Below are 144,179 nucleotides of genomic sequence, written 5' to 3'. Positions count from 1 at the left end.
ATACCCAGGAAAACTGAGTAAAACTCCCCAAGTAGCCCAAGCCATCACCTTCCATGCCATCTAAAGATAAATACCCAAAAAAAAAAAAGAAGTTTAGGATGGGGGAAGGCCAGTTGTGGGCGGTGACCAGGAAGAGCACAGTAAACATGGGTAAGATTGTTATGCAGATTGAAGTCCTAGCCTTCTGGTTCAGGTTGTGATTTACAGTCACCCTTCACATCCTGGTACAGAGAGGCGGGCAACCTTACAAGTGGAGATTTCCCTTTAAAGGTAAATGTCTCTTACAAAAGAGTAACTTCTGCTCTGCTTTCAGAGCTTTTCTTTGTCTGCTGTCTCTCAAAATAATCCTTATGCCAAAGAAGCATATTTTGGGGTGGCATATTCTGCTCCCCTTTGTTAAAAGTTAGACTGACGCATATTAAAATTTTTAAGAGTCCGTCTGAGCAAAACTCAGTTCGAATCGGGCAACGCCAGATCAGAAGTTCCTAGGAGCGTGCCACAGACAGGAGCCAGGGTAAAAACTTATATAGAGAACATCCAAAAGCAAAGCAAGGAAATCATTGATTGGCTGGAGCTTAAAGACTAGGTGGCTGTTTGTGACTGGTTGTCCTTAGGTTTTGATTTTGTAAACTTGAGGCCTTTACAGGCTTAGATTTTGCTTTGCCTACGTTGGCCTCTACCTCATTAGAGCCACTTCCATCTAATGGCCTCCTTGTTTCATTAATTTAACGCCTTCTAGGGACTTCCTTGGTGGTCCAGTGGTTAAGACTTCACCTTCCAATGCAGGGGTACGGGTTCAATCCCTGGTCGCGGAGCTAAGATCCCACATGCCTCACGGCCAAAAAAACCAAAACATAAAAAACAGAAGCAATATTGTAACAAATTCAATAAAGACTTTAAAAATGGTCCACATCAAAAAAAAAAAAATTTAACACCTATCTCATGAACCAGGGATTTTACCTGTTTAGCAGGCTAGACTTGGAAGGAGAAGATAGTAAAGTTAAGTCTTCTGTAGATCCAGTTCTGTAACACAGAGTGAACTCATCTAATTTTAACAGCATCTTCTGGGTTAGGCATCATTTGCGCCCTCCCCCCCCCCTTTTTTTTTTAAGGAATGAGACAACAGGACTCAGAGATGAAGTCAGTTGAAGTCATATGGTTAGTATATGGTAAACACAAGATTTGATTATAAGTCTGAAGGATTCCAAAATTCCAGTCTCTTGCAATTAGAGATGAACGGTACATCAAGCTTTACACATTCTTCCCCAAAGTCACCAACTAAAACCATTCGTGCGTGATAATAACGGCCACCATTTGTACAGCCCTTTATGGGATGTAATGAACCTGTATGTCTTCCATTTGATATTCACAAGGTTGATTGCTCATGCAAAGCTGTCATATGCTTTCCCCTTATAAAAAGTTGAAGGTACATTATGTGGAATTGAAAAAGAATAAGGTCCTGCCAAACAAGTCATTGATAGAAAAGGAACAAGAAAAGAACGACCTAGAGACATCTAGATGACTGAAGTTGTCGTTTTGTAAACAAGACACTAACAGTGCATATTATCTGTCTCTGCAACTGTAAGGTTATAGTGAAAACCAGATATTGTGTGCTTTTCATTTAAGACATATCTTCAGGAAAAGTGCTCTGTCTTTAAAATATAAACTGTATTTGCTAAATGATGTCTGTTATAGCACAATAGATATCAACTTTTTTCAAAAGTCATTTTGTTTTAAAAAGGAGATTAGCAGAGGGCTTCCCTGGTGCCGCAGTGGTTGAGAGTCCGCCTGCCGATGCAGGGGATGCGGGTTCGTGCCCCGGTCCGGGAAGATCCCACATGCCGCGGAGCGGCTGGGCCCGTGAGCCATGGCCGAGAGGCCACAGCAGTGAGAGGCCCGCGCATCGCAAAACAAAAAAAAGGAGATAGCAGAGAAAAAGCACAGAACTGTTTGTTCTTACACATAAGAAGGCCGAGCAAGAGCGCAGTGTCTTTCAGTAAATAGCAGCCTTAGTGACTAAATGGCTTATTTATTCATAGAAGGAAAACATTAAAATAGCCTCCAAGAATAAAAAGGCCAAGTTCAGGGCACGGTACTATTTTATAGGTCTTATGCTTGAATTTTATACTGACATCCAGATTTGAACAAGGAGGAATCAGTTAAATGTTAGAATTTCCAATTTTGAAACTGCCCAAAATGGCCTATCCACTACCCAAGGTAATTCTTAAGCACAGAAGGGTTATTTGGGCTCCACATCCTGTACCCTGCCACATTTAGGTTGACAAATCTTTTATTGGTTAATTGGCTCATTAATAAACATACCTTCTAGCAAATCCGTAGTGCTTCTGAGAAAACAAAAGCAAAAGAGAACTATTGGAGGAAGGGAAAGAATTATTATAGAAAGGATTATTTAATTGGGAAAAGTTAACAAGAAAATGGGAGATTTGGGAAAGCAGTGAAAGAACTTTTTAGTTAGGGCCTAATTGTACACTATGTGGAAGTCTTCATGTAAAACCATCTTATCAGGGTTTGGATGCCAGTTTCTTTTGTAGCACAGAGAGGGGAAGGAGATAAGGAAGTAAAGTAAAAAGTCCATAAATTTTGCAAATATCCCCAGGAATGGCCAGCCTCCGGGAGGGGATGTGTTAATTTCTTCCTTCTTGCAGCCATCCACAGGTGGACAGGGTCTGGATATACAAAGGCACTTGGTTTAACATTCAGGGGCAGGGTTCCCTGAGGCAGGCCATTATGTATGATTATAATAACAAAAGCAAAGGTTAAAGTCAACGAAGCAGATCGAACATGGAGTCCCATTTAGCTCTTCCCTGTTACAGTTGAGCAATTATTTTAAATTGTAAATTTAGGGAAGAGAAAGTTGATGTCTACAAAATTGTTTTGCTCTCTGAAGAATAAAAATGTCTACTCTGTTTTCAATACGCCCTCCCTGTTTCAGTCCAGGAAAAATCCAATATTTACTTGAGAAAAAAAAGAGTTTTCTTTTGCAAAATGCTTTGCGGTTACAGAGTGCATTCAAATTTATTGAGTTTAAGAAATGACAGAATTTATTTAGTAATAATTCATGATACTTTTTTCAAAATCTACTGAAGAAAATATCGATTTAACTCTCACGGTAAAATTTCAGACTGTATACACACAATTGGGAACTGCTCCCCTTTGAATATAGAAGTCTATGATTCCATAATTAATATTTTTCCCCTTGTCAAAACCTATATTCAAATATATATGTCTGTTTTCTTATCTGAAGTTCATTTCTCTTAGAAATACCAAAACCACAGAGTTGCAAACCCAGAGGTTTGCAAAAATGAATAGCCTTAATTGATGGAGGGAAAAGGAAATCAGAAAGAGAGAATTTAGAAGGGACCCCCCAAAAAAACAAAAAACAGAAGCAGAGTCACCTGAGGGGCCTCAAAGGAGGGTACTTTTTATTTTTTACTTTTTATTTTTTTCTTGAAGTATAGTTGATTTGCACTGTTGTGTCAAAAGAGGGTTATTGACAAGGGTTTATAGCAATTTGACTCCATAACGGCTCAATTCTAAGAAAAAAAAGTAAATAGTTCATGATTTCTTTAAAAATGCAAAAGAGCAATGGCATACCGTCTGGAAATTACTACTAGCAAAACAGGAAAATAAAATAAAAATTTGGAGCTAAATAAATTGTTTCGTTAGCTGCAAATGTTGATTATGTCCAGTGAGTCTCAATAGATTATTGTTGCATCTTTATAAACCGGGCATGCCATGTGTCTGAACAATAATTGGTGTGCATATATATAGTTGCCACTTCTTAGCATCTGAGAGTAGGTGTTCTCCCTAATGTTTGCATCTTCCCTCATCTTTTGAAACAGCTTTAAAATTAATTTCTCAGTCAAATGGAAATTGTGAATATTACCTACTTTTCACGGGCCTTGAGGAAGTCAGCAAGTATGAATATCTAAAAACTCTTTAAATATTTCTTTTTCAATGAGTTGAAGACTGAAAAATTCAATATATCATTCACAATTGAAACAAGTTTTTAAAAATACAACAGTCAGTTAAAACATATTTTCCCATTGAATCCCATGTTCCCCTTGGATGTATATCCCTAGAAAAGTTTTTTAGCTACAAGTCATAATAAATTACAAACTTCAAAAATCTTGTATTTCAGCTCAGAGAATTTTCTGCCTCTGTCAAGTTATATATTGTAAACACATTTATCTGTATTTAATTTTCTTGCAGGGTGCTAAATGAGCAATCAGTTCACATGATATTTTTGACACAATCATGTACTATTCTAGGTCCTGTGAAATATATTTTTAAATAACCTTTGGGGACTTCCCTGGTGGCGCAGTGGTTAAGAATCTGCCTGCCAATGCAGGGGACACGGGTTCGAGTTCTGGTCCGCGAAGATCCCACATGCTGCGGAGCAACTAAGCCCGTGCGCCACAACTACTGAGCCTGCGCTCTAGAGCCCAGGAGCCACAACTACTGAGCCCGTGCGCCTACAGCCCCGTGCTCCACAACAAGAGAAGCCACCGCAATGAGAAGCCCACGCACCACAATGAAGAGTAGCCCCTGCTCGCCGCAACTAGAGAAAGCCCACGCGCAGCAACGAAGACCCAAGTCAGCCAAGAATAAATAAATTAAAAATTTTTTTTAATTTCTAAAAAAAATAAAATAAAAATAGTCTTTGTTCTCAAAATGCTTAAAATCTAGTTATCCCCAACATAAATTAGCAACGTAAAGCAGTGTGTGATGAATACCAAGTGCAGAAGAGTGGCAAAGTGTTACAGGAGTTTGAAGAAAAGGTCATTATGATTATAATAGTTAATATTTATCTGTTCCAGGGCCCATCCTCCCAACAGCCCTGAAAGATAATTTTGTTAGTCAAGACTCTTCTGGTTGCAAGTGACAGAAACTCCAACTCCAACTGGTTTGAGAACAAAGAAGGCTTTGTTGGCTTGTCTTCAGGGGTAGAGCTGCATCCAAGGACTCCAACATGTTATGCTCTCAAAATTCAGTCATTTCTTGCTCTTTCTTATAGGCCTATTTTCCTCTGGGCTGGCTTCATTTTCAGGCAGATTCTCTTGGCCACCGTGAGTCTCAGGCTCACCTCTTACAAGCTTTTGGACTGGTAGCAAGAGTGCTTCTCTTTCCTAGTAGTCCCTCCCACACGAAGTATAGGTCTAACAGTCATCTCTATTGCTTGTGTGTCTGTTCCTGAACCATTCACTGTGGCTGGAAGTATGAGATGTAGGGCCAGCTTCATGGGTGTGTGATCTGCGCAGCCTCACAGGGCCCTGCACGTAGAAGGCTCCCGTGCTTGTTTGAATCCTCTGCTGCTGTCACTTTGAAATTCTTAATAATTTTTGAACAAGGGGTCCTGCATTTTCATTTTTCACTGCATCCCACAAAGTAGGTAGCCAGTCCTGATGGAATGTGATCACTGGCCAGACCTAAGTCATACGCCTCCACAGGAGCCAGGTTATTGGGGTCACCTCAGTATGGACATAGGCTGGGGGGTGAGGTGAATGGCTCCTCAAAAGAAAACTGAGAAGGAGAAATGTCCCTGGCAAAATCAATAGCTATTTACTGCATAAACATTATCGTTATCGCCATTGCTCAAAATCATATATCTCATCACGGTGGGGTCTAAGCAAACCCACCATCTACTCCAAAAAATGAACTCCTAAAAATTATGCCATGCTACTAGTTTATATTTGCCTGAAGTGTGTCATGGAAGAAAAGGAGAGTTCCAAGGGGAAAAAACTACCACGCCAAAGCTGACGATGCTATGAGTCAGCTGCTGAGATAGAAATGCCTTGAGACACCTTGAGGAACAGTGAGTGAAAGAATCTACTATCAACTTCATAGAATTGCTGGAGTTTATGGTTGTGGCGGTGACTTTGAGGCCAGAATATTGGGCAGTGTCCCTGATAAACTACCAGCTTGGGTAGGATTAGAGCTGGAGTGAGCGGAACCTGCAGGCAGTGGGGCAAGGCCGAGGGATTTGCTTGGGACCCTGTAGACCATGCACTTTCAGTGGACACTGATGTCACCCCTAAGTGGGCAAAAATTGCTTCGTAGGGGACAAGCTTTGTTTTACTCTTTTTATGTATGAAGCTTATATATAACTATGGTACATAAACATCTATATGGTAAATCTTTGATGTTGAAATTTCTTAGCGTATGGGGGGTTCTATTAGGAAAAAAGGTCTAAAAGTCTCCTTAGGGATGATAATGAAATTAAGGTTGGAAAACATTGCCTTAGACCACAAGTTATTAATTTGGGTCTGATCCCCTTTTGGAGAATCTGATGACAATACTGAACCTGAACCTGCCCCTAGACTATGCATACATAGGATTTTGCATATTGCTGTATAGGTTCATCCGCTCACCACTAAGGCTGGAGGCACTGGGTTGGTTTGAGGTTAAGCCTGGTGAACCTCAAAATCTTTGAGCAAAAAGTGGTGCTTTCATGGTTCTCACAGCATTCCCTTGCAGCACATGTTTTGAACCTGAGGAAGTGGTGTTTGAAAGATGAACATTGGGGTGATCCATAGCGCAGATCAAAAGTAAGGGGAAACTAGGAGGACTTGCTAAATGGCACATTATATTTGAAAAGAAAAATCAAGACATAATGCCATAGGTCTGTGAAGGTCTCTTACACTGAAAGCTCTCGTTGACTCTATGACAATTAGATGTTAAGTAGCCGTCAAGCCAGAGGGTGAGTAGACATCCCCAGGTGTAGTAGGTATGTAGAAACTGGGGTGATATTTTTTTCTCTGATCGACGTCAACCAAGTCACGTCTACAGATCCCAGTCCCACATTCATTTATCAAATATCCAGTTCAGTCTCTTTAGGTAAGTGAAACAAAGTTGCTCACGGGACTCCACTTCATTTTCCATTAATTTAATATATGTGATTTAGGCTTAAAAACCTACCTCCTGCTTAGATGAACCTGTGTATGGGGGCAGAGTGGGCTGGTTGGAATATAAATCTTTCTGTAACTTGAAAATATTATTTTTTTACGGTTCTTTTTACTAACTCAAATGATACAGTGAACCCTTCTGAATTTTCTCCATTGTGGTATCCAGGAAATTGACCCATATTGCTGGTTTCTGATACTGGCCATAGGCAAACATATCTCTGGCCCCGTTTTCTTCATCTGGACAATTATGAAAATACTTGCAGTCTAACTACCTCAGAGACTTCTTTCTTGATCTCTGAGGAACTCAGTGTGAAGTCATTCTAACTCCTTGGGAGGAAAAAATGTGCAAAAGAAGTACAAAGTGTTACGATTAAATCCTTCATTCTTTTCAGATGGTGTTAGTTGAAAGAGGAAACAAAACGAAACACAGGAAATTGAGTTGAAAATTCACATAAACACATGCCCCATGAACTGCCCTTGCATGCTGAGACCCAGAGCAAAGACCCATTGAAAGAACAGATTTGACTAAAAGCTGTCGTGAGGCTTGTCTGGGCAGAAGTAAATCTTGATCTCTTTTCTCTTTGCATGCAATAAGGAAAAGACATTTCCCAGGTGAAACCTTGGAGCTTAGTATGTTTGGTGTTTCTCATCAGCGGTGATATCCAAAATATTTTAACTACGTTCATAGTATGGGCACAGGCAAATCAGGGAGATAACAGCCAAAAATAACAGGTATCACCAAACCAGTGGGTGCTTATGGAAACATAGCCCTGGTTTCCTTGGACTCTTGGTGCTCAGGGTTGAGTCTGAAATTGTGAAAGGTCTGAAATGTTTCTGTCAGTCTAACAGATCAGCCTGTTATAGTTGCATGTATGTAAGTGTACACACACACACACACACACACACACACACACACACACACACACACACACACACACACACACACACACACACACACACACACACCCCAGACCTCTGGATCAGAGACAGACTGCTCACAGAGAAGCTTTTCCCAAAGCCTCACTTCTTTCCAGGGCAAACCAGTGCAAGCCAGATGTGCCTACCTGTATATCTGGGCTTTGCAGCACAGGAGAGGAACTCCACAATTATGAAACCCAGAGCTTATATAGGACCTTCTGCCTCATCTGTCCAATCCTCAGCACCCTGGAATGTAAACACAGGGCTCCAGGGAGACACAAGACTTTATCACTACCAAGGCCTCGGTCTTGAAGTTTGCTCTTCTGTCATCCTTTAACCCAGGTGCCAGTGCTGACCATGGGGAAACATGAAAATATTCATGGAGCATTATTTGTTGACACACAAATTTAGCTGTCCAATGGAAATCTCGGGGAACTTGGCTTTCTCCTAAATGCTGTCTGGTCTGGAATACTTCCCCAGTAATTCTGACCCCATCATGTCCCGACAATGGCGTTGTGAACCACTGCTGCAAACTGCATTTTTAAGTAACGTTAGATGTGGTTAAGATCTGAGTCGTAATACGGAGGTATCTTCAAGATGCTTGTTGGATGATACTGTGTTGTCTGAGCATCACACTTGCCCTACATGGGATTTACTCCCAGATTCGAATAAGTGTGCTGCTTCAAACATTTACAACACCGGACATTAATTGGATGATCATTTTTTGAAATCTAAATGGCTCAGATTTCTATTTTATGGTAACACAATGACAAAATTGGAACATGGGCTGGTAGAGTTTATTCCATCTGACAAAAAGGAATTCTTCAGCCAGATGTTACTGTGTGCAGACACTGTTTAGTTCTAAGTATTCATGCTATATAAGTACAAAATTTTTCCCCAACAGGCTTGTCTCAGAACCTGCAGTTGCACAATTTAGTATTCAGTTTCACTAAGTAGGTACTTATGGAATATAGTAAGTGAGTTTTATATTCAATGTCATTGTACTTGGAATCAGTAAGTAAGATCAACTTTCAAGTTAAGGCACATGACTCCTATTAAGGTCCCTCTTATACTGAGTATCCCATTTTCCAATAAAAGGAAGCAGGGGTCCTTGGAGAAATGGCTGGTTTGGGGATCAGAATGGGAAAGTAAAGGCTATAGAATCTTGTAGTGCTAGAAAGTAAGAAAATGTTAAAAGAGGAAAAAAAAAGGACAAGTCAGAGGGACACAGAAGCCAACCTAGAAGAGCACCCATTGGCCAAACCTGGAAACTTTGAGCAACAAAATCATCACATGGTATTGGGTTTTGTTTTAACTTTACTGATGTAGAGTTGACTTACAATGTTGTGTTAATTTCTGCTGGACAGCAAACTGACTCAGTTATACATATATATATATATTATTTTTCATATTCTTTTCCATTATTGGATATATCAGGATATTGAATATGGTTCCCTGTGCTATACAGTAGGACCTTGTTGTTTATCCAGTCACATAGTACTGTGTTACAACCCAATGTAAATCTTGACTAGACATGAGTCCATTTATTTATTTAATAAATAAATTAATGAGAGAGGAGGAGGCAAATCTTCCTTACAGAAGAATTCCAAATAATTGATGTAAATACTTCTTCCCTCCAGGAGGGAGAGCTTAGCGGCCACGCCCTCTTCCTTGAGTGTCAGTTCAAAGAATAGAGTATGTGAAAGGGTAAAAAATAATAATAACTTACCAGCGGAGAAAGTTGGCAAGCACCACCTTGGCCAGGTGATCAAGGTTAACATCTCCAGTGATAAGTTATTTTGAGAGCAGGTACTGCTGATATAATGGAATAAGAGAGGCACATCACCTCAGTGACATTCTTTCCCCAAATCTATAACCTAGTCTCATCATGAGGAACATGTCAGACAAGCCCAGTTTGAGAGACATTCTATCAAATACCCAACCAGTATTCCTCGCAGCTGTCAAGGTCATGAAAAATAAGGACAGATTGGGAAACTGTCACAGATGAGAGGAGACTAAAGAGACATGACAACTGAAATGCATCCTGACCAGAAAGAGGACGTTAATGGAAAAACTGATGAAATCCAAATTCGATCTGGGGTTTAGTTCATGCGTACGTACCGTTGTTGGGTTTTTACTTCAGGAAAATTGGGTGAGTGGTAAACAGAAACTCTGTTATCTTTGTGACTTCTCTACAAATCTAAAACATTTCCAAAATTAAAAATGTATTAAAAGAATGAAGTGAAGCTTTGCCCCATTAATTCTGAAACACAGTTTCCTTCATCATATCAGTCATTCCACGGGCAGAGCACTGAGCAGTTGGAGGCAGTGAGGGTGTATGAACCGCGGGGGGCCTCGGAAACAGTTCCAAATGTAGAGCCGTCGACAGAGGAGGAGCTCTGGACCACCTAGAAGGCAGGGACTGAAAACTGTGTCTTCTGTAGCACGACCCAGTGTCTTATGCTACAGAACTCAGTTATCATCCAGTAAGGGGTAATATGAATACAGTGGGCCCTTGAAAAGGGAAGGGAATGGAATGTGGCAAAAGCAGGAAAAGATTTGTCACTGGCTTCAGGTTTGAGTCTTTGCTGGTCCTAGACCACCCCCAACCTCCAGCAAACCCTAGGGATGACTCAGGCCTCCCAAACAATTTGAAAATTCTTGATACCATGCATTTTGTTTTCTGTTTGTGATTTCTAATCTTACTATTACCCGAAAACTGAGTTCGCCTCTTGGTGGGTTATCAAGCCAAAAGATTCAACCAAGCCAAAGATCGGAAGAAGGAACGGTTTATCACTTGCAGCAAGTAAGGAGAACACCAGGGATCTTTCCCAAAGCTGTGTCTCCCCAGACAGCAAAATTAGGCAAGTTTTAAGCTAAGGGTACGTGCATATTCATGAAGGGGCCTCAGCAGAGGGAATTCAGCATAGAATTGGGGCAAAGGTTGACAGAGTCCAAGCTTTAGTTGATTGAAGTCACAAGGGTCAGAAAAGGTCAACATCATCATTCCTTAGGTGATCTGGCGGTGGAGCCCTAGAAGGGGGGTTGAATTCTGCAAAACCCTGTCAATAAAGTGCTTCAGGCTAATCTTTACCATTGAAACAGAACTGGGAGTCTTTCCAGCTGATGTATTATCTTTGCTGTTGTTACTTCTCTTGCCTGGTAACAGCAGCATTCATTCCTGCATTCTTTTGTTTTCTTAAGACCATTAATTAGACCTGTTCAAGGACAAGCATTGTGGCCAGGCTTAGATCACAAAATGGCTTAGGCCAAAAATGGCTTCTCTTATGTCAAGAACGCCATGCCTGCCTCTCTTTCCCTGGGGGACCCCTAGCCTATCTGCTTACATTGCCACCGTGACTGCCTCCTGAATACTTAATATGCTTGCATTGTTCTTACAAAAGAGTTCACTTCACAATAGCACGAGCAAATATAAATATATAAATTTATACATATATAAATTTAAATATATGGATTTTCTAGTGTACGATTATTTTCATCAAGCTGACAGGAATGAAATGACGGGAAAATAAATATTTTCCCATTTAACTTAAAGAAATCAAACAAAAATGGAGCACTAAAATGAACTGCCTTGAATTTCTAAAACTTGGAGATTAAAATGGGTAAGAAATTATATATCCAAAGTTTTTCTTTCACCTTCCTCTTGAGATGGAGGGTGGGATTTTTACATAGCAGATGGTATCAGTAACTGCCCACTGTTCTTTGGATTTAGGAATTATGATTCTTTGGGCAACACTTTTGTTTGAGGAGTGTTTGGGGATCATTTAGAAAGTAGCAAAAAATAGTTTCCCCAAGATCTCACACACCAGACTGGCCCTCACAACTCAGCTCTGAGTGATGAGAAAGCCCCCTTTCTTTTCACACTTGCAGTATAAGCATACTCTATTCTTATCTTGGCTATAACCCAAAGATCAGTGATGGAAAATAAGGAATTAATGCCGGTTTTCTTCATTCTGTTTCAGTATATTCTTCCCGCAAAGATAGGTAAGCCATTATCCATTTCCTTCTTTGTCCTGGTTTTAAAAGGAAGTACTTTTTTTTTCTCCTCTTCCCTCAGCTGGTTTCCATCATGCACAGCTATATTCTGAACTGCCACGGATTTCCATTGTCTGAGCTATCACAGTAAATCACTGTGTTCTTACTTTTCTGGATTTCTGAGGAAGGTGGACTTATACTACTGCCGCCTTCAAGGGCAACAGATTTGCACAATACCAACCAGGAGCCCTCCAATACTGGCTGTCCCAGAGCCATTTGGGTTTAAGATAAGATAAGGGTTTTATCTGAAGGGAGATACCTATGTCCCCTTGTGATGTTTCTGTGACATAGAATTGTTTTTTCTGAGAAAATAATACCTCAAAATCCTAGCTCTCTTTAACCATTCATTCATGCATACATGCATTCATCCATTCTTTAAACATTTAGGGGCTACTGTGTGCTAGGTCGCAGGATTAAAAAATCCAGTAGGGTTTTCCAGGGTAGAGGAAACCCTACCCTGAAGACGTTAAGTGGAAAAGAATAGCTTTATTGCTTTGCCAGGCAAATGGGGACACAGCGGGCTCCTACCCTGAAAAACTGTGTGTCCCAACCCGGGAGGATTCGGTGAGAAGTTTTATAGCAATGGTTCAAGGGCAGGGCTGTTCATAAGGATCAGGGTGTGTGCAGGGGCTGCACTCCTTTAATCTGGCCTCAGGTGGTCTCTTGATGAGCTTCTTGAGGCTATCAAACCATGCCCTTCTCTCTGGAATGAAGAATGCTAACATCTTCCATTTGTTGGAAGTTTTAGTTCTTCGAGTTTTAGTTCTGTAGAAGAGCTTAAAGATATTGTTCTGTGCATCCCTTGAGGTGGAGCCAGGACCTGCCCCGAGGCTGCACTATTGTGTCCTGACTGCTCCTCCCTTGTCTCTGCATCTCCTGCCTTCCCTGATTAGCAACTGTTTGTAAGGCTTCCTTGCCCAGGAGCCCCACAGGGTTCTGCTTAGTTTCACCATGACAGGGCTTAGGTGTTCCCTGTGCTAGGATTGGTGGCCCCTTTGGGACAGTTCTGAAGGGCTTACTTTGCTACACAGAAGACACTGGACTTTTTTTCCTCTGTGGCTTGTGCAACATGGGACATTTTTAACCAGTAATGTTACATGGATAGTCTCAGTTTATAATAATATCTGCCTACTCTTGACTGTTTCAAGAATGACCTAATTATGTATATTTTAAAAGTTATCAGGGCTTCCCTAGTGGCACAGTGGTTGGGAGTCTGCCTGCCGATGCAGGGGACACGGGTTCGTGCCCCGGTCCGGGAGGATCCCACATGCTGCGATTGGCCGGAGCCTGTGCTCTGCAGCGGGAGAGGCCACAGCAGTGAGAGGCCCGCGTGAAGCAAAAAAAAAAAAAAGTTATCAACACTGCTAGAAGGATTGTCTAAAAATCTAGCCATGACAGCCACAAAATTGAGAGGCCTCTTTGCTGCCCCCCAGAGACCACCAGGACATAGTGCTTTTGAAAAAATAGCCTTGAATCTGCACACACATTTTATTTTTGTTTAGGAAGAAAATATTAGCAGTAGGAAAAGTTGAAGATAAGCACATCAATGTATAGCAACTAGAATGATAAATCGTTACAGAAAGGTACTATATGATATTGGTAATTCCTTGCATCTCAAAGTCTTTTAACTCCTAGTTCTGTAGTTCAAATAATTTTCCAGCATGCTTTATAAGCCTTAAGCTAGCAATAACTATTGTGAATAACAATCAAATAGATTAAGGCTCAATACCAAAAGAATCCCTACTACTAAATGGCATAAAATAATCTCTCTTCCTTCCCCACATCCTTTCCTCATCTAAATCCAACAACTCCTATGTAGTTCTGTGGTTTTGCCTGCGCTCTCCAAGCTGCCTTAGGTTAAAACCAGGTATCTTTTAAAAAACAGTAAATTTAAATTGCTTTAGTTATCTGTTTGAGTGTTTGCCTTATACTCTTAATTCATGTTTATATTTTGTATCACTTTAAAAATTGAATAGCACTTTGTAGTTGGCCAAGCACTTTTACATTGTTAGTTCATTTGGGTACGTGTAAATTTCCCAAGCGTTGCCTGCCCTAAGATTTTAGATCAGGGCCTCTCCCATAAAAATCCCCCCCCCCCACACACACCCTTCCCACCAGCCCCTTAGGGCAGCGTCCCTTTGGTAATCTCTTTGAAAAGGTACAACTCCTCTCTCTCTCTCTCTCTCTCTCTCTCTCTCTCTCTCTCTCTCTCTCTCTCAGCTTTACAGATTAAACAGGTTCCTACTTTCAGCTTTTTCTCCCCAGAACCACAGTACAAAACATAGAAATACTGTTATCTCAGTAAATAAAAATAAGCACCATTTGTGTTTTCCATGTCTCTAAGTAATCTATTATACATCCAAACCTCAACTTTGAGTACAAGATTCTCTACCCAGCCGTTAAGCCTGACCTTAATTTATTGAACTATTGAGCTCTCTTCTCCCACAATGAATAATTCAGTCTTCAGCCAGGCAATGCTCTGTGAAAAAATTAAAACTACACAAATGATCACAACAATAAAACCCTTGCATAGAAAACATATTTATGCTAGTTGCCGATAGGTGTTGCTATGGCAACGGGGTTTTTTTTAATTTTTGAACCTTTAGCACATTAAGTGAAATATGGACTGTGTGTAGTTTTTTTAAGTGTGCATTTACATGAAATTGAACTTGATGACGGCTTAATGGGAACGAAACAAGGGTGGGTTTTCTTCTCTCCTTTTCTGACTGTTTCTCCTTTCTCCTAAGAGCCATTTCAGGCTTCCTATTGTGATGAACTGTGTCTTAGTGATTGGAGACTATAGCTCAGAACAGCAATTCTGTGCCGTAATTATAGCTGATAAATTTTAATTCCATTTTGTAATCGCCCATAATCAGGCCATGTTCCGGCTTTTCTGGAGCGCTCCATTAGAGACCCATGGCCTTCTCTTTCTTACCTTTCCAGCGGAAGCTTCTATTCCTGACTCATCACCATCTGAACAATTGTGTGTATAGTTACATGATTTGATACGCATTCCTAGATTTGGAGGACTTTGAAAAGGGATTGCCTAATTACTGTTGTTCACTCGATGGAAAATTTTGAAGCTCTAAAGCTATGGTCTGTTCATCATGAGGTCACCGAAGCTTTAATTTGTTGCAAAAAGAGTTATTTTGTGTGGTCAGCAGTGAACATTGGTATAAAATAACCGTGATTCTATTTCTATTTCTTTTCAACAAAGGGGATATTTTATAAATTGAAGAAAATAGCAAGAAAAAATCGATATGATTTATTGGATTTTTCACTTGACATATATAAAATCCTGAAGTGACGTGCTTTGCCTTAAAAAGACAGGGTTTCTCCAAGTGTGTTCCTCATTTACTCCTGCTCAAAGGGCTCCCTAAAGAAAGGAGTCCCTGGTCCCCAAGTGCCAGGCATTGCATTTGAAAATGGTTGAGGGAATTATCAATTGATATTGCCCATTGCATGCCTACAGTTTGGTCTAGATTTTTAAAACCTCTGGTGACTTTTGCAACAACAAGGAAACACTCTGTGCGGTTTACTTTTACTTTTTTCAAGCTTGGTTAACCCATGGCCTCCCGGATAATGGTGAGTCCCTCTTTTCAAGTGACATATGTTAAACTGAGCGTATAATTCCCTCAACCATTTTCGAATCTTATTATAAACACATTAAGATAATCATGTTAGGGTTCTAAAAACTCCTTAAGAGATATGATTGAAGGAGAAGTGATTAGGATCCCATTTAGAATAGATGCTGCCTTTAGAAAAAGACATGCCCACATTCTAAGATCTGAAAATTAATGTCATTCTTTAGAGCAGGGGTTTTCAGCTGCGACACTATTTTTTTTTAATATTTTATTTATTTATGGCTGCGTCGGGTCTCAATTGCGGTACGCGGGGTCTTTCATTGAGGTGTGTGAGCTTCTCTCTAGTTGCAGTGCATGGGCTTCTCTCTAGTTGTGGCGTGCGGGTTTTCTCTCTCTAGTTGTGGCACGTGGACTCCAGAGCACGTGGGCTCTGTAGTTTTGCAACACGCGGCTCTCTAGTTGAGGCGCGAGGGCTCAGTAGTTGTGGTGTGCAGGCTTAGTTGCCCTGCGGCATGTGGGATCTTAGTTCCCCAACCAGGGATCGAACCCACATCCCCTGCATTGGAAGGCGGATTCCTTACCACTGGACCACCAGGGAAGTCCCAGCTGCGACACTATTGACACCTGAGGCCAGATGTTTCTGTCATGGGCTCTGTCCAGCAGCATCTGTGGCCTCTACCCACTAGATGCCGGTAGCATTCCCCACCCCCAGTGTGACAACCAGAAATGTCTCCAGACATTGCCAAAGGTCTCCTAGGGAGCAAAATTACTCCCTTTGAGAACCGTTGCGTTCAAGCTTCCTAACAGTGAGTAGCTAACAATTCATTTTCTACATGAAATATTAAAAGTTGTTCTTGACTCCCAGCAGCATCTGATATTCAAGGTGGAACAAAGCAAGACATTTGAAATCCGTTGCTTAATACAGTTGAATGGCAAGGCCAGGAAATTCTCAAGGCGGACACTGACGAAGTGCTTTGACTTTGTACCTTTAAAGCGTAATAGTGCTCTCCCTGTTTTACTTATTAAAAGGGACCTAAAAAGGAAATTGGCTTTTATTCCTAGGTCACTAGTTAATGGCTGCTTAAAAACTCTTCTAGCTTGAAAACTCTCAGAACAAAATGAAGGAGAAGGAGACCAGACCCATGTAGAAGGAATCGTGGAGAGAGAAGGCAGAACAGCCAGAGACTCCCTGGGAGACCAGAGCCCCCAAACTGTTGCTGCCTCTTACTATATATTTTAAAGACTAAATTCACTTAAAGTGCTAATATTTTGGAATCATAGAATAAAGCTTCACTTTTTCTCTGGCTTCAGCCCCAGCACACATTCTCTGCAGCCCATTAGTTTATTTGTCATTTATCAAGGGACCATCTAGTACTAACCCCCTGATGAAAAATGTATTCGAGCAGCGGTCCTCAAAGTGGGGACCCCAGGGAGTGCCGAAGGCCCATCATGGGGTGCGTGATATCAAAACTATTTTTGTAATAATACTAAGACATTAGTAGCCCTTTTCAGGCTCATCCTGTCACAAGGATACCGAGGCATTTTCTGGATGTGTGATCTCCCAAGAGATTGAATGCAGAAGCAGATATGAGAATCCAGCCATCTTCTGTACGCCAGGCATTAAAGAGATTTGTGAAAATGAAAAGCAATACCACTCTCCTCATGAATTTTTCTTGTTTGGGAAAATATAGTTATATTTTATAAATGTGTTGTTTATGTTACAATATAATGGGTATATTATTATTCTTTTATTGAATTAATAGGTAGTTTTTAAATTTCTCAGTTTTTATTTCCAACATGGTCAACATCAATTGACATTAGCCCATCTAAACAAAAGCTTTTTGAGGTTGCCAATAATTCTGAAGCATGTAAAGGGGTCCTGAGACCAAGAGTTTAAGAAGTGCTGTAGCAGAGATGAGAATATTCTGTTGGGTGCGCTGGGACGTGGAAAGATCAGGCTAAACTCCAAGAAACCTACAGCACGGAGGAGCATTTTAAATACACATTGAAAGGTAGCTGGAAGTCTCAGAGCTGGGATTCATTAACATCTTCAATCTAATAAAATGCCACATTAAAAATTAGGTTTCCCTTCTGACACCCTTCTATCTCCTGAGGGTACTCATTAAACAGGAAAATCTATCAAGACAAGTCTCCCTTCCTGACAGCTTTTGTATCAACATTCACCTTCTGATAACTCATAAGAATTATAAAGAGAAGCTCTGATTTCACAAGAGCTCAGCTGTCTGGCTCTCCTCCCGACCAGATCCATCGTTCCCTGCTGGAAATGACATATCAAGGGGGTCCCTCCAGTGGTGCCCTTCATCGAGAACCTAATTAATGTGCATGATTATTTGAATGCTGAAAGCGTACTGGTTCATCAGGACTGCCTCTCAGTCTTCCATGAATCTGGCAGGTCAGCTATCCTCGTTATCCTCCTTTGTTGAGTCAGTTATAAAAACCATCCAAAACACTTTCTCTTGATGGGCTAAAAAAAAAGCAATTAATTTTTCTAAGTAAAGACCTATTTTTTCAGAACCATAGCTCATCTCTCTGTGCCCCTCTTTATTACTCGGTCCGGATAAAGTTGAGGCCCAGGTAGATGAGCTTAAATCCTTTACCTTGGAGCATGTCAATAACATTCGTAGAATCAAACTATGTTAGAGTTTCAAGAAACCTTTTAACATCCAATCCAGTGGTTCTTAACTTCCCCCTTGGGAATCCGTTGACAGCAAGTAACCCCTTCCCCCCAGGAAGATGCATTAGATTAGCTGTCCAAAGAAGTCCCTGCCCTACTCCCCCAGAAAATGTAAATATGTTACATGAAATGAGAAAGGGGAATTCAGGTTGCAGATAGAATTGAGGGTGCTGATGAGCTGACCTGGAGACACGAGAATAGGCTGGGTCACCCAGGTACGTCCAGTGTAATCACAAGACTCCTTAAACGTGCAAGAGGGAAGCAGAAGGGTTAGCGTCAGAGCGATACAATGTGAAGACGACTTGACCAGCCATTTTCGCCTTTGAAGATGGAAGGAGGCCACAAGCCAAGGAATGCAGGCAGTTTCTAGAAGCTGGAAAAGACAAGGAAACAGATTGTCCCCTAGCCTTCAGAAAGGAACCAGCACTGAAGACCCTTTGATTTTAGCCCAGTGAGATGCATTTCAGACTTCTGACCTCCAGAACTATAAAATAACAAGCATGTGTGACTTTAAGCCACTAAACTTATGGCAGTTTGTCACGGCAGCAGTAGGAAACTAAACAGTGCACATCTATGCTTATAGACCCAGCCTCGTGTCCAATTCTGGGGAAAACTGACCCCAGATATGTTCCCAAATCTCATTTAATGGATGGCAATAGACCCCAAACCCCTAACTTCCAGTCACCAATGCTCTTTCTTTCTAAAAGTAAAACATTTACCTTCTCACTCACCGCCAAGTTCAGAGTGAAAATAAGTGCTTTGACTTCAACTTGGATGGAGTTTTTTCTTAATGCAATCAAAATAAGGAAGGAGAGTCAATCCAGACATCTAATTAATCATTCTTAAGTTGAGGAAGAAAAGCAAAACAAGATTCTTGCTCTGAACAGAGCCCCCCATTCATGCAGATTCCTGATACGTGCGTTGGTCTGCAAGGTGACAGGAGGCGGTCCGTCTGTCCAGGGGAATCTCTGTTTATACCACACCACATCCTGAGCTGCTTAAGGCCTGCAGGCTAAATCTGTGAAACTAGAAACCTGTCAGTCCCTTCCTGCACTTTGGCGGCACCCTCAGGCTCTCTTCCTTAGCAAGTCAAGCAAGAAAAACAAATCCGTTGTCAGAGTTATAGGATGAAGTGATTGGCGGGCGCCTTCTCCATGGTGTCCATGGGACCCTGTGATGGAGCTCTTTCCATACCCTGGCTCTCTCCAACCCACTGCTTTGGGTGTTGGGTCTGAAAGTTTAGAAATCAGCTTCAGCACATTGTTTGGAAACTGAAAAGGAAACTAAGATCTTTTACTTTGGAGAATTCACCACTTTGTAGCCACTTTCTGTCTGTAGTAAGAAAATGCGTAGGAGCGGGCATTCACTGTGAGGCCAGTTTAATGAGCTGTGTCTGTCACCTGGACTGGCCAGAGGTCTCTGAGGGACCAAGGATGGCCTGAATTCCATGATAGCTCTCACCTTAAGCCTCTGATTCTTGTGAAGTCGTCAATCCTTAGCCTTGTCTTAAGACACCTATTGAACTCTAAACCCCTTGAAGAAAAGAACCATATCTCAGTCGTCATCCTTCTATTCCCACAGAAGCAAAAGCTTCGTACTTAGTGGGTGCTCAGTAGGGTGTTTATTAGTTACTGGGGAGAGATGACAGTTTGGTTTTAATCCACAACAGTTTATTCATTCCAGGCACTGTGGTAGGTGCTCTGGAGTTGAAATAAATTACCAAAAAACAACCTTCTCTTCCTACACTTCAGTAGAGGAGAGAAGACCTTTATTCAGACAGCTGTCATGTGAGCAAAATATGCTAAAAGTGCAGTGGGAGAAGTAGAAACAAAGTGAGGGGGGCTTGCGGAGTGGGGAGGCATTCTTTTTAGAGTGAGGCTTAGGAAGGCTTTGGGGAAGAGGCTCCGTTTGAGATGGGTGTTGGTGATCTGTGGGAGTTTATTTCAGATGAAGATGGTGGAAGAGACGTTCCACACGAGGGCTGTGTAGACAGAGAGATGAGACAGTATGGAGAGCCTGAAGCCATCAAATTTCACCAAAGCTGAGGCACTAGGATGGGCGAGGAAGAGGGAGTCATTAGTCATTTAAACCCAGTACCACATAGGAGCGGTGCTTCGATGGGAGTGAGGGCTGCCCACTCTCTGGCATTGCTGATGAGATGAGATTGCATTGAGATCCGCCCAGGATGTGCCTTAGTGACTCGTCTTGTGTGGTTTTATCCACTGCGTGAAGTGGGTAATTAGCAGATCTAAGTTGGGGCATGGCTTTTTTTTTTTTTTTTTTTTTGCATTACACGGGCCTCTCACTGTTGTGGCCTCTCCCGTTGTGGAGCACAGGCTCCGGACGCGCAGGCTCAGCGGCCATGGCTCACGGGCCCAGCCGCTCCACGGCATGTGGGATCTTCCCGGACCGGGGCACGAACCCGTGTCTCCTGCATCGGCAGGCAGACTCAACCACTGCGCCACCAGGGAAGCATTTTGAGATGATCATCATATTGAACTGACAGAATCACACAAAATCCCAAACTGATATAAAAATAGTTATAGATGTAAAATCTCTATGTATCTATCTATCAGTTGATCGTATAATTGTAAATATGTTTATACCTAGTATGTATTCAGAAATACATACATACATACATGCATATAGAGAGTGTGTATGTTTGTATCACTGTTTCTTGATTTTTTTTTTTCTATTATCTCCCCCGCTGAAGGGAGCCTTTTTAGAAAATTTTTCCCTAATTGCCCCTCAATGAAATTTAAATACCATGGACACTTATACTTTATATAAGTTTATATACTACATGTATATTGGTGCTTTATATATAAAAAGAGTAAGATTTTTGTGCCTTTTCCCCCCAAGAACCAGTTTTTACCCTCTTGGAAGTGATATCACCCCTACGGAGAATTCATGATGTATATGTATATGGCCATGTGTCTATGTATACGTGTGTCACCTTGCTGCACAAAAGAATTAGGATGTCAAATCAGATGTTATTTATTCATTCACAATGAATTCCACCTTTCAAGGAATGAATATCCCCAGCTTCTATCCAGGTACCAGGAAAACTGAAGTAATAGGGGGAGAAAAACTGCTTGAAGAATATTGACTCAAGTAAAATAAAATAAATTGGATAGTCATGGAAATATTTTATCTAATGTATAGAAATGCCTGATGAACTATCCCTCACTCTAACACATAAAACCTTACTTTAGTGAAAAAATATATCTAACTCTATAATAGATAAAATATTGCCATCTCTTTGACAATGCTGAATGAAGTCTCAAAATCTGTTTTTTCCATCCGGCTTTATTTAAACACCCTTCAGACCACCCTTCCACCCTTTTACGGTAATACAAAAATTGTCTCATACTTGTTACAGTGCAGTTGAGTAGTTGATAGCCCTTGAGAACCATCTTAGTTTTCTTAATTGGATTAGACTGCAGAATCTAGTCTCCTCAGGGATACATTTCAGAGCCATCTACTAAGGAGCGTTACTTCAGCAGATCTATTATGTGTTGTTTCGAGTAGTTCCAGCTTCAGGAGCGACCTCTTTCTGACCTTGCCTGCAAATCCTTGCGGTCCCCCAGTGGGGCCCGGGTGCAGTGATCGTGAGTCGGGGACTGGATTGGGCATGCTCTGTTCCACCTGGCAGCTGATGTTTAGCTCTGCGTCTTCATCCTTATATAACGATGCTTTTGATATTTCATTTTTTAAATTTCATGGATTTTGTAGACAGAAATCAGTTTTCAACCCATCAAGCCCCCTCACGCTGCAGGCTGTGACCGTCCTCCTCTTCTAGGTTGCCGGAGCCAAGAGTTGACGAAATACTGGAGAACCAGCTTTGGCCAGATATTCAAAGAGCTAAAAATCCACTTGGAAGCTAAGCCCAGTCACTTAGAACCTCTGCCAACCAGCTGGTTTCAGGCAGTCATCGTTCAGTCTCAACCTCTCTTAAAGCTTGGTCTTTGCTGTCATTTAACCCGGGAAGTATGGATCCGATGCCAAGGAGATAGTTTCCTATGGTTCCTCACATAAAGTGACATCTTTGGGATCTGACATTTGCATCTTGGTCTCTTACCATGCCCTTAGTATTTACTGCAGAGTTGAACGTTCATCAGTGCTGGGTGGTGCCTGCAAGTTTGATCTGGATCAGTGGCCGATCTTTTTTAATTGAGCTGTTGAAACTATTAACCAGAACTTGGAGACATAGACTTTAGCTGTCACTTGTTGTCTCAATGATACAAAGAACTACAAGGACGAAAAGCTAATTCCACAGCAAGGAGTCTGCTGCTCAGAATCACAAACATGATTTATCAGACCAGGAACCTGCCCAGACATTATTGCAAAACCTTCCACTGGCAGGTCGCACTCATCATATCGTCTTTTCTTCCAGATTCTTCCTTCACAGACACCCTACTCCCTCCTCCTTCTCCCACTCCCTTCCTTGGGAAAAATCATGTGCATAATGGTTCAGGAAGTTTAATGCTTGTACTTTGCAAGGGAGCTGTCATTTCTTTTTAATATTACCCTTCCTCCCAGGCAAAGCCCCATAGGAGCCCAGAAGGGAGATTCAAGGAGAAAATTAGTCCCTCAAAAGGAAATATTTCAATGCATTTTTTTTAATTGTCGTAAAATACGCATAGCCTAAAATTTACCACTAGTGACATTTAGTACATTCATAATGTGTACAACTAAGATTCTGCAATCCGTTCCACTGTGTGGGAGTTCTCCCCGCACAGCGAGTAATTCTCCGACACCAGCTGGGTATTTCATTTGAACCTTTTGTTGTCTAATGATAATATTTGTGAAATTGGGCAGCACAGTTATCTTTCCAGAGATCAAGCCACCATCCACTCAGCAGCTCCTTCCCAAATTCTCAGAATTCCAGGAAAACGCTGTGGGGACAGAAACCCAGGCACACAGGTGTGAACAATCTCAGATTTGAATATCTCTGAACTTGAATACAGAAAGGGTTGCATTCCGCTTTGCAGTAATAGTCACACACAGAAAATAGCTATCTTTTCACACAGCATAGGTAAGGTAAAAAGTATTAGCAATTATATTATTATTATCTATAAACCCCTAAATTCGATATGAGCCGAGAACAAGTGCTCAAACCCTTTGCCTACCCGAGCTCCATTTTTGTGCAATTTTACCCCATGAAACCCTTTCGGAGACGTGGCTATCAAAAGTGAGTCATGGCCTTTTCATGCTTAATTTGCTTCTTAATTGTGCATGATTTTATAATGCTCATAAAAGAATACTGATAGGCGTTAACATTTCAAAGGCAACACTTTTCAGAAAAGGAGAGGTAGAATGATCTCCAGATATTTCTACCAAACCCACAGTTTTCAGGGCTCAATTTGAGACATAATGAAAGTCTACTTTGCATAATTATCATGTGAAACGATCTATAATTAAATGATGAAATATGATTATGCTCCAGTGTGTAGACCGGGCTTTATGTGAACTGAAACCATAGAGGTTTATTTCTTTGCTTTAACTTTGATCTGGTGTTTGTGGGCGTTATACAAACAAGCAATTCATTTCTGACAGTTTAAATTCCCATAGGATTTTTTTTTTTTTTTAAATTTCAGGAGAGAAGGCAATGTCTTGAAGAATAACAGGAAACTTTAGTATGATTGCCTCTTCCATGGTCATAGACAGTGCTCACAAACTTTCAAAAGTGCCAATTATCAACAATTACATTTAGAGTTTTGTCTTAAAAATATTTTTAACAGCTTTTTAAACATTTTTAACATTTTTAATAGCTTTTCACATACCTGTATGAAAAGACCTGTTATTCATCATGAAATTCTAAAGCCTGAAATGAGCCTTGCAAAAATTTCTAACCTTAATTCATAATCTTGATGGATAGCTTCTCTATTCTTCTAACTAGATAAAGCCAAGTTGACTATAACAAGTTTAAAACTAAAACCATGGTTCTAAAATTTCAAATGGGGCATGACATCTCTGGAGTTCTTTGTGAAACCCCATGAAACATTGGTACATGAAACTTAAAATAACTGAAATAACTGAACAGCTATGTTGGGCTACATTATATTTGTATTTTCCAAGTATTCTTTGCACACCAACTCTGTGCTCTCTACTGTGGCAGAGACTGAAGATGAAGAGATATTACACAGCCTTCCAGGGGTTTAGAATTGAGCAGTATTCGATTCTAAAATTGCCAGAAGGAGGCACTTATCAGTGATTTACCTGGAGAGATACTGGATTAAAGCTTCAATTTTAAGTACATTTCATTCATTGACCTTTCCTGTCCTAAGGATTGGGGAAAGGCTACCATTGTTTAATCTTAGTGGAGCATTTGTGCTTTTGACATGACTTTGAGAATCAAGAGAGAGGATTCCTTCTAGGTGCTAAATGAAGGAAGTGTTCATCTTTAAGGTGTCCCTAATGATAGTTTGGAAAATTATGCTCTACTGTATTTGTAAATGTGGTGATTTCCCATGTATATCTAGATCTAGGCCCAGCAAACTGTGGCCCATAGGCCAAATCTGACCCTCTGCCAGTTTTTATAAATAAAGTCTTATTGAAACACAGTCATACGCATTCTTTATACATTTGTCCATGGCTGTTTTTGTGCTCCAGTGGCAGAGTTGAGTAGTTGTGACAGAGACTATACGACCTGCGAAATATAAAATATTAACTCTCTGGGGCTTTACAGAAAACAATCTGCCAACTCCTGATCTAAATAATATGCTCGTACTGGTATTTGTAGGATTACCAACTTTAGACCTTATCTGCTGTTGCTTACTCTGCCAGAGAAGAGCTAGGTCACACTGTCCCCCACCTCCTCACACACCTCTTTTTCCAGTGTAGTTCTACCACTGATTTTAAGTGATTGATTATACTTTTATTTCTTTTTCCTTCTACTGAAAACAGCATGTTCTGATGCTAGTAATTTTCATTTAGTAGATGAAAATAGAATCCATGCACTCTTCCTGCTTACTCCTCCTAGCCCTCCCTTTTGTCTTCCATATTTTGTCTTTAATAATACAAAGGTTGGAAACATTTACAATTGTCCTGTAACCATTAATGAGTCTTTTGGGCCTTATCTATAGGTTGATTCTAAATTTTAAAACTCAGTGAAGAGTTTTAGGGCTTCCGTGGTGTCGCAGTGGTTAAGAATCCACCTGCCAACACAGGGGACACGGGTTCGAGCCCTGGTCCGGGAAGATCCCACATGCCGCGGAGCAACTAAGCCCTTGCGCCACAACTACTGAGCCTGCGCCCTAGAGCCCGCGAGCCACAACTACTGAGCCCGCGAGCCACAGCTACTGAAGCCCGCGCACCTAGAGCCCGTGCTTCACAACAAGAGAAGCCACCGCAATGAGAAGCCCGTGCATCGCAGCACAAAGTAGCAACTAGAGAAAGCCCACACACAGCAACAAAGACCCAATGCAGCCAAAAATAAATAATAAATAAATAAATTTTAAAAAAAACTCAATGAAGAGTTTTAATTTTTATTACTAAGAAAAGATTATTCATTGTTTAGCTAATTATTGCTGGTTATATTGCAACTATTTTACAATTTTTTGTTTTTCTAGCAGTCTCTGACTTTTTTTCATTTCCCCCCTTGCATGTCCTGCCTTAAATACTTTGTCCTTCTCAAGAGTAGAGTCAAATCTCTGAAACCACCTTCTTTCCCATTCAACTCCTTCCTCAGTTTCTCCTCCTGCTCTAATCTGGATTGGTGGCTTCCTAGGCCATTACAGAACGTCATTCTGTGACTTTTCTTCTTTCTTATCCCATGTAGCAGCCATGGTTTCCTTGATCCCATGTCTTTCTCTCTCTCGATTTTGTTGGAGCACATCTTCAGATAACTTGCTTAGAAAAGATGTGTGGGAAGTAAACTTCCTAAATCTTAGCATGTCTGGAAATATCTTTATTTTGCCTTCTCACTTGACATAGAAATCTAGGTTGAAAATGATTTTCCCACAGAAGATTTAAGTCAAGTTACATTGCCTTCACGCCTCCAGTCCTGCAGTCCGATAATGATCTGCTTCTCATCCCATTATCCTCAATGTGTCTTTTCTCTCTGTGGCTCTAAATATAATATTTTTATCCTTGGTATATTAAAATTTCATTGTGATGCATCCAGGTGTGAAGGTGCTTTTATTGTCAGGCTGAGGGCTCTCAGGCTAAATGAACTATTCAGATTCATTTATTCGATAATTCCTTTCTCCCATTTGTCCTTTCTATTTTGGAATTTCTTTTTTTTTTTTTTTAACATTTAGAGAAGAGTTAACACCTATTTTCGAAATTCTTATCATTCGTATATTGGACCTTCTGAATTGATCATCTGTAATTTTTTTCTTCTCTCTTCTATTTCCAACACTTTGTCATTTTGTTCAATTTTCTGTAAGATTTTTTTTAAAAATTCATCCTTCAAGCTTTCTATTGAATTGACTATAAAATTACATATTCAATTTCCAAGAGAACTCCTTTATTCTCATGTTTCTTTCTATTTTTTCTCCCCAGTAAAGTGCTGTAGTGCATATCCTTGGGCACATAGCTCTACCCAGTTACCGTATAGGATACAGACCTAGAAATGAGATTGCTAAGACACATATTATATGCATTTAAATTTTGAAAGCTTATGATGGCCCTTCAGAAACAGGTTGTACCACCTTACAGTTTACTTCAGGGGGGAAAAAAGTGGTATATCTTTATTTTACTTTGCATTTATTGGTGATAATGAGTGTCTTTCAGAACCTTATTGGCTGTTTACATTATTTTTATCTATGTGCCTGTTCATATACTTCACCAGTTTTTTAAATTAGGTTATTATCTTTTCTTTTTGAATTGTACAAGCTCTTTTTCTATTATGTATATTATATATTTTTCTGTCCTATATGTTGCAAATGTTTTCTTCCAGTGCATTGTCTTATAAATTTGCTTATGTTTTTACCTTTTTAAATTACAATGTAGTTGAACCTGTTTGTCTTTTCCTCTGTAGCTTCTAGATTTCACATTTTTACTTAGAAATGCCCTTCCTACCCCAACTCTAAATGTGTTCTTTAGTATTTTCTTCTAGTACTTTCATAGCTTAAATGTTACTGCTCTGTTCCTCAGTGTCCTCAACTATGATTGATAAGAATACTGCACATCTAGTAGGTTTGTTGTGAAAATAAATGTGCTAATACATATATATAATCGAGAACGGTGTTTGGCAAGCTCAGTGCATGTTAGCAGCACCTGCTGCTGTAATGGTACTGGTTCTCTTCTTCAGGGCCTAGCACGGTGCCTGATTTTAAAAATATGACTTAAAAGTTATATAAATAAATGTAAATTATTGAAGAGAATGGAAACCACTTGCGAGGAAGAGAGAAGAGCATAAAGTTTTAATGCCCTTTTTTAAAAGCAGAGAGGGATTGGGGCAAAATCTCCCAGAGTTTTATACTGGGTCTTTGATTTCTTTCTGGCTTGTGTGGCTCAGAGAATAAGTGTCACATTAATAAAGGTTGAAAGTAGTTTTCAGTTAAATTGAATTAAATGGATACTATTGTGACAATTAGGCATGCATAAAATTGCTAAATATGTGTCATTGAAAATGCCTATGTTCCATATTTTGTTAAACATCACTTATGATCATAAGAAATCTGCATCTGGTAAAATGGATACTGCTGACACATATGAATTATTCTGGAAAATAATTGAGCTCTTTAAAAATTTCAATATGCCATTAAGCACGCATGGCCTCTGAAAGCCTGAGATATTTTGAGCTTATTCCAATGAATCTAACAACATAAAATGAAGTAAAATTTTCCCAGAAGTTCTCTTAGTGAGACAAAAGGCAAAGGCAAATGGCCACAGTGAAAGGTCTATAAAGTGAACTTGGCTTGGACTCCAGTTGTTCAGGTAGGAACGTTCCCAAGTCCCAGCAGCTCCACTCTGTGTGGGAACAACACAGGAAATTAAAATAAAGCAATGAAGAGCTGTTTCCTTTGTCCACAAGATGTTAGTACATCAGTTATCAACAGTGCAACAGAAGAGTTTTAAAACATATGCCTCTAATCTGTATGTTTTCCAGTCCTTGACAGAGGTCTGGATTCATACCCACATAATGGCAAATGTCTATTCAAGTCATCAAATTGTTTGTCACGAAGAATTGATATTGCCTCCCGTAAATGCTTCTCCATCTGGGAACTCAGATTCTCAAGAAAGTCACTGGGAATCAAGATAATATAACAGAGGCCAGCATTCCCACCAGTGAGTGGGGAGCTGCAAGGTACAAGATATATGGAGGTTGGCTGGCTGTTTCATCTCTTGAGCTCTCTTCCTGGATGTCTCCCACTAAGCCAGGGCTTTTCATTTATTTATTTACTTTTAAATTAATTTTTATTTATTTATTTATTTTGGTTGCATTGGGTCTTTGTTGCTGCATGTGGGCTTTCTCTAGTTGCGGCGAGCGGGGGCTCCTCTTCATTGCGGTGCACAGGCTTCTCATTGCGGTGGCTTCTCTTGTTTTGGAGCACGGGCTCTAGGTGCACAGGCTTCAGTAGTTGTGGCACACGGGCTCAGTAGTTGTGGCTAACGGGTTCTAGAGCACAGGCTCAGTAGTTGTGGCGCATGGGCTTAGTTGCTCTGCAGCATGTGGGATCTTCCGGACCAGGGCTCAAACCCTTGTCCCCTGCATTGGCAGGCGGGTTCTGAACCACTGCGCCACCAGGGAAGCCCCAAGCCAGGGCTTTTCAAAGTGTAATCCTAAACCGTGCACCAGAATCACCTGGAGTGCCTTTTAAAAACACAGATTCCTGTGTAATATTAGATTTTAAAGTATGATTTAGGTTATGATCGAAGTTGGGTCCAAAAACTAAAATATATTTTTAAGTAAATAGCATCAAAGTAGATATCATGGAAAATATCAGAACATTGTTACACTTTCTTTAATTATTTTAATTTTAATGTTTTTGTTTCCAAATGGAGACAGGTGGTGGGAAATTGATTATCTTGGAAGTTAATGATCATTCTACTCTCAGTGACTGTTGTCTTCCACCTACTGAAATGGAAGGCCTTCCCTGCTTGAATGGGGTCTGAGCAATGAAATACTCTGGTTTCCTCCCAGCGCTTTTCCCTGAGGTTGAACTTGCTCACCAGCACTTCTAGTCTAGCTGGAGTGCTCTCTTGAAACCACAGGACTACCTAACAAATGTCATGGAAGGACCATTGACATGATCTGAAGATCCATGCGCCTGGGTCATACCCAATAGCTCAAAAGTCAGGGTTGAGAATAAAAAAGCTTGGGCTTACTGCTAAATTGTTTCTAATGTGGTTGTACCAATGAATTCTCCAGAAATTTCCCTAGTGGTATTTGAAGTACTCTATAGCCTTCTCTCGAATTCAATTCCCATTAACTTACACTCACCCAGATCTCACACTGTTCATATTGATTATTGCCAAACAGAGCATATGATTCCGAATGTTTATTATGTGGCTACCTGCCTAGATTACCAGTCTTTTAAATTTTTAATCAGCAGTAAATCTCAATCTAAGGTTGAGTGTTCTTGGGAATAATGCATACCTAGAGTTGATGGTGAGAGGCGAGATTGAGAGCTACAGGCTCTGCTCAGCATCTCAGTCAACCCAAGGATGTGACTTGACTGTTGTTGCCTCTGACACATTAGAGTGTCATTAACATAAAAGTCATCTCTTAAACACATTGAATTGAACTCAATTAATGTAATTGATTACCAGCCTAGCTGGAGGGATTTTGCAGCTTTAAGGAAACTGACAAACATTTTGCCCTTTTAGATCCTACAATTACATTCACAAGGCACAGTCAATAAGCATCTTGCAGGCTCTAAATTCATCATCTAACACGGAGAAAAATCTCTCTGAGTAGATGAACTGGATGAAAGACTAGCTGAAATGGTTTTCAGTGGTGGTATTGACAAATATTACTGAGTCCTTGAAGGATAAATTTGATCATGAATTAGTGGAATCTATTTTGGATGTTAATTTATACAAGCCCTAATAGATCCTTGATTTATTGTATCTCATTTGCTAAAACTGAAAGCATGACTGGAAAAATTTATCAGTCTGGGTTCTGTTTTAAACTCTGTGGTCCTTTGAACTATAACCTTCAAAATGAATAATAGTCTGATTCATAAATAAAATTAATAATATGTGGGTTCAAGTTAATATTTAAGGACTATGTTTACCTTATTCTCTAAGATATCCTACTCTTCGTCTTCTATAATATGGAGAGAATTTCAGGATTTTTATTCCCTCAACTCATTGCATACTAGATCCTAGTTCTGTGATAGATTTTAGAGCCTCTGACCTTTCCAGGAAGGATGTGCTCTTGTGTACATAAAGGGTGTATGGCTGATATTGGACAGCATTCCAACTCGGCTAGTAGTTTTCCTCTCTAACCTCCTTTCTCCTCGATACTGTGCTCTCTCCTAAACACTCTGCCCCATTACCCAGCAAGCAACACTTACAGTTGTCCCAACACCAGTTTCTTTTATGCCTCTATGGCTTTGCTTACTCTTTTCTTGGACTGGAGTATAACTCCCTTCCCTTTGGTAGTTACCGCTTCACATCTCTAGACTCACGTCATAGGCATCTTGTGTGTGAAGTCTTTCCTGGTCCCCATTCACTGCCCTTGGGTTAGACCGATGACCCCCACGGTTTGTACCCTCACAGTATGGGGTGAACCCTTCCATCACATTTGCCTCTAGCAATCTGTTATACTCAGATGTTTATGTATCTGGCACCTCTTAGGGGTTTGGAGTTTCTTTGAGGGTAGGGAATTTCTCTGAAGGCATAGAACCAAGGAGAACTTCACAGTAAACTGACGCTCACTAAAGCTTCCTTGAATAAAGGAACGAGTGCGTGATTAAAACAATGGCCTAGAGACTCCTCTCTCAAGGTCGTTATACATCTGTTTATTCTGCCTGGGATGTTTTTCTCATGGGTATCCCCCCAGCTTAGTTTCTCACTTCATTCAGATCTCAAAAATAGCCTCCTTAGAGAGGCCTCCACTCCCATCTTGTTAAAACAATCCACTCCCTCTTTCACTCTCTATCCTGCTATATTTTTCTTCATAAAAACTACCAGCCCGTGACAATATGTGAAATAGTTCATGTTTATTTGATTTTTATTGTATCAGTCCTTCCATTAGAAGAGGGGTTAACAATTTTTTTCTGAAAAGGACCAGATAGTAAATATTTTAGACTTTGTGGGCCAGTCTCTGTCGTAAGTACTGAACTCTGTCGTTATACCATGGAAACAGCTGCAGTGCATAAATAAATGGGTGTGGCTGTGTTCCAATAAAACTTTATTTACAGAAGCAGACAGAGATCACATTTGGCTCATGGGCTATTGTTTGCCGATACCTGAACTATAATATAAGCTTGTTGATCTAAAACATAGCCACATCCTGGGCACCAGGCAGATAGAAAGCTTTTATTAAATAGTTGTTGAATAAATGGTCGATACATTTGATCCACCATAAATAACAAAAGGGACTGATTTTGACTGAATTTGAAAACTCAGTTTCTGCCAACTTGAAAGAAAATGGTACACGAAATCTTCAAATGAGCATATCAACTCTTCTAAAACATAAAAGCATTAGCCAAGATCTCATCCAGCTCTCAAATTCAGTGATATTCTCTTCTTGCAAATTTGACTGTATGTAATGTCAACCAAAGATAAAAGTTTACTCAGAACACTTTGACAGAGAGACAAAGAAAGCATGCCTCAATTAAGATAAAAAGAGTTCGCATCTCATTTAAATTAGGCAAATAGAAATGGATTCCACAGTGGTCAGTACATGAATTCAAAGTCTCCACTGTCTTTAAAGGTTTATATGTGGAAAATATGTTTCGTTCGGAAAGAAATGTTTTTTTCATAGGTATTTTGGGGAGGGTTTTTGTTGTTTTTGTTTGTTTTTGTGAACCATTGGTGTAAATTTAAGTATGGTTGATGCATTATAAATAAATATTAGTTGGATAATTGATCTCAATGCTGCTCTCAAAGCAGACGTATTTATTATGTCTTGGCTAAGAATCAAAAAAGAAGCTAGAATTATGTTTTTCGCTGGAGGCCAGCTCAAGGAGACTCCATCTGTGCCGTCCAAGGGGCAGGGTTTGTTTCCTGGGACTTACAAGGTTGCTTCACGGAAGAGAGAGGCACGGTGCCTGGCTCTGGCAGGAAATGGATGAGTGTGGGCTCAGACAAGGAAACCAACAAGTCCCATGAAGGCACCCAGGGCCTAGCAGCAGCTGGGACCCATTAGCACCACTAGGCTCAAGGGGCCTGGCGTGGAGCCTGCTGAGCCTTGGAGCCGTGCAAGGGGCCTGATGTGACTGCAACGGTAATCAGAGTGAGTGAAGTCACTTCAGACCTGCACCAAACCAAGGACGGAGGAGGGGGATGAAATACCCTGATCTCTTTCTCCTCCTCACCTCACATTCCCCTGCCAGCACCTCCCATTGGTTGAACCCAATGGAAGCCAGAGGGCAGCGGACCCACATGTTGCCACCCACAGGATCAAAGCACACAGGACACGTAGAAAAGGAGCCAGGCGTGGATCTAGGGGGTGCGGAAGTGAGGTTCAGTTCTTTTGTTATGGGGCTCAGAACAAGGGAAACATAAGCAAACAAAACCAACCCAAAACAGAAAAGATGTGTAACCTTGGGCAGTTTTGTAGTTTTTTTGGTTTGTTTTTTGTTTTTTTTTTTTGGAGGTACGCGGGCCTCTCACTGTTGTGGCCTCTCCCGTTGCGGAGCACAGGCTCCGGACACGCAGGCTCAGCGGCCATGGCTCACGGGCCCAGCCGCTCCACGGCATGTGGGATCCTCCCGGACCGGGGCACGAACCTGTGTCCCCTGCATCGGCAGGTGGACTCTCAACCACTGCGCCACCAGGGAAGCCCAGTTATGTAGTTTTATGTCTAAGAAAACTAAATACTCTAGATAGGGGGTAGGAATAATTATTTTAATGAAGAAGAGATTAAGAGATCACAAGTTTTTAATTAACACAGGACTGTTATCTTAAACCTTTGATACTGTGATTTCCTTACCAATGCCATTTAACTTCCATCAGAAGTTCTTAGTCGTCAAAGTGAGCCCTTACCACTTAATCACTTTTTGAAATCTTTTGTGTAAAGATTAGAAGATCATGAAATTTATAAAGTGCGCCTAATCGTCTCTCTAAAAATACCTCTTTTATAAAGATCAATTCATGTTTTAAAATATTATCTTACATCAGGGTTTCTGTAACACACACTCTTACAGTTTGAATTTATAAGAACCATGGGATCGTTTTCACTTTCTAAGTATAAGATTATAATATAAATTTTCAAAGAATATGTGTAGATCACAGGGATATACAACAGCCCCTTGGGATGGGGAGGACACCTCCTTTGTCTTCTCCCCTCCCCCCTCCAAGTACTGCACTAAAATATGCGTAGAATCCAATTTGATGGAGAAAAACTCTCAGACCTAAAGAGAAAGGCTTTGCTCATCGTTATCAAGTCTTTTGTTATATTTTCCTATAGGTCAAAAAAAAAAAAAAAAAGGGTAGTCAATCAAGAAGAAAAAGTCTGCCCAGCCATGCAATACTTCATGCTCTGTAAGCAACAGATATCCATGAAATCTTAGATTTGTGGTGGTTGGATTTCCAAACCCCAGAGGGGTCAATCTAGTGGAGCCCAAAGCAAGAGCACATGTAAGAACCATCAATTTGTCTGTCCCTTAGTCACTCAAACCTGGGGCCACTGTCTCATCTTGGTGGCTGGGGTAGGATCAGATGAGCAGGATGGAAAGGCACCATTTCCCATAAGCAGCACGCTAACTTCAATTTTAGGTTTCTGAAAATGCCACTGAATATTTCTGAATGTGAAAGCTGGACTTTTCATGAGTTGTGATGAGCTTTGTGATATCAGCAACTCTGTCCATCATGTTTGAGTATATAAAGCATCCTTTGGGCCCACACCCTGAGTCAGGAACCCCCTAGATCATACAGAACAGAAATGTCCACATTTGGTGCTTTTGTATGCCTATTAGTAAAAATTTTAAACACGTGCCCCCTTAATATATATTCATTTATTCATACTGTATATATATAAAACATATGTGGCTGTAAAGAATAGATGTTAAAATGAGTTGAAGGTGAAATATACATTTTAATCTCACAAACCAAATGGAAGATGTTGCCATTTATCATATTTAACGAATGAGTCCACAGCTCGCTGAAATGCTTTATTTGCAGGTTTTTTAAAACAGGTTAGAAAAATTCACTTTCAAGTTTTCAAAGGCTGCTGTTTTGATAGATACAGATTTGCATAATTTTCAGTAAAACAAGCACAGAATGGTAGAATCATTTCCAAACATCTGTTTCCCAATATTCTTACCACAATCCAAGTTTCTTTTACAAAATAAGTTACTTTCTCATTCATTATTGTAATATCTCCTTTACTCTGAAGAGACGACACTTTTAGTTCATTGTTACCAGGTAGCCAACAACCCCTGTGTAGGACAAAAGATTTTCATAGTCACTCTACTGTACTTTAATGGTTTTGTTTCAAAAGTAGCCGTGTTGTTGACATGCTAAAGCACTTCACTTTCTTTGGTGCCAGAGCTTGCATTGAATTCTTTCAAGCAGGCATTCATCTCTAAATTTACCGTGGAACCTTGTTTTGTTGTAGTCACAGCTGCTACTCCATCATTTTATACTTTTCTATGTTTGTCCCGGTATCTCAGTATCTTGTAGGGCTCGACAACCAGAGTGTTGTTCTTGTTCAGAGCGTTCTTTTATATTATCATATAAAATTTAGAATTCTCTTTGTTGGATTCTTTAAAAGGACTGTTGGTATATCTTTATTAGATGGCATTAAATCTATATATTAATTTGAAAAGAACTGAAAATTTTCATATTTAGTCTACCCATTAAGGAAAAATTCCGTTTCTTTCAAGTCCTCCTAAAATTCTCTAACAAGATTCCTCCAAACATTTTGCGGTTTCTAAGTTTAAGCATTCTGGATTATCTTGGCTTTTTAAGTACTATGTAGGTTTCCAAGCTTGACTAAACAGTTCTTAATCTTTAAATGCTCCTGACATGTTGTGGGAATTGACTGACAGTGGCCTGTGGAATTGATTAGTGAAGGTTAAGTTCCTCTGAACCCATAATCGCATATTCACGAAGGCAAAAAGCCTGAGACTCACTGTGTTGTGTGACCTGGAAACACATCATGTCCAGTTATCTCTGTTTATATTAAATTTAACTCATCTTCAGTGGTGGGATTTGGTTGGGCTCTTTTGATCCTAAAGGACAGAGGCTTGCTGGGATTTGTTAAAAAAAAAAAAGGAGCGGGGAGGGGGAAGGGGGGAGTTGAGTATAAAAATACGTACTGTAGATCCTAAGAGAGATGGAATCTCATGGACATATGAGAATGGAAATGCCGCATGGCTGAGCCTCCTAGCCTCATGGGAAGCAGCTCTAGGAGGTAGTTCCAGATTCAGAGAAGCTTCAGGACCCTCATTAGCAGGACTTCCTGGATCTCCTTGCGTGACGTCACTCCACAGTATGATTTCTCTTCCAACTACCCTTTCTCCTTTCCTTCAAAGACGCTGTTTACTCATAGTTTCTGTTTTCTCACAGAGCCAATGTAAATCCTACCCTTAAACTCGTGTGTGAGTGTCATCGTATTACATTTCTGCTGTTTGGCAATTGGAATATAATCATGTCGAATATTCAAAAGTCCCCGGAATATCTGCAGAACAGAAATTCAAACAGGCCTTTGTGTCCTTCAGTCCTAAGATACCGGCGTCTGAGCCTGCACGGTCCCCTGAAGTTCACTGACTTTACCATTTCTTTAGGCTCAGCCTATGCATCTTGGTGCTTTGCTACACTTACCACCAAGCTCTCTCTCCTGAACTTGCTGCCACCTCACAGGGGTCCTCTGCCCTTGACTCCTAAGCCAAGTTGCTCAGATTTTCACGAAACAAGTCAGGAGAGAGGCTTTCTGCCATCAGCTTTTTCTCTGGGCCCTGGTAAATGCATCTTCCCTGAGGCAAGGGACTGAACGAAGCCTACCTTACTAGACCTGGGAGAGGAAGAAACTCAATGAGAACAAAGCAAAAATTCTTTTCAACATGTTATTTTGCCACACACGTCATCGTAATTTTGACTTGCTTGAAACCGATCTTGGGGTTTCTAATCTACCTCATAGTCCCTCTCAGTTGTGACCTCTCAAGCTCAGTGATTCACACTTCTGCTTTCTTTTCCTTCCTACTTACATTCTTATTCTGGGGAACTCTAGTTTGCCTTGCACAGCACTTTTGCTCAGAGTCTTTCTTTCTTTCTTTCTTTTTTTAAATAAATTTATTTATTTATTTATTTTTGGCTGCGTTGGGTCTTCGTTGCTGTGCGTGGGCTTTCTCTAGCTGCTGCGAGCACGGGGTACTCTTCGTTGCGGTGCGGGGGCTTCTCATTGTCGTGGCTTCTCTTGTTGCGGAGCACAGGCTCTAGGCACGCGGGCTTCAGTAGTTGTGGCACGCGGGCTCAGTAGTTGTGGCTCGTGGGCTCTAGAGCGCATGCTCAGTAGTTGTGGCGCACGGGCTTAGTTGCTCTGCGGCATGTGGGATCTTCTCGGCCCAGGGCTCAAACCCGTGTCCCCTGCGTTGGCAGGTGGATTCTTAACCACTGCGCCACCAGGGAAGTCCAGAGCCTTATTAAGCCCCTTCACAGGCCACAACAGGGCTTATGAATTGTTAGCTTGGAAGCCATGACTACCTAAGTCCAGTTCAGAGATATGAGAAAGTCATGAAGAATAGATCATGAGGTGCCTGTGGCTGCCATGTCAACTGGGATAATAAGGGGAGAAGTTTCCTTTGGAAGTGTCGATAGTGTTTTTGTAAAATGTAGCACATTTAGCCATAAATGGTGTAGAGAATAGGGGTGGTAGAGAGAATCCTTTGGGGATGTGGCATTTCAGGGTTTTTAAGTACTACTGAAAACACTAATTACAGATTGTATGAGTGAGCTTTTGGTGCATAACAAACATCCCCCAAATTCAGTGTTATGAAACAATCATCATTTGTTACCCCTCGTTCAGCTGGCTCATCTAGGTTGAGGTGCTGGACAGCTCTGCTCCACTTGGCTCCTCACTGAGTTGCCAGCTCTGGTCTGTTCTACATGTGTCCATTCCAGAGCCCAAGCTGAAAGGGTGGCAGCTGCCTTGGGAGGGTCTTCTCATGGTGACAAGAGAAAAGCAAGAGCTCGTGCCCAGCTAAACAAGTGTGTTTTGCTTGTCACATCTGGCCTCAGCCATGTCACATGCTTTGGGCAACGAGATGTTAGCAGAGTCAAGGGGTAGAGAAGTACGTACTGTGTCCAGTGGGAAGGCACTGAAAAGCAGTGTGGCGTCCAGTGGCAAATCACATCCTGGGGAGCAAATGAAGAATAACTCAGTCTGCGACTCACACCAGGGCTACCAAGATGAGAATATTATATATTGATGCTTAATGCTCTCATGGAATCACAGCTGCCCATCCCTGAAAGGTCACACCAACAATGACCTTCTCAAGCAGAACCGAGGCATGTATGTTTATTTATACTCCTTTTCATTCCAGTCTTAACTACCCAGGGGTCCCACCTGCCACCATCTTCCTAGATTCTTTAACTCTACACCAAAGGGAATGGCTTCTAAATTTGGTTCTTCCTTCCAGAATCTTTCTACTCAGCACATATTCCAAAAAAGGACCTCACTGGCTCTAATGAGTGCATGGTAAACTGAAATTACTTTACGTTTTCTTGCAGGGCACATTTTACTAGTCAAAGTAATTCTTTGTGATACATTGGATGTATCAGTCTTTTATTTCTGCTGAGGAAGAAAGCCTCCCAGAGTTCAAAGAAAGCCCTTTCCTTTTGTCGTGGGGAGTTAGGCAGCAGGATTCCCATCATTCCTTTTGAAATGAATCTTTCAGAAATAGCAAGATTGCTCATTCGATCTCAATGGACACATTTTCCATCTCAATTAATGCACTCTGGATTTTTAGGTCAGAGATTTCTGGCCGATCTATGTGTGTTTGTTGGAGAAGGTTGGGGCAGGGGCTGAAAGTTTGTGTAGCTCATCAGCTGTATTCTTCAAGGCTCAGCATCAGAATTCACTGAAGCATGTTCAGCAGGTAAAAAAATGTTGCTTTTTCAGCTCATTATAAAAGTACTCAAATGTTTATAAAAAATATTGCAAGGAGGGCTTCCCTGGTGGCGCAGTGGTTGAGCGTCCGCCTGCCAATGCAGGGGACACGGGTTCGTGCCCCGGTCCGGGAAGATCCCACATGCCGCGGAGCGGCTGGGCCCATGAGCCATGGCCGCTGAGCCTGCGCGTCCAGAGCCTGTGCTCCGCAACGGGAGAGGCCACAGCAGTGAGAGGCCCGCGTACCGCAAAAAAAAAAAAAAAAAAAAAAAAAAAAAAAATATTGCAAGGAGAGAGCCAAAAGGTACTTGCCTAACACAAAGAACAGAATGATGTTTCATGGGGGAACATTTTAGTGTGGATCCTCTCTTACTGGAAAAGAGACAGAGATTGATTATTTTTAGATAATGTATTCTGAAAATATAACCTGTTTAGCAAGAATATGATAATGCCATTGGAAGGTTATCCTCAAAGTGCAAGCAAAACAAAAAGAATTAAAAAACCATAAACAAAAAAGAAAATATTAGAACAGGCAGCGACCACATCATACGCACGTGCTTGTAAGTCTCAAACCTTGTGGGGGTGGGAAAGTGATATGGACCAAGGGCAGATTCTCTGTTGACACAGAGGACGGCAGCACCTGAGGTGAAAGCGCCTGCTCCTGGGTCTCACTCCCTAAAAGGGATTTAGTGCTTCTCACTTGCCCCATGACCCGGGCTCATTCCCCAGCCCTAGACTCCAAGGTCACTTAATAGTCTTTGAAACATGGCGGAGGAAAACTTACTACCCGTGATTCAGTCGCTAGAGAAGCCTAGATTTTATTCTTCTGTATTCTGGTACTGTTTTGCCTCGTGCGTATCAATATATATTTGCGTTTCCTGTGTCATTGAATTTGACGTGATTCTTCAGATTGAAGTCTCAGAGCTTACCTGGGATTTGTGAGGCATCTCACCGAGAGTGGGCTATAGGCAATTGAAACGTTGAGTTTGTCTTCATATTTTAAGGTTGAATGGGTTCATAATGTCTGAAACATATGCCTTTCTGTTCATTGCCCTCAAGAGATGAAAATAACAGCTAATGCTTTTTGAGTGCTTCTTACATGCCAGAGAGTTTGCTACCTGCTTGACATTTTATTCATTCATTTAATTTTCACAATGATCTTACGAGGTTGTTTCCATTATTATCACCACTTTGCAGATGAGGAAACTGAGGTGCAGGATGATGAAGTTATTTGTCCACATCACACTGCTGGGAAGTGGTGGGACCAGGATTCGAACCCAGAGAGTCTGGCTCCACAGTCTCATTCCAGACTACCACACCAGTTCTCGTGTTGGCCCCATACCTGGGCATTTGTGTGTTTCCTGTACAAACCGTGAAGCATTAGCTCCAGAGAAAATGTCTCCTGCAATTTGGATCCATCGAGACATGGGACTTGCATTAGATAATGTGCTTAAAGGTCCATCTCCCTGGGACCATCCTGTGTGTGCAGGAAGAAGGTTCCAGAGTAGGAGTCCCACCCCTGCCCTGTCAGAGTGGCTTCCAAATATGTCAAAAGCCCAATGATTTCTTGCCATATCTGCCCTCACCCTGGTCCAAGCTACCATGATATTTTGTCAGGATTGGTGCAGTGGGCCCTGAAATGCCGTCCCTGCTTACCCGTGCTCCCTCCTGTCTGTTGTCAGTATGGCAGCTATCACATCACTTCTCCACTCAGAACCTTCAAACAGCTTCCTGTTTCACTCAGAACAAAACACAAAGTCCTTCTAAGAGCCTGTGTCATCTTCAGCCCATCATCACTTCTTTACCACTCCCCTCACTGTCTCCACCCTCCCCCCACCACCAGCTGCCCAGCCGTCCCTTAGGCATGATCTCACAGGCATAGCTCACCACAGGACCTTTGCACTGCCGAAATGCCCCTCCCCCCCAGACATTTCCTGACCCCTAGCATGATCTCACAGTACCCTCGCCTGGCAGCTCTCCAGCCTTCCTCCCTGCATTGTATTTCTCCTTAGTACTTAAAATGACCTGATATGCCATATGTTTTACCAATTTATTAGGTTATTCCCTGTGTCTGCACACTGGAGTGAATATTTTATTTTTTTATTCTGCTTTCGTTCCTGTTGTACCCCCAGAACTGAGAAGCCAGTGGGGATTCAATAAACATTTGTTGACTAAATGAATAAATGAATGCATTATAGAGTTGTTTTGGAGAATTAAATGAACTAACATATGGAAAGCATCTCAAAAAAGGCTTAGCATGAAGTTAGTGTTTAATAAATGTCAGGTATTAATAAAATAATATTGTAATACTCATTAAGTGAATGATGAATTAAAAATTGGAGACCCTTACTTTATCATGTAGTGGAAAGAGGATAATCTATCTAGAGATGCTTTGAATATTTTAACTTACATTTGCAATGGATGCTAGGGGAGGTAGTCAGGGACATCAGTCAAGTCCCCTTTTCCTATTGTCCAGAAGGCACTAGAACACACCCTTCCCTGGGCAGGTGAATGATCCCCAAACATTGCTGCACTTTGGAATCACCTGGGAAGTCTTTTTAAAAAATTGATCCAGGGGCCTCCCTGGTGGTGCAGTGGTTAAGAATCCGCCTACCAATGCAGGGGACACGGGTTTGAGCCCTGGTTCAGGAGGATCCCACATGCCGCGGAGCAGCTAAGCCCATGCGCCACAACTAGTGAGCCTGTGCTCTAGAGCCCACGAGCCACAACTACAGAAGCCCACGTGCCACGACTACTGAAGCCCTCACTCCTAGAGCCTATGCTCTGCAACAAGAGAAGCCACCACAGTGAGAAGCCCTGGCTTGTTGCAACTAGAGAAAGCCCGCGCGCAGCAATGAAGACGCAATGCAGCCTAAAGTAAATAAATTAATTAAAAAAAAATTGATCCTGGCTTCCACCCCTAGATAGTCTCATGTGATTGGTCTGGGATGAAACCTGGGCATTAGGGCTTTTTAAAGCTCTCCAGGTGATTCTAATATGCAGTAAAGTTTGGGAACCACTACTAGAAGCTTTTCACAGTACTGGCAGCAGCATGGGGACTCATCTTCCCTAGTCCGGCTCTACAGTTGGAATTGAGAGTTATGCCAGCCAGAGTTTGATTCTCTGTAATGCAATTCCTACTACCATTAGCAAGTCACGTCACCTCTACAACCTTCATCATTCAGAATGCCTTCTGTGGATTCTGGTGCAAACTCAGAGCTCAGGGCCAAAAAAATGTGGATTTCCCCTCCCTTTTTTCCTTTGTTCCCACTGGGAAATAAAAGGAGAGACTCATTTCCAAATGTAGCTAGAGTACAGCACACTCTTGTTACCGAGTCCAAGCTCGCACTGCTCACCACACGACTGGCCAGTAGATCAAGAGAGGAGTTGTTGGGGCAAGGAATAGCGACTTTATCTGGAAAGCCAGCAGACCGAGGAGATGGTGGACTACTGTCCCAAAGAACTATCTTACTCGAGTTAGAATTCTTTTGCACGAAAGGCGGAGGGGGTGCCTCTGATTATTGCAAACTTCTTGGTGTGAGAATCCTTTGTTCTTATATTGGTCTGGTCACAATGTTCCTGTAAGCCTCCAACAAGGCATTTGTTGTTTTCTGTTCTGCAACTTTTAATCTGTATATAAATGGGAAAGTGTTGTACCTTTAAAGGTCAGAGCCTTGAGAATGGGCTATCCTGTATATTTCAGGCTGTAGGCAGCTTTCTTTTACAAAGGTGCTGAGACAGCATGACTAAGCACAGACAACAGAGCACAAGGGTTAGAGCTGAAGGAATAGATCCAACATGGAGTCAGTTTGTTCTTCTCTGTTACACTCTGAGATGGAGCCGTCTTACAGAGGAGACAAGAGAACAGAACAGTGTCCATGACCCCCCAGGTAGCCCCACTCTCTCTCAGGCATACACAGCCGGGCCTGTTTTAGGCCTGTGAGAGATCAATGTGGAAGGTCAAGTTCCACGCAGCAGGGCCCGCTGTAGGAGTATGAGAGGTCCTCCTGGTGTCCTAGTTCCCAGCCCTGACTTCCCCACCTGTTCCCTGTGTCTCAGTCCCTCCCGCCCAGGGCCCCATCTGCAGCTCCTACCCTGGACGCTGGGGCTCACCCTACATAGGTTCTGCTGGTTTAATCAGGGTTTTGAATTCTTTCCTTCAGACTGCCAGGCCTCTCCATGTGACCTTCTGCCCACCTGAGGTCTGCCCACCTCCCTTCGTCCCAAGTGCATGCGCCACCACGGCAGCCATGTCTACTCTCTGGGTCCAGACAAACGTCTACAATTTCACAGAAGACAGCCCCTGCCCCTTTGGCCCTATAACACCACCACTCTGAACCTGGATGTTTCTAGAATGGTGGTGAGACATTGGGGATAGCACCCTACCAAGGCCAGCTTCATGGGCTTGTGACCCATGCAGTCACAGAAGGCCCTGGGCTGGGTTTCACCTTCTGCTGTCTTGAAGTTCTTAATCATGTTGGAAGGAGGGCCCCTGCATTCTCATTTTGTACTGTCCTTGCAAATTATGTAGCTGGTCAAGCACGTGACACAGAATCAGAAGACCTGGTGTGAATCGCACCTGGCTTACACGTGAGAAGCGTTTGACCTTGGCCCAGTTATTCTTCCTCTCTGGGCATTTACAAAGAGGAGGTGGGCGGGGTCAAACTCCGTCTATCTCAGCAGCTGTGAAGATGAAATAAGGTAACAGATGAGTGTTAGCACGTGGCACACAACGGGTTCCTTAGCAACTAACACTTCTCTTTTTCCTAGTGTTCCAGATCACAAACTGCTAAATCTAAAAGACATTTCCTTCCTTTCTGTTTCAAAGGGATTTTAAACTTTTATTTTCCTATCCAGCGATATATGCCAAAAGGACAGATTTAGCGGGTTTTCAATGATTTTTCTTAACTCTTACTCATTACACTGGAGGACAATAGGATTCCTCCTTCTCTGTCCTTCTTCATTACATTTGAACAATATGTTGTCCAGATGGCATATGGGGCAGCATCTTTCAAGGTATTTTAAAATGATCTTCTTTTACTTATTGAAGAAGATTAGTGGGAAAAAAATTGAATTAAGGCCGTGTCATTGAAATAATCTTGGCTTACATATTTAAGGAGATTTCTAGTGTTCAAACTAATAACTCTTCCCCCAAAGAAGTCTGCCTGGATGATGTGCATGAGTGAAGACTTCATTAAGAGTCACCAAAGTTGGTTTTCAACCCAACTCTCTGGCATACCAACCATGGGCCCTGAGTAACAATAAACCACTGTTTTGATCTCAGTTTCCTCCTTGGCAAAATGCAGATAATAATACCTGCTCCGCTCCTTCATTCTCAAGGTTGTTTTGTGGATCAAATGAGCTATTCGGGAAGCATTTTGAAAATTTTTGAATGCTGTACATTTTTCAAGTTTGGATTATCGATAAGACTTCCGAAGTTTAAGTGTTAACAAAAAGATTCATTTAAATCATTTGAAAGTTTCTCTGGAACAGAAATGCCAAGAGTTAGTTCTTCAACTTCTTTGGAAACGGGGACTGTATTTGACACCAGGATAACCTGTTGCCACCAAAACGATCCCCATCACTTCAATTTCACTGGAGCCAAAAGCCATATGCGTTACCCACTAAATGTCCAGAACCCTCTGAGGTTCTTTCTCAGCACATCAGTTATAATTTGATAGTTTTCCACAAAGAAATATCTTTTTCTCTGTTTAATTCAGTTATTTATTGAGAATCCACTACGTGCCAGGCACTGTTCTAGGCACCTGGGATAAATCAGTGAATGAAACAAAATTCCTTGACATCACAGAGCTTACCTTCTAGTATGGAGAGCAGAACAATGAAAATACGCATCAAAATAAGTAGGTTCCACAGCTCGTTAGCAAGTGATTAGTTCTATGGGGAAAAAAAAAAAGTAGAAGAGGGTGAAGGGATCTGGCTGTGGGGAGGCAAGGCTGCGATTTTAAAGCGTGTGGCCAGGATAGTCCTCTTTCAGAAGCTCACATTTGAGCAAAGACTTGAGAGAAGTGAGGGTGGGCCATACACACATCTGCAGGACAAGCATTTCAGGTTGGGGGAACAGCCAGTACAAAGGCCTCAAGCAGAAGTGGGCCTAGAGTTTTCATGGAAGAAGGCAGCCATGTGAGAAGCATGACAGTGGGTCTCCCCACATCTTCCCCACTCTCTACCAAACAGAGAAGAGAAGGTTTTACAACTAGAGAGGATGCGGTCGCCGGGCCATTGCCAAACACGTACACTGATGCCGAGTTTCTCTCCTATGTGCTTTTCCCACAGTCACATGACACAGGCAATCCCATTTGACGACCCTCGGTTGGAGAGCTGCCAGATCATCCCTCCGGCTCCTCGGAGGGTGGAGATGAGGAGGGACCCTGTGCTGGGGTTTGGTTTCGTGGCAGGGAGTGAAAAGCCAGTGGTCGTCCGCTCAGTAACACCAGGTAAGCACGCAACCCCAAGGCTCGGTCTCTGGGACCATCCACCACCCCCTGCCAGCATGACCACTGTTCCATTTCACAAGCTTCATACTGTTCTGTTTCAGGCTGTGGAGTCTAATTGAGTTTTCCCATCACCTGGATAGAGCCAGACCACCAGAGGGACAGAAATGGCTCTGCAAACGAGGTTTTAAACTTCCTAATCCATCATATCGCCAGACTTAGGAAAACACTGATCCATCATTTGTAACCATGGAAATGACCCACTTCTTAATGTCTGAATGCACACGTTAAGAGGCAGGCACGGTGCTGTTTTCAGTAAGCTCCCGACGAACTCCTTAGTGAAAAAGCAGAAGGTTGTGTTTAAGTTTCTCTAGGATTTAGATCAGCGGTCCCCAACCTTTTTGGCACCAGGGACTGGTTTCCTGGAAGGCCGTTTTTCCACGGACGGGGCGGGGGCATGGTTCAGGCAGTCATGTAAGCCATGCTTCAGGCGGTAATGCAAGCGACGGGGAGCAGTGGGGAGCGGCAGATGAAGCTTCACTCGCTAGCCCGCCACTCACCTCCTACTGTGTGGCCCGGTTCCTTACAGGCTGCGGACCGGTACCAGTCTGCAGCCCGGGGGTTGGAAACCCCTGATTTAGATCATTGGGGTGGTTGGATTCTTTTGCAAAGATGTGCTCCCCTCCCTTTCCACTAGAGGCAGAATGTATTTCGCCACCCCATTGCTGTTGGGCTGGACCAGGTGACTGACTTTGGCCAATGGCATATTAGCAAAGATGACATAAGCAAAGGCTTGTAATATGCTTGTGGAGTTGAGCTCGTTTCTTGGGTTTCTGCCACGGCCATAAGAAGAGTTTCCCTGAAGTGGCTGTTACCCCTTCACAGCCCAAGCCCCAAAATGAACACGTGGGGCAACCAGCCTGCAGTCTAGAGCTAAGTACAGGCTGACCTTCAGTGTACAGCACAACTGCCCAGCCAAGCCTGCCCTTGATCAGCCAATCCACAGTCATTCGAAAGACCCATAAGCGTGAGAGGAAACCCTACTGGGTTTTGGGGGTGTCTTGTTATACAGTAAATGCTGACTGATACAGTGTGTGGCACATCTCTTAAATTCTACCATACGGTCAGGTAATTAATGTACTTGTTCTCGGTCATTCTCAGTATATAGACGTTCCGCCATCAGCGCAGCTGAATATAGTGCACTATGATGCCGTTGCCTGACGTGGGCCCCTTTGCCCTCCAGAAACAGTGCTCTAATATTTATTTATTATATGTATTTATATACTTATTTTAATGGATTTGTACTGGATTTCTTTTCAGACAAAAGGAAAGTATCTTCTATGCTGTCTTTCTCCGGGATTTTGCAAATCAGTAACAGAGTTCAAAAATAAAACACTGTAGTCAAGAGTGCAGACTATGGCGTCAGACCCCCTGGGTTTGATGGACTTGAATCCTGCCTCTGCTCCTTATTAGGTTTTTTTTAGCTTCCGTGATAACTCCCCTACATTTCAGTTTGATGTAACTTCTCTATATCCTTTGGATAATGAGGATCATAGTGTCTACCTTCTAGGGCTAAGGGAGGGAATGAAATGCATTGGAAGGGTGCCAGGTACATACTTAGTCCAGGAATGTTTATTATTATTATTATTATTATTATTATTAAACTCTAAAATATTTGGCCAGTTGAGTCTGTCAGTTAAGGGAAATGAAAGCCAACTAGTGAGCTAGTATAGATTATTAAAGTTGATTCCATTTTTCCTCATTTTGACACACTCTGCCCGAGGGCAAGCACTGCAAATACAGTCAACGCCTTTAGGCTTGTGCAGAAAAGCGTAAGTTCCCTGTTCACTCCTACCACTGCCTCACCACACAACTTCTTACTTTGTCTGCTGAGCTTTTTATTTCATTAGCTATAGATCATAGTTGTTGAACTCAATGCAACTGAGAATTTTATTCTCAAAAATAAAAGAGATTTGTTGTTTTTTATAATAATGAAATAATCCATATGCTTTCCTGAAAAAAGGAAACAATGTAGACAGTATAGAGGATAGAGTTTTTAAAAAAAATCACCTGAGTTTCTACTACTGAGAGTTAACCATTATTAACATATATAGAGAGAGCATATATATAGTAGACAGTTTTGTGCATACATTTGCATATAGTATGTATCTCATATACATATAATGTATTACATGTATATATATGTATATGTGTGCGTACACATATTTTTTTCCTAAATGGTGTCCCATTTAGCGTGCAGTTTTGTAACAGTGGGACACTTTAACATCTCTGGTTATGGGATTCTCCAAAGTGTATGTCCTCCCCAGAGCTAACTGGAGATTTGGGTCTGGTTTTTCGCTTTCTTGTATTTATCGCCTTACTATTCCTTCGTCCTTTTCCCTTCCTTACCCTCAACTTTCCTCAGAGTCAGACTCTCTCACCTACTGTTCGACAATTTTGAGAAGAATAGAAAAAGTGCAAACTAAGGTCAAAGAGCACTGTTTTCAGTCATGTTTATGGGTGAAAATGCTGGTCACATAAACTGTGTCTATCATAAAATGACTCTACTGAGTGATTCCAATGATAAGTGATTCCAATGGTAAGACCAGATTTTTCTATAGTAGACAAGACAGCTTTCAGAGTAAAGGGCATGAGCGTTCTCTGAAGTGTGCCCCTGTTTCATGTTCTGGAAGGAACTGTGTGTTGCTTCCTCCCATAATTCTTGCTCAAACGAGAGTATTTCCATTTGATCAGAAGCATGGGTCAAATGTAAGACTAAACCCTGTTCATCTGCACATGGTTTTCTCATCAGAGGACTAGTTAACGTCACTCTCCAAACAGTTAGTTCAGACATTTTTCTGTATTTGACCAGCATCTGACGTCTAACCATTTCTTTGACTGAATTTGAGTCATTGCTCATATGTAATCCAATCGTCATCAAAACTCTCTCAAGTGATTTTCAGAATTCCTTATGTGTGCAAACACTGAATCTCAGTTCCCTCATCTTGAAATGAATATGAGTTCCATATTCTGGCTGTGAAGTGTTCGTTTCAATTACTAAATGAAGTAAAAGTGATAATATTTGAAAGATAACATTTCAGCTGTGCCTATTACCCAGATAGACCTCTGGAAATAAAATTAAAATCCCAGTACCATATAGCACCAGATCAGTATTTGGGGAGTAATTCCATTAGACATGTGAAGATAATCCATATTATCGAAGCATTTGTTTTTAGGTCTTATTTAATACAGATGTGTGCTTCATGCAGCTGTGTCTTTATGTGTCAAGAGACCTGGCAGTGACCAGTTTTTGAGTTATAGGAGCAAGTTCAAAAGAGATGTTGGCCACCTTGAACTTGGAAGTGTCCACAGACCTAAGCTGACATCCAGTTCAACCCTTCCAGGCAATTCTTTCCCCTTTGTGAGCCTCAGCTATGTCATTATATGGAAAGGATTATAGCATTTAGAGAGGTTACTAGTTAGAACACTTAGCCTGTTGCCTGGTACACAATAAATGCTCAACAAATATTCGTTCTCTCCCTCCTCCTTGGAGAAACATTTGGAAGAGGCTGTGACGGATCAAGACAAAAACATGAGTCCTCTGTGGTCACACGTGAGCCCCGCCACAAACATCCCAGCACAGTCCAAATCACAGAAATGACCAAACACCCTCATCTCCTAGCTGACACAGGGGACTGCTGCTTCTTCACCAATGCCAGCTTCCTTCCTCCCACCTTTTAGGCAAGAATTATTAAAATGCTCATGATAGAATTACCCCCACTTGCTGAGAGCAAAGCCCCACTTTCTTGAACCCTCCTCCCCAAGCATGTAAGTCAAGACCCAATCCTACAAGTCCTTCCTAGCACCCTCGTGTTCAGCTGCCTTACGGGCCACCACAGAGTGCCATTTCCCTGGTTGTACAGAGTAAGTGAATGCAACTGTGTTCAAATCCAGGTGTGCTCAGGTGGTCGCAACTCTGGCTGCCGGGGATCAACTGACTGGCTACCTGTCGGGGGAATACCTTCTTCTAAGGGTCCCGATACTCAGAGTGTGGTCAGCTGGCTGGCAGCCTCAGCAGCCCCTGGGATCTTGTGAGACATACATTATGTCACCCCGCACCCCTCCTCACCTACAGAATCGGTCTGCAGGGCAACAGGGTCCCAGGTGATTGATTCATAAGCCTGTTAAAGTATGGGAAGCACTGCCAGTCTCAGCCTTACCTGAGAAGTTTGAGAGGAATGTTGATACCTGAGTCCTACCTCCGGAGCTTCTGATGTCATTGGCCAGGGTGCAGCCTGGGCCCCAGGAGCTTCTGCAAAGCTCGCCCCTTCCCAGTTCGGTCTAGTGTGGAGAAGGACGATGGAGAGAACACCCATTCTCTGGGTGGGTTTTGTTTTTGCTGAGAGCACCCATTGCTCACGAGGAATCATGACAGGGAGAGGAGGCTACAGATGGATGGATGACCAGTGGTCTGTCTTCTCACCTGCTCTTCACTCTCATTTGTCTCCAGGTGGCCCCTCCGAAGGCAAGCTGATCCCGGGAGATCAGATTGTAATGATCAACGATGAGCCGGTTAGTGCCGCGCCGAGGGAACGGGTCATCGACCTGGTCAGGTAGGCGACTCACTCACTGGGGCCCCGTCCGGTGGCTGTGCAGCTCTGAGACCTCACCCCACAGAGGAAGGGCTTCCCATGGGCCACTTCGGGGCAGAAACACCAGCTGACACGTTCATCTTGAAAGTGCTGTTGGCACTGCCCTCTAATGTAAAAAACCAGGCTAAATAAACAGAGACACGTACTTGCCCGCTCTGTTAACATTTGGGGTACATAGGCTGAATGAAACAGTCCTATTTCCATTGCTCCATCCAAGGGTTGCGTTTTGGTTTCCTTCCAAAATTACTAACACATTGATATTCCATAATCAAGGAGATCAGCATGCAGTACTTTTCTAAACATAATCCCATGGATACACAAACATACAGTTCACCGATTTTTCATACTTGACTGATTCATTACTGAATTTTGAAATCTTCAACAAAGGAAAAAGGATCATTAGGTCAAAAGTAGGACAGTTTTGAAAATGTGCTTGGTTTATTGGTTTAGTTTCAGCGTAGATGTACATCATTTGTTATGTGATATTCTTACGGGGGCGCCAGAAATGTATTTTATGTGATGTTAAAATATTGGTCAAGAATCTTCTTCGAAGCCCACCAGAGTTATACTCCCATGGTGAATTTAGGACAAAAGGGGTCTTTAGAAGTTTTCCAAATGAAGCTGTGTCTGTTAGATGAGTGGACCCCCTCATGCTGCGGGCACTGGGGGATACTGACTGGCTTGCGTGACATCTGTCTTTTATAAATGGATCTTTTGAGGCGAGATGGAATCAGAAGTTAAGGCTCTCAGAACACTTCAAACCGAGAAGGGGATCTTCGAACATTTATGCTCTCTCATAACGAAAGGTACCTCTGTACCCTGAGAAAGGCAAAAAGTAGAGTATTTCTGGGGTTTTCTGGAGAAAGTTGCTTTCCCAAGCCTAGTTCAGCTTCTGCTTTACACTGAAGTGCTGGATGGTCACACCTCCTGGGAAGAACTGGGACAAGGGTGAGAAGACAGAGAAATAGAAATAGAGAAGGCCTACTTCCCAGGCTAACCGACCGTCCCAGTTTTAGCAGGGAAGGGCCCACATCCTGAGACGGCCCTCCGCCCCCGGATGGTGGGCCTGGTCACCCTACTTTAGTGTAGGCTCCAGAGAGTGGAGCCCTCACAGCTGGCTGGCGAAGTGCCTGTCCTCATTGGGGCGTCCAAATCTCTAAAGGAAGTTCCTACATGAGAGCGGGCCCTGCGCCTCGCGTTGGGCACCCGGGGGCACTCACCGCCATTCTTCCTGGGGACCAGGAACACAAGGGTCAGGAGCGATGCCGCATTTTGTGCCCTTGAGAGGGAGCTGCAGTGTGACCCACTGGAACCAATTCCCTCTTGAGATGCGTGTGGGTGTCAGCGGGAACACACCTCGTGCGGGCGGGCTCTGAGCCTTACGTGGGCTTGCATCCTGGAGCGCCATGCTGGGGCTGACGACAGGTTGCATGGTCATCGTGTTGTCCCCTAGGCGCACGCTTCTGTGATCAGTCCTATTGATTTCTGTGCTCAGAGGATGACAGAAGAAATAAACTATCTCTGTTTGTGTTTGCTGTGACTGAATTGCTGGCTGCAGGACAGAAATGGAGAAAAAGCCATCTAAGCATGTGATCATGTCCTAGCCATCCTTCCAGGGCATTTAGAAAGATTTTTTTTCCAAAGGAGATTTTCCCTTCTGGTTTAACGCATTGTGGAAGAAAATGGCATCTCTGTAAACAGAAGTCTCTATCTGACTTTTTATGTAATGGAGCTCAATGAAGATTTGTTGGATAGATGAACCAATTAAAAGAAGGGAGAGCAGACAACAGCTTGTGGTCCAAATCCAGCCTGCCTGCCACCTGTTTCGGACAGCCCAGCAGCTAAGAATGGTTTTTGCAATTTTTAAAGAGTTGGGCCAAAAATAAGAGAATATTTTGTGACACAGAGAAATCATATGAAATTCAAATTTCAGAGCCCATAAATAAAATTTTCTTGGAATCCAGCCACACCTGTTCATTTACATATGATCTAAGAAGGCCTTCTCCCTGCCGTAGCAGAGCTGCGTACTCGCGGCAGAGAGCTGGGGCCCGCAGAGACGGAAATGTTGACTATCTGGCCTTGCCTGAAAAGGTATGCTATACCCTGCTTTAGGAAATATTAAGGTAACCAATCACATTTTCTTTGGTTAAGTCAGATTTAGATTAAAACCCCAAATCATATACACAGAGAATTTCTCTCCGGATGGGGTTGTGATTAAAACAAGATTCCCACATACTTGATGACGGGGTTGTGTTTGAAATGGGTTGGCGTGGAAATCATGCATTCTTTTTAAGCAAGTACAGAAAACTCTCTTGCCCTTGTCACAACCCGTCCCCTCCCCATCCCCGGAGTTGGGGAGAGAGAGCTGAGCCCTCTCTGGGTGAACTGTGGCTTCTCTGATTAGCATTGGCTGTCGCCTCCCTTCACGTCCCCAGTACCTACGTGCTGGCTCTTCTGTGAGGCTCATCTGTGGGTTCTTTGGTGGCAGGAGAGGAGGGTACCCTCTTGGCACTAGCTTTCCTACAAGACCTCTTGGGTACGGCACCAGCCAGACCGGCTATTCTTCAAGATGTCCACTTGGCCTCATCCCAGAGGGGACGACGTGAACTCTCATGGCCTTGCAGCCTTCTCACAGCTCCATGGTTCTCCCCAACCCTTTCCAGAAGGAGAGGGGGAGAGGAGGAGGTGGCTGGCAGTAGCTCATCACTTTGGGCCTCCTCTTAGAAAGTTCTGGCGAATCCCATTTGTTTGCAGTTGACTTTAGAATGTGGTCTGAGTGTCCCTTGGCTGGTGTCTCACTGCTAGATGACAAGGACACAGTTTGAATCAGGAATGATGCTTGATGTTGTAGAATCAGGTGACCTGGATCCCGAGTTCCGTGAGAGCAGAGAGCTTGTCTGTGTTGTCCTCTGCCATGTCCCCACAGCCTGGCCCAATGCCAGGCCCATAGGAGGTGCCCACTAACGATGTGTTGAGAGCGAGTGTGCTCTGAAGAGCGCTCTTCGGAAATGACCGATTTAGATGGTTTTCCCCAAGCCCTCCTACAGCTGTTCTGTGAGTTTGAATGTCAGCTAATGAATCCATCCCTCAGAAAAACATTCATTTTATTTACCGGTTTATCACACGTTCTCCGGCACCTACTATAGATGCAGGCCACCAACCTAGGCACCCCAGCCACGGGGACAGGTGAGCCAAAGCCTTCAGGGAGCTTATGTGACACCTGTTCAGGTGGGACCTCTCAAGACGGACAAGTCCCCCATTGGCCACTTGAGGGAATTGTCAGATTTGAAAGGATTTTGCTGGTGATAAAAACACATCGGCCCAGATGCTACTGAGATGGTGAACACGTCATCCTAAAACTTACTCCCTTTTAATCTCAAGGCAATAAATTTAACTTTATAAAAGTAACAGGGTGCTTTATTTAACCAAATAAATCTAAGTCCAGTGATACAGTGCAATTCACACAGGTGAAATGCAGCTGGTTGTGGAGTTATTGTGTTGAAGAGCAGATACCTTCAAATTCATTAAACCAGAATTTTGAAATAGTGTATTTCTTCTCACTAATGAAAAAGTTAATCCATTAGAAAATTTTCCTGCGCCTTCCCATCAGTTTAGTCATCTATCTGCCGTATGTATACTAACCTGAAAATTCAGCTCTTGTAAAATAATCTGTTTTTTATTAGGCTTCTCAGCTGATATTAACATCTGTATCTTACACAAGATAAATTCCCTTTCTGTTTGAAAAAATATCTCATTTTCTTAGCCACTGAGGGAATTTGGGAAAACACTCATCATTTTAATAACACTATAAAATTCTCTCTTTAAAAACTGGCATCCATTTACTTGCCTACGTGGTTTGGTCTTATTTTGTTCTTTTTTTTTCCCATTGCCACATCTGCTCATGGATCATTTTTTGGTTCCAGATACATTTGTGTTTCTTTGTGGATTATTTTTCTTATCATTCGGCTGCTCTATTGTAAATTTTTTTTTCTTGAGAAAATGAAAGAGTTTCTTGGAGACCAATTTACTGCTATAGTAACCACATTTGGGTTTTTTCATGTATCCTCAAAAAGAGCTATAATTGCTGCACTGAAATTAGATGAGTTCTGTTCATTTCATAGTTTTCTAAATTTTTAACTCTAACTCATACTTTGTAGTGGTGGAGGAGTGAAATCTTTGAAGAATTCATGCCCTTTGCAAATTACCATATCTTTCTTCTTTAGAAGTATCCAAGGATAATTTCCCTTGGCTTTTCACTAGACAAGTTAACTTAAAACAGTCTCCAAAATTTTATTTTTAAAAACTATAGCGTATAATTGCTCATGGACATTATGATTCATGCTCCATCCCCCAAGGCTAGCCAATCTAATTAAATTCATTTTTTAAATTTATTTATTTAATTAATTTACAGTGCTCACAATTAGTGAGCATTACCAAGTAGCAAATGTCATGTAGAGTACTGGGAATGTATAAATACCTAAAACATGATTCCTGCCCTCAAGGAGGAGACTTCTAGTTAATTGCACCATATTTGGGGGGCGGGTGGTGTTGGGTGGGAATGTTTGGTAGGGGTGGACAAGGACACGCAGGGATGTAGTGATGTGGTAAAGGGTAGCCGCTGGCCCAGCGTGGAAGGGCAGGTTTATGCATGGAGAGAGGGTCGTAAAATAGATCTTCCCCTTGTCTCTGGGAGCCCCAGACCCTCCTGAAGGACACTCCCTTTCCAGCTGGCAGACATGGAAATATCCATTGCCCAGATGCCGTCCTGGACCACAGTCTCAAAATTTCCTCCCGCCGTCCCTCAATCACTTCATCAAGGCAGCAGCAGAAATCTGGCTCACGTTAGGTGGGAGGTGCTAGTCTCGGGATTCGGGAGCCACTTGAGAATCTGATAAACACCATGGACTTATATACCTCCACCCAGAAAAATCCACATGTCTACATAGTCTTGCGTGTAATATCAGAACGTTCCTTGACACCCCCCCCCCCGAGGCCAACCCCAGTTTCAGAGCCCTAGCAGCTGACTCTGGAAATGCTGGCTCCCTTTCCATTGTAGCAGTAGAAGCTGAGGGCTGCCCACCCCATAATAAGAAGGCCCAAGGCTTGAACTGGAAACTAGTTCCGCCTTCTCCCCTCCTCTGAAATGGGGCAGCTAATTATTCCTCCGTCTGTGTTCTCTCATCACCTAAGCTGACTATTCCAGCTAATTAATGAGCAGTGCTATAGCTATGGCCCCATCTACACAAGGTTGCCCGCATCTCTCACCCCTTCTCTACTAATAACCTGGAATTGGAGAGCTTTTCTGGGGAGCAGTAGGGTTCCTCCGATAAGAAAGTAACTATAAGAAATAAAAATAGATGATAAATTACTAATCACTACTTAAATTCACAGAGGATAAGAACACTAGTTTTTAGTAACATTCCTTTTACCTAAGTAACTGATATACATAAATACATGCCAACCAATGTGAAATATTCATTTTAAGACCAGGAAGATTATTCGGGAGGACTTGTATTTTCCTGGAACACTTACATCCCTACAAAAGCAATGAGCCAACTCACTTCTACAATCAAGATCAAAGCTTTGTGTATAACTGTTAAGGGTAACTTTTTGACACTTAAAAATATATATTATTATAATATATAATATAATATAAGCTAATATAAATATAATAATAATTGTTATTATCCCAACTAATAATGATGATGAGATTTAACATGTCTTAAGTCCCTGTTATATGCTAAACCTTCTGCTAAACAGTTTTCCTTAGTGTTAAGACCAGCTATACTTATGTGGTATATGCTTACCATGCCCTGTCCTGAGTACTTTCTGTGTATTAAAACTCATTCGATCCTCACAATGGTGAATGGGTACAATGCTTACCCATTTACTCTAATTTAAAGATGGGAAAATTGAGGCACAGGGAGGGTAAGGGATGTTCCCAAGATCCCATGGCTAGTAAGAGGTGGCGGGAAACCCAGTCTGGCTCCTGAGTGAATGCTCTTAACCCGGCCATCATGTGTAGTCCTCACAAGAGCGAGCAAGTACTGTTAATTGTACTCACATAACAGAGTGTAAACTGAGGCTTAGAGAGGTTGAAGGACTTGCTCAACCTGGGCACTTGCTCAGGGCCTGGAGGGGGGCACACAGTGGGAGTTGAAGAAAGCCAATACAACTTACTGGGACCAAGCTGGCTATCTGGCATATCAAGTCCTTACTTGGTGGGCCCAGCAAAGAACAGAGCTGGAAATGAGCTCTAGAACCTGGGTCTTAGTGCCTTCACCCCATAGACAGCTCCACTCCAATTTTGGATTAGACAGAAATAGCCTGTCTCCTATTCCAGGTTGGCCAAACATTTGCCTTGATTTTAGTAGAAAGCACTCAGGAGTACCTGCTCGTTGAGATCAGCGGGAGCCTGGCAAGCTTAAGAGTGAAATAAGCCATTTAGAAGGGACCCATCTAACAATGAGATCTGTCTTTTTGTCAGTCCCTCCTCATCAGAATGATAATGGAAAGTCAAATCAGATCATGTTCCAGGAGCACTGTGTCTGCAGGAGAATATGTTCGGAAGGTCACCTTCCTGTATAATTTCAGCTGGGCTTAGATGCCTCACGGTGCTGCGTAGTAAAAAAACAAAGCAAAAACATCTACGGAGCATCCTGCACATAAAATATGCATGATGATGTATGATATAATAAAGCCTTATTATAGTAAAACCAGCAAGTACTTTCAGTGGAAACACAAAGGAACAGCCCCTTGGTATGCTGACACTACAGATTGTGGTCTCACCTAATACAGCCTTGCAGCATACACATTTTCTGACAATTGGAAATTACAGATCCTGGGGAGAAAGAAGTCGGCGATTCTAGAAGATGGAAAGTGTGGGAAAACGTTCTAATATGGATAGTGTAGAAAAAAGGATTTGAGTCCATAGTTCATAAAGGTTATAATGACATATAATGATGAAAATGAATGAGAAAAATGACTTCACCCAGATTATTTTAATGTCCCTTAGATTTTCATAGCCATCTCCCACTCTCTCATTAAATCTCTCCATTACTGTAGATACTTTTATGCGACTCATGTATGGAAAATAAATGTTGGAGATGGAAGAAGCAGAAAAAAATTTAAACTAGGGCATGTTTTCAGTTATCTCATATGGTTGACACTACCGCATGTCTTACCTTGTATTAACTTAACAAGTACCTTACTTGTATTAAGAAAAAAAATGGAGGAAGATAATTATTGGCCTTACGCCGTGTTCCTTTAGAACTACAGATTTATAAAGTCTTCCATGCCCTTTGTATAAGTAGCTGAAAAGAAAAAAAAAATATCTTGGTGAGCCTGTGATCAGAACATGCTTGGGATCAAGGTATAAGCCTCATTCCCTAGAGATTTTAGTAGAGGGTCTCAGGTACTAAAAGCCAGATCCTGTTTTTCTGTTTGTTTGTTTGTTTGTTTTGTTTTTTAATTATTTATGTATTTATTTTTGGATGCTTTGGGTCTTCGTTGCTGCGTGTGGGCTTTCTCTAGTTGCGGCGAGCGAGGGCTACTCTTCCTTGCAGTGCGCGGGCTTCTCATTGTGGTGGCTTCTCTTGTTGTGGAGCATGGGCTCTAGGCACGCAGGCTTCAGTAGTTGCAGCACTCAGGCTCAGTAGTTGTGGCTCGCAGCCTCTAGAGCGCAGGCTCAGTAGTTGTGGCACACGGATTTAGTTGCTCCGCGGCATGTGGGAACGTCCCAGACCAGGGATCGAACCCGTGTCCCCTGCACTGGCAGGCAGATTCTTAACCACTGCACCACCAGGGAAGCCCCCAGATCCTGTTTTTACAGGCAGCACAGTGGAGGGTGTGGTTGGCAAGAATCTCAGGCCATATACTCAGATGTGCAAGAAGTGTATTGTTATTTATCTGTTATCTGTAATAATCCAGATTTTATTTCAAATCCTTATCCTAGTGTATGGTCAATTCATCCCATTTTCCATGGTGCTGAGTCTACATTTGGGGGGAGGGGGTGTAATGGGAGGAGGCACTGGGAGAGGTGAAGTGTGTCCCCTGTTTGGCCACATCGTCCATCTTGCTAGAATTCGCTGAGATATCTTTGTGCCCATCTGGTCCACCTTTGATCACTCACATAGGCAGGGAGCTACTGTGTCATTCCTTGTCCACTGCTGTCAACCCTTCCGAAGCCATGTCTCTGTCATCTTGGGTGCACTTGCCCCTCCTGAGCCATACTGGGACACTGAATAATTCCAGGGCTAATTCCCTCCAGGATCTTGTCACCTTCCGGGTTCTGACTAGGAAAGAAGACACCGTCGTTGTGCTCTTTAATCCCACAAGGCTTTGTGGAGGTTCCTAAGTGACTTTTCCCAGAGGATCAGCTTCTCAAAAGAGGGGGAGCACGCCTGTCCTTTCCCAGGCACCCACAAGTTGGTGCTCTTCTGCTCGCCCCAAGACTCTCTCCATCCCCCCAGCCTCTCACTAGTCCCCGTTCTGGAGAGGAGGGAGCTTCACTCTCATTTATCGAATATCCTTCCTAGCCCTGAGCTCCTGGAACCTATGTATTTCTCTACTTTCTTCTGTAACACCCCTGTCCTGCAGTGATGAGTGTTTTGTGGTCTGGCTGACCAAATGGTCAAACAAATAGAGCTGACCAAGAAGAGCAAAGAAATGGGCCTGGAGGTGAACAGCGGTGAATATTTCAAAATATTGTCCTGCTACGCATTGAGAAGACATATGGTGTAGAGATCAGAACAATCTGAATTCAAGTCCTGCCTCTGCATTAGATTAACTGTGTGTGACCTTGGGCAACAACTTAACTTCTATATCCCTCAGTTTCTTGACCTATAAAATGAAGACCTACCTCATAGCATTGCTGCAAGAGTTCAGTAAACCACAGTGAGTAGAGCTCTTTGCAGGGTAAGAGCACATGAGGAACTCTTCGTAACTTTGAGTTACTGTTGTCTTTGTCCAGGTCACCATCAGCATCATCGCTTAGAATTTGCACTTCTAAGGCTTTGTCTAAGGGTCGAAGGAGGTAATGTACAGGGGCGCGCTTTGTGACTTGTCACCAGCTGGTCTCTGTGTGTCAGATGCCGTCATTGCTGCTCCTGGGAGATTGGAGCACAAACCCGGAAGTCAGCCAAAACCAGAGAGGATCCTGGGTAGAAATCTCATCTTTTAGGTTAAAGATAACTTGGGGAACAATCAAAAGCCCTGAAACTCAGGGTTTGCAAGGGCATCCAGGGCTCATCCCGGGGGTGCTAGAACCCAGCAGTGATTGGCAGTGAACTTGACTTGGGACCACACAGGTGTGCAGCAGTGGGATGAAGTGTGCAGCAGTGGGATGAAGTGTGCAGTGTGTTGTGGCGGAAACAAGAGTATCATGTCAGATGGGCGCAGGGGGTGTGGAGAGATGCAGGGCTATTGGCGTGTGCCCTCCTGAGGCTGACATTAGGTTAGGAATGACCTAAATCAGGGGTCAGCAAACTTTTTCTGGAAACGACCAGATAGTAAATATTTTAGGCTTTGCAGGTCATGGTCTCTGTCACAATTCAACTCTGCCATTGTGGCATATAAGCAGCCATAAATAATATGCAAACAAACAGGCATGGCTGTGTTCCGATAAAACTTTATTTACAGAAACAAGAGTGTAGGCCGGATTTAGCCCATAGGCTGTTGTTTGCCGACCCCTGACTTAAGCCAGTGAAACTGAAAGAGACTTGATCTGAAGGTAAGAGAACATAGAGGCAGAGAAATAAAGCAGAGGGTGCTGGACATTTTTTTTTTTTTTTTGCCAGCAATAATAATAAAGATAAAGCAAATGATATGAACTTCCTGGGCACCTAAAATCCTTTTTGGATGGTAGCGAGAAGGGAAAAAAATAATGAGACAAACAAATAGATAAACATCAAAGACTTCTGTGATGCTTTTCCTGATCCTCCCTAATCACCCCCCAAAGTAGTTAATTACTCCCATGTCTTGATGCACTGAGGGGTGTGTGTGTGTGTGTGTGTGTGTGTGTGTGTGTGTGTTTTGGGGGGGGGGTGCTGCACCACACAGCTTTGGGATGTTAGTTCCCCGACCAGGGATTGAACCCAGACCCTCAGCAGTGAAAGCGCAGAGTCCTAACCACTGGACCACCAGGGAATTCCCCTGTACATATATTTTTATTATAATCTGTACCACACAGTGTTACCGTTATATGTAAACTTGTCTTTTATCACAAGTCTGTGTGGGTTTTTTTATATATATAAATTTATTTATTTATGTTTGGCTGCATTGGGTCTTCGTTGCTGCGCGCAGGTTTTCACTAGTTGTGGCGAGCAGGGGCTACTCTTCGTTGTGGTGCGTGGGCTTCTCATTGTGGTGGCTTCTCTTGTTGTGGAGCATGGGCTCTAGGTGCGTGGGATTCCGTAATTGTGGCACATGGGCTCAGTAGCTGTGGCTCGCGGGCTTAGTTGCTCTGCGGCATGTGGGATCTTCCCAGACCAGGGCTCGAACCCGTGTCCCCTACATTGGCAGGTGGATTCTTAACCACTGCGCCACTAGGGAAGTCCCAGTCTGTGTGTTTCTTAATGACAGGCACCAGGATTAAGGTAGCACTAGCTGCTGTAACAAATACAAAGCCATACAAAGGTTCAGTCACGCTAGGAATTTATTCATCAATCACATAAATTCCTGATGGAATGCGTACTCCTGATTGCTGGATAGCTCTCCTTAAGGGGGTAATCTGGGGGCCTAACTCAGACCTTCTCCCTTTTGCGACTTTGCCATCTTCAACACTTAGCTCCTGGTTTGTCCCCGTCAAAATGCAGAAGGGGAAGAGGCTGGAAGGACCTTGGAAGATTTCTTCAGGTCAGGCCCAGAATGGGGTACAGCACTTCTGCTCCCCTTCCTATGGCAAGAAGGCAGCCACATGGGTGAATCTACCTACACACATTTCAAGCCAGAAGCAGGTCCATTGCTTGTCTCATGCTTTTGTGTACTGTGTTGATTTTAGCCTTGACACATCATATGTTCCAAACATCTCCATCACTCCATCAGTAGCATTTACTGTATCATCTCTGTCTGCCTCACTTCTACTGACTTCACTGTTCTCAGTCTCCTCACATCACCTTAGTCTCCATTCACAGATTTGAAAGAAGGTATTTGGTAAGTGGTTTAAATTCTCCTTTTGGAATAAACCTGCCCCCCCATGTCTTAATCGAGTGTCATGTCATATACCGAACATAACCAGAATCACATTTATGTCCACACTTAAGATGATCTCTAGTTTTACGTTAAACTCAATAACTTGTCTTTCCTCTGGGAAAATCAGTGTTTGCTGCCCTTCTGTATGGGGTTCTAAGGGTTATATTTATGCCCTATGTGATCATTTACGTATGAACTTGAAGATAAACATCCTTCTCCTTTTGTAACTGAATCAGCATCCATGCTGTGTACTATCACCGTGCCCCCTTCTTGTCCTTAAGATGCAGAGAGTGTGGTAGTGCAAAATAGACCTGCACCTGGGAGAGAGAAGATCGTGGTTCTACACCAGGCATCTCCCAAGCAGCTCTGTCAATATGAGCGTGTAACAGCTTGAGAGTCCTCACCCCTCAGAAGGTGGGGGTGGGGAACCATTGGCGTCCCATCTGAGACCATTTTTCATTGTACAGCTCTCTCTGTCTTTGAACGGCAGGGCATTTAACCTCTGCGGCCTCTTATCCTCTGAATCCTGGCGGTAGTCCCCAGTCACTGGGGGCGCCCCTACCCCACTGAGGACCACTGCAGGTGATTGATATGAAATGCTTCCAGCCTAAGCGTACTGTGATCAGTAGTCAGCACACCTTACCTTCTTCTCAAGAGGGTGCAATTTTCAAATTCCTGCAGGTGAATGGTTCCAGTGGGTGGAAGGTTCCAAGATGGCAGAATATCCATGAGATGATTGAGAAGAGAGGAGAGAGGTAATGAGGCAAGTCCTGTCCCTGTTCCCAAGCAACAGAGCAGGGACCAGGGACCAGGGAGGTAGCAATTATCAAGATCCACCCCTCTCCCTGCTGGGAACCCAGCTGGTGTGGTAGCAGAGACCCCCATGTTCATAAATAAAATGGTAGGACAGTGGATTTTAGTTATAAATAGGATCTATTAAAATGTACTGGCTTACAAATCTGAGGCAGAAAAGGATTCTTTGAACAAGTAAGAGATAGATTTTGTACTCCCTTGACACTCTTTTGCTACCTTGTTTTTTCATGCAAACAGAAGCTGCTGAAACAGGCACTTGAACTGAAATTTAAAAAAAAAAAAAAAAAAAGGAAAAGGGAAGCAGCCACCATTTACTAAGCCCTTTTCTGGGCCACATACACAAATCCTGGCACATCTCTGTGACTGGGGGTAATTGGACTCAATTTATGGTTAAGGAAACAGGATTAGACAAGTGCTAACTGAATGCAAGGCTCTGTACTCTACTAGAAAGTTCTGTAATTTGGTCAAGGTCAGTTGAGCAATACCTGATGAAGCCAGGAAGTCAGCCCAATGTCCACTCCCTGTTGCCGCTTGTTGTCTAAGGGACCCTTAGACACTGAGCAGGCCAGTCTGCAGTGGATGTGTGGATTCAGCCACCAGAGGATCTTTCCTGAATAGTGAGAGCTGAATAACACCCCCAGGACCCTTGCATGACCCAGGCAAGAGGGGAACTCTCCCAAGACAAAACAGAGAATGTTTCCCACCAGCCAACTGGGCAGGGGTTCAGAGTAAAAGTACATTATTTAGAAATAGAAAGAAATGGGATATTTCTTACAACTAGTGTAAACTACCTAGTCTTCTGTTTTAATGTTGGATAAAATGCAGAAGCAAGGAAAGTGGGGACTATCTTTAGTGCCATTTGTCCACTCTGAAATACTTTTCAATTCCACATGCAAACATATGAGCTCATGTCTCTCAAATTGGCCTTAATTTCAACACCTTTGCTTATTATTAGTATACTGTGTGTTTTAAATCAGTCTTTATTAAGTGTGCCAAATTATATACCACCATGTAGTAGACATTAAAAAGCAGTCAAGAAGCCATTTGATAACACCTGAAAAGATAAAATACAGACTCATTTTCTCCATGTGATATATATGGTTAGACAAAAAAGTACCCCCAAACTGTAGATCTTGTCATTTAGACAGAAGCAATTGTAATGTGTTATGATTCCAAATAGGATTTCACTTTTACTTCAACATCTTTGCTTTTTTGTATTCTGAGAATCTCCAGCCTAAACAACCAAGGTGAAATTTGTTACCGATTCTAGGTTAAATAATAAAGGACCTTGAAAACAAAAGGTTTGTTCATTTTTCCCCCATGTGAGAACTTATCACTGTTAAACATCCTTCTTTCCCTTTTAGCTCCTTGCTGCTGTTTTATTTATATTTTTATGCACAAAATAGTCTACATCTCTGTGTCTAATAAATGGGATTGCTTTGTGGGCTGAGCATTCTTGGATTTTTACAAGTAGCATGTCGGAGCTGAGTTTTCATCACACGCTCCAAAACCCTACCCCAGGGTGTTTTCATTTATATTTAATGTTAAATGAAGGATATTAGAGGTGGAACAGACTGTTCTTCATTCAACCCAATCAGCCACATCAGCTCACTCTGAATTCCGGAAATAACATTTGGAATGTTCTTTCTGATAGAGCACTTCAGGGTATTTGGGTAACTTAGAGCTTGGTAATTTTAAAACTGAATAGCTAAACACAATAACAAAGGAAACCTCTTTGGGGATTTATAATAAAAAATACCACGTTTGGAGAAAGCTTCCAAAAGTGCGAAGATTTAAAAAAAAACAAAACGCGCATTTCTCACCCTTTAATTTCCTGTGTGTATTATGTTTCTTAACCACTGTGAGGTACCAGTTTCCATTATTTGGCAAAGCAATAAAATATGTGGGAGGGCCTTAAAAGTAGCCTTCCCCTGTAATTTGTTTTCTTTCCCCGTGAAGTCCCTCTCCTTAGGCCCTCAAATATACAGTATGTCCTAAAAGTAGCATAGCTGTGATTAATAAGAGCCTTTCAGGTAGAAGTGGAATGTAATTCAAACTGGCTTAAACAAAAATAGGGGATCTGCTGGCTGGTGGGACTCAGAAGGATGTGGGGTGCAGGTGATCAGGCACAAGGGAATTGGGAATCCTTCGCCCTCCATCTCTTGGCTCCGCCCACTTCCTGCCCTGGCTTCTTTCTCTGGAGCGCTCTCTCCCAGTAGTGGTAAGGCTGAACCACAGCTCTAAACTTGCATGCCACTAGCCTAACAACCCAAGTGGGTGAAAGACAACCATTTCCTACTAAATCCACCCACACTTCCCAGACGGGACTTTCGCTGGCCAGGTATGGTGACACTCCAGCCCTAAACAAGAGATTGGCACTCAGGGAGTGGACTGTGCCTTGGCTGGGGGGCGTTGGCGGAGAGGGGCTAGGTCCAGGTCATGCAGTGGGGATGGGATCAGCCCTACCTGGATTATCAGTATCTAAGAGTGCGGAGGTTGGTTCTGCAAAGGAAATCTGGTGGCTGTTACTAAAAGAATGGAAACAACTGCCACTACAACTAGTCACTCGTGGCTGCAGGTTGTTTTGGACACATTTTATTGTGGAAGATTTTGAACAGGATCCTAAGTGTAGAGAATAGCATAGTGAACCCGTGTTCCCATCACCCAGCTTCATGGCCAGTCATCCATACCCAAGACACTTCCCCACCCTTGGATGACATTGAAGCAAATTGCAGACATTGCATCATTTCATCTATAATAATGCAATATGTGTCTCTAAGGAATAGCATTCTTCATAAAAAATAAAATCCCACGATAGCATTATCATACCTTACAAATTAACAGTACTTTCTGAATCAAATATCCAGTCAGTACTCATATCTTCCACGGTCTCATAAAATAATTTCTTATTGCAGTATATTTGAATCAAGAGCCATATAAAGTCCATATTCTATGATTTGTCAGTATGTCTTTTAAGACTCTTTTAATCTGTAGTTTTTCCTTCCATCTCTTTTTACTGTCTTTCAAAATAATCTATGTATATTTAAAGAAACAAATTTTTTGCCCTGTAGAGATTCCCAGAGGCTGAATTTTGCTGACTGTGTCCCTGAGTGTCACGTCACATGATCTGTCCTCCGATGTTTCCTATAAGAGTCTGATCTGCTGTCTTACGGAGGATGCTGTGTATTTTCTTTTTTTTTTTTTAGCATCTTTATTGGAGTATAATTGCTTTACAATGGTGTGTTAGTTTCTGCTTTATAACAAAGTGAATCAGTTACACATATACATATATCCCCATATCTTTTCCCTCTTTCGTCTCCCTCCCTCCCATCCTCCCTATCCCACCCCTCTAGGTGGTCACAAAGCACCGAGCTGATCTCCCTGTGCTATGCGGCTGCTTCCCAATAGCTATCTATTTTACATTTGGTAGTGTATGTATGTCCATGCCACTCTCCCACTTTGTCCCGATGCTGTGTATTTTCATCCTCTAGAGGTGCATGGTGTCTGATTGTATCTCTTTCTGTGATGTAAGCAACCGTTGATAATCTTTGCCGAGATCTGTCAATTCATGAATGATTACAAGAAGGTGATACTCTAATTCCATCATTTCTTCTTCAATTATAAGCTGAATAACTCTAAAGACAAAGTGTTTGGCTATCCTGAGGAATAGTTCATATGAAAGGCAGGACAACCAGTTGATTCTGTCCCGTTATTTACCACTTCTCAAAACCAGTTTTCAAAACAGTTAGTTGTTTCATTGGCACTCCCAAAAACCAGGTTGTTGTTTTTTGTTTTTTGTGTTTTTTTTGCGGTACGCGGGCCTCTCACTGTTGTGGCCTCTCCCGTTGCGGAGCACAGGCTCCGGACGCACAGGCTCAGCGGCCATGGCTCACGGGCCCAGCCGCTCCGCGGCACGTGGGATCTTCCCGGGCCGGGGCTCGAGCCCGCGTCCCCTGCATCAGCAGGCGGACTCCCAACCTCTGCGCCACCAGGGAAGCCCTGTTTGTTTGTTTTTTAAGTATCATTATGAACTCATAGATTTAAGTATATTTTATTATTTAAATCCATTGATATTCTTCTTCTTCTTGAAGCTCAGTTTGTCTCCTCTTTGGTGAGAGCCTATTCCAGAGTGCTATTGAGTCTTCTCAATAGGACCCTAATAGTCTATTTTAGTGTTTTGACTTTCTGATAAGACAAGATACTCAAGGTCCTGCTTGTGTGTTTGTTGCTCCACATCTGAAATCTGTCATTTCTCCAAAGAGCCGTGCCTCCTTCTAGTGGGAAATTATATTTAGTAATCTGAGTGCTAGTGTGCTCATTGACAGAACGAAGACGTTTGTTTACACTTTTCCAAGATAAAATACATCATGAGCTCATACCAGTATGTCTGATTCAAATTCAGAACAAAAGGTTTTTATGTAACCTCATCTGTCTTAAATCTTTGTCTCCTTTTTCTCAAACTTTGTGTCCCAATTCTCATCATAATTTCTCCACACACCAGCCTCAGAATGACAGCACTACTACAAATAACCTGATTACCGAACACATTTTAAGATATTTTTATTGCAGTTCTGTTTGTCTTTATGGCATATCCCACATGGATGTTCAAAATACTGTTTTAAAATCATTTGAGATAGTTCCTGTCTGTGTTATTCTTCCTCTAACTGGATTCACGGGTACAATTATTTCATTTTACTTAGAATTGTTAGGAATGGCTCTTTTGTTTGATTTTGTTTGAAAATTATGTATAACTATAACCATGACACCAACTGGATACACAGGCTCTTTATTTCACTTAACAAACAATTTTTAGGGATTTTCTTTAACTTTGTTTTATAATTATGTGTATTTGCATGATTCCCAAGTTAAATCTACAAAATGTATATTCAAAGAAGTACGTGTAAATTCTGTCTCCGTTCCCTTCTCCCTGTTTCCTTCCACATATGTAACACTTATTTTTAAATTTTATTTTGTGGTTCATTCTTGCAATGTTTAATATGAGCACATACTCTAATCTATCTCCATTCTTAGAAACGGTAGTAAACTAGACACATTTTTATTCACTTTGCTTTTTTCACTTAGCTCTGTCTCCTACCAATTGCTACATCATATCATCGTGTTTTTACACACACACACACACACACACACACACACAGTAATTTGGAAGATGTATATTTTTGTTCTAATGGCTGTCATTAGACTAATGCCTTTGTATAATAGCCTAGTCCCCCATCACCACCACCTACTCACCTTTTAAATTTTCTGGGTATTGTCTATTGCTCTCTTACTATGAACATTATTGAAATTAGCTAAGTAACCTCTTTGCCTTTTTGCTCTCTCCCTGGACATTTGATTTGAACTAATATCGTTATACTCATAATTCATGATGATGCCTATAAGACCTACCTCTGCTCTTCATAAACTTTCTAATTTCTCCCCCCATTTGTTGTGGATCGATGTGCTACATCCGCCTTATCAGAATAGAGCCAATGTGGATGCTACCTCTCGCTCTTATAGGATCAGAGTGGCAGTTATACAGGGAACTATGTGCTTGTGCCTCACTGCTCTGCCTTGGTGGCTGTCACTCTGTTCATGAGGGGTGTCTGCAGCACATTCCCCCTGGTGTGGATCTCCAACTTCTTGTGAGGACCTGTAGGCACTCCGGGGTATTTCTGGTTTCCGAGGCATCAGCGCCCCTTTCCCTTCCCTCCATGGTCTCCCACAGAGATGCCTTAGTGGTTTATCTCCACCAGCTCCTATTTGGCGCTCAGAGAGATGTCTCCCCACCTAGTTTTGCTGGGGTTATTGTCGCTGGGTTCGGCTTTGCCATCTTCATTGCTTTCTCTCTTACTATGGGAGAACTCAAGGATGTTCAAAATCTGTTTTAGCAACTTGACATAATCCTCCAGTGGCTACAAATTTTATCAAAAAGTTTTAATTTTAGAAAAGTACATGTAAACATTCAGTATCTCTTATGGTCATATAATACTTTCGTTTGAGTAATTCTCTAGCAGACCTAGCAGACAAATATAAACAGAGAGTAATTCTCCCAGGCTCAGGTAAAATCCTGCTCTCTTTTTAATAAAGAGAAAATAATCATATATTATGGAAAAATACAACATAGCTGCTCTGTTGAAAATAGAACGTTTATTTTTTTTCTCTTGGAAGTGAATAGCAGACCACTTTTTATGATACATTTGTGATTTGCTATGTGAAGTTCAAATGTTGAGAATGTTACACTTGTGGACATCAAAGCCTAGATTTAAAAAATTGACTTCCTACAAAGTAAAGTATCTTAGAGTAGTGTGGGAAATATTTGACCCACTGAAGGCATTGCTTCTGCCAGTCTTATTTTCATGCTGTTATGTTCTTCCATGATTAATATATATGAGTAAGGGTGCCGTTCACCTTCACAAAACGGTGGACTAACAGGAAAGGTTTTCTTGATGCTCTGAGGCTATAGAGGCTCAAGGAATGTAGTATTTTCCCAGAGCCAGTAACTAGCAGAGCCCAGGGTCGAACATGGATGCCAAGTGAACCGATTGAGAACCGTTGTACCAGACCACGCAGAAACCGTGTAGCACCATTTTCAACACAGGAAGGGATTCTAACCATTACCACTGGAGAAGAAAACTTAGACTTTTCATTTGCTTAAAGGATAGGGAGGAGAGGAGACAGCAGGAGAAGGTATTACAAGGCTTGTGTAGCGTCAACATTGCAATGCAATAGATCTCATTTTTTTCTGCTAAGTTTTACAAGCTGTAATTCAGAGAGGCACCAGGGCGGTATCTGCCCACCTCTGGATTGAAAAAGAAACACAGAATCAAGGCTATTTTAGGCATCTGTCAGGCTGTAATTACCTCTTTGCTCAGAGAAATCTTTATGTAAGACTAATGCAGATTGGCATTTCTTCAGTTTAAAGGAACATTTCCAGTCATTCTTTTGAAAGAATGATCCTTATTAATGATGGTTATTTCAGTATATTTTGATAGAGAGCAAATGTTCCCAGCATGACCTTGCCATGGAGATTTTGCTTTTAATCTGGTCTGTTTCTGATTTACTTGCAAGCTCCATACTTTGAGCTTTCTTCTGCTCTTTCTAGTTCAGAAATTGTTGGCTGGCATTCATCTAAACTCTTCAAGTAAGCCGGACTTGTCTATGTATACCTTCCACAAAAAGTTCACCCAAAGTTTCACCACTAAGACATGGGATTGAAATGACAATTTATAGAGAAAGTACCAGGTTTTCATCATTAAGCACTTGTTCACTGTCTTAGGTTGGGCTCGCAGAAGCTGACCCTGAGATGAGAATCATGTGCAAGTGACCTAAAGGGAAGAGTTCCCAGGAAAAATAGGGGAGTGGGAAAGTAAGACCTGGAAGAAAAGGAAGCCCAACAAAGTTGCCGCATCAGGCAGAGTCCCAGGCAGGTAACTTTGGCTCATTCCACAAGGGAGTTCTGGGCAGTGCCTAGGTCACACCTAATAGTTGTCCCATCAGAGGCAGACAGATAGAACATTTGTAACTCTACTCCACCACAGGACAAGTCACTGTTTAGGGACTGCCCATTGGGAAATGTAAATTCCCAGGTACTTCTAGCTCACCACACTCCCTCCATGCTCTCGGGCAATGACTACTCAGTAGCCTGAGGGTATTTCTTGAACAAAGAGTCCAGTCCAGGTGCTGGATGTTGGGAGTGAAAGCCCTTGGGATCTGCATGTGTGCTCTGTATACTGATTGCCTCTGGGGCTTTCACTCTCCTTGCACTTGATTTATTCCTGCTGCTTCCATCAACACATCCTAGAGTTCCCAAGGACACCTTAAGCAGACAAAGGTGCCTAAGAAGTTCAAGTTCTGTTGTGTTCTCTGGAAACACATCAAATCAAGTATCGGAGACCACCTGTACCTACTCCAGCATTCATTTCTAGCCCAACATTCCACATTCACTGACAATTATCTCTAGAATAAAGACGTGAGTGAATGAATTTAACTGTAAAAATATCTGCTATAAAAAGAAAACCATGCTTTTCTAATCTTTAAAAGTGTATCTGTGTAAAAGAGAACCAAATGCAAGGGAAATGTGTGAGTCCAGGCACTTCCCTGGGTGCTTCACATATTTAATCAACACAGCAGTCCTCTAAGGCAAGTACTGTCACTGCCATTTTAGAGGTGAGGAAACTAAGACTCAGAGACATGAAATGTATTCATTCAGTAAATATTTATTAGGCACCCACTGTGTGCTAGGCATGGCAGTAGGTGCTGGTTATGGAGTGGCAAGCTGGTCCCTTCCCTCCTCAAAGCACATGGTCTAGTGAGGAAGATGGACAGTAAGAGGTGAAACAAACAAACACATAGATAATTACAAATGATGTCATGTGCCATGAAGGAAAAGAACAGGACACTGTAAGGGAGAATGATGGCATAGGAATAGGAGACTCGGGGAAATCCTCAATGAGGCTGTGACATTTAAGTTGTGACTGAGAGGTTGGGAAAAGTCAACCAGGCAAAGAGTGGAAGGAAGGAAAGAGCTTAGAGTGTTTGGAGAAGAGAAATAAGAACATCCTGGCTGTCCTTGGCCCACAGAGGGAAAAGTGGTGTGAAAAGACAAGAGAGAGAGACAGGAACTGGGCGGGTGATGGAGGGTCTTCTAGAGTAAGAGTTGGCAAATTGTGGCCCATGGGCCAAATCTGGCCTGTTTGCTGTTTTTGTTTGCTTGTTTGTTAATTTTTTATCGAAGTGTAGTTGATTTACAATGTTGTGTTAGTTTCTGGTGTACAGCAAAGTGATTCAGTGTATATATATATATATCCTTTTTCAGATTCTTTTCCCTTACAGGTTATTACAGAGTATTGAGTAGAGTACCCTGTGCTATACAGTAGGTCCTTGTTGTTTATTTATTTTATATATAATAGTGTGTATCTGCTAATCCCAAACTTCTAATTTATCCCTCCCCCACTTTCCCCTTAGGTAACCATAAGTTTGTTTCTAAGTCTGTGAGTCTGTTTCTGTTTCGTAAATCAGTTCATTTGTGTCATATTTTATTTTATTTTATTTATTTATTTTTTGTTTGTTTCTGTTTTTGTTTTTTTTGTGGTACGCGGGCATCTCACTGTTGTGGCCTCTCCCGCTGCGGAGCACAGGCTCCGGACGCGCAGGCTCAGCGGCCATGGCTCACGGGCCCAACCACTCGGTGGCATGTGGGATCTTCCCGGACTGGGGCACGAACCTGTGTCCCCTGCATCGAGAGGCAGACTCTCAACCACTGCGCCACCAGGGAAGCCCCATTTGTGTCATATTTTAGATTCCACATATCAGTGGTATCATATGGTATTTGTCTTTTTCTGACTTACTTCCCTGTAAGTAAGTAAGTAAGTAAGTAAATCTGGACCCTTGCCTGTTTTTGTAAAGCAAGTTTTATTGGAACATAGCCACACGTGTGCATTTACATATTGTTTGCGGTTACTTCTGTGCTACAACTGCAGGGGGGCGTAGTAACAAGAGACCACCTGGCCCACAAAGCTTAAACTGTTGACTGTCTGGCCCTTTCCAAAAAAAGGTATGCTGACCCTTGATCTAGACCATGAAAAGAAGTCTGGATTTTATTCTAGGAAAAAGAGGAAACCATTGGCAAGTTTTAAACAGTTGAGTCAGATCATCCAACTTGCATTTTAAAGTATCACTCTGGCTGCACTTCATGGAGAATGGAATAAGGGAGACAAGGATGGAAACAGAGAAGCCATTAGAAGTTCTTGGAAAAGACCAGGTGAGAAGTAACAGCCAGGTGACTGGTCCAGAGTCATCCTGGGTGTAGAGCAAAGTGCGTCATACAGGAAGGGTCACTAGGGCTCGGCAGTGTATTTGACGTGGAGATTGAGGGACAGTGAGGCATAGAGTATAAGTCCCCTAAAATTTCAAGCTTTTGCTCTGGGTCAGTGATGGTGTCAGTCAGTGAGATGAGCCAACTGGAGTTGGCGGAAATAATTTCAGTGAGTAGATAAGCTGAAGTGGCTCAGAGTTCTCTGTTATTAAGTCATGGACTCTGCGCTGAAGACCATGTCATCATGCTGTTAGGATAAACAGTGTGGCCTCCCATAGTAATCATCACGTGGGTTTAACTCTCAATTGAATTAGTGCCTTTCACACAAAACCACCGACAATAAATCTTTTCACACCAATATGTGGGGCAGTTGTGTAATCAGGCCACAAGAAAAGGTCAAAATGATCTGTTTTAGGAAGATAAGCCTGCAATTGTGTAGCCTGGTTCCTTATATTTGACAAAGTTTATATTTAATTAGTATTATGCATAAAATGAGCTAATTTTGAGCTTCATCTTATAAGAAACCTGTCTCAGGCCACTGATTAAAATCTTTCAGATGTGAATTAAATGTGTATCTACATACACTATACAGAGAGCAGTGCTGGGGACATACAGTATAGGATTCAAAATAGTTGTGGGGCTCTTGCTGTCACCCTAACATTTATTTTGTCTCAGGTATCCACGGGGGACCCACTCACCAACATTTCTCAGGTCCTGATTCAAAATCAGGAGATTCTAGAACTGCACTTAGCCATAGACAGGACGGCAGTGCTCTGAGGGGCCCAGGCTTGAACGAGACCTCCCACACCTGGCTCATCTTCACATCTAGGTAGCTGAGAGGGCAGCAAGGGGCTTCCCCTGGTGCCCTCGCTACTCCACTCAGGCAGAATGCAATCTTTTTTTTTTAAATAAATTTATTTTGTTTATTTATTTATTTATTGGCTGCATCGGGTCTTCGTTGCTGTGTGCGGGCTTTCCCTAGTTGCAGGGAGTGGAGGCTACTCTTCATTGCGGTGCGCGGGCTTCTCGTTGCAGTGGCTTCTCTTGTTGCGGAGCATGGGCTCTAAGCGTGCGGGCTTCAGTAGTTGTGGCACGTGGGCTCAGTAGTTGTGGCATGCGGGCTCAGTAGTTGTGACATGCGGGCTCAGTAGTTGTGGCTCACAGGCTCTAGAGCGCAGGCTCAGTAGTTGTGGTGCCCGGGCTTAGTTGCTCCGTGGCATGTGGGATCTTCTCGGAGCAGGGCTCAAACCCATGTCCCCTTCATTGGCAGGCGGTTTCTTAACCACTGTGCCACCAGGGAAGCCCCAGAATGGAATCTTAAGCCACAGCCACCCCTGACCCAAGTCTCCTCAAGCAGCAGACCCGGCCCAGGTTAGGATCTGGCACAACTTGGAAGGTGAACGGTGACCCAACTAGCCACATTTCAAACTGAAGCTCGAAGTACCATTCCTTTTTTTTTTTTTTTTTTAACATCTTTATTGAGGTATAATTGCTTTACAATGGTGTGTTAGTTTCTACTTTATAACAAAGTGAATCAGTTATACATATGTTCCCATAGCTCTTCCCTCTTGCATCTTCCTCCCTCCCACCCTCCCTGTATCATTCCTTTTTAATCATTTTCTGCGATCTACATGGAGGGCTCTTATTTCCCTTTCTTTAAATAAACAGTAGTTCATCTATACGGAGAAACTACACGTGAATAAGAGCAAAGCATGTAAAGGGTGAGTTACTAACTATGGAAATTGAATACTTCAGCTATTCTGTTCACACTTCTCCTAACAGCGCTATAGGGCGTATGTTTAAAGACATATTATATGAGGTTTTTTTAAAAAAATAAATTTATTTTATTTATTTATTTTTGGCTGCATTGGGTCTTCGTTGCTGCGCGGGCTTTCTCTAGTTTTGGCGAGACGGGGCTACTCTTCATTGCGGTGCGTGGACTTCTCATTGCGGCAGCCCCTCTTGTTGCGGAGCACGGGCTCTAGGAACACGGGCTTCAGCAGTTGTGGCACACGGGCTCAGTGGTTGTGGCACGTGGGCTCAGTGGTTGTGGCACGCGGGCTCAGTGGTTGTGGCACGCGGGCTCAGTAGTTGTGGCTCATGGGTTCTAGAGCGCAGGCTCAGTAGTTGTGGCGCACGGGCTTAGTTGCTCCGTGGCATGTGGGATCTTCCCAGACCAGGGCTCGAACCCGTGTCCCCTGCACTGGCAGGCGGATTCTTAACCACTGCGTCACCAGGGAAGCCCTATTATATGAGTTTAAAAGGAGCCATTAAGGTCTCATCTGGGCAAAGAAAATGCTTTTTTTGGTGCAGGGGTGGGCTGCACCATGTCTTTGCTGCAGCGCGTGGGCTTCTCTAGTTGTGGCACACGGGCTCTAGAGCACACGGGCCCAGTAGTTGCAGCTTCTCTCCAGTTGTGGCGCACGGGCTTAGGTGCCCCCATTATGTGGGATCTTAGTTCCCCGACCAGGGATCGAACCTGCGTCCCCTGCATTGGAAGGTGGATTCTTAACCACTGGACCACCAGGGAGGTCCCCGAAAATGCATTTTTTAAAAGAAATCCTAATGTGTGTTTATATAATCATGTCTCGTGGTAATTTTAATGTTGCTACTGTTCATCAAATATGAAAAACAAAGCTTTATAATATTATCAAAATAATATTCACGTAGTAATAGTCTCCTACCTAGTTTATATTTCCTGCTAATCCCTTACCATTGTTTCCAACATATTATGATCCATTCAGGCCTTGCTGTATTTTGTTTCATATTGTTTTTCTATGCATAGTATTTTTGTATTAGGCATCAAGTAATTTTGGAAACTCTCGCTCTTTAACTCAATTTTATATTCACCTTTTCTTATCCCCTCACCACCCTATGGGACTTTTTTACTATTTTGCCTAGTTGAATATTGATTCCCCTTGGACATTAATGAAACTCAAGACGAAAAAAAAACTTAGTTTAAGAGACAAAAATTTGTTCGTGTTTTTAAAAGATTGTTGCATATATTTTTCATTTGCATCCTTTTTAATTCACTCTGGTTCTGGACATGAAGTTACGCTTCCATTTGGTGGCAGGAATGGAAAATATGGGATGATTAAAAATGGAGATCACCAGCCTGTACCTTCTCTGTTCTTCATAGCCTTGAAAGTAGAAAGAAGAAAAGACAATGATACTACAAAAACTCTAATCTGTTATTATCTGGGGACATGTGGAGGGAAATAACCTAAGCTATGCTCTTAGGTTCTATAGCAAGGAAATGATTCCACCCACTACTTCACTTTGCTTGTTTTTTTCTTTGTTCTTAACCCCAATGGATATCTGCTTTTGAAAAATTATCTTTATATGATTCTTCATGTAGTAATTGGAGAGCTTTTGTGAGTGAAACACTTTCTTCATATAGTCAGCCCAAGTGCACCCTAGAAACCCTATTAATACAAAGTAGAAAGGTCTCAGAATTCAGTTGCAAGGTTAGTGCGGTCCAAGTTCACATTCAAAGCAGTATTTCCCAATAGACAGGAAAACGGGATTTCTCTAAGCCTTGCCATGGAGAAATTATAGCCATTGATTAGAGTAAATGGTTTTCCTAGGTTGAGGGTAAATTCAAGCATGGAAGGCACACTTCAAAAATTTAATAGAGGTCCCACAACCTCTTCCCATCAATGAAAATATGATCGTGGTCGACTGAAAATCTGTCAACTCTCAGAGGATTAGGGCATTGCTAGGTTTCGTCAGATTTGGGGTGTTGTCTTCAGGTAGCTGTGTTTGAGCTATGTACCTATTCTTCCTTAACCTGATTTTTCCTCCTGGTAAGAAGGTACATTTTGTCCTGTAGCTGTTTACAAGCTGTCTCTGTACGTGCCATCTTTGAATTACAGCTTCTTTAATGGCATCATCTCTATTCCTTGCCAGGGTTAGAAATAACATTTCTCTATTTATACTTTCCCCCCTCCCCTAACATGCATGTAAAAGTTATCAGTTGGAACAAGAGTTCAGAGCCCTCACCATTGCCTTCTTATTTTTTTCTAATCCTTCCTTTTTTTTTTTTTTTTTTTTTTTTTTTTTCTAATCCTTCCTTGGTTGACTTTTTTTTTATTGAAGTAGAGTTGATTTCCAATGCTGTGTTAGTTTCAGGTGTACAGCAAAGTGATTCAGTTGCACACACACACACATATGTATTCTTTTTCCATTATAGGTTATTACAAGATATTGAATATAGTTCCCTGTGCTATACAGTAGGTCCTTGTTGTTTACCTATTTTATATATAGTAGTGTGTATCCGTTAATCCCAAACTTTTAATTGACCACTCCCTGCCCCCGCTTTCCCCTTTGGTAGCCATAAGTTTGTTTTCTAAGTCTGTGAGTCTATTTCTCTTTTGTAAATAAGTTCGCTTGTATCATTTTTTTAGATTCCACGTATAATTGATATCATATGGTATTTGTCTTTCTCTGTCTGGCTTACTTCACTTAGTATGATCATCTCTAGGTCCATCCATGTTGCTGCAAATGGCATTATTTCATTCTTTTTTGTGGCTGAGTAGTATTCCATTGTGTATGTATACAACATCTTCTTTATCATTTATCTTTCAATGGACATTTAGGTTGCTTCCATGACCTGGCTATTGTAAACAGCGCTGCTATGAACATGGGGGTGCATGTATCTTTTTGAATTAGAGCTGTCTCTGGATATATGCCCAGGAGTGGGATTGCAGGATCATATGGCAACTCTGTTTTTAGTTTTTTGAGGAATCTCTGTACTGTTCTCCACGGTACCACAGCCTGATTATTGATATTCAAGTACAAGTTCAATCCCAGCAGAGCTCTGCAGAGTTCCAGTTCTGATACATGTGGGTTGGGAGGTAGTGGCTGTGATCGCTAACTGCTAGGAACACCTGGGAGCCCCAGCTACTTCTGGCACCAGAACAACCTCATTTGTAGTTTCCATTTCACTAGTTCCATCTGTGCCTTTTACCTTTTCATTCGTAGACATCATCCAGAAGGAGAGGCCTCTGGACACAGGTTTCCTTCAAATCGTTTTTATATCTCCCTTCCTCTTCGGCTCCATCGCCACATCTTTAGTTGAAGCCATCATCCTGCCTTACCTGGGATAGGACAATGACTTTATCACTGAGTCACCTTCTCCCCGACACCCCTGACATTTGCCTGCACTGTTGGCTGGGGGAACCTTTCAAAATAAAACTGCTTCTATCAGTCCCCAACTTAAAGCAGCCACCTCAGGGTCACAGCCATCTGAGACCAAGTGCACACTGCTTACATAGATTCAAGACCCTCTGTGATGGGGCCCACACTCCTGGTCAGCCTCATGCCCTGCCTGTCCTCTGCTGTGGCTTTACCAGACTTCCAGCAGCCCCCAAGTGCACGGTTTTCTCTCCTACATTGTTTTCTTTGGACTTGTTATTCCCATGGCCCGAAAGTTCCTTCATTTCCTTACCCGCCTGATAAACTCCTCCATCCCTCAAGACCAGTTGAAGCATCTCCTAGTTTGCAAATTCTTCCCTGGGAAGGGTTGACCGCCTCCCCCTTCATGCCGCCATGTACCCATATATGCTTCTACATGACACCTTCATTGCAATGATATTAATCTTTCAGTCTAGATTGTGGGCTTCTTGAGGACAAGAAACCTGTTATGTTCTTCATTTCCCTGTAGCCTAGCATGGTCCCAGGTACCTAAATGTTTGAATGAAAAGAAAAGTGAATGAATGAATAAATGGATGAATGAGATCCCGATTTGGCTGCTTGGTTTTGAAAACCTTTATTCCGTGTCTGGCTTCCTTCTGAAAAAATGAATGGGTTTCCTAAATTCTAATAGTAGCAACAGGCATTTTAGAGCTTTCTTTGCTGGTAAGACACACACTAAAAACACAAACTGCACTCATACATTTAAATTTTCATGTGTAATTCCCGTTGGTTTCCTATGCACAGGATACTTTCCGCCGGCTGTTCCCATTTGACGGCATCCTCTCCCTCTGTAATGACTCCCCTACTGAAGAGTGGTTCTCTCTAGGATTCTTTGCATCAACAGGGTCTTGCTCAGCTCTCCCCAGCCTTCCTTTTCACCTCCTCTCTCTCTCAAGAACCACCCACCCATCTTGTGTGCTAGTTACGCTTAGAAATACACTCTTCCCTAACCAGACCCAAAGCATTCCTACCTGTAGAACTGTTTGCACCTTCAGTGCTCCTGGGAACCCCTTTCCTTGTCAAGCTCTTACCCATCCATCCAGATCGAGCTCCAAAGCTGCCTTCCCTGTGGCTCTCCACCATTTGTCCTCCTATTTCCCACAAGCTGGAGTTGCTCTTTCCCCATTCTGTGTTTCCAGGACGTCGACAGAAGCTCTGCTTTACAGCTGTCAAATCCTGCCCTGCTGGGTACCGTGGTCAAATTGCTTAGCCTCTCTGCACCACAGTTTAGTCAATTACCAAATGGAGGAAGTGATACTTACCTGTCAGTGGCATTATGGAGATTAAAAGACATAATATGGGAACATGCTCTGCAGCCTGTCAAGACGAACACAGCATGTATCTGTAGTGGGCAGCTCAAATGAGCCAACAGAGAAAGGCAAAACTTTGGGATGTGGGCGCTCTGATTACTGATAATGACTTTACCAAGGACAAAGGGAAAGAACATTGGCGCAGGTGGCCTGGGTTGGATTCCTGGCTGTACCTCGAATGAGCTGTGTGGCCTTGGACAAGATGCTTAACCTCTTTGAAGAGAGCCTGTTTTCTCACATGTAAAGTGGAAATAGTGAAACCTACTTTGCAGAGTGCTTTTAAAGATTAGAGAGGATGAGGGTCAAGCAGCCCAGCAGAGACCTGGTGCAGTCGGTGATAAATAATAAATGGGAGCTGACATAGCTCTGATGACTTGAATTCAGATGGTTTCCGATGTTCCCTTATCGTCTCCCACGTGAACCATACTGATGAGGACGCACACCCAGGCAACAGACAGTGTTACGCGACTTGACAAGGCCTGAGAGAGAGCGATCGTCAGACCCGGGAGACTGAAATCCATCCTGGGAGGCTGCCGACCTAGACAGGTGTCAAGATCCTGCTTTAGAAACCTGCTTTGTAAAGCGTCACACTCCCAGGCTACCCAGACTCATGGCTGACAGCAGTTTAGAGCATCCTATCTGCTCCTGCAGGAGTTATTCTCGGATCCTCAGGGATGATGAGCTCAGACAGAAGCTCCGAGAACATGCAACATGCACGGGGCGGGGAGGCAGGGAGCAGTGCTTTACACAGCAGTGAAATGAGCCGACTCCATCACTGGGCTAGACTCTCCTCTGTATCTTCTGGAATGTTCTCCCTCAGGGCTCTGGAGATAGGAATTACTCATAATAACAATCATGGTTTAATAACAACAGCAGGCAGCAGCGTTTGCGAAGACGTGTGGGTCAAGGCATCTTTCATCCCTCATCCTACTTCATCCTGCCACTTGTGACTGGTCTGCCCAGTGTGGAGCCTGCCGCTGAGTCTCTAGCAAAGACCCTCCTCCTGCAGCAGGAGTAGATGTGCTTTGATAAATTAGGATTTTTTTTTTTTTATTTCTGGCTCCTGGGCTCAAAGTATTTTAATTTCCAGAGCCTCTGTATCTTCATCTCTAAATGAGAACAATAACACCGAATCCCTAACATACCTGAAGGAGTACATGACAAATATTGGGTGTGAAGTGCTTTACACAGTTCCTAGCATACAGTAGGTGTGAAATAAATGATCGCTGGTTGTCCCCATGTAGATCCTGACCATGCATATTGAAACCTTCTGATAAAAGCAGTCCAAGCCATGTGACTCCAGGTAGCCAAGCAAGCTATTTCTCCCCTTCCCCAATTTTCTTTTCTGTCCCCTCTTTTCTTTAAGGAAAAGCAGAGTCTTTCCTTCCTCCCGCCCCTGCAGAGCTGTCCGTGGATGTTGAAAGGTTACCATAGACATCAGTAGGCCTGGAAACAGATGGGGTAATCTGGGAAGACTTGAAAGGAGTGATTCCTGGAGAGTGTCCTGAAGAAAGAGGCTGGGGTATCATTTGTTGTGGAAGAAGAGGGTGCAGGAAGTGTTAGGTGAATGACATTGAACAAAACAGCTTGATTAATATAGGGGAGTCATCCACTGGATGGGTAAGCAGCTTTGAGTCTCTAGGAGAAACCCATGTCATTTGAGCTCCGGTCCAGTTTCTGCATCTTCTGGATGAGAATACAGGTGGCAAGAGGTGGAAGGGGCTTGCCCGGGCCACTCACAGCCAGCTAGGGCATCCTCTACTAAAATGCCTGAGTCCCAGGTGCTTCCATAGAGTGACAATCCCAGACAGGCAGGGATTCTTTTCTTTGTTCACTGCTGTATCCATATAGCCTAGAACAGTCTTTGATGCATAGTAGGGCATTGTCAAGCATTTGTTTAACGAAGTCCAGTGGTCTTTAAAACTGAAATATAAGTGGAGTATCCCCTACTGGGAGAAGAAGATTGGGAATCTTATTTGAATCTGAGATGCTATTGGAAATTTTGAGAAGGGAAATGGTGTGATCAACATAATACCTCAGTAAGATGGTTCAAGATTGCTTCCAAATAGACCAAGGAGAAAGGAAACAAGAGGCATTCTATTTCTTTTTTTTTTTTTTTTATCTTTAAACATGTAAACCTTTATTTCATTCATTTGGCTGTTCCATGAACCTTCACTGAGGAACTACCATGGGGAAGTCACACTGTGAAACATCAGGCCTTTATCAGTTTGGCCAAGTAGGAAAGGCAAAGGATAGAAGTCCAAAGACCTGCTCTTAAGTCCCTGATAGCTCATTTAAGAGCCATGCGACTTCACATCACAACCTCTTTTTTAAAACTTTTTTTAAAAATTTATTTATTGATTCATTTATTTTTGGCTGCATTGGGTCTTTGTTGCTGCACGCGGGCTTTCTCTAGTTGTGGCGAGCGGGGGCTACTCTTCCTTGCCGTGCGCGGGCTTCTCATTGTGGTGGCTTCTCTTGTTGTGGAGCACGGGCTCTAGGTGCACGGGCTTCAGTTGTGGCACGCAGGCTCAGTAGTTGTGGCTCGCGGGCTCTAGAGCGCAGGCTCAGCAGTTGTGCACGGGCTTAGTCGCTCCGCGGCATGTGGGATCCTCCTGGACCAGGGCTCAAACCTGTGTCCCCTGTATTGGCAGGCGGATTCTTAACCAGCGCGCCACCAGGGAAGTCCCACAACCTCTTGAGTCTCACTTTATTCATCTGCGGGTTGCGGAGGGCCATGGCGGCCCGTTTCAATGAGCCTCGGCGCTCGTCTGACTCCTCACGCTGCTTCCCCTGCCGCTGCCATCTCGAGGCATTCTATTTCTTGATTAAAAAGTCATTTTCCCCAAATACGGTTATTGAATGAATTTATTTTTTTACCTTTTTTAAAGCCATTTTTTAAATTGAAGTATAGTTCATTTACAATGTTGTGTTAGTTTCAGGTGTACAGCAAAGTGATTCAGTTACATATATATAAATATGTATATGTGTATATATAATCTTTTTCAGATTCTTCCATTATAGGTAATTATTGAATTAATTTTTAAATTTTATTTATTTTATTTATTTATTTTTGGCTGCGTTGGGTCTTCGTTGCTGTACGCGGGCTGACTCTAGTTGCGGCAAGCGGGGGCTACTCTTCGTTGCGGTGTGCGGGCTTCTCATCACGGTGGCTTCTCTTTGTTGCGGAGCTCGGGCTCTAGGTGCACGGGCTACAGTAGTTGTGGCTCACGGGCTCTAGAGCGCAGACTCAGTAGTTGTGGCGCACCGGCTTAGTTGCTCTGCAGCATGTGGGATCTTCCCGGACCAGGGCTCAAACCCGTGTCCCCTGCACTGGCAGGTGGATTCTTAAGCACTGCGCCACCAGGGAAGTCCCTGAATGAATTAATTTGAAAAACAGTTCATGCCTTGGTTGTCGTGAAAAACATAAGCTTCTCGTTACCATCTCACATGGCAAAGTCAGCCATCTCCATGGAGTCCGAGATAGGAATTTAACTTCTCTCGCCGTTGATTGCAACAAGCTGCTCTTCAGCCTTGCCTTCTGAAATGCTCAGTTTCAAACAACAGTTGCACATACTGGCCTTTGCACACTAACTGTCCTCGAGCACCCAGAATCCGTGTCTGCCCTTGGGACCCGGCATTTATAGTTCCCTGTGGGGAATATTCTCAGTCAGTGCTAAAAACACAGGGCACAATGATGGAAGTGAAGGCAACAGCCATTTCAACAAGATAGAGAAGATGCTCTTAGAAAAATGGACGTAAAATCTAGATACTTCCTGGCCAGGAGCAAGAGGTGGGGAAAGAATCTCGCAATCACCCCACCTCCTACATAGCTGTGCGATTAGGTGGATGAAGATTATTAAAGCCAAAGCGATGGCCAAGTAGTACTTCTGTCACTTGCTTCTTTAAATTATTTTCTCTCCCTTTCCTCCCTCAATCCCTGCTCTCATCCACCCACTAGGATCTTTTTTTTTTTCTTTTCTTTTTTTTGGCAGTCTTTAAGGAAAAGCAGTTAAAAGAAAAAGAACTGGAATTTGCATAACACCTTTCTTCCAAGATACTAAAAGCAGTTCCCCCATCTATAATTTGTCCTCACAGCAGTCCTCTGAACAGGCCTATTATGATTATTACCGTTATGATTATTATTATTTCCATTTTGCAATCACATCATTTGCTGCTGAGACTTTTGGCTACCACCTCATTTTTTGAACAATCTCATGCCCCTCAGCCTACGTATAAAAAAGGTTTCAACTGCCACCTCCCATTTATGATTGTGCCACGTATTCCATCACAGTCTCTGGCCCTTTGTTTAATTTTATCATTTAAAAATATATTAAATTCTTGTATTGAGCGAGCACCGCAGAACTGGTGAGCAGAAGGTGGAGTCAGCGCTGAAAGAGAGCAGAATCAAACATAAATATCTTCGGAACTAAGAGGGAAATGGAAAGCAGCTCTCAAGGCAAATTGACTTGAATTGCATAAGAATGTGATTTTTTTTTCAAGAATTGTCTCGGGATATGAAGTACACTTTCTAACAGCTTCAACTTGGCAGATGACACTACCTGTCTCTTTCTAGTCTCTTCCAAGCTTGCAGCCTCCAAATTTGTGTTGGCTTCAAGTTTTTTAATGTTTTCAAAGTGTTTCCAGCTTCCCGAATTCCTCTGATCATCTTACATAACCCATGACAGCAGTGCCTCCATGGCAATGACCCCAAGATGGCATAATGCACTGGTAAATGGTCTCTTGTAATTTTCCCAACAGTCTGTTCCTTCCATGGCCCAGCCCCCAATTTATTTTTAACATGGAGAGATTTCATTTAGCAAACCAGATGTTGAGTCTGATATTTTCCCCCTCTTTCTTCGTCTCTTACTCATATTCATTGTCCCATCAAACTCTCATTGTTCTCTCTACATAATAGCTGTCATACTATTAGACAGAGGCTATATCAGTCAGCTATTGCTTCATAACAAATAACCACAAGATCTCAATGTCTTATAACAACAAACATTCCTATTTTTTTATCGTGGTAAAATATATATAATGTAAAATTTGCCACATTAACCACTTTTAAGTGTACAATTCAGAGGTATTCATTATTCTCACAGCGTTGTGTAACCATCACTACTACTCATTTCCAAAACTTTCATCACCCCAAACAGAAACTCTGGACCCGTTAGGCAAAAACTCTCCATTCCTCTCTACTCTTAGCCCCTGGTCACCTCAATCTACTTTCTGCCAGTATGAAACTGCCTATTCCAGATATTTCATAAAAGTGGAATCATATAATATTTGTCCTTTGTGTCTGGAAATAAGCATTTCTTTCTCATGCATCTGAAAACTGGTTGGGGAGGGCCTGCCTGAAAGAGGCAGGATCAGTTCAGGACTACACCGGAAGTCTATCATCCTCTTTGGACCGGGGGCTAGCTTGGGTATGGCATGCACATGGCAATGGAGAGCGTGAGTGGGCAAGAAGGAACACGCAAGGCCTCTAAAAGTGTAGGCTCTGACCTGGCACTCTGTACCTCCTTCTATTGGCCAAAGCCAGGCATTGGCCAAGCCCAAAGTCTAGGGTCAGGGAAGTAAATGCTACCACTTTCCAGCCATGTGACTTTATTAAAAGTGCTGTAACCTTTCTGAGCCTCATTTCCTTATCAGCAAAATGAGGATAATAGTATTACCTAGCTCCTAGGGTGTTGTGATTATTACTGAGTTGCTCTACATTTGCAATATAAAATTGCAAACAATATTACTGTCATTCTTAAAACGTGAAGAATAGAAAAGCAACAAAATCCAATAAACCTTTGTTCTCTAAGTTAGACGAGGATGCTGGACACCTTCATAGAACTCAAAATTGGATTTAGAATTGCAAACTAAGGCTTATTGGAATTTGATGAAGCAGTAGCAGTCATTTTATCCATTGGTTTTCCTATTGCTTTTAGCAGTAGAACCCTTTCTTCAACAGAAACCTAACCCACAGTCCCCATACATAAAGCAGTGGAGGATTTCTGGTTGAAAAGACACAGGGGTATCCAGAGCTCTTCCCACTGACACGTGTCCCTGTCTCAGAAGGATTGCATGGAGCACAGTTTGGAAACCACTACTTTAGTCCAAGCTCCCTCCTCTTCCAGATGAAAGAAGTGAAGCCCAGTGGGGTGATGCGATTTGCCCCAAATCATATGAGAAATAGAAGCTTCTTATAAGTACTAATAATACTCATCACCCTTAGAAGCATTACCAGGGCTGCCGAAATGCCACTCTGGTGCCTTCTAAGTTCTGTGCTTGTAGATCCGTATCAGAATTTCCACAGAACAACTTAACAATTAAGGACATTGGATTTAGAATCTATGTTCTGGTTTTGCCAGTTACTGAGTGTGTGAACTGGGACCTTTTAAGTCATCTCTCTGAACCTCAGTTTTCTCATCTCTAAAATGGACATGACAACACCTTCTTTACTGGGTTATTGGGAAGCTTGAATTAGGGAACACAAGTAACATAAGTAGTACAATGTTTGGCGTGTGGTAATCATTTGGGACATATTAGCTCTTAATTTAGTTCTTATTTTGTGATTGTTGGTGTTATTCAAAGTTTTTGCCAGTTTTCTATGCACTTGGGCACAGTGAATACATTTGGGGAAATACTGAAACAGTATTACTTACAATCTTTAGAAACCATATTATTTTAGAAAAATATAGTATTTCTTAATTTGAGGGATAAACTAGAAAAAATTGTTTTCAAGAGACTGGGCTGCTGCAAGGTTTGTACAACGTAATTTCTTGTCCCTGGACACCATTTCTATCTGTTTGCCTTCCAACAATCGGATCCAGCTGGCCAAACAGCCCCCTTCCTTTAGAATAAGGTAGGCAGCATGCTAAAATTTTGGAGGAGGATCATCTTGGTAGTCCTTGGGGAAATATCTCTAGATAAGCATCTAGAAGAGCATTGTCCAACAGATAATTCTGCAGTGATGGAATATGATAGCCTGTAATTGGGGCAATTGAGCACTTAAAATGTGGCTCGTGTAACAGAAGAATTGGATTTTAATTTAATTTTATTTTATTTAGTGAATTTAAATGTAAATAGCCATTGGTTTAGAGAGTTCTTCAGATGTTCTGAGCCAACTAGAATGCTTTTGAAAATTTTGGTATTGGACTCTTCAAATAACACATCCCTGAAGATATAGACAGGCAGAAATAGGATGGGAAGAATGCTTTCATACTGGAAGCAAATCAAGCAGCCAGAAATGAATGAGAGGATGTAGATTTACCCTGTCCTTTCCAAAGACGTCATGGTGAGCTGTTACCAACCTCTCACCAGGACTTTGGGACTCCCAATACTTTTAATAGAGTTTGTACTATTTAGCCTGGGCCTGTTGCAGGTTGCATGCTTGTTCCTTCTTGCACCCCTCACTCAGCTGACAAAGCTTTAACTACTTCTTAAGTAACTTTAAGACATTCTTCTCCAAACCCTCCTTTGTGAGACATAAATTGATCGCCTATTCAAAGTGATGGCTTTCAGTCATACTGGCACTTTCTCCACATGCCCTCAAGAGTATGTGTGTAGATGACAGCATGTATTCATGGATTGCAGCTTGTTCCAATAGCCGGCAGAATAGAAGGAGCTCAGTCAGACGCTGAGAAAGAGTAAAAGAATAAGGTAAAGGAAGACTATTAGAACCAATAGAATTAAAGAGATACAGATATCACGAGATCTGGAAGGAATGATGTAGCCACATAAAACAGGGTGTTGGCCTGAACACATGCATACCCTATGACCCGGCAGTTCCACTCCCAGGAATATGCCAAACAATAATGCATACATATATTCACCAAAAGACACATACAAGACTGATGTTAATGGCAATGCAATTCTTTACAGCCTCCAATTGAAAATCACCCAAATGTCCATCAGTGGTAAAATGGATAAGGAAATTGTGGTACATTCACACAGTGGCACATGACGAGTTGGATGTATCTCAGACACAACGCTGAGTAAAAGAAGAAAGGAAAATAAATAGTTTACGCTATGTGATTATATTAATATAAGTTCCCAATGGGGATCAAACTATCCTATGGTGTTAGAAACCAGGATAGTGGTTATCCTTGGGGGCAGGGGGTATTACATCTTATGTAGCCCAGGGTTTCTCAGTCTCAGCATTACTGACATTTGCGCAGAAAATGTTTTGGGGGTCTGTCCTGTGCGTTGTAGGATATTTAGCAGCATCCCTGCCCTCTACCCACTAGATGCCAGTAACAGCCACCTTCCAATTGTGACAAACAAAAATGTCTCCAGACATTGCTAAATATCCCCTACGGGGCAAAGTCATTCCCCATTGAAAATCACTGCTGTATCCCAAATGCCTTTTACCTGCTAGATACTCAATAAATACTTATTGAAGGAATGTATGAGGCAAGAGCTGTTTAGTGTCACACAGGTGTATAAAATAATTTAGTTTTTATCTCAAGAGTGCCTGCTGCCCTTTATGAATCTTAAATATAAGTACCAGTTTCATCCATTAGTTAAAGAGTAAGTAATTCAAAGGCCAAAGGCAATATTCATTCAGCAAAAAATGAATTAAATGGACAAAAAATTTAGGTCAAACCAAAACCAAATATTATATGCCAATAAAACTCTCTTAGTAGCAGTTTCTAAATCAGAGTGCCTAACCTGAAATTTTACTACAAAGGTTTAAAAAATACAATAAAATAAAGGGATTGAAATGAGACACTTTCATTAAAATGTTAATTTTGATAATCGCTGCATCATTTATATGGATTTTAACCGAATAGCTTAATATTCTTCACAAAGAAAACCACAGCCTAAGCCTTAAATGCATTCAGTAAAATGTGCATTAGACTTTTCAAAGAATTTTGGTCTCTCCCTAGGTTTATATTCAAGTCATTGGTTGTATGTAAGCTATTTAATTCTACACCTAAAATTACAATGTGCTTTAATCCTTCCTCTACAAAGTTCAAATACATACCCCCCAAGGCACCGCCAATTGTGCTCTTAACATTCTTCTTTGTAGTGAAGCATTTTTGGTCCAAGACTCTGAGCAGGTCTTTAGGTCTTTTCCTCTCCCTTAAGTTTGTAGTTCTTTTCCCTGCCACCCCAATCTCCAAAAGACCATAATTAATGTTACAACTGTGCTAGCCCCACCTCTGGCAGTTAGAGCGTCCTTTTCCACACTTCCACATGTCTGTATGACAGGTATTTTTTTTAAGTGTGGGTATCCGTTCCAGTATCCTGGGGAATCATAAGGTTGGATACTTTCCCTTCCTCGATAAGGGAGACATGTTCAATTTCAAAACCATTTGACTCCTTTGATTGCCTGTTTTTAAAAAACATAATTTTCAGACTCTTTACGGACAGAGGATGTTCCAGTTTTCTACTGCCACCCAACAAATGTCATGGCTTAACAAAATAGTTTCTTATATCACGATGCTGTGGGTTGACTGGACTCATTCACATGGTTCTCACTGCTTTCGCTCATGTGGCTGCAGTTCAATGACAGCTGGAGCTGGAGCCGTATAAAGGCTTATTTGGGCTGGATATCCAAGGTGGCTTTTTCACGCGTGTGTTGTCGCCTGGACTTAGACAGCTGACCCCACTGCAGCTGGCCAGGCGAGTCTCCCTCTCCCCATGCTGCTTCTCCACAGGGCCAGCTTCCTCACAACATGGTGGTCACAGGGTTGTTGGACTTAAGTGGCAGCTGGCTTCTTGCAGAGTGAATGTTCCAAGATACCCATGTGGACACTGTAAGGCTTCTAGATTTCTTCTAACCAAGGCCTGGAAGTCATGCAGTGTCACTTCTACAATATTCTATTTGTCAAAAGTAAGTCACAGAACTAGTCCAGATTCAGCAGGAGAAGACTACACAAAGATGTGAGTACCAAAAGGTATACTTCATTGAGGACCATCTTTGGAGCCTGTGTATCACAGATGGGAAAAGATGAACCATATGATCATACAGTTGTTCAGGGTGAACTCTTTAACATATTACTTAGTAAGTAATAAATTCTCCTTTCCTTAAATTCTCATCATTTTCTCTTTGGCTAGTAAACTTGTCTCACTTCAGATCTGTTAGTATTTGCTTAACATATTTAGGTGCTCTGATATTAGGTGCATATATATTTATGATTATTATATCTTCTTAATGAATTGACCCTTTTATCATTATAGTAACCTTCTTTGTTTCTTGTTACCATTTTGGCCTTAAAGTCTGTTTTGTCTGATATGAGTATACCTACCCTGCTCTCTTTTGGTTTCTATTTGCACGGAATATCCTTTTCCCTTCCTTTACTTTGAGCCTATGTGTGTCCTTCAAGCTGAAGTTCATCTCTTACAGGCAGCATATAACTGCATCAGCAGTATCACCCCTCACTCAAGGGGAAAATGGTAGTGGGAGAGACCTCGCCTGTCCAATAGGTAGAAGGCAAGCCAGTGCTCCTGGACAAGTGAATTCTTTGATTCACCTCCCCTGTCTTTTGCCCTGATGACTATGGTGGCTTCATTATGCCCATTTTCTTTCTCAGCATCCCTTGAACCTAAGTGAAAAATGACAAATAACCCTGTTCCTCTTCTTTGCAGTTATGGAAGCAAAGCAAGGTTCAGCAACAATGAGGAGAGTGCTAACGTTTCATAAAGTCCATGGCAGATCACACTTAGCCTTAATGTGTTGACCTTGTTTGCATGCTTGATTGTTTGTTAGCTGTTTCCATTCTCTCCGGCTGATGGCTTCAGTACCTGTTAGGAATCGATACAGTGGATAATTGCAGTCACTGTTTAGAACAGTGGAAAAGTCAACTGTATTAAACCTCCATTTCAAGTAGTCCTGTGGTGACTTTTCTAAAAAGGAGGGGCAACATTCTTTCCTCCAGCTTTGCCAGCAATTGGCTAGGCTGACTTTATATTATTTCTAGGCACCAGAAATCTCTGTGTTCTTTTCACATCTCCAGGTTCAGGTAGGAAGAGAAAATAGAAGGCGTCCCAATGGCTTCATAATACCTTACGATTGAAGAAAGGTTCTTCTGAGCAAAGAGTCATTGGATAAATGCTGTTAATCTGTTCTTATTTACATAAACAGTGGCTGTCCACCAGCAGAGAGTTTAAGGGCTGAAATGCACTAGCTTTCAGAAAAGAATATTCTTCTGATCTCTTTGAAGAACTCTGAAGTCCAAGTAGAAGAAAGACCCTTACGTGTGCACACATTTGCCTTAGAAGTGGGAGTTCAAACACCCTTTCACTGTGCCTTACCACCTTTCTTTCCAAATAAAAATACCACACATCAGTCTTTCGAGTTATGTTAGGATGTCATTTTACAGTTCACAAAATTCTTTCATATATCGCCCTAAATTACCTCTTTATTTTGCCTTTTAAAAGCCTAACCTTTCAGCCTTCATGAGTTGATTCCTTCTACTTGTGAAGTTTAAAATCGTTTCATTAACTTGTTTGGACTTTTTTTAAAGCAACACTCGTGAATTTTGACATAAAATATATTCTTTTTATTTTAGTGTTTTTTTGTTTATGCTTCATTTTGTTCTGTTTTCCCAGTCTCTAAGGAAATCTCATTGCTCTTCACAACGTAAATTCATATTGATCTCTGAGTTAGTCAGGGGAATCTGTTTAGTCGGTCTAGAAGGGAAGTATACAATAGCGCATGCCAATGTGATTATGTATTGCAATATTAAGATCATGTAAAGGGCTCCCCTGGTGGCGCAGTGGTTAAGAATCTGCCTGCCAATGCAGGAGACATGGGTTCGAGCCCTCATCCGGGAAGATCCCACGTGCTGCGGAGCAGCTAGGCCTGTGTGCCACAAGTACTGAGCCTGCACTCTAGAGCCCGCGTGCCACAAATACTGAGCCTGTGTGCCACAACTACTGAAGCCCATGCCCCTCAACAAGAGAAGCCACCGCAATGAGAAGCCCGCGCAGCGCAACGAGGAGTAGCCCCCAGTAGCCGCAACTAGAGAAAGCCCACACGCAGCAATGAAGACCCAATGCAGCTAAAAATAAATAAATTTATTTTTTGAAAAAAAGATCATGTAAATATGAAGTGGGAAAATCAGTTTAAGAAAGGTGCCAAGCTATCCTGCTCTAAAAGAAAGCAAACACCAACTTTAGCTTCATTGTTGAAAGGGATTTTAATACTGAAAGCCTCTTTAGAATCTGAGGTTATTCATTTGCTACAACAGAATCCCATCCAATGAAATTTTAAAATGGGATGTGGTGCCAAAGAATGCCCTGCAAGCCCTGATGCTGGGTGTCCCAAACATGTTTCAAGGGACTTACCATCAAAAAATAAAAGACTTTTGTTAAATGAATGAAGAGAGAGGAATTAAAGGCAAATTTGATAGGAGTGGTTTAGGGTAGGTTAGACTGTATCTTCCTCTGCAGGTCAGCACTGTGATACAGGGATTAAAATGATGTTTTTCTCAAATTCAACCATTTAAAAAATATTGGCACTCTAATTTGAAATTACTCTTTAGAGGTAGAAAATTCGCTTGGCATTTATTATGAAATAATACTTCTCTAAATGTGCTTCCAACTGGATTTTTTTTTCAAGTCCCTAGCTGTTTTCAGCCTGCATAAAAAGAAGTTATCTGATGACTTGAATGTGCCATCTTTCATTCTGAAGTCTAATCTTCCTGCTGAGGCTATTTGTAAATGGCTTAGGTCTTCTTTTTTTCCTCCTAGGATCTCAGGGTTAGGAATTCTAAGCAATCCAAGTCATTATGGAGTTAATTGTTCTCGTCTGGCAGGTTATAATTCAATAATTATAGGCGAGAGAAAACGGAAGAAAAGCATATCCCCAGTCCTAATGTTAAATAACATATTGGAATGTTTTATTTCACTTCAGATAACTTCATTTACTCCTTAAGTGGTAAAATTAAAATCAATATAGGTTATGTTTCAGGCAAGTTACAGGGAATTAGTATAGACACAAAGAATTTAAATGCTGTAAATATAATAGACGTATTTTGAAAAATGGTTCCCATTTTCAAATTAACAAGGTATACTGTTCAGTACTTCTTCCTGACATTCTTGACAGAAAAAAGTTCTGTGTAAGGTGAAGTCATGGGTGGACACTACTTTTGAGATACTTGTAGGTTAATTGGCTGTGAATCTTTCTTTGTTGGTGTGGCACACAGAATCTAAGATGGCCCCATGGATGGTCCCTGCCTCCTGCTGTTCATAACTTTGTGTATTTCCTTCTCTTTTAATATGGGTGGGACCTGTGACTTGCTTCTAACCAACAGAATATGGCAAAGGTGATGGAATATCACTTCCATGATTATGCTTGTGTTACCTAAGATTATACCTTCCATCTTGCCAAAGGAGTCCCTCTCCTTTGATCGTTTTTTGAAGCAAGTTGCCATGTTGAGGGGGCACATGTGGCAAGGAACTGAGGATGACCTCTAGCCACCTGCCAGCAAGGAACTGAGGCCCTTGGTCCAGCAATCCCAAAAGGAATTTAATCCTGCCAAAAAACCACAGGAAATGGATCCTTCCCAGCTGAGCTTTCAGATGAGACCTCAGCCCTGGGCAACACTTGATTGTGGTCTCATCAGAGAACTTGAAAAGGATGACCAAGTTAAATCATACTCATCTGTCTGCGTCATAGAAAGTGTGGGATAAGAAATGTGTGTTGTTTTAAGCTGCTAAGTTTATGGTAATTTGTTATGCAGCACTAGATAACTAAAGAAGCTAGCTTCTGTGATAGGACAGAGTAATGATCCCCTAAAGACGTCCACATCCTAATCCCCAGAGCCTGTAACTTTGCAGGTGTGATTCAGTTAAGGATGGAGCAATTTTCCTGGATTGTCCAGGTGGACCCAGTGTAATCACAAGGGCCCATACAGGTGAAAGAGGAAGGCGGGAGAGTCAGGGAGAAATTTGAAGATGCTACTTTGCCTGGGTTTTGAAGATGGAGGAAGGGGCCATGAAACAAGGAATACAGGAAGTCTTCAGAATCTGGAAAGGGTTCCAGAATAAATGCAGCCCTATTGACACCTTGATTTTAGCCTAGAGAGGCCCGTTTCAGACTTTTGACCACCAGACTTGTAAGATAACAAATCTGTGCTGTTTTAAGCCACTAAGTTGTGGTAATTTATTACAGCAACAGTAGGAAGCTAATGCAGTCTATGCTTATTTTGTTAGCATCTAAGATGAATAATGAGTCCTCCTCCAGGGGCTTGTCTGCTCCTAACAGACTGCACTGGAGCTGTGAATATTTTCTTCTTTTTCCAGAAATGAATAAATAAATACGGTGCCATTGAGCATTGCTGTAGGGAAAATGAGAATTTTTTCCACAGCCTTGTGGGCACATCCATCCTACCACCTCATACCCCTCATTCTTGCATTTACCTTTTCACTGTTTCTTCTTTAGGTTCTAAGCACAGACTGTCTTAGTCAAGGATCGTTTGGACTCAAATAATGTGATCTATTTAAGTCAGTTTAAGTAAAGAGAAATTGGGGATAAGTGTAGCAAGTAGGTCTCAGAGGATGGAATCGTAAAGCAACTGTTCTTTTCCCCCATTGCCCGTTCAGAAGAGCTCTCCAGGGCCAGGTCTTCATTAAAATCTCAGGCAGGTCTGCAAATGTATTGAGCAGGTTCAGAAAATTTCTCCAGTCACTTGGACACTTGTAATCACAACAACCTGTAATCTGTAATTAAAATGTTCAATTGTCATGTAATAGTCAAAACAGCCAACTCCACAGAATTTCTCCCTTGCCCCTATTTCCGGCCTGGGAAGCCTGCGCTGGGTTAAGGGGCATTCCCCAACATTCTTCTCTAGCTTTGGCTTCTTCCACGTTGAAATGAGGCCAGGACAGTGAGGTAAAAAGCAGGAAAGTTCTCACTCGATTGGCACCAAGGTAATCCGACATTGGTTTCCTCTGTCCATGGAAGATCGTGTAGGTTGACTTGTGGACACATTTGTAGATTTCTGGAAGACTTCTCTGTTGAGTTGTTCCAACTGCAGTTCCCTTGAGTCAGATGGTACCCAACGGCTGGCTGTGTCCAGCACTCCTTAGCTTCTACATCTTTCTACTAAGGCCCTCCTGCCCCTGGAAGAAGCTCAGTTGAGCAATGCCTTTATTAAATGACCCCAGGGCACCATTTCTACCGTGTCTTCCAGATATCGTCCACAGGAATTGCACACTTAAGGCCTGTCTCAGTGGAAGGGTAATAATTTTGCAAATATAGCCTCTGCTCTTTGGGCATGTGCTGCTTCCTCAGGCCTCTCCCTGTTACCATTTTTAAAAATTAAGTCATGATTAAGACCCCAAGATGAATAAGAGTCCCAAACTGCGGTTTTTAATACCTCCTTTGAAAGTATGCAGCACCCTGTTTTGGCATGTGGGGGTGATTGGCATGAGGCCTCAGCTGAATCTGCCCCATCATCGTAGCACCCTGTAACATATGAACACATGTAGCTTCTACCTTTTTTCCCCTCTAGGATTGGAATCCTAAGGGACCCAAAGCATTATGGCATTAATTCTCCTTGTCTGGCAAGTAATAATTAAGTACTTGTAGATGAGAGAAAAGAGAGATAAAAGCCCATTCTCAGAACTGATGATACATATCATACTGAGATATTTTACATTAGCTGTTTTACTGATGTAAAATGGTGAGCAACCAGCCCTCAGGAATGGTGGGAACCAGGCCTGCTCAGGGGACCCCTGGCATCTGTAACCTTTATTCTTTCTTATTCAGTCATGAATGTGACTCGGCTCCCAACTCTCTTTGTCTGTGTCTCTTAGTTCTGATTCTGGAGAGAAGAGATTTGATGGCCTCATTCCAACACTCGGGTCCAATCAGCTGTGCCCTGACGATGAGTTCTGGGCCCATTGCCTGCTGCTGAGGGCTCTGGGGGCAGACTTGGGTAGAGCAGGCCAGGCAGGACGAACAGGCCCACACCACGGCTGCCACACTCTGATTCCTCCTGCCTCATCCTTCCACGACACTCCATCCGTACATTCACGTGCCCACCCTCCTAGTGCTGGCACCCGCCTTGCCTCCAGTGCTTCACTTCCATGCATTCCACGGCAGGGAACATCCTCACCCGCATTCCCTTAAAGGCTAGTGGCAGAATTTCTTTGTGATATAAACCAAAGTGGAGTGGCCGGGTCATAGTGCTCGTGACGCTGAAGTTTGCCTAGGGGTGCCAGATTGCTCCCCAGAACTGCTACACGGGGCTCCGTGGCCACCAGCAAAGCAAGATCATTCATCCCAGCCACTGGGAATTCTCATTTGATTACACTGTTGCTCTATTAGTCCTTCTAACGGGAACACTGTCTGCCACTCCGATTATTGGGGCTTTCCGCCAGCCCTTGGCAACTAAGAATTGATGGGATCAGACAGGCCCTCCCCACCATCGCCATCAGTTCTGATTCGATTCTTCCTCCAGTTCTTGAATTCTAGTCCTCTTTCTCCTCTCCATTGATTTCTCTTCTTCGCTGCCCCGACCGACTCCTTCCATCAGGGGCCACCCCTACCGCCACTGGGGCAAGTCACATCGTCCTTCCCAGGCAATGGGCTTATAGTAAGGGGCTGAAGAGCACTTAATGCTAGAAATGCAATTTGTCGTGGCTTCTCCAAGAGAACAGCACTGCCACAGATCCCCTTCGCTTTAGTCATTTGGGCAGGAAATCACAAAAGCAGGTAATTAATTACCTCCTACAGTAAAAAAAGTCAGCTCCACCTCAAGAAAATGGCAAGTGACCTTTCTCCTACTCAGGATAAAAAAGGAACAAAGGAAGGAAGGAAGAAAAACTATTATAACCCATAATATGGTCTTTCCCCAAGGGTTCCAGTTATTTGAAAGGTTTGGGTTACTTGGGGGAAAGTAAATAAACCATTGTATTACATTGTTGTGCTTTTGGCCACACAGTGTTCCCTATGGTGAACAATATTTCCCAATGAGCGCCCATCTGAAATGTTTATCGGCCCAAGGTCATAGGCATTGTTACTGCAGCCTTAGAAAGCCACATGGTATGGGAAGTCACATTTACTGGGATACTGTTTTTACATAAGAAACCTACAGTGACATTTTTCTTTCATGATGCTAAGAAGATACTGACATTCAATGAATTGATAGAATTTTTTAAACTCTATCCCCTTCCAGAAAATTACACAGACATTTTAAGCAGCTAAAGGAAAATCGGAAGGGGAGAATCCATTTTGAGAGACTGAGTTGATGCTTTTAAAATCCAATCTTCCCTCAGCGAGTTTTATTTTAGGGCTCTGTTGTTTGGTGTCGCAGATAATATCACCCAATATAAACTGAATAGGAAGCTTTCCACTGGCTGAACATTTGATTCCAGTTTTCTCTGTGGTCCGAAAGCCCACTTGTGAGCCCTTTGATTCTCTGCCCTGGGAGCCCAAGGAACATTCGCCAACATCACACATTTTGTTTTAAAAGAGCACCGTCACCGATAGAGTCCAGGCTCTGCGCATATCATAAATATTTTGTTTTCTCTCTTACAGAAGCTGCAAAGAATCGATACTCCTCGCTGTCATTCAGCCTTACCCTGTAAGTGTCCTGTGAGTAAAAGTGCATCTATAAAAAGATATGGGTTACAATAGACTTTCACACACCATCTCGCACTTCCAGTCTCCCCCTCCCACTCCACTCCAGTGACTAACAGCAGAGAGAAATAACATGCATTCACAGGACCAGTTCCAAAATCTTGGTTATTTGTATTTTGTACTCCATGACAGCAGATCCTTCATTGGACAGAAAAGAAAGTGGTGCATTTCCTAAATAACTTGAAAATCAACTTTTCAGTCCCATGTGCCTCTCACATCTAGAAATGACACAAAACTCAAGAATTTCCTTGTGATTCTTAAGTTTCCAGCTTAAGCATCACAAGTCTAAAGGGAATATCTAATTGTAGGAAGTTGAAGCATGGTTGTTTCTCTTACCCCCATTTAAATAATTTGGTGGAGACATTGGACGTTTCAGCGGCCTTGTCAGGAAGGTGGGGAGTGATTAAAATCGTACTGCTTTCAGTTCCCATGATTCTTTTAAAAACAACTTTATCATGGTGTAATTCACATATCGTAAAATTCACCCATTTCAAGTGTACAGTTCCGTGATCTTTATAAAGTCTACTGAGGTACGCAACCATCACCACCATGCAGTTTGAGAACACGTCCATCACCCCAACTGGATTCCTCATTTCCATTTACAATGAATCCCTTTTCCTACCCTCAGTCCCAAGCAGCCACTAATTTACTATTTATTTATTTCTATAGATTTGCCATTGCTTGTGAATTTCATACATGGTCAGTGAACTAAAAAATACCGAGGAAAATTCCTTCAGATTTTTCCCCAAACGTTTACTGTCAATATCTTGTGTGGCCTTCACATGGAGCGGCAGAGATTCCAACCTACTTAGGCTTTTATTTTCTTCCCCATAGAGATTTCTACATCAATTCAGAGGCTCTGGCATTTGCCGGTCTCCATCTTGTGACCAAACTCTTCATCTCCCCTGTCCTGGAATTTTCCTTCTAAGCACTATGGGCTAGTCATTTTAGGCAGGAAAAAAATATGTATTCAAGTTTGTGATAAGATCACAAATTGAACTAACCAAGACCACAAGTTATGCCACGTAGGGTCATTACTACATATGTTAAAAGCACGGTTTAATATTGAATGTTACTTTTAGTCCCAACTCTTTGACACAGCTACACACGCACACACACACATTTGGATTTGAAATCTAAGGAGACAGCAGGAGGTAAAAGAAGCAAGACTTGAGATCTAGTTCCCAACAGTATAAAAGGTGACTCCCACACCTGCTCTGGACCCCAGTTTCCTCATCGGTGTAAGGAGAAGGTCAGGTGGCATCCCGTCCAAGGGCCTTCCTGCTTCACCACCTCGTGACCTGGCGATTCTTTCCATATGAAGTACAGCTCATCTGTTTTTAGATTGTTTCATTTAACCCAGTTGTCACTCACACCTCCTTCAAATCTATGCACACTTCTTCATTTCTTTGCAATGAACAAATGCATTTGGGTAAAGCCAATGTGAATGTCTAACATACGCAAGTGATGGACCAACTATAAATTCCTGGCGGAACTACAAGCTTGCATTGTCTTTCCTGAATTCTCTCTTCCTACTTTATAACCTATTAGTAATGCAAGATCAGAACCATTTTACTCCAAACCAGGTTAGTTTTCCAATGTGGGGTCGCATGTTACCCCCAAACAGTAAACTTAGAGGAGTTTTGCATTTAAGTTAAGGGTTTTGTCTTGTTGCTTTGCTTGCTTCTTTTGTCATTTGAGTCTGCATGACTTGTTATTCATATGAATACTCATTACTATCCGTGAATCATGGAACTTCCTCTTAACAGACAACCTGGAATTTTCTAGGAGTTCAGCTGACTCCTGCTGTTGTGCTATATTGACAGTCAATGTTCAGGAGTGTTGCTTGTTCTTATGGCCAACGGTTGCACCTCTGTTCCCCAGAGTCACTCTCTCCCAACCAGTGATGAATTCTCAACTTTGACCAGCCCGCCTTCCTGAAATGCCCATCACATACTCCACCCGCGACCTCCTCGGCTCACCAAATCCTTCTCACCTTTCAAGTCTCAGCACAAATTCTGAATGCTACCCCAGAGTTTCTCAACATCAGCACTGTTGGGCTGGAGAATTCTCTGTTGGGAGGTGTGTTTAGCAGCATCCCTGTCCTCTACCACTAGATGCCGGTAGCATCCTGTCCCAAGTGGTGACAACCAAAATGTCTCCAGACACTGTCAAATGTTCCCTGGGGACCAAAATCACCCCCACTTGGGAACCAGTGTCCCACACCTAAAGTCTTCCCTTCTTGATCCAGTCCAAAGTGACCTTTTCCTCCTCTGAATTATAAGAGTTGAAACCCCAAAGTTACTTAAATAGATACATTAAATGGAGAGAGGGGTGCACATGGGAAAAGAGACTGTGAAGCTTTACTTATATTTTTGTGTTTGGATTTTCCTATAAGCAAATGGCTTTTTTTAAAGGTTTTATGTATTTGATGAACATTCTCTTGGCAACCAGAACGGACATACAGAAACAGAGGACCCACCAGACCAAAAGAAAGTCTATAAATTCTACTTTTATTACAGACAATAGCATTCAGCATTTTAATTTCTTTGCAGCTTACTGGTCAGCATTTTTTTATGTTGTGTTTCTTCTGCATAATAAGATCTGGTCAAGACAGAGAGCCAATGTTTACAGCTTTTTGCCATACTCCACGTGTCCCCAGGGCACCCCAACATGACCCAGCCACAGAAATCAGTCTCCAGTGAGGCCCAGGTCAAGGGAGCTTGGGAGAAAAGTCTTAGGATTCCCAAAATTCTTTGATAAGAAATAATTCTTAACAGGTTTTTGCCTTCTTATTTTAAGTATTATGGAGGACTCTCCACCATTTTTACTTTATTTCTTAGAGAAAAATTGTGGAAGTGCAGAAGGAAATACAGAAGCAGAAAAATATGTGTTGGCAATACTTATCCTCAGAGACAACCAGTGTAAACATTTTGGCCTATTTCTTTCCAGTCTTTTTGTTCTAATGCCTTGTCAGCAGTTGAGATCATATTACATGTACACTTTTATTCTGCATCTTTTACTTAGTATATCAAGCATTTTCCCGTGTCATCAAGGATTCTATATAAGCATTATATACATGGCTGTAAAACATTACATTGAACCAAGATTTCCTTAATCAACACCCATCATTAGGCCCACTGTCTCTAATGTGTTTCTATTATAAATAATTCTGCAGAGAACATCTTTGTGTATAAATCTTTATCTGTATTTAATAGCTTTTCCTCAGGATTGAATTTTAGAAGAGGAATTTTTGGGTTACTCGTGGACTTTATTTGTTTTTTTCTGACACACCATCTTCTTCCCTTATGCTGTTACTTTTTTTTTTTTTTTTTTTTTTTTTTTTTTGCGGTACGCGGGCCTCTCACTGTTGTGGCCTCTCCCGTTGTGGAGCACAGGCTCTGGACGCGTAGGCTCTGCGGCCATGGCTCACGAGCCCAGCCGCTCCGCAGCATGTGGGATCTTCCCGGACCGGGGCATGAACCCGCGTCCCCCGCATCGGCAGGCGGACTCTCAACCACCGCGCCACCAGGGAAGCCCTACTGTTACCATTTTTATTCCAGATCTTTCTTGGCCAGCTGCTCCCCTCTTTCCTTTCCATAGTTCCCAAGTCTAGAACTTTCAGAGCTTTCCAGTCCAACATTACCTGAGACAGAGAGTATTTAAAGAGTCTCTGTAACCTCTCCTCATACAACCCCAAGTCAGTGGGACTTGGGCTAAGTCACTCTCAGTTCTGGCATCCCTGAGCTACCATGATTCACCTTCCCTCAGGTTTCTTCTAGGCCAAAAACTTGAGAGACCTGCTTGCCTGCCTCTCACTTCCTGCCTACCTTTCACTGTGTTCCACATACCTGAGGGAGGCTACACACCTCCTCATGGAAGCTCCAGCATAGTAGATATTGTCAGAACCCAGAACATATCCCCTTGGCATGTGTCATGCTGAGCATGCCGGCCCAATTTCCAACTGAGAGCACCAGTGATTCCTTGCCTGTGGGTTATTTCTGGCCACAGGGCCATGCTCATGGAGCAGGCCAGAAGTGCTCTTTGAGCACTCCACTAGGAATTCTCACTCTCAGAAGAGCAGCCACTTCATCACTGATTGACAGGAGCTGGTGGATAAATACCCCAGCTCCCTCTCTCCTCAGTCAGTGTAACTCTGAGGCATACAGCCTGCCGTGTTTTCCAGACATTCCCAGCAGGGTTAAACACCAGTTGCTCACAGTGGTGCCTGACTTAACAATGAATGCTTCGTTGGCTTCCTCACCCGCCCTGTCTCCCTTCCCCTGCTCACCTACCCATGCTCCCTGGGAGCGTCTCCCAAATCAGCTACCTGCTTGTGAATCCTGGTCTTAGGGTCTGCTTTGGGGGAAGTCCAAACTAAGTCATCCGGTGATAACTGTGGGCTAGTTAGTCCTCACTAAGTATGTACTCAGTACCTACTATATAAGTGTCCTTTAGAGCTACAGGGTTGGCAAATTCAAGACCTTACACTTAGCTTCAGAAATTTATCTCTTTTTTTTAACATCTTTATTAGAGTGTAATTGCTTTACAGTGGTGTGTTAGTTTCTGCTTTATAACAAAGTGAATCAGTTATACAATATACATATTTCCCCATATCTCTTCCCTCTTGCATCTCCCTCCCTCCCACCCTCCCTATCCAACCCCTCTAAGTGGTCACAAAGCGCCCAGCTGATCTCCCTGTGCTATGCGGCTGCTTCCCATTAGCTATCTATTTTACGTTTGATAGTGTATATATGTCCATGCCACTCTCTCACTTTGTCCCAGCTTACCCTTCCCCCTCCCTATGTCCTCAAGTCCATTCTCTAGTAGGTCTGCGTCTTTATTCCCATCTTGCCCCTAGGTTCTTCATGACCATTTTTTTTTTTTTTAAGATTCCATATATATGTGTTAGCGTGCGGTATTTGTTTTTCTCTTCCTGACTTACTTCACTCTGTATGACAGACTTTAGGTCCATCCACCTCACTACAAATAACTCAATTTCGTTTCTTTTTATGGCTGAGTAATATTCCATTGAGTGTATGTGCCACATCTTCTTTATCCATTCATCTGTTGATGGACACTTAGGTTGCTTCCATGTCCTGGCTATTGTGAATAGAGCTGCAATGAACATTTTGGTACATGACTTTTTGAATTATGGTTTTCTCAGGGTATATGCCCAGTAATGGGATTGCTGGGTCGTATGGTAGCATATACCCTGAGAAATTTATCTTACGTCTGTAGTTTTGTTTCAAACTAAGTTATAATGACTTCTAAGAGCCTCAGGAGCATGTCAGCCATCTATCGTGGCCATCTTAGCAACAGCTAATTTGGAAAGAGGTGCAAATTTGGAAAGAGGTGATTAGAGGCCTTTTAATCTTAAAATTAATTAACAGCCAGAAAATCTGATTATTCGAAATAGTAATTATTTGTCATTTCCACCACAGGATATGAAGTGCTTGTGATCAGCACCTATTGGTCGGCAGGTTGCCAGGAATTAACGTATCAGGTTTTTGAGTGGTGCACATTGTATATTTTTTAGCGACAAAGAGAGATCTGAGTCAAAACTGCAGTCATGACTGGTTTGCATACCCCATGTACCAGAGGTAACTCCAGCCAGTGGAAGAAGCCATTACTTTACTGATTCTAATTCAGTAACCTTCAGACTTGTAGAGCTAATGTTTTTATCATCAAAAAGTAATTTTTAAAATGTACGTCCATTATATGAAATAGTCACAAATCCAGAACAAGAAAAATGCAACTTGTATGGATTCTTAGATTCTTATCCCAGGTCTGTTGACTTCAAAATATGTATAAAATAATATTTACTTAACTACCTTGGCTATCTAATTTTCTTTCTGGTTTTCCTAGATTACCAGGTTTGTCATTAGGGCATGGGAAATAAATTCAGGAATGAGGCTCCAAGAAGCAGGCATGCAATAGCTACAGACAGAAGAGACAAGCATCCCCAGCTTGACCAGTTCTGCTCTATGGGACCACTTTAGGGGCAAATAACCCTCTGTACTTCCATAGGAACATCACTGCATTCTAAGATTATACATCAAATGAGATGCATAGAAACTACATTCTGTTAAATATATTTTTTATTGAGGCAAGGAATTATGTAACGTTTTAGAAAAATAAGGTAAAATACCACATTTAAAAATTCAGATGCATAGAGGAATGAACCTCAGTATCTGGCACACTGAACACATGTGAAATACATCATTCCCAGACAATGCTGGGGAAGTGCGGTGTTACTGCATTCAAATATCTCATCTAATTAGCAGTGTCTGTTCTGGGTAGCTTTATTACAGCCGCTTCACTTGAGCTAAATGCATTGTGCCAACGTAAATATCCCCTGCTTAAAATCATTACGGGAGAATAATGTTTTCCCTTCAGCTAAAAAATGGCATATCAAAAGCAAATGAACTCCCTACTGTATGATTTGCTCATTCATCATGACTAAGCTTGGCCTGTAATTACGGTACTGAAGAGAACATCCCTGTCCCATGACTTCAGCTTTGTAGTAGGACTTTTAAAAGTCACATTGAGCATGTTCAAAGCTATTCTTTTGAGGAGCCATTCAGAGTTTTTCTGGATTTTTGTTTCATTTTGTTTTTAAAGGGCAGCCGTTCTCTTAGAACATCTTGCATAAGTGGAAGAATTGAAACTCTGGAGGCCAAAGCATCCATCTATGCTGCCCTTAAGACACAGGGGAACTTTTGAAATAACAGGATTTTCTGAGCATTAAGGCAGAACTCCACCCAGGAATACACATCCACATGTTTTATCATGTGTTTTTCCAACAATGATTGTTTTATTATAACACATAACGTAAATCTACCATTTTAACCGTTTTTAAGTGTACAGTTCTGTGGCATTAAGTACATTCAGAATCTTACGCAACTATTGCCACTATCAAGTTCCAGGACATTTTCATCACCCCAAAAGGAAACCCCATACCCATTAGTCACTCCACATTCTCCTCACTGCCGTCCCCAGCCCCTGGCAACCACTAATCTGCTTTCTGTCTCTATTCCGTAGAGACAGAATCTTCCTATTCTGCACATTTCGTAGAAGTGGAATCGAATCATACAATGCGTGGCCTTTTGTGTCTGGTTTCTTTCAGTTATCATGATGTTTTCGAGGTTCATCCATGTTGTAGCGTGTATCAGAGCTTCATTCCTTTTGTGGCTGAATAGTATTCCATTGTACGGCTAGACCACATTTAACTTATCCATTCCATCATATTGTTTTTAAATTGATCTCCAGTATACTTGTATTTGACAAAGATGGGAATCCTTTTATTGTTTTCATTTTACTTGAAATTCAAAGTATGGGACACCCTAACTGGCTTCTGTGCTTTGAGATTAATGCAATACACAGGAGGATGAACCTCTGTGTTGACTCTAGAGTCAATTACTAGAATTCTTTACACAACAGCCTCAATCTCTTAGAACTGTATAGTATGAAAAACGTTAGGCTGAACCGTGTGCCGTTTCCAATATTTGACCATTTTAATCTATAAAATTGCAGTTGTATGATTCAAGCTAAATATTTACCTCTGTATTAGGTTCAATAGAGAATGCCTTTCTTTTTCAAAATAAACAGATGGTGCCTGCAACATGGTAGGGAGCTCACCTACCACATGAGTTCCCTTCCCCTCACAGGCTTTGTTAAAACAGTGCAGTGAGGCTGATTCTCAGATGAAGGCAGTTGACCAAGATCACAGCCTCTAAGCAGGTTTTATCATTGTCCTTCCCATTTCTGAGGGAGACCAGCTGAATCCCTCAGCCCCTCTTTCCAATGAAAGACAGTACAGAGGGCCTAGAAGATGAGGCAGAACATGAAGTCTACCTTTTTTTCTGATATTATTTCTTATTTATTTATTTATTTTATTGAAGCATAGTCGATTTACAAGGTTGGGTTAATTACTGCTGAGCAGCAAAGTGATTCAGTTGACTTTCACTTCTAAGTCAAGATCTCCTCTCTACCTTTCACTTCTAAGTAAGGTTATAGGATCACAGGTTACCAGTAAGAGGCTGAAACTCAAGTTTTGGGCTCATAAAGCGTGGGAGCTTTTGCACGTGTGCGTGTGTGTCCCCTTACCTGCTCACGTGCCCATACACCATTAATGTGAGTGACAGTAGGATTATCAGTCATTTTAGAACTATCAGTGGCTCTTCTCCACCTTGTTAAAATACATAACTAATGAGCAACTTGTCATAAACCGAACACGAGATTTGGCTACCACCTAACCTTCTGCATGGTACTCAAAGCTCCGTATTGGAAGCAGGATTTATGTACTTCCACAACTGTCATTTTAAAAGGTCCTTGGAAATGTGCTCAGTAAGAACATGGAACATGCTGTCTATAGTTCTGGTCTGGTGGCTAAATCAAACTTATTGCTTGATGAACATAACAGGGTTTCAACTGCATCCATAATTTGTATTTAGTCCTTGAATTGGGCACGCACCAAACACTTTTTAGCAAAAATGTTAAATATCTGGGAGGATAAAGATAGGAAACAATTCTTACAAGGTTGGCCTTACATTACCAATAATCAGATCAAATGTTTTCTTATTTTCTAGTCTCCCAAATCAGCATTTATTAGTGCTGCAAAAAAGGCAAGGTTAAAGTCCAATCCAGTCAAAGTGCGATTCTCCGAGGAGGTCATCATCAACGGCCAAGTGTCGGTGAGTTGACAGACACCCGCTGGTGACTCAAAGAGAGGCCTTGAGGTGTAGGGGCTTTGCACTAAGCAGAGCCAGTCACCCCGCTGGAATGATCAGTTCAGAATTGGTTGTTGGATTTCACAGGGGTGTCGAATCTCAGGATTGTAGACGGCTTGAGAGATCACCAGGCTGTGCCAGCTGTATTCCTTCTTACAAACCCAGAATACATAGTAGTCCGGTGTTTCCTTGAATGCTTCCAGAGTTAGAGACTTCACTACTTTACAAAGGAGTTCGTTTGATTTGAGATCACTTGACGTTGCCTCATGTTGAGGAGAATATGCCTCTTTGAAACTTGCACCTATTTCTCCCCATTCTGCCAACTACGCATTCTTCCATATAACAGCCCATTCTATATTTTGAGAAGGGTTTCCCCTGAGGTTTTCCTTATCCAAAATAAAATGTCTCTGTTCTTTCAACTAATCAAAATGGAAAGAAGTTAAAATGATGGGAAAAGTTTCCTATATGCAACCAGGAGTGAAGAAGTACTGCCCACACCTCCATCAATAGGTCTTGATAGGAATCATGATTACTCAGGCACATAATTGATCTTCAAAATGAATGATGCAAACATTGATAGGATGCTTATTTTCAATTTTCCCCCAAAATATAGCCTAGTATTTTTGGTTGTCAGCAAGCTACCGTCCAGGGTGCTCATATTTTTTGGACCTTTGAAATGCCACCTTTTGTTGTCGAGGTTTTGTTGTTTAAATAAACTCAAAGGGATAAAAATCTCATCCATGATATACTTGCTAAGGGCCACAGACTCTTCCCTGGGTGGTCCTGGATTTGAATTTGCAGATAGAGGCCTGCATATCCCGGGCAAGGCACTCATGGTGCCAAGTGTCTTCTGGCCAAAACTTGCTGACCTGCGTCTGCCCCACTCGGAATCCAGGGGCTTAACTGGCCAGTCTACCAAACCGTTGTGATGTTTGTGGGATGGGGCCGAAGGCTGTGCTGCCCCATGTACATTTTAGCTGTGGCCTTGTCCTCCCAGTGGCCATGTCCCACCCCATCCCGTCTGCCCCCTTTCACACCACGGTCTGTTCTGTTCCTCTCGGTGAATCCCCATCACTCTGGATGCAGAGTTACCATAATTATCATTTCAGAACAAGACTGTCCCAGTTTAAGGCTGTTAGTTCCAGTCCCAGAGGAATGACTATGACACAGAGGGTCGTGGGAAACGTACCTCATCTTTTCTCAAGCTTCTGAGCATGAGATTGGGCAATCAGTTTACGCATCTTTAGAGAGAATATGATTCCAGGAGCTGCTGTGGCAGCTTCCCCTTGTCCCTGGATAAAAAGCAGCTGGTGTGTGGGGACAGCTCTGGGGGTCGAGCATCTGCAGCATTCGCAGCCTCACCACAGGCCTGAGCGTGGCGGGGACGTTCGGTCTGCTGTCTGGCCCTCAGCCTTTGTGACCCGCTTCCTTTCCAGTCTCCTCTTGCTTTTCTGAGTCATTGTGTGGCCTTCCTTCTGGACTTGGAGCTGCACTAACTCAGTGAATTGGGCAGCAGGAAAGTCGTGTGTGAAGCCCTCAGGAGTAGAGAGGAGGGGAGGGGAGTCAGAGAAAGAAACAGGAAGCGAAAGGCGTGAGCCTGTTTCGGACATACTTAGGGACTGAATTCTCATGGACCAACTGTAGGACGGTAGCAAATCTCTGGCCATCTCCTCTCAATTTCCTCATCTGTAAAAGAAGGGACTTAACGCTTTCATAATTGCTGACTTCCCCTCCACTCTTGTGGCTTCATGACCAACCACGTGTTCCTGGAACTCACCCAACTTGCCTTCCTGCTCCCCCTTTCGTCTCTCCCCACTTCCAGTTGAAGAGAAAATTCAAAGGAATGTGTGTCTTTTGTTTACTTTTGGTTGCGCTTCAAACATCTCTTTTTGACTTTTTTTTAAGTTATCTGTTTGTTACAGACAGTGTTTTATTCTTTTAACACACTAACCCGTTCCTCATATATCCCCTTGGAGTTTGAGGAACATCGCTAAATGGGTTAAAAATCATTTCACAAAATTACTTTAAACTTGAAGCTTGTTAATGCTTGTGATTCGCCATCATGACCCCTGCCGACAGGCATCATGTGAAACATCGTCATTGCTGGTCCTCTTTCTGTTTAAGACACGCTGCTCTGCTAAAGTCTGGCCTTGTGGTCCCAAACATTGTGGTCTAATTACAAAGGTGTTATTTCTGTCATTGCGTTTTCTAGTGGGAAACCTTGATTTAAATTAAAAAAAAAAAAAGTCATCTGATCGATCTTCTGACGGGAAAAGTTCTTTTAGTTGATTCAGCTGAGTTATTTGTAGCTAGAAGAGAAGAATTTTGCTATGAACAGCTGAACTCAGATATCACCAAAGGGATACTTTGCTTGGCCTTAGGGAGTTTGATTCTTTTATTGTTTTATGCTGTGATTAGAATAAATTGCAGATATATGCTGCTTCTACAAAGGGCAGAATCCTAATTCAACTGACTTACACCCCCTCCTCTTTTTTTTTTTTTTTTTTTTTGTTAAATAGGAAACTGTTAAGGATAATTCACTTCTTTTTATGCCAAACGTCCTGAAAGTCTATCTGGAAAATGGGCAGACCAAATCGTTTCGCTTTGACTGCACCACCTCCATAAAGGTAAGAGGACCCGCTGAACTGTGTACCTGGACACTGCCAGGTACGGCGTGGAAGCCCCACTGTGACTCTTGTGCGGCTATACCTTCATTCAGAACTATCTGTTTATTTCTGAGATTTTTTTGGTTGTTTCCAAATAAGGTAGTGTGAATACTTAAACACAAACCCAAACAAAAAATTTAAACTAACAAGGTTCTGCTCTGCGTGTGTGTGTGTGTGTGTGTGTGTGTGTTGCAAAACAATATAATATGCTATCAGTCATGAGATACTAGGGCTAGTCATTTTAATACAGCTGAAAATTAATTAAAATAGTGTGACTGTCACCAAGAAGGCTTGGCACCCTGCCCAAAGCCAGCGTGATTTCTCAGCCTTGTTATCCATGGAGATGATTAAGATGTTAGATGTTAATTGAGTATCTGCTACTTTGGTGTCCAGCAAAAAACAAGGGAGAGAATAATGTAAAGGTAACATTTACTTTCAATTGCTGTAACCAATTTCATGGAAATGATACATAAAAAGGCAGAAATGAGGTGTACTTTTAGGAGAGGGGAGAAAAGGAAGAGTCACAAAGCAATCCTGTTATTTCAGAGCCACAGGTGAGTTCTACCTAATGAGTTCTCACCTGGTATAACAAAGCGTATGGGTTCTTTACCCCCATGTTTCCTTCCTGGGGAAGAAAAGTGCATATTCTCTATTTTATTGGGCAAAGGTGTGTTCAGAAATTGATTGCCCCCTAATGTTCTATCAGCCTAAAATAGGCTTTCTTCAAATGGCACAATAAAAAGGGTTTTATTGAGGTTAAAAAAAAAAAGGGGGTACCTAGTGATGATCTGTACAATAATGTATCAAGAGAATATCAACTTTGTATTAAAAAACGCCTACCAATAGTCAACCTCTAATTCTCTTTTTTTTTTTTTTTTTTTTGCGGTACACGGGCCTCTCACTGTTGCGGCCTCTCCCGTTGTGGAGCACAGGCTCCGGACGCGCTGGCTCAGCGGCCATGGCTCACGGGCCCAGCTGCTCCACAGCACGTGGGATCTTCCCAGACCGGGGCCCGAACCCGTGTCCCCTGCATCGGCAGGCGGACTCTCAACCACTGCGCCACCAGGGAAGCCCTAATTCTCATTTTTTAAAAATTAATCAGCATAGGCCTTATGAGTGGAATTATTTCCGCCAAGGCCAACTCGCTGTGCATTCTTATTGCCATGATACCACAAGCAGCTTGTTCTGAATTGCTTGAAATAGGTCGTGATTTAGCAGGTAATAGAGCAGACAATATTAGATTGATGAGGGACCATTTAAATTATGCTTAAATCATTCCAGATGAAATATTAACTTCCTTTGTACAAGACTGCTAATTTTAAGTGGTGATGACTGAAAAAGCCCTTTTCCTTTATTCCTACTCAAAATCAATTTATAGTGAGATGTTACTCCAAGTATTGATCAACTAACTTAGTGGTCAGCACAGTTTTCCTGGAAAGGCCTGTAGAGTAAATATTTTACACTTTGTGGGCCGTTTGCTCTCTGTTGCAACTACTCAACTCAGTTGCTGTCTCATGAAAGCAGCCAGAGGCAGGTGGGTTCAGGAGGTCCTTAAGACCACCCTGAGCTTTAATAATTCACTCGGAGCACTCACAGAACGCAGCACGTTGGTATCCTCGCAGTTACAGGCAGAGAGCCCCCAGTCGTCGTCCCCCCGGGGAGTCATGCCGACACTGCTTATTTCTCCCAGCACTGATGTGTGACAGTGTGCACAGGGTACTGCCAACCAGGGAAGTTCGCCCGAGCCTTGGTGTCCAGAATTTTTATTGCGGGTTGTCCACTTAGACACAGCTGCCCACCTGTGTGGCTGACCTTAGCACCCTGCCCCTCCAGAGGTGAGCTGATACCACATGGTCCATGGTCCCCGCCATGAATCCCATCGTTAGCATAGACTATCCAGTGTAGCCCAAGACACCTCACGCGCCACCCCCCCCACCACCACCACCCCCACCCCCCCCCAGTGAACAAAGATACCTCTATCAGGCAGGATACTCCAAGGGCTTAGAGGTTACCTCCCAAGAGCCAGGGGCAAAGAGGCAAACCTTTCTTCAGGCAAGACTCATCCTTTACTGTACAGATAATATGTGAATGAATGGCCTTGGCCAGATTCCAAACGAAGGGGCCAGGCTCTAGTTTGAAGACCCCTGACCTAACCCAAAAGAGCTACATTGTTTCAACTCCCTCTGGTACTGTGGCTTGTTCTGTGGTACCAACTGGTCAGAAAAGCTCCTTGCCATTGGAGCCCTTACCCATCTGAAGATATAGGTAAAGACTTGAATGCATTTCTTAACAGAAATAAATCTAAATTTAAAAGAGAGCCCTGTTGTTAATTCCCTCTGGCCTCTTTATTATAGGAACCCACCCCAGACTAAGTTTGATTTCCCTGAGGATGGCAGATGACAATGACAAGATGGGGAGCAATGCAAAGCGTCCACATGAAATTAAAGCTATCTTAGCTTGTGCCTCACAGCCTCATTATCACCAGAGATGCAGACTGGGAGGCGTAAACTGGAAATAGTATAGGTATGAAAGGGATATGATGCTGTTTAATAAAAATTGCCAAAATTCTTGCTTACAGAGTCACAATAGGAAAACACTATTGCTGGCACATGTCCTCCCTGGTGATTCAGGAGAATGTTTTATAAAATATGTGTTGCCACACAGAGGCTGGTTTTCTTTTCTCTTTTCTGGGTCTTGAGCAAAAATTATGAAACAGAATCTTTTTATGAAATTCAGTATAGTCACGGAATTTCTGTTGAATGATTTTTTTTGGTGGTGGGTAGGTATGGGGATCTTTGTTTTAAAGGAGCCAGAGGAAATTGAAAATGGTCCACGGGGAAGAATCAAAACCCCAGAAAGAGCAATTAAAAAAAAAACTTCTATGTATGGCCGGGTTTCTCTCCCTTGACATTGTCAATCCTTTGGACCAGAAAATTCCTTGATGCCAGTAGCATCCCCAGCCCTGTTGTGACAACCAAAAATGTCTCCAGAAATTGCCAAATGTTGCTCTGTGGGATTTTAGCATCTGAATATTAGTTATCTTTGAAGAGAGATCACTTACTAGTTTTCAAGTACATGAAAAAAGTAATGGTTGAGGACATTTGTTTACATTGCAGTCCACTTGTGCTTGTGTATAGAACACCTTTCTGATCATAAATGTTTAATCCTGTGAAGGATTGCTGACAAAGCTTGCTCATTCTACCTTCCTCGGAGACTTAAAATAAAAGCTGATATATGTAGATCATCATTGTCGACAAAAATAATCAATAAACAATCAATAAGAAGAATAGAAAAGAGTTTTATTTCAGCCAAACTGAGGACTATAGACCGGAAGCCAGCTTCCCAGATTACTCTGAGAAACTGCTCCAGAAAAGCATGGTTTTCAAGCACAGTTTTATATCTTGTCAGAAAAAAAGAACATTAAACAAGTCAGGAGTACATTTCTTGAGGATTTCAAAAAAACTAGAGCAGCACGTACACAGCGAGTCAGTATGACCTTGGCACCTGGGAAGGGAGTCTTATCATCGAAACAGGACCAGCATTGGTATCCCAGGAAGGGAGCCATTTAATCTTTATTTTTAACGTGGACATTCTTGACTTCTGGTCAATGTGCCCTTTTCTTTAATAATTAAGGCAGGGCTTCCCTGGTGGCGCAGTAGTTGAGAATCTGCCTGCCAATGCAGGGGACACGGGTTCGAGCCCTGGTCTGGGAAGATCCCACATGCCGCGGAGCAGCTGGGCCCGTGAGCCACAACTACTGAGCCTGCGCGTCTGGAGCCTGTGCTCCGCAACAAGAGAGGCCACGACAGTAAGAGGCCCGCGCACCGCGATGAAGAGTGGCCCTCGCTCGCCGCAACTAGAGAAAGCCCTCGCACAGAAACAAAGACGCAACACAGCCAAAAATAAATAAATTAATTAATTAATTTAAAAAAGAATAATAATAAATAATTAAGGCAGATGTACAATGTTTGATAGGCCACAAACGGACTGTTTAAATTAGCATAAAATTCAAGTTAACTTGGGGCTTCCCTGTTGGTGCAGTGGGTAAGACTCCGGGCTCCCAATGCGGGGGGCCCGGGTTCCATCCCTGGTCAGGGAACTAGATCCTGCATGCATGCCACAACTATGAGCCCGTATGCCACAACTAAGACCTGGTGCAGCCAAAAAAACAAAAAAATTCAAGTTAACTCATGCATAAGCCAGAATGACTTCCCCATACCTCATTATGTGAAAATTTCTTTTATCAGTATGGTGCCCTAACTGTGTGCCAAGCAGTGCTGTAATAAATGCTGTCTATGTATGAACTCATTTAGTCCTGGTATCTATTCTGAGGCAGGCATTATTATTATCCCCGGTTGACAGGGACACTAAGGTGCCTAGAAGTTAAGTAACTTGCCTTAAGCTGCCAGCTAATACGAAGTAGAGTCAGGGCAGAAGCCAGACTCTTTCCAGAGCCCACGTTCCTCACCACTACCACGTGCTCTTACAGAGGGGTAGGCTAGGGGTCGGCAAACTTTTTCTGTAAAGGGCCAGATAGCAAATATAATAATTTAGGCATCACAGGCCACACAGCCTCCCCTGCCACCAAGTTCAGGTCTGCCCATGCAGAGCACGAAAGCAGCCAATACATAAACAGATGAGCGAGACTGGGTTCCAGTAAAACTTATTTTACAAAAACAGGTGGCGGACTGGATTTGGCATGCAGGCATGTAGACCACTTTCAGAGGTGGTTTAATTGCCACCCCATTTAGAAGGAGGGGAACTGAGCCGACTACACTGCACAATCTGTTGCTAGGCTCTATAAAGTGATTCGGTTACATATATATTCAGACTCTTTTCCCTTATAGGTTATTACAAAATATTGAGTATAGTTCCCTGTGCTGTACAGTAGGTCCTTGTTGGTTATTTTATACATAGTGGTGTGTGTATGTTAATCCCAAACTCTTAATTTATCCCTCCCCTCTTTCCCTTTTGATAACCGTGAGTTTGTTTTCAGTGTCTGTGGGTCCATTTCTGTTTTGTATATAAGTTCATTTATATGTGGAATCTACAATACGGCTGCCTTGATTTTGATCGCATCTTGTCTGTTTCCTCTGTAAGGATGTCATCCTAACCCTTCAAGAGAAACTCTCCATCAAAGGCATCGAACACTTCTCCCTCATGCTGGAGCAGAGGATGGAAGGAGCCGGAACGAAGCTGCTCTTGCTTCATGAACAGGAGACCCTAACTCAGGTGTGTGAATTATGCCCCCAGTGCCCGTGCTGCCCCTGACAGCAGAGGCTGCCCTGCCCAGAGCTCCCCTGTCCTTGAATCCTTTAAATACCTTCCCCACAGCCCTGGGCAGCCCCACTATAGGAAGTGCCGGCATTCATAACGGATTTTACACCTCAAGGTGATGTTTCCCTTTTGTCAATTTTTCATAGACTGCCGTCAGTTGATCTCACAAACAGAATTGTCAAAGACTCAGCAGTGACTCATTGGGGATATGGCTCTGCAGAATTATATTTTATGTTATGGTAGTGACTTGTTCACCTGTTTTGATAATTGATCTCTAGAAACTATTAAAAGGAAATGCTTTCTGCAATTATTTAAATTAAGCCAAAATCATATTTCGTTCTTTTAAGTTCCGGGTACCTACCTCAGACTGTTTTTGGAAGCCTGAAATCCCTGCCCCATCGTGCCCACTGTAAATATGTGACCCACCAATGTGTCCCAGCTCCTGGTCACCAAGATGCCACCCCCATCTGTTCTCTGGGGAGACAAGCGGGTTGCTTGGCTGCTGAATTCAGCACAGCGCCCTGACTTTTCCTTGTGATTCCACACAAGCAGGGTCTTTGTTGAATGTATAAGGGATTTCAACGAATTCCTCTTATGTAGGAGAGTTCACTGAAGAGGGGAGCTTATGGAGGGGGGCGTGAGGGGACACCAGGAGGAGAGGCAGGGAGTCAAGTCACCCGCAGACGGATGGAGTAGCAGAAAGTGTCATCACGCTCAATTGCCTTTTGGTTGTCGCACAATTAAAAGCTACACGTCAGGTCCCGCAGATATCCCTGACTCTGTCAATGTAGTAAAACTCGATGCAATGAATTCGTTACAAAGTTATCATTTGTGTTCATTTCCTATCTCTAAACTTGACCTTTTATTTTTATCACGTTTAAATCTGCCTATTGATTTTATTTTATTTTATTTATTTTTTTTTTTTGCGGTACGCGGGCCTCTCACTGCTGCGGCCTCTCCCGTTGCGGAGCACAGGCTCCGGATGCACAGGCTCAGCGGCCACGGCTCACGAGCCCAGCCGCTCCGCGTCATGTGGGATCTTCCCGGACCGGGGCACGAACCCGCGTCCCCTTCATTGGTAGGCGGACTCTCAACCACTGCGCCACCAGGGAAGCCCTACCTATTGATATTTTAAATCACATCTAATTGTTTATTATGTTAACCTGTGCCAAAACACGCTTGGAAACAGATGAGTTGTTTATTTTTTGTTATAGGGGAACAGCCCCTGATACACAGAATCCCACATGTGAAAGGTCAGTGTTTGGCTCCGAGTTCCTCCAGAAGCCAACCTTGAGACAAGGATTTGGATGTCAGTGGTTTATTTGGGAGGCGATATCAGGAAATACTGGGAGAGGAATGGGAGGGGAAATGGGAAAATGGGGACGCCAATAAAAAGTGTGTAATCAAGCCAGTTTCCACTGTGGGCAGCTGGAGCGCAATCCTGCTGGGGACACAGGGAACCAGCAGAGAACGTGCCTCAGAGGTATCCCACCCGAGAGCCGAGGGGGCTGGGGCTTCGTACGCTAACATCCTGTCCATAGTTGGGGGTGGGCTTCTCCTAAGGACAACTGCTCCCTGGCTCTGCTGGTTTGCCCTGTGCTGGCAGATGGTCACAGGTGTTTGCAGTAAATAGCCTTCAGCTTGGAGCAGTAAATGCCAAGGGGATGTGGGCAGACAGCCAGTTACTATGAGTCTAATGAAACCAAGCCACAACTTTTTGATATTTCTATTTCTACTTTCCCCCTGAACTTCTACCTACCACCCAGCCTTTATGGGAAAGCTTCATGCTGATTTAGCTGGACAGAGAGTCTTTCAAAGTCTCTTCTGATGCTAGGTAACCATAACTTCTCATTCCGGATTGATTTCCAATTTTTAGACTTCTTTTAAAACATTAGAGGAGGAGTTTCAATCCCCGGCTTCCTCTTCCATCAGGACTTTTGGCGCTGGCCACCCTCCTACTCCGCGGGCAGCAAGGTCAAAATTCCTTTTCCCTAAGGGCCAAGAATAAACCCCAGGTCTTTTTGCTTTACCTCCTCCAGTATCTCCTACTCAGAGCTTAATTTACTCTCCCCTACTGGCCTTTTTAATTAACGTGCTGGTGAAGCCCACCTGCAATACTTTTCCCAGGAGACCCTGGCTACAGGCTCCTGCTGCAAAGCCTGCCGGGAGTTGTAGTCCCTCGGGTCCAGGCCACGCGTGGGAATGCGTGGGGCTGGTTGAGGCGGGGGAACGGGGGCCTGGTGTGGTAGGACTCATAAAGGGCCAAAAATAAATGTAATGATGCCTTCAAAAAAAAACAAAAACATTAGAGGGATTCCCTGGCAGTCCAGTGGTTAGGACTCAGCGCTTTCACTGCAGTGGCCCGGCTTCAATCCCTGGTCAGGGAACCGGGGCGGCTCCGCCAAAAAGAAACCCAAAAAACAAAACAAAACAAAAAACTTAGAAGGAAACAAAAAGCCTCTAACAATGCTTCTTCCCTTATCTTTCTAGAAGAGGCTTTGTTTTGTCTTTAATCGGAAACGAAAAGCAAAGTGCTAAAACTCAAGTATTGTCTCTAGAAAACTGATTGTTTAAATATCCTGAAACAAGCCAGCTATATGCCTTTGAATTCAATACATATGAAAAATTTGACCCATGAAATATTTATAGGCATGATAGAACTGGGGAGTAAGTATAAGGAATTTGTCCAATAACAAAAATTATTTTAAAACATTTAACTGTGATGAAAACTGCCAAGGAACTTTTAAGCAACTCTACCTGAATTTCTGGCAGTTTGACACTAAACTTCTGTCTAGAAAGTAACGTTGTTATTACATACTACTTAAAGTTTCCAAGAAATTGTTTTTTTGCTTGTTTTAGAGACTGTTATTCTCGTGGACTGCCATTTCTAATGAGTCTAAAGCATGTTTTTGCATTACATTCATTTATTTCCCAAAACTAGTGTAACCTACTAATGATAAAAATAAACTCAAGGAGGCTTATGGAAAATTCAGGACAGATTCTAACCTGTAATTAAAGGAGCCGGAGATAAGATGATCTCTGACTTTCTGACATCAGACAGGACCTTCTGACAAAACACCATTATGTCACTGGGACACTCCCCAGCAGCCCTGCCAGCACCCCAGGTCTCTTAGAGTCCCACGCATCCTTCTTCCTGGTTTGCTTTACCGTCAGCCAGTGATGAGCAGCCCGGATCCCATGGGCTCCGGACTTCACTCAGCTGGTTGGTCCCATGGTCGGACTTCACTCAGAAAGCTGGTTCAGTGTACTGCTTCTCAGGATGCCCAGTATACCTTTAAACGTGGGATGTGTTTTCCCCTTGAAATTCTTCTATATAACAAAGTTAGCAATGTAAACTCTCAGAATGTGTGTGTGCATGCGCACTCTGATAATTCAATTAAGCTATTACTATTTTATTTTGATTTTTTTTTTTTTTTTTTGACTGCACTGCATGGCTTGTGGGATCTCAGTTCCCTGACCAGGGATTGAACCTGGGCCACAGCAGTGAGAGCCCAGGATCCTAACCACTAGGCCACCAGGCAGCTCCCTATTTTGAACTTTTATATTGCAGTTCACGAACATTTTTATTTTGTCAGGTTTGTCCCCTGCATAAAAGTAGTTACAAGTACATGAAACTGCATGCAAGCGCATTAAAAAGTACATCCAGGGGCTTCCCTGGTGGCGCAGCGGTTGAGAGTCTGCCTGCCGATGCAGGGGACACGGGTTTGTGCCCCGGTCCGGGAAGATCCCACATGCCGCGGAGCGGCTGGGCCCGTAGGCCATGGCCGCTGAGCCTGCGCGTCCGGAGCCTGTGCTCCGCAACGGGAGAGGCCGCAACAGTGAGAGGCCCAAGTACCAGAAAAAAAAAAAAAAAGTACATCCAAGTGCACAAAACTACAAGTAGAACAACTGTGTGGGTTCCTGCTGCGTGGTTTTAGTTTCATCGCACTGACCTCTTTAAGGGAAATTGAAGAGCTTTTACCTTCTTTTTTTAATCTTTTTTTGTTTGTTATTTTTTTTACTTTTCTTCTTTTACCTTCTTTCTTGAAGTCCAGTGTCTTTCATTCATTCAGCTGTGTATGAAGCACCCACCGTTCATTGATTGATTCCCCTTTGTTGCAAAAAGAATTAAGAAACTAAGACCTAGTAGCTGGCATGTACTGTGCTGGGGAAAAGGAAAGCGACTCAGAATGATCCATGGTCCTTAACCCTGAAGGACCCGTGGTGTATTCTAAGCCCCTTTGAACAATTTGGACAAATCATGATAGCAGAAGTTTGGGTAGTTTGGAAACCTGAGGACTCCAAATTTAGTGAACGGGCCAAAACTTCTGTCCTCCTGCATTCCAGTTGGATGTCATCCAAGTTGCCACTGTCACGCTTTCATTGCTACCATCCTTCTGGAGTCTAATTGAGGAAAAACCCCACAGCAGTGTTACACAGTAATAAACTGTAGTGACCAGTCTCTGTGCTCCTATCCCCGGGTCCCCTTCTGCGCCCCCTACCCCCAGCCTTGCTTGAGTGTGTGACTGTCACGACAGCCAGCATCTGCAGATCTTCTTCAGAGGACTGCCCTCAGACTGCTGGCGCCCATCCTGTCCATACCTGGAAAGTCACAGCCCCCGGGACAGCCCGAAACCAATGACTTACCTGTGATCCCAGAGGCTCCGTGGTGTAAGTTTCCCACCAGAGTCTCCCTCAGGACAGCCTGTAGCCACCCCTGCTGGGCTGACCTGAGCAGGTTCCTCTCCGGTCTGACCTGCTTCCCCCACTCCCTCACTGGCCTCTCCTGGGAGCAGTTCCTTATTGAAGTCCCTCATTTCAGGGACTGCTTTGGGGGAACGTGACCTAGGTCACAGGTACGTGCAGTGTTCAGGGAATGAGTATGTATGACAAATACTAAAAGAACCTCAACCGCTTCCTTCCTCAGTGTCCAAAGAAAGCTGCCTTTGCTTCTGCCCCTCAGCCCTTTCTGCCGGCACTGAAGGATTCTTGTCATTGGTCTGCTCTTCTAGGTGACCCAGAGGCCCAGCTCGCATAAGATGAGATGTCTTTTCCGAATTAGCTTCGTCCCAAAGGATCCAATTGACCTTTTAAGGCGAGATCCAGTTGCTTTCGAGTATCTGTATGTTCAGGTACGTGAGAACCAGGGCATGTTTCATATTAACATTGTGGGATGAATTAACTGTGGGGTTTTCCCCCCTGAATTCTTTCGTTTGGGATCTTCTCTCTCTTCGTCCCTCAGCCCAAGCTCAATGTATTATAAAAGAATTCCATGGTGCTTTTTTCTTATTGTAGTATAGTTGATTTACAATATCATGTTAGTTTCAGGTGTCCAGCACAGCAATTCAGTTATGTTATATATATATATATATATATATATATATATATATATATATATATATTCTTCAGATTCTCCTCCCCTATAGGTGATTACAAAATATTAACTGAGGTTCCATGGTGCTTTTTAAATTTTCACTTTTGATTTTGAAATAATTTCAGCCTTATGAAAAAGATGCAAGAGTAGTAAATGAGCTCTTTGATATCCTTTACCCAGATTCACCAGTTGTTACCATTTGACTACATTTCCCCTATCTTTAGTGTGTGCACACGTCCTCCCCTTCCCCCATCACACACGATTTTTTTCCTAAACCATATGAATGTCAGGTACAAAAACCATGCTCATTTACCCCGAAATATGTCAGTATATTTTCTAGTAATGAGAACATTTTCTAATATAATCATTATACAATTAACCAAATCGGGAAATTTAACACTGATCCATTTCCATTATTGGATCTACAGTCTGTGTCCAAATTTTGCCCATTGTCCCACAAAAGGTCCTTTATATCAGTTTTTTCTAGGATAGGATCCACTCCAGGATCTCATTTTGCATTTAGTTGGCATGTTACTTTAGCCTTCTTCAGTCTGGAGCATGCCTCAGCCTTTCTTTGACTTTCACAACCTTGACAGTTTTGCAGAGTGCTGATCAGTTATTTTGTAGAAACCTCTCGATTTGGGTTTCTCTGGGGTTTTCTCATGATCAGATTGAGGCTCTGCATTGGGGGCAGAAGAACAACATGAATGACTCCGTGCCCTCCTTAGTGCATCGTATCAGGAGCCATGTGATGTCATTTTGTCCCCTTCGTGGTAAGGTTCACACTGACTCTTGTCAACATTCATACTAATTGATGTTCTCCAGAAGTTACCACTTTTCCTTTTATAGTTAATAAGTAATTTGTGGAAAGTCACTTTGCAACTCTCATTATCCTTTTACCTGTTCATTTTAGTATTCGTTGATGATTCTTGCCCAAATATTATTGCGATGGTTGAAAATGATGATTTGTCTAATTCCATTATTTCTTCTTCAGTTATTTGTTGGCATTCTCCTGTAAGAAAGAGTTTTCCCTTCTTCTTTATTTATTTATTTTGTTTATTCATTTATTTGGTGCTTAGATTGTTCTGAAATACCGTGATATTCATTGTAATGGAATTATTCATTTCAAGGCAGTAAAACTTTAAGAAGATATATCTTTTGCAGACTGTCTATATCTGATTCTGGGATATAATTTTCAAAAAACAAGACTTCCAGAAATGAGACGCTTTGCTGTTTATCCCAAAGGGAATTTATCTGCTTGATATTTAGGCGATGTTCCTGTATTTCTCTATAACTGCTTCCCATTACTCTTACTTAAATTCCCAATATAATCACATCAAATAGTAAGAGCCCACTTACCTAATGCTTAAGCATCTACATTAGAATTACTCAGAGAGGTTGTAAACCTTAATGTAACCTTCCCCCACAAAGAAAGGAGAAAACACGAGAGTAAGGCCAAAAAAAATGCTCTCTTTGGCTGGGGGATATCTGTATAAGCCAAAGGTTGCTGGAGCCCTAAGTAAGAAATAAAAAGCAAAGAACGTAGGGAAAAGAAAAATAGAAGAAACATTTGTTAACTCTAGGTAGTTGATATGCTGGTATTTGTTTTACTATTCTCAGTATTTTCTTGTATATTTCAAAGCCTTTGTAATCTTTAAAAAGTTGGGTGTGAAAAGAAAACAGAAGATGGCAGAGAGATGTAGACAAGATAGATGTCAGAGATTAGGAAGAGTGACATAAATTAAATGGCAATAAGCCCTGGAGAACAGAAATTCAGTGGGAGGAGAAAGAAGCAGAACATACTAGAACATTCCAGCAGATGGGGGCACTCAGGGAAAGGCCTGTTAAATGTTCCCCACCTCAGTGGTCTTTGGAGGAGACTGTGGTATTTACAACTCAGAAGGATGATTAGTGTTTATGAAGATAACCTGGAGTCATCCGAAAGAGGCAAATCGTGCCCATATACCTTGTTTATCAAATAAAGAAATGTGCACTACACTTCACTCCATTTTCTACCCAGAACAATGAACTTAAATGTTAAACTTTTGGTTACCTGGGTTACAATATCCCCTGTTCCCCAGAGGCCAGGTAACCCAGACCTGACTGCACGGGACAGCTTGATTCTCAGCTGATCTATTACTGCATCTTCCCATATTCCTTCTGAGAACCAACCCGGGGCTCTGCCACGGCAACTCATGTCACGTGCTATGTTTTTAGCTTGTTAGTTGCAAATAAGTAGTTACAGGTGCCGATCAGCGTGTGGCTGTAGAGCGCGAGATGCATTCAGTTGTCATTCTCTATAATTATATACTCATCCCATTAACAAGATGATGCTTTAAAGCCATTTACTTGGCTTCTGTTTGCAACATCACAATTCCGTTGCATTTCTAAAAGAAGAGCCCGGTTGCGTTTGTCTTGGGGAGGAGAGACCTTTTAAGTAGCCCAGGAGTAGTGCTAAGCACTTAAGGTGTTTGCTCAAATCTAATGCGGTTCATGGAAATCTTTCTTATTCAAAAGACACATCTTTTCTACCTGTGGGACTGTCCTGAGAACAGGAAAACCTGTCCAGGGCTCTTGCCCTGGGACTAGCTGAAGACCAAAGACATTTCTGCTTTCCCCGCTTGGGTGTTGCACAGGTGGTGGATTAGCTATCCCTTCAAGGAGTAGCCAGCACTGGGGGAGGAAGGGGGGAGCCATGTTACGGTGGGCGATAGCGGCCAAAATTAACCTACCATCATCTCATATATCCTCCACTGAGAATAGGAAATGAAAATTTCTTGGACTCAGACCCTCTGTCTCAAAATGCCTTGTATCACAGAACGTGCAGTAGGTCTAAAATTACATATCTGTGTAGCATATGTCAGTGGGCCTGCGAATGGTGCTGTGTCCGAGTGTTGATTTTAAGGTACTAAAAAGATGCGATAAAATTAGCCTGGAGAACAAGAGAGGAAACAGAAACAATGTCTATCACGTTACACAGACAAAAATCAATTCCACCTAGTGGGCTCTTAATGAGGGCAGTGGCCATTGACAAGCCATGACAATGACCACAGAGGTTTCGATAGTGATAATGTATAAGAATCTCCTAGCCATTAATGGACCATGAAGTATTTTACAGATTTCAGCATATATAATAACAGTAAACCCTAATAATCCAGACTGTTCTATTTCATAATTATAATAAGCTATGCTGACATTTAGCTGTCCTCTGTCTGTTAAAACAACGATGGTTAAACCAATTGGTAAACAGGATGATAAGGCTACAAAATGTTTTCAAACACTTTAGCAGTACTGGTTTCCTTTTTAATATCTCACATATTCATTATAAATGAATTTTTGTAGGTCTAAAGCGGAGTCTGTCGAGACCTCTGTTTAGCAAAACAATGACCGCCATTTGTGCGTATAAGTATATTTTAAATAATGTACTTGAGAGTAATAAATGCATAATTTGTACCAAAAATATATATAAGTCAGACATCAGAGTAGTTCTCCGAGATCAGTCTGAACTAATTATATAATGTAATTAAGTGACTAATCACCTTGACAAAAGAATCCACTCAGAAGTCTGGTTAAATACAGGGTATAACAGGGTGGGAAAAAACAACGGCAGTCACAACTCTGAGGACAAGTGATAGTGATGAGTCACCTTTATAAAGCACATTCCATTTTATGAAACATCCTTGCAGGTATGCTAGCAATCTTGAGAGTTAGCTGTTGTTAGCCCATTTTTTTTTTCAGATAAGAAAACTGAGACTCAAGAGAGATGAAGTGCCACATCCAAAGTCATTTGATTGGTAGTTGACAGAGCCTAGGATCCAACTTGGAGCTTTTGTCTCTAAATTCTACGCTAAAATCCTGTTTCAAATCTGTCATGCAATAGCAGTCCTAGAAGAAAGTGATCTGTCACAATGGTTTATCGAAAAACTGGTTCTTCGAGTGCGTGTTATGGCCTGGCACTTTGCCAAGAGACTTGCCCACCCTCATCCCTCACGAGACTATAAAATGACCCTATCTGGACCCTCAAACCCCCGGTACCCCATTGTGGACAACCCTGGGCTCTTGGAAATAACTGGTAAACCCAAGACTAGCAAAACAAAATGGCAGCTTCCCTCAGAGCCACCCTGTCTCCTGCCTCTAATCAGACCCACTTCCAACAGGAGTACAGTGCAATCCAGAGAGATGTAGGATTTTAAGGAAAAACGAAGGTGGAAAACCATGTGAAGGACGGAGGGAAGGGAATGTGGCTTCACTCTTGGGGCTGAGGGATGGGCTGAGAGGCAGGCACCCAGAGCAGGCAGGTAGGGTCCCAGGGGGACGTATCCGAAGGGCAAATACTGTATGCAGAAACCGTATGGGGCACATGTTCCCATTTAGTAGAATCAATACATGAAGTGGTCGTAAAGGTACTTATCTCAGGAAGGAGCCAAACAAATCCTGATACGGTTTTTATTTGAAATCTTTTGAGGACAAGGCAAAGAATAAAGAAGGGAGAAAGAGGCTAAATGTATTTTCTAGCCCAAGAACCGAGTTTCCAATAACAAAAATAAATAAACACACATGCAGAATATACTTAAGCAGCACCGTGCTTCCCATCACCATTCGGCTCAGTGTTTGCTCCGTGCAGGAGTGAGAATGGCGCCCTCAGACCCTTCACTTGTGGTCCTGGAGGGCTTGACACGTTACAGTACCCTCTCAGCCCCTCTTCAATCTGACGCTCACCCCAAACCCTGTGAGGTAGGTGTCACCCTTTTACATGTGAACAAACTAAAGCCGAGAGACTCCCTCAAAGTCTCAGTGGGGGCAGTCACCACTGGAACGGACTGACGATTTCAAGAGCCACCCTCCACTGAGTGTGCCAAGGCGCTGTGGCAAAGCGTGCATCTCACCTCATCCTCACCACCCTCTCCACTCCGGCCAAGTCGTTGGTATGAATCCCCATTGCACAGATGAGTAAACTGAGGCTGCAAGAGCGAAGTAAACTGCTTGAAGTTTATGCACAGAGGTAGCCATTGGTAAAGCCAGGACCCCGAGGCAGGTGTAGGTCCAGAGCTGCTGCTCTCCATCACCTTGCTCATTCTACCTCCCCGAAACCACTCTGGATGATAGCAAGAGGGTGACATTGATGATGACAGCTCTAAACATGTATGAGTGCTTCCAATTTACCAGATGGAATTCTGAGGGCTTGTTAACTCACTTAATCCTTGTCACAACCCTGCGAATGGGAAGTATTATCCCCAACTTAAAGAAGAGGAAACGGAGGCACAGAACAATTAAGGGCCTTGCCCAAGGTCACACGGTGAAAGTAGGGAAAGAGGATTCTTTCCTCTTAAAGTGGAAAAAGAGAATTGGAACCCAGGATTCCAGTCCCGGCAGCCTAGCTACAGAAGCCACATCATGCTACTAGGGCTTCACGTGTTCAGTCGTGGCACCTGTGTTTGGAAATTCCATTCCTAAATTTCTCATTATTTTTACAAGAAGCTAAATATTTAAATAGCAGCTCGCTCGTGATGATGTTGAATGTGTGTTCTCTGTGTTTGCGCGTGCACCTAAATACTGACTCGGTTCCAAGCAGCGGTGAAAATGTTTCCACATTTAGCCCCTTGCCTTGGAAGTGAAGGTGGGACAGTGGGGAAACGCCTGTCACCTGTCCCTCTAAGGCAACGCAATGCATCCTTTGACAAGCTGCGCCCTCTGCTGGTCTCTTTTCAGAGTTGTAACGACGTCGTTCAGGAGCGGTTTGGGCCGGAGCTGAAATATGACATCGCCCTGCGGCTGGCGGCGTTGCAAATGTACATCGCAACCGTGACCACCAAGCAGACGCAGAAAATCTCCCTCAAGTACATTGAGTAAGTGTTGACTCTCGGAGCCATTTCGGAGACAAAGATGTTGCCTCCTTAATGCCCAAGGGTATTTTTGATGTGTATGTCTATTTCCAAAATTGATGTTGTTTGTGGCAAAGCATGTGTTAACCAGAGGCAAAATATATGAATACTCTGTTCATGTTCGGTGGAAGACACCATTTCTTACCTAGTCCACCTTTAGAGAATTGTGGTTAAATTGAGGGTCACATTTAAAATGAAGCATACATTTTTAAATTCCTAAATGAACTTGGTTCTAAAGCAAGCTTTGGTCTCAGCACTCTTCAGACATTAAGCTGTTTGATTCCCAAAACCTCCCTATGAAGTCAGTAGGAGTGTAGCTCCGTTTGACAGATGAGCAAGCCGAGGCACAGATGGTTAAATAACTTGCCTGAGTCACACTGGCTCTTAACTAGAGGGGGTAGGATTCGAACACAGGCGGTGGGACTCCACATCGCGCTATAGGTTGTGTGATCATTTGAAGACCTGTATTTAGAAAATGGTGTGCATAACCAGAGATTACTTTTAGATGATCAAAATGCAGTATACAAAGTAATTCTTTGAGTCCTAATCAGGAAGGATGGTAGTTGTAATAAAGAACTGCGACAGCGTGGGAAAGGATGCCACACAAACTTTGTTTCATGAATCAAATGCTGTTTGGAAAATAAATGCCTTCTCTTGCTTCTCTTACAACAGCAGTATACTACCTCTTTAGCCAGAAAAGATCCCCTCTTCTTAGAAAAAAGCAGTTTATGTTGCCTTCAGTTGATGAGCTTATATAAGAGTCATCCTTTAAAAGAGAACCCTCTGTCTCCCAGTCTGTATGCTTCCTGTTGGAAGGTGATCCAACAGCCTAAAGCAGCCACCATTTTCTTAATCCTGGCAGCTGTAATGCTAAGAAAAAAGAAATACTCATGTTTCAAAGTTTATGGTGGGGCTGAAGCCTCATCTCCACGTAACACTACAGGCCTTAGCGTCTGCTCTGTCTCCACCTCCAAGTGTCATATGGCTGATTAAAACTCCACATCCCAGAGAAGCTTCCCGTGGGCTGCCTGTAAAGCCTTTCTGGGTTCCCCAGCACCAGGTCGTCCCCCACGGAGTGAAATGGTTTCTTCTCAATGGGCTTGCGAGCCTGCGTTTGGGAAGATGAGAGCTCCAGGTTGCTGACCCCCAGTGCCCCTGATCTTGCCACTCTCCGTTCTCCTGTCACTGCCTAGGGACAGATCCTTGTGTGCAGTTTGAGAACCCCAGGCCTTCCAATCTCAGTGCACTCCTTTTTGCAGATGGTTTGTCTCTTTCTCTCTTGCCACACATGCCAGGACTAGAGCCCGAGAGAGATGTGGCTCACAAAGAGGTCTCGCGCTTGAGTGGATCCATTCACACCCTCATCCATTCCCCTTTCTGAGGATCTTAGGAACAGATGAAACTGGATCCCACTTGAAAAGGTGGCCTGCACAACTTGAGATGATTTTCAGACAACCGAAATGCATTTCTGTTCCTACTTTCTGTACCCACATTTTACCAGGTTGAGCGTGGTACAATCAAAAACTTCCAGAGATAACTAGCTTGCCTAAGAATCTTGCAGAGTCTATGATGATTAATTAATGTTCTCATTAATTCATTCATTCACCCAACAAACGTTCATTGAGCATTTTATGTGATACAGTAATTCCCCTACATACAAACGAGTTCCGTTCCGAGAGCGCATTGCTAAGTCCAGTTTGTTCCTAAGTCCAACAAAGTTAGGCTAGGTACCCAACTAACACAATCGGCTATATAATACTGTATTATAATAGGCTTATAATACTTTTCACGCAAACAATACATAAAAAACAAACAAACACAAAAGTAAAGAAAACATTTTTAATCTTAGAGTACAGTACCTTGAAAAGTACAGCAGTCCAGTACAACAGCTGGCATACTTTTGCGGCTGGCATCTAGTGAACAGGCAAGAAGAGTTAGTGACTGCAGGAGGGAGAGGAGGTGGGAGATGGTAGACCTGGAGGATCGTCAGCAGTAGGACACGGAGGGCCAGCTGCCATTTCACTCACGCCTGACGTTGATGCAAACGCATGTTCGCATCTTTGAAAGTTTGCAACTTGAAGGTTCCTATGTAGGGGACTTACTGTCTGTATACCAAGAGAAAAGAAAATATTGTAAATTATAATCTTAACCTTTGAAGAATTTGTGATCTGATTATAAGGACAAGACATAGAATGAAAAGTAATGATGTAAAATAATGATACAAGTAGAATTACAGGGTACCCCATAAGGAGTGCCAAATGATGGGTAAAAATGGTAAGTACAAGTTGAGGAGAAGGAGAAGGAAGAAAGCAGTGATCACAAAGAAACACCATCTTAACTAGTGAAAAGGGTGTGAATGGTCAAGTGGGGGAAAGCTGTCTTCCTACCCTTCTTTAGAGAGGATCTGGAGCCGGAGAAATAACCAGAACCTTCTCAAAAGTCTTCACATAATTTAGAAGATTCTGGTTGGGCACATGACCAATCAGGATAAATTTCCTAGAATTCAAAATATGGAACCTTCCTAGGATAGGGTTGTAGTCACTGTTGGGAACATGGGCTCTTGGCAAGAATATACTAACCCAGGCCCATTTGTTGGTTTTTTTCCTTGTATATCCACACCTATGAGTGATGTTTGCATCTCTCTGTCAGTACCAGACATACTTAAGGGTCCTGAACCCTACCGTGACTCCATACCAGCAACCCCCTCCCCTCCTCAGCAAGAAATGTTGACGGAAGGAGTTAGATAGATACTATCTGGGTGGGAGAAAAGAGAATTGTGTGTTTCTGGAGAACACCATTGATGAGGGAGATGGGGAGGAAAGAATAGTTTGGGAACATGAAGGAGTTACATTCATCCTTCTAAGAGAAGACAGAAAGACAGAGCATGGGCAGACAGGGAGAGGTGACAATGGGAATAAACAAAGGGATGGAGAGAAATTGGTGTTGGAAGTACAAACTCAGATATGTGAATGAACTCTAAGAGACTCAGAGGTGGGTTGGATAAAGTGTCTGTTCAATTTCCATAGCCTTCTCTCTGGAGAGTGAAGAATATATTTCTTTTAAAATGCAAACATATGGATTAATGATCAAATAGTATGTTTCCTGAATATAAATTAAAAGTTGCTTCCGTAATTGGGGACTTGTCTCCATTCCCTGCCTTACCAAGAGTTCATTTGTTCCAACAAACATCAGAGTGCCATTTTGTCTTAGATATCTAATCATCACAAGAATGTGAAATTAAAGATATGCTCTTTATTGCAGAAAAGAATGGGGATTAGAGACTTTTCTTCCCTCTGCTGTGCTGCAAAGCATGAAAGAGAAGAACATAAAGAAAGCACTTTCACACCTTGTCAAAGCAAATCAAAACTTGGTACCACCCGGTAAAAAGGTATCACATTTGCATCTTAATAGAAAATGGATTTTAAAAAGTGAGGCTTGCATACATTTTTTTAAATGTTTAAAATTAGCCCGTGAATAAAATACTTAGCACCAGATTTGCAGAGGATGTAACACTATATAACCTTCTTTTTTTAAACTATTAACATGTTTCTAAGACTAAATGAAAGATAAGTATTCTAATGGAGGCCTATTTATTCCTTGTAAGCTACAGACTCCTTATTGTACGGATTGTGTGTGCGTTCACGTGTGCATGTAGGAGAACTTTGCAAAGCCTCTGAGACCTTGGGATTAGGGGATAGAATTGCAAAATATTTTCATATTTTCATCATATTTTTGCTTACCACTCAGACCAGCTTAAGTGCACAGCAGCCAGTAAGGGTTCCTGCAGACTAGATGCCACATGAATTAAACCAAGGTTTGTCTACCTTGGCTCTATTGACATTGGGGACCAGATCATTCTTCGTTGGAGAAGAAGGGCTGTCCTGTGCATTGTGTGATGTTTAGCAGCGTCGCTGTCCTCTACCCATGAGATGTCAGTAGCGCCCACCCCCTCAATCGTGACAAACAAAAATGTCTCTGGATTTTGCCAAAATCACCCCCAACTGACAACCACTGAATTAACTCTTACTTTTAGAAGATAAACTTAGTTCTGTCATTCACCATCATTAGTGTTAAAATCTCCTTTTTTTTAATCAAGTAAAAGAGATACAAAGGACATTTTAAAATATACTGTTGGTCAGAATAGAGAGTTACGTTTATTGGTAATAAAAGCACAGGGTTTCAGGAACCAGAAAGAGAAGGAGCCTTAAAATCCAGGACCTATAAAATTGGAGGCAGTCTGACAACCCAAGAACAGTTTCTCAGTGATATCAGCCATAGAAACGTGTGTGACTCTAATACAAATCATTTGTGTGGCTAGTTCTTTGGTCTTTTAGTATCTGGTTTTAAGTCCTTTTTACTGGCTAACACATACTTATTTCTGCTCCCTCCTCACCCCCAATGACTTTTTTAAACGTGTGATCAACTTTGACACACTATCAGCCACCTTTGACTTACTTCCCAGTTTCTGTAAGCATTCAGCTTATGGAAATATAGCAGGATGTCATGGGTCAAGATGTTCTAAGTATCAGTTCTGACTTGCCCAAAGCTACTTTCTTTTAATTGACTTGGTGTGATTTTCTTCCAAGCCTGGCCCACTGGTTTTGTAATAATTGGGATAACTGCTCTAAGATCAGTCTATCTATCACTGTCCTTCTATAACGGTCATTTTTTTTCTAGTTAAGAGTGAGTGGTTTGATTTCAAATCAATTTGCAAAGTGCTTTGGATTTTTGAAAGAAGTCGGCTGGATGATTGGTTCTAAACTACAATTATATAAAGGATAGCACATTGAGGTACGGTTGACAAATGAGTTGGCAAGTTATCTGCAATTGAAAACAGAGTTTTACAGTCCTTGCTACTTGATGTTCTACACCTCGTTGGAAAATTTCACCTCTAACAAACTTTCCTGGCACATTTGGTATGAAATGTGGACTTTTTTTCTTTCTTTCATTTTTTTTAATTAAAAAATGTTTTTTGAAGTATAGTCGATTTAAAGTGTTTCAGGTGTACAGCAAAGTGATTCAGTTATACATCCGTATGTGCGTGTGTGTGTGTGTATATATGTATGTATTCTTTTTCAGGTTCTTTTCCTATGGTTTACTATAAGACATTGAGTACAGTTCCCTGTGCTATACAGTAGGACCTTGTTGTTTATCTATTTCGTGTCTAGTAGTTTTGTATCATGTTTTAGATTGAAACGTGGACTTTTTTCAATCAGGTACTTTTTTAGGATATGGGAATCTGCATTTTTAAGTCTTTATAAAGATCAATTTTACCTGGATAAAATTTCATTTGTCAGTCATTCATGAAACTCAATAGATTCTTAGAATTGAATCAATGGATTCTTGGAATTGAATTCTTAGAGTCATTTCTTGGAATTGACCTAGATAGTGAGTTCAAACATTTCCACAATGATTGGTGCTCAGAAAGTTTACTTTCCCTGAAAACTTGCAAAGACTGGAAGAAACAAGATGGGAGTGAAGAGCCCATTTAAAAGGCTTTCTATGGATTGCAGGTGTGTATTCAAAACAGCTCCCACAAACTCTGCACGCACCCATTGCAGTGGAGAATTCTGTCATCTCATTCTGACTTGTTGAATGCTCTGGCCCAGCAAATCCATATTTTTCCCCCAAAGCGAAAAGATTTAAATCTAGATGTCCTGTTGCAGCCCTTGATCAGGAAACCAAACACAGAGCAGTTTACTTTCATTCCTCATGAAGAGCCCTTGTCACACCCCATCTGTTGGCAGTAGAAGCATCCTTCTCGTTTGCCCTTGTTTTCGGCTGGTGTCCAGCCGGAACACAATCACGCCCGATGGAGTGAACACCTGAGGTTTCTTTTCTCTCCTCAGCTCTCCGCACTTCAAGCCAAGGTCCATTATCTCAAGTTCCTCAGTGACCTTCGACTGTATGGGGGCCGTGTGTTCAAGGCAACATTAGTGGTAATTTCTTTTCCTTGCTTTTTCATGGAAGCCACAGAGGCCTGCAAAATGTCACTGTCTAGGCTGTCTTGAATGAGCTGTCTGATGACAAAAGCAAATCAGCTGTGAATCTTTTCCAGCCCTTATTTCTAATTGACTGCACCCCAGTGTGAAAATATCAGAAGAAATGTTAAGCTAGATAATGCCACTGCAGAATGCCCTAGAAAAAGAAATGTGGAGAGCCGAGAGAATGCGCTCGCACAATGGCCTCCTTTTAAGTCACTGGGCCAGAATGATTTAAAAAATCCTCATTTCTAAAAGCTTCTCATGATAATGAATATATGTGCTATGATAACATTTACTTTCTACATTATTCATAATTTTATCAGAGCCTCGCTGCAATCATATATCTGGCTCTTCTAATTGGATGATTTAGTACAATGTAACCCAGGAATACTCTCTAAAGAAAATGTAATCTTATAAAAACAGACTCTCAGGTTCAGCTTTGCCTGGTGCTTCAGAGGTCTAGTATTTTTATTTTTAATTTAATTTAATTAATTTACTTATTTATTGGACGCACTACTACGCGACTTGCGGGATCTTAGTTCCCCGACCAGGGATTGAACCCGGGGCCCCGGGCAGTGAAAGTGCGGAGTCCTAACCACTGGACCTCCAGGGAATTCCCAGAGGTCTAGTAGTTTTCATATTTTGTCGACGTCTCTTTCTCAGCAGGCAGAAAAGCGCTCAGAAGTGACCCTCCTGGTGGGGCCCCGCTACGGCATAAGCCACGTGATAAACACCAAAACCAATCTGGTGGCTCTTTTAGCTGACTTCAGCCACGTCAATAGGATTGAGATGTTTACTGAAGAGGAGAACTTGGTGAGGGTGGAGCTCCATGTGCTGGACGTGAAGGTAAGTCTTTCAGACACTGACACGTGGCCTTGCTTCCTGATAGTGCTGCAGATGTTTATAAAGAGGCAAAATGTCAACATGTGCAGCGCGTGGAAGGCGCCACGGGTGCAGAGAAAGTCCACCCAACTCAGGGGTGAGGGCTCGAGTCCTCACTAGACAGCTCTGTGGTTGGGGGACGAGTCACTCTCTGTCTCTGGGCTCCATTTCTTCATCTCTACGTGAGAAAGCAAATGAGTTCATTTCTAAAGTCCCTTCCGGCTCCAGAGTGCATGAACCATGCATGGAGAGTAGGGGACACGTCTCCCTACTTACTTTCTAGAATCTGTGGCTCTTGTATAGAGTCAGGGAGATTTTTCCCAACTTTGTTCAGAACCCCCTTTCCCTTTTTTTAGGTTGCATCCATATGTGCTTACTCTTTTGGAAAAACTGAGTGTTTTAGTCAATCTGTCCTTTCATGCTATAGCAATTAGTGCTGGCTGAACATCTGGCCCCTTTAATATCACGGCCATTTCATTTGAAACAGCTATCTGAGATTGTCCTCAGAGGGCAGACATTTCCTCCCCAAACAGAAGTTGACAGGAAGTAATCCAGGTCCCCTGTCCCTACCTTCTTGTCCCAGTATGTAATAGATGAGTCATTGGATTTTGGCAGCGTTAATGTATCTGATGTTTCTAGAGAGAAAAGGCACTGGATCCAAAGAGACACAGTGAGTCCACAAAGGAAACAGGGTGACCCAGGACGAGTGCTCTGAGAACTCCCCCTACCCCTAACCCGCTCCCAGCCTCATGCCCACCAGGGCGTGGGAGGGGCGGATTTGAGAGTAAAGGAGAACGTGGGAAAGGGCTTCTGCATAGCCAAAGGGAAGCCTCAGTGTGCTGTGCAGCAGGAAAAGATGAGCGTGAAAGGGCGAGCGTGCCGCTCAGGCACGCTGGCCGTGGCCCATGGCGTTCCGTGGGCTGAATCCAGGGCGTCGCCCTTGACTTCATGGCAAAGGAAGTCCAAGAGGAGACTTGGCGTGCCTGTCCCGGTCCATAACCGAGGATGCGGAGAACAATAGCCTGTCATGGAAAACAGGCGGAAGAAAGGGTATATCGGGTGCAGTCATCACAGACCTGATAACAGGGATAATCTGTCTCCAACAGAAATGGGTGACAAGACCCTGTGGGTGGCTTCCTGCCTACTGAAAAGAATTGTGGGGTGGCTTGGAGGGAGACCACAGCTGAAATGGAAGGAAAAGGCAGCACATCAAGTACTATAGGGGCTTTGGGTGGAAATTAGGTTTCACCAGCCAAGGCCAGGGTGCTACCCATGGCAGTGAAGGCAAGAGGCCCATCATCTTGCTGTTTCTGTGCCTCTCCGGGTGTCTGCTTGTTCTTTGCTCCCTTATTTCCCTCTCACTTTCTCTCTCTTTCAACAAGAACACACCAGCAAGTCCACCCTTCTTTACTCAACGAGGATTATTGCTTCCCTATATGCCCAAGATCCACGTCCAGTTATATGGTAACCTCATAGTTTCCAGAAAGTTCTGGCAGGGCCTTTTCTCAACTCCCATGTCTGTTTTGCCCTCCTCTGAATTTACAGTTTCTTTTAGAAGCATCATTTTCCTGGATCTCTTTGACACTTTTCATTCAGTCTTAGCAGTAATTTCCACTTGATTTTTACTTTGCTTCAACACGAATTTTCACCACGAACCCAAACTTAATCTTCCTGTGATTTTTTTTCAGATGGCGGGTTCACAACTAGTAACTGACTCCTTAACTCTGACTTTTAAAAATATTAACTATTTGGAACAAAGCCAGTCTTTTTTTTTTAATCCATTATGACTTGGGAAAGGTTCCAAATGTCTAGCCTTTCAAAATGTTGTCACCTGAACGTTTTTCAGTCAGGCTCTCTGTTATACCTGACCTTTCCCCCATTTGCGTTTCTTCAGTGAAACAGTCGCTCCAAAACTTCGTTTGTTCACATTCCATAAGCACAAACGTAGCCGTTGTCCCTTGAGGGATGTTATTAAGGAGGGATGGTTTTAACCAAAACATTCTCTTTTGTGTAGCCCATCACGCTCTTGATGGAATCTTCCGACGCCATGAACCTGGCCTGCTTAACGGCTGGATACTACCGGCTGCTTGTGGATTCCAGGAGGTCGATATTTAACATGGCCAACAAGAAAAACGCAGGGACCCAGGAGACAGGTATTCTCTTCCTAAACTCACGAGGCACCGACCTCCCTTCCCCACACCACCAGACAACAGTAATAAGGATATTTCTTGAAAAGTTAAAGCTGTACACATAAAAATATCTAGTGTCCAAATTTAACACAAAACCCTCCAATTACTTCTGATTCGGTCTAGATTTTTTTAATGAAGATGTTGATTTTTCCATCCTATTTTACACATCACTTGGCAATGTTGGGTGCATGCTTCCAAAGCAGTGATTGAATTATTGTGAAGGGTGTAGGCCTCAGCCTATACGGCTAAGTTTTTACTGCCTCATTCTTCTAGAGGTGAGTCAGGGCACAGAGAACTAAGGATGGAATGCCCAGTAGGGGTTGTGAGCCCCCAGCTTTAGGGCTGGTCCCTCGTTAAGGTTCCAGGATTCTGGGAGCCTTACAACAGGAAGACTTGAGAATTGCCCGGCCCTTGGACTTCGGGCTCTAGAAGGGACCCTGGAAGCCCTTTAGCTTTTTAGCTTTTTAGCAGAAGCATCAAAATGGCAAAGATCAAATAATTCATCTCAGCGACTTGACAGGGAGAAATAGCTCCAAAAGTGAGGAGAAGCAGGGCTGCAGCTGTTGAACTGATAGTTCCTTTGAGGGTGGCCGGTTTTTATTTATTTTAGAACTTTTCGTTTTGGAAGTTGATTTTATGGAAATAGAGTTGATTTACCGTGTGTTCATTGCTGCTGCACAGCAGAGTGACGTCCATTCTTCTTCATACTCTCTTCCATTAGGTTTATCACAGGATATAGAATAGAGCTCCCTGTGCTCTACAGTAAGACCTTGTTGTTTATCCATTCTATATATACTAGTTTGCATGTTCTAGAACCTTCTTCTTCAGTGTTTGAACTTTTTCCTCCATCTGTAGTGGACCCTCAGGAAATACAGCTGATGGACAGACCCTACCATTCAAGCCAGAGCTACTGACCCGTGAAAAAGTATAATCAGGGGCTCCATAATTAGGGTTTCTTTTAAAAGAAAGGGAAATTCTTAAGAACAAATTTTGTTGTCACTGTTACTGAGAGAAAAGGGGGAAAGGAAAAAGAAGGGGAGAAAGATCCCCTAGTTTTAAACTTAGCAGAAAACAGAAATTATTCCATGGATATATAGTAATATGTAGCTAGGCACACACACAGACAGACTGGCATGCGGTTTATTGTGACGGTTGGTTAAGTGGAAACAGTTGCTGTCAAAGGGTAAAGGAAAACCAGAGAGAAAGAGAGGTGAGCAAGGTGTGCTGGACGGCAGCTGGGACTTGCGGCTAGATTTCATCCCACCCCACCTCGAAGTGTCTGTTGCTTCTAAGAGACACAAATGGTTAAAAATAAGTAGGTTCAAAAAGGAGGTGGTAAATATTTTTACGACCACATGTTTTCATTGAGCGAGGAGATTTAGAGCAACTGAACGCTGGCGCTTGAAATTCTGAAGAGCAGTTCCACAATTTAACACAATCCTTTCACATTGGAAAATCTTAAATCTTAAAACCGTAAAGTTTCTTGTGAAAATCAAACCTTTTCTCCATGGACTGTTAAGATTGTATGGGTGCAAGTAGAAAGCCAAACCTACCATTCTACAAATGGTTACAGAACCGAGGGCCCTCAGTTCTGTCCACTTTATATATAGTGACTCACAATGTGATGTTGAATAAAGTTTCAAGAGGCAAAAACTTAGTTCCAAAAAGTATTATATTACTGTGGAGAAAGACTGGAACTTCAAGCTTTCGGTAATTTCTCTCGGTTCGACAGTGAGAATGAGGGTGAGGGCACATGTTCCAAATAGCACACGCAAGCAGGAGTGCGTGTGTGCGTGTGCGTGTTTAATAAGGGAGGACAAGTGCGAGAGATGGCACACTCCAAAAAAGCAACTGGTTGACCCAAGCAGAGCTGCAGCTCGGGACTTAGCATCCTCTCATGGCTGAAAGGGCTCCCTTCTCCTCAGAAATTCCCCAGAGATCTCCTGAGACTCAAAAACTATACAGAGCAAAGTCTGTTGAGGCCAGCTCATCCCTAGAAGGAGACATCCTTCTGTGTTTCCAAAATCATTCCAGGAGCCAAATCAGTACACCCTCCTGGAAGGAAGCCAAGAGTGAGTATGTATTTTCTTCTTGTCTCAAATTGATCAAAGGCCTTCGTCAAGCTCTCTAACCAGGAACAGTAAGCCCCTATTTCTTCTTCACTATCTTGAAAATTAACCCTTCAAGTACTTTCAAAGACCCCTGCACCCACAAAGCTAAGCATCTCTGAGCCTTAGGAAAGTCTATTAACTTTGCCTTTAGCCTGCTCACCTGTTCAGATTTCTTGTTGGTCTAAACCAGGGGTGGGCAAAGTATGGCCCATGGATCAAATCTTGTTCTTGTGAGTAAAGTTTCATTGAAACTTGTACATTGTATTAGGTTCCTGGGGCAGCCGTAACAAAGTATCACAAGCTTGGGGACAACATAACAGAAACTTGTTCTCTCACAGTTTGGGGGGCTAGAGGTCCAAAATCGAGGCATTGGCAGGGCCATGCCCCCTCCAGAGGTTCCAGGGAGAGTCTTTCTTTGCCTCTTCCTGTTGCTGTAGTGGCCATCGGCATTCCTTGTAGCTGCATGACTCTAGTCTCTGCCTCTGCCTTCCCACGGTCTTCCCCCCTTCTCTGTGTGGCCCAAATCTCCCTCTGCTTTTCTCTTATAAGGGCACTTTCCATTGGAATTTAGGGCCCTACACAGATAATTCGGGGTGATCTCATCTCAAGATCCTTAATTATATCTGCAAAGACTCTTTCCAAATAAAGTCACATTCTTAGCTTTTGGGGGGGTCACCATTCAAGTCACCACATCCACTTGCTTATGTGTCATCTGTGGCTCCTTTCGTGTTACAACAGCAGAGTTGAGTAGTTGCTCAACTGAGCTGTTGGCCCACAAAACCTAAAATATTTACTATCTGGCCCTCCCTTTACAGAGAAAATTTGCCAAGCCCTGGTTTAAACCCAGAGCTGTCTCACAACTTTGCTGAACTACTCTCCCTCCTCCCAACAATCGACACTCGTCACACACACACACACACACACACACACACACACACTCACTCACTCACTCACTCACTCACTCACTCACTCACACAGAGCCAGTCATAATCCGTGTCATTGTTAATAAAACAGTGCTGAACCCCGACAGGTGTATCTGTTATAAGGTAGCACGTAAGTATGGCTGGTGTATAACTCAGTGTCTTCAAAATTTCATCTTTACCTGCTCTTCATAAAAATATATGTATTGAATAAAATGCCTCGGAACATTGCGCGGCATTGAGTCCATTGTATATTTGGGAGAGAGCCAAAACCTCTTCAGTAAAACTGATTTTTTTCCCGTATCTCTTGTATATCTGATTTCAGTATTATTCAAACTTGGGCCAGAGGGCAATTTGAGGAAACAAATGGGACAATTTGTGACCCTAACATTTCCTCAAAATGTCACCTCTGGAATTGACAAAGCAATATTGACACAATGACTCGCTGCCCTGTCTTGGTAAATATCAGAGCAAAATCTCCACAGCCGAATTCTCTATTGGAAGACTCTTGAAGATCAAACAAAACAATGAGATTTAAATTAGAGTTTTGCAGTTTTGAAGAACAACAAACAAATCTTCAGGAGTTTTCACGATACAAGAAAAAATGGAAATTCATCAAAGTATTAACTATGCGTAGAAATAGCAGAGAGGGTGCATTACCTGCGAATGCTCCACCTTGTACATCCTACCTGTGTGCGTGTGTGCTTACAGGCACGCGTACTGGTATTTATGTGTAAAAAATACGCACACCCACAAGGACAGGAGAAGGCTAAAGAGAGAAGCTTTGGTGCCACCATTGCAATATGTAGTATTATAGTTTTTATTAATATACATTATATGTATATATTTATTATTACCTTATCGTTACAGTATTTCCTAAAATACGTGGTAGAAGTATGAGGATCCTTGACCTTCTCTAACTCAATGAGGGAAAAGTCCAACATCTCCCTATACAAAGCGGGAAATGTTAGCTCTCACTTTACAAAGAAAAGGGCAATCTGTTTTCTGGAATAACAGCCCATTGGACTATCGCCTTTAAGGATTTTTAAAGGCATGTTGTATATTCACATTTATAGACATAAATGAGGCCGTTTAATGCTAGAATCAGAGGTCAGATGGAAGTAAGCTGTAGTTCCCTACTCTCGGATGGTATTCTGTTCTATCAAATAGCAATTCTATTTTCTGCAGTATCAATTCTCCTAACCAAGAAATCCTTGCACCTGAAGCCTAAATCGACCGCTACCGTATTTGGAAAGCTGAATAACAACCGTATTCACAAAAGTGGTGCTACAAGCCATTAAGTTAAGAAACAGAGACAAGGCCCCCCAGAAACCAGACAGCACAGTAATGTGTCTTTGCATGACTCTTTCTCTTTAGGAACTGAAAATAAAGGAAAGCATAACCTCCTTGGCCCAGATTGGAACTGTGTACCCCAAGTGACCACATTCATTGACGAAGGGGAGCAAGAAGCACAGATAACATATATAGATGCAAAGCAGAAGGCAGTTGAGATTCCAGAAGGCACCTTGTGTCCAAAAGACCACCACCGGCACTTGTACATGGACAACACCTATAACTCAGACGAACTCAGCCAGCAGCTGACCCAGCCGGGAGATGCTCCGTGCAAGGCAGACTACAGAAGTCTAGCTCAGCGGTCCCTGTTGACTCTCTCAGGACCAGAAGCTCTAAAGAAAGCACAGGAGCCTCCAAGAGGAGCTAAAGTGTCCTTTATTTTTGGAGATCTCGCCTTGGATGATGGTATCACTCCCCCGACTCTCGGCTATGAAAGACTGCTGGACCAGAGTCCAGAACTGCTGGAGAAGCAGAGGAATCTCTACATCAGCGGTGCCAATGACACGAAGAGCCTGGATCTCACTCCAGACGCAGAGGGCATCCAGTTCGTGGCCAATTCTGTGTATGCAAACATAGGCGACGTGAAGAACTTCGAGGCTGCCCAGGGCATAGAGGAGCCCCTCTTGCACGACATCTGTTACGCGGAGAACGCCGACGACGCGGAGGACGAGGATGACGTGAGCTGCGAGGAGGACCTCGTGGTGGGAGACATGAACCAGCCGGCCATCCTCAACCTGTCTGGGTCAAGCGATGACATCATTGACCTCACGTCCCTGCCCCCGCCCGAAGGGGACGACAACGAGGACGACTTCCTGCTGCGTTCCTTGAACATGGCTATCGCCGCGCCTCCACCTGGCTTCAGAGATAGTTCCGACGAGGAGGACTGTCACGGCCAGGCCGCTCCCTTCCTGGGGGACAAGGAGGCAGGCGGCACCCTGCAGAACGACGAGATCCCCGTGTCCCTTATCGACACTGTGCCCACCAGCGCCGAGGGCAAGTGTGAGAAGGGCCTGGATAGCGCCGTCGTTTCCACGCTGGACACTCTAGAAGCTCTGTCCGTGTCAGAAGATCAGCAGACCAGTGACAATTCAGGTTCTTTCACGATTGTTACATTTATTCACTGATAGCCATATCATTTCATCCTTGCAAGCCATCCGCCCTTGGAGTCCTGTCATGTGTCCTTCATGTCACGCATGTCCCGTTTCCTAAACGTGCTGAAACTACCATCGTGGGGTTTTTGTGTGTGTGGTGTCCTTGGTTGTTCTTTTTTTAAAACACGTGGCACGTTTTTTTCCCCCCATTTCCGGAACAACTGTGCAATAAACTCAGAGTCCTTACTGAAAAGGGAAAAAGTTGGTTTTGTTTTTTTTTTTTTAATAATAATGAGCCCCATTTTCTTACATGTCTCCTAGTGCCTGTGATGCATCCATTAACCGGCTCTTGTTTTTTACGGCCTGCAGGTGTAGCCATCTTGCGGGCTTATAGTCCCGAGTCCTCGTCAGACTCGGGCAATGAAACTAACTCTTCGGAAATGACGGAGAGTTCTGAACTGGCCACGGCCCAGAAGCAGTCAGAAAACCTCTCCCGCATGTTCTTGGCCACTCACGAAGGCTACCACCCCCTTGCGGAAGAGCAGACAGAGTTCCCCACCTCCAAAGGCCCACCTGGGGCCTTGCCTCCGAAGGCCTCCCACGCCCTCACTGCCCGTCCAGTGAGCGACCTCCCGCCCAAAGTTGTGCCTTCCAAGCAGATCCTTCACTCGGGCCACGTGGAGATGGAGCCCGAAACCATGGAGACTAAGTCAGTCACTGACTATTTTGGCAAACTGCACATTGGGCCGATGGCATATTCCTGCACCAGCAAAAGGAAAAGCCAGCCGGCCGACGGTGAGGGGAAAGCATCCCTTAATGGGAGCATGCCAGGGAAAAAACAGCAGGGGACCAAAACGGCAGACGTGGAGGAGGACGCCAAAGGTCAATTTGCTAGTGTGTCTTCAAGGGACAGTCAACACCTGAGCACTTTTAACCTGGAGAGAACTGCCTTTCGCAAGGACAGCCAGAGATGGTATGTGGCCACTGAGGGGCCTATGGCTGAAAAAAGTGGGTTGGAAGCAGCAACAGGGATAACCTTTCCCAGAGCTTTGGCTGTGGGAACCACAGAGACCGAAGGGAAGGATGATGGGGCTCCTGATGGAGAAGCCGTTGAGGTTTCAGGACTTGGCCAGCGGGACCACTTCTTAACAGAGGTGACCTGTGTGTCTTCAGCCAAAGACTTAGGTAACCCGGACGATGCTGACCCGTCCACCTGTGACCATCCTTCCAAGCTCCCCGAGGCGGAGGAGAGCGTGGGCCGCCTTTGTGACTACCACTTGGCCAAGCGGATGTCGTCGTTGCAGAGCGAGGGCCATTTTTCTCTGCAGAGCTCTCAAGGCTCCTCGGTGGACGCAGGCTGTGGCACGGGTAGCAGTAGCAGCACTTGTGCCACTCCGGTGGAGTCCCCGCTCTGCCCCTCCATGGGGAAGCACCTGATTCCTGAGGCTGCCGGGAAAGGCGTGAGTTACCTTCCTTCCGAGGAGAGAGCCACCGGGCTTCCCAGCCACGGAGCCGCCTTTAAGGAATTACACCCACAGACAGAAGGGATGTGTCCGCGGGTGACAGTGCCTGCCCTGCACACGGCCATTAACGCCGAACCCCTGTTTGGCACTTTGAGAGACGGATGTCACCGACTCCCCAAGATTAAGGAAACCACAGGTACAGCAATGACGGATTTAGCACTCTGCGTTACCTGCCAGGAGCACGTAAACCAAATTTACAACAAAGCTAAAAATAGAAAGTCTGGAGGAAAAAGAAAAGGGTTTTTTAAAAAGGCTGCAGAACTGTGGCCAGGCTAAGTGTCAAATCATGGTTCCCCCAGTGTTGAATAAATACTGACGCTTCTAGGTCTGGACAATAGTGGAAATGGCATTTTTGGCCTTTAGCTTCCTGCTCTGTCTTGCTTTTAGAATCTGATGGAGCAACATTCTTTCCCTAAATTCTAAATGTAGACTTTTAGCAGCGCCCAGTGCAACTTTTAGTTATAAGATCGTATTGCCTAGAATCGCAAAAGTTTGATTTCCTTCTCAAGACGTCGAATTTCTCATTTTGCCATTTCCTTTTTGAGAGGCAAGGAAGGAAAATAGAGAAGGGGATCTGGGAGGCGGGAGAGGTTGGGGAAGATCCTTTGCCTCTCAGCAGTACTTCCAGAGCCCTCCCTACTCTGTAAGACTCTCCTAGACGAGGACTCTGAAGTATCTGGCCTACCGCAGTGTCTAAAAGGTTTGGGGGGGATGCACGATGAGCTGCTTTATTTTCCCCCAAATAATAAAATATAGACGCCAGGTAGAAACACGAACACAGCCACCTTCTGTGCCCGCCTTCACCATTCTGCCACCCAGTGGGCACCTATCCGTCTCCGAGATCCGCTTGGCCGGCCATCCTGTGGCAAAAGCAGACACTATTTCATACTTTGCAATTTCAAATTATATCCTCAGAAGTGTCTCTTCCATATAGATCAATAGATGTTAGTGAGACCTTATATTGGTCAATTTCCATTCCCGCCATTTTAAGATTATCTCCTTTCTCAAAACTCACCACTGGCTTCACCTGCCTTGGGAAACTCATCTATGAATGTTACTAAACTCATCTCCCAACTAGCATCTGTACCTCTAAACTCATTAAAGGACACTTTGCAGTTCACAAAGAGCTTTCACCTAACCTATTCCTCTTGCTTCTCACAAAAATTCTGTGAGGTGGAGGCCATTGTCCCCACATGACAACTTTTCTGGGACTTTCCCAGTGTCTCAACTTCAAACCCTGTACCAGGCGAACCTCATGGGGTCCTCTTTAAAAGGCGAAGATACCTAATTTGCATTAATTAAATTAGGCCACTTCTTTTTAGGAAGGTAACCGATGCCAGGATTAACCTGACTCCTTGAAATGGAGCTTAAATGTCGTAAACACGGTTGAATAATCTGTATGGAAGACGTGTGTTTGCTCATTATGTGTCTAAGCTTTAATAGATAAATATCGGGAACAAGGCAATTCACAAAATTCCACTGTCTCCCTCAAAATATTTGGGATTTCTAGACAATGCCAAATGAATCAATCGTTTCAGGAATAAGAGATTCTGGTATTTCTTAAAATATATTAAAATTGAAATATATTAAAAGATTTCAGGAGGCCGTCTTTGGAAAGCAGGTCGACCCTGGCAGATGGCAGTTCTTCTCGAGTGCATCCTTGGGAGATGACAGACATCGCATAGAGATTTAGTAAAAATGACCACCCATGAGGTGCTTAATGATTCTCTCTGTTTTCCTACTACCCCTAGTGTAGCTTTGACAGAGCCTGGGAAGGAGAGACGAGGAGGCATGCCTTCAGCTTGGCCTCAACATCCTAAAGCTGATCCCACCCTGCTACCATCAAACATTCACTCGGAATCAAAGGTGCCAATTCCAAATCAAGACCCTACTGATTTCTCCCAAGCAAACCAGGCCTACGGAGAGGCTGTGAGCTGGTGGCCACTGGATCTGCGAGGGGGGAGCCTCAGGACACCCCCCAGCCAGAGGGCTCTGAGACGTAGCAGCAGTATCCTCTCGGGATCTGTAAGTTTGGAGACCTTCCGGGAGAGAAGCAAAGGTGCAGTCAGCTTAAAGTGTCCAGGTATCACAGAAGCACAGGAGGCCAGTTCAGAAAGGCACGCAGAACTCCCCCTAGGGAAGAAGCTCACCGAAAGTTTTTCCCAAAGCTCGATGCACTTTAGCTCTGAGGGGAAAGTTCACAAAAGGTCCCCAGCAGCTCACAAAAACTCAAAGCTGTATAGGACATTGCCCTTGCGGAAGCTGGAAGGCAGCAATTGGAGATGCCGGGGACCTTTCAGCTACTGCTTCCTGAACCGAGGGCAGGATGAAGATGGTGATGAGGACGAAGAGCAGAGAGAGGTCGATCACCACGTCTCTTGCCTCTTTCGACCACAGATGACTCAAGCCACGCCAGACCCAAGCAGCCCACCCCTGGCTGTCGGAATTCAGAAGCAAGGAGGGGAGCTGTCCAGAGGTTCAGTTCTGAAGGTCTGGGCCGAAGACTTGAGTGGCCCAGATGATGTGGACTTCAGCAACCTGGCTTTTGATGCCCGGATTGCAAGGATAAATGCCCTTAAGGAGAGCACATATGCAATGCCCGATGGGTTCCTCGCAGCCCAAAATGATGCCAATGAGCTGCTCTGCCTTGTCAGGGAAACCAAGGGGAAGAAAGGGGAGTCACGCCTTGAAGCGTATGACCTAACACTTTCTCAGTACAAGCAGCTGTTATCCATTGAGTCCAGACAGTTGGGGAGTGCCTGCAGGAAAATGGCAATGGCCGAGAAAAGTCCAGAGGAGATGCTCCTAGCTATGACTTCCAGCTTTCAAGTGCTCTGTTGCCTAACAGAAGCCTGCATGCGATTAGTTAAAGTTGTGAACTCAGAAACACAGCGGCAGGAAATTGTAGCGAAGATCGATGAAGTGGTCATAAACTACATCTGTCTCCTGAAAGCTGCCGAGGCAGCCACTGGAAAGACCACTGGGGATCCCAATGTTGGACTCTCAATGCGACATTCAGCCACCATGGCCGCTCTCGTAAGCACACTAACACGTTCTCTCAAGATGCTTTTAAATAAATAAAGTATGAAAGTCACGTCATAATCTACCTTTGCAAAGCCATACATGAACTTTTATTTACTTTATGTGTACGATGAACAGATGTCTCCTTTCTTCTCTCTGTATATTTTGTTATTTTATATGAAATAGGAGATAAAAGTCACATTGATGAAAAGTTGAAATGTACTAATCCAGATGTATTCTGTTTCTATTATACATATATACACATGTAGAAGAAATACACAAGGAAGTGGTGATATTTGGCTATTTTTCATATAGTCGAAACTCCAGGTATGTGATGTGAAACGTTAAATTCTGCTGTGTTGGAGCAAAACAATGAATCCTATCCCCTTTCCTTCCAAGTGGATACTTGGAGACCATATCATTCATATTTAGAAGTAAAAAGGAAAAGAAAAATCACAATGTATATAAAACAGTACTTATGTTTTAAAACTATGATTTTTAAGCATTGGAAATAGCAAAAAGACATTTAAAATTCAAAAAGCTATTATGAATTATTAGAGAATATATATAATAAATTAATTTTTTGCTCATAGTGTTTGGTTATCTGATGCTTTTTTCCAGGAATCCTACATATTTCATTTTGGCTTACGCCATTTGGGCTAGAAATGGGGTGGGAGTGGATTCTATTGTGTCAACACAAATGCTCTTCATGATGTTTCTAGAATTAAAATACTTCCCAAATAGAAGAACAGGGGGAATGATGGGCAGGTTCCCGGGTAATACCTACTTAGGGACTATGTAATTGCACACAAGGAAAGGAGTTAATAATACCAAAATTAAATTGTTTGATGAAAAGAGAGATCTGCTTTGACTCAGTGTCAAAATATACAAACCAAAGACACCATCTCTCTAGAATTCCCTTCAGGGTGACAGAACATTTAGCAAAGTATTTGCAAAATTATAAAAAGGAACATTTAATGATCCTCACAAGTAAATGCAAGTCCAGTAACGTAAAGCAAAGAGCTTCGTGCATCACCTCTACGGGAGCCAATGCTTCCAACCAAATTTGCAGTGACAACCTAACACTGGGACAAAATTTCAAATCTGGAATGTTCCAGAAAATCAGGGAAAGATAGTTACTCTAATATGGAAGCCATACTTAAATAAATAATAAAAGTATTTTTGAAATGTTCTAATCTGGATTGGCTGATAGAAATGTGAAAGCTGAGGGGGGGAAAAAAAGAGTGGTAAACTTGACCGCTTCAAGTGAACCTGACGGAATGCAAAGAAGCTTTTAGAACCATCGTCTCTCTAAAAATGTTATCTTTGGGTCAAAGCAAAAGGATGCAGAGTCTGCAATTGTAAAATAAAGTTGATATGTACATATGTACTTCGTGGCTCTTTTAGTGCTCAAGCTACACACACTCCTATTTATGTAGGTGGCTTCTTAGAATATGACAGGAGTGTGCCCAGTGCAAATATTTCCATTTCTGTAGGCATAACACAGTCCCCAGTTGCTGTCTCTCTCGTCAGTTGTTCCGTAGAGACTCAATAACAAAAGCCACACATATTTATAGGTGGTAGCAAACAAAAGGAGTTTAGACGTGTTATTATAATGTTTAAATAATAAAACATTATTTGATTACAGTTATAAATATTGGTGTTTGATAGTGAGAAATATTAATGATGTTTACTGTGGAAATTTTTGGTAAATGTTCTGTATACGCAAATACATATTAGTACAGGATTGTGTTCTATGTCAGACGTTGTGCTAAACATATCATATATCTTATCTCATTTAA

At 42.7% G+C, this 144,179-nt stretch overlaps 1 protein-coding gene across 1 annotated transcript; it reads left to right on the top strand.

Annotated features, from left to right (window-relative positions):
- The first annotated feature begins 44,649 nt into the window (after window positions 1-44,649).
- On the top strand, window positions 44,650-142,806 carry FRMPD4 (FERM and PDZ domain containing 4). Its single transcript, XM_022559803.2, has 15 exons — window positions 44,650-44,810; window positions 49,318-49,420; window positions 95,271-95,316; window positions 103,964-104,068; window positions 106,624-106,731; window positions 111,871-112,002; window positions 117,060-117,179; window positions 123,131-123,267; window positions 126,565-126,691; window positions 129,153-129,242; window positions 129,951-130,133; window positions 132,184-132,322; window positions 136,767-137,834; window positions 138,203-139,492; window positions 141,113-142,806. Exons 1-15 carry the CDS (start codon window positions 44,654-44,656, stop codon window positions 142,435-142,437), a joined length of 5,130 nt encoding a protein of 1,709 aa, XP_022415511.2. The 5' UTR covers window positions 44,650-44,653; the 3' UTR covers window positions 142,438-142,806.
- The last annotated feature ends 1,373 nt before the right edge of the window (window positions 142,807-144,179 follow it).

Source organism: Delphinapterus leucas, chromosome X, assembly GCF_059928025.1.
Source record: "Delphinapterus leucas isolate spDelLeu-1000000601 "Yukka" chromosome X, BTC_Dleu_Yukka2, whole genome shotgun sequence".
Lineage (NCBI taxonomy): Eukaryota > Metazoa > Chordata > Mammalia > Artiodactyla > Monodontidae > Delphinapterus > Delphinapterus leucas.
The sequence above is the reverse complement of the archived record's forward strand: the minus strand, read 5'-3'. Positions and strand labels throughout refer to the sequence as shown.

Bases quoted from the DNA above. Each gene is read 5' to 3' on its own strand.
- FRMPD4 (XM_022559803.2), top strand. From the start codon at position 44,654: ATGACACAGGCAATCCCATTTGACGACCCTCGGTTGGAGAGCTGCCAG. The intron at 95,317-103,963 runs GTAAGTGTCCTG...CTTATTTTCTAG, and splicing joins CTGTCATTCAGCCTTACCCT to TCTCCCAAATCAGCATTTAT. The intron at 126,692-129,152 runs GTATCACATTTG...TTCTCTCCTCAG, and splicing joins TGGTACCACCCGGTAAAAAG to CTCTCCGCACTTCAAGCCAA.